The sequence below is a fragment of the Leuresthes tenuis genome, unplaced genomic scaffold, assembly GCF_036924035.1.
Source record: "Leuresthes tenuis unplaced genomic scaffold, fLeuTen1.0.hap1 SCAF_110, whole genome shotgun sequence".
Lineage (NCBI taxonomy): Eukaryota > Metazoa > Chordata > Actinopteri > Atheriniformes > Atherinopsidae > Leuresthes > Leuresthes tenuis.
In genome coordinates, this window is record NW_027325464.1 from 33,112 (window position 1) to 158,378 (window position 125,267).

Consider the following 125,267-nt stretch of genomic DNA (forward strand, 5'->3'; position numbering starts at 1 on the left):
TGGTTGGGCATTCGCACCTTTTTTTTTACCCATTTTTCAGGTATTATGGGTGGACATTCACACCTTCTTGCAGCTGAACACCTCCTCTCCCACTTATGATCATGTGTGGTTTGATTTTCGAAAATTTTCTTTCATGTTTTCTAGCAATTATTGATGGACATTTAGACCTTCTTGCAGCTGAACACCACCTCTCCCGATTTTGATTATGTATGGACCGGCATTTTTACCTTTTCTAACACATTTTTCAGCAATTATGGTTGGAGATTCACACCTACTCACAGCCGAACAACTCCGCTACCGCATTTGATGGTGTATAGTCGGGCATTCTCACCCTTTCTCATCAGCTTTTTGCAAATTATGATCTGACATTCACACCTACTTCCAGTCGAACATCTCTGCTCCCGCTTTCGATTATGTTTGGTTAGATATTCGAACCTTTTCTTAACTGCTTTTTACAAACTTTGGTCGGACGTTCACAATATCTTGCAGCCGAACACCTCCGCTTCCGCTTTTGATGGTGTATATTCGGGCATACGAACCTTTTCTTACCCGCTTTTTACAAACCAAGGTCGGACTTTCACACCTTCTCTTAGCTGAACAACTCCGCTCCCTCTTTTGATTGTGTACAGTCGGGTAATTTAACCTTTTCTTACCCGCTTTTTACCAACTATGGTTGGACATTCACACCTTCTTACAGCAGAACACCTCCGCTACCTGTTTTGATTATGTATGGTTTGACATTCGCACCTTCTCTCACCCGCCTTTTACTATGGTCGGCCATTCACAGCTTCCTCTCCACCATACTTGTATGGTGGGATATTCACACCCACCTGCATCCGAAGACCTCCGCCCCCACTTTTGTTGATATTTAGTCGGTCATTCGCACCTTACCCGCTTTTGGCAAACTATGGCCTTCTTGCAGCCAAACACCTCTGATCTCGCTTTTGATGATGTAAGGTTGGGCATTCAGACCTTGCTTCACCTGCTTTTCACCAAATATAGTCGGACATTCACACCCACTTGCATCCGAAGACCTCCGCCCCAAATTTTGTTGATATTTAGTCGGACATTCGCACCTTACCCGCTTTTGGCAAACTATGGCCTTCTTGCAGCCAAACACCTCTGATCTCGCTTTTGATGATGTAAGGTTGGGCATTCAGACCTTGCTTCACCTGCTTTTCACCAAATATAGTCGGACATTCACACCTTCTTGCAGCCGAACACTTCCGCTCCACCTTTTAGTGTTCTATCACACTTTTTTTTCACCGCATTTTATACATTATGGTTGGAAATTTTCAACCACTCTCATCCGAAGACCTCTCCTCCCGCTTTTGTTAATATATTTGAACTTTAGTCGGACATTCAAACCTTCTTGCAGCTGAACCACCTCCGCTCCCTGTTTTGATCATATATGGTCTGGCAATACTACCTTTTCTTACCCGTTTGTGAGTAATTATGGCTGGACATTCACACCTACTTGCAGCCGAACACCACCTCTCCCGCTTTTGATGATGTATGGACCGGCATTCTTACCTTTTCTAACACATTTTTCAGCAATTATGGTTGGAGATTCACACCTACTCACAGCCGAACAACTCCGCTACCGCATTTGATGGTGTATAGTCGGGCATTCTCACCCTTTCTCATCAGCTTTTTGCAAATTATGATCTGACATTCACACCTACTTGCAGTCGAACAGCTCTGCTCCCGCTTTTGATTATGTATGGTTGGATATTCGAACCTTTTCTTAACTGCTTTTTACAAACTTTGGTTGGACGTTCACACCTTCTTGTAGCCGAACACATGCACTCCTGCTTTTGATGATGTATGGTTGGGCATTCGCACCTTTTTTTTACCCATTTTTCAGGTATTATGGGTGGACATTCACACCTTCTTGCAGCTGAACACCTCCTCTCCCACTTATGATCATGTGTGGTTTGATTTTCGAAAATTTTCTTTCATGTTTTCTAGCAATTATTGATGGACATTTAGACCTTCTTGCAGATGAACACCACCTCTCCCGATTTTGATTATGTATGGACCGGCATTTTTACCTTTTCTAACACATTTTTCAGCAATTATGGTTGGAGATTCACACCTACTCACAGCCGAACAACTCCGCTACCGCATTTGATGGTGTGTAGTCGGGCATTCTCACCCTTTCTCATCAGCTTTTTGCAAATTATGATCTGACATTCACACCTACTTCCAGTCGAACATCTCTGCTCCCGCTTTTGATTATGTTTGGTTAGATATTCGAACCTTTTCTTAACTGCTTTTTACAAACTTTGGTCGGACGTTCACAATATCTTGCAGCCGAACACCTCCGCTTCCGCTTTTGATGGTGTATATTCGGGCATACGAACCTTTTCTTACCCGCTTTTTACAAACCAAGGTCGGACTTTCACATCTTCTCTTAGCTGAACAGCTCTGCTCCCGCTTTTGATTATGTATGGTTGGATATTCGAACCTTTTCTTAACTGCTTTTTACAAACTTTGGTTGGACGTTCACACCTTCTTGTAGCCGAACACATGCACTCCTGCTTTTGATGATGTATGGTTGGGCATTCGCACCTTTTTTTTTACCCATTTTTCAGGTATTATGGGTGGACATTCACACCTTCTTGCAGCTGAACACCTCCTCTCCCACTTATGATCATGTGTGGTTTGATTTTCGAAAATTTTCTTTCATGTTTTCTAGCAATTATTGATGGACATTTAGACCTTCTTGCAGCTGAACACCACCTCTCCCGATTTTGATTATGTATGGACCGGCATTTTTACCTTTTCTAACACATTTTTCAGCAATTATGGTTGGAGATTCACACCTACTCACAGCCGAACAACTCCGCTACCGCATTTGATGGTGTATAGTCGGGCATTCTCACCCTTTCTCATCAGCTTTTTGCAAATTATGATCTGACATTCACACCTACTTCCAGTCGAACATCTCTGCTCCCGCTTTCGATTATGTTTGGTTAGATATTCGAACCTTTTCTTAACTGCTTTTTACAAACTTTGGTCGGACGTTCACAATATCTTGCAGCCGAACACCTCCGCTTCCGCTTTTGATGGTGTATATTCGGGCATACGAACCTTTTCTTACCCGCTTTTTACAAACCAAGGTCGGACTTTCACACCTTCTCTTAGCTGAACAACTCCGCTCCCTCTTTTGATTGTGTACAGTCGGGTAATTTAACCTTTTCTTACCCGCTTTTTACCAACTATGGTTGGACATTCACACCTTCTTACAGCAGAACACCTCCGCTACCTGTTTTGATTATGTATGGTTTGACATTCGCACCTTCTCTCACCCGCCTTTTACTATGGTCGGCCATTCACAGCTTCCTCTCCACCATACTTGTATGGTGGGATATTCACACCCACCTGCATCCGAAGACCTCCGCCCCCACTTTTGTTGATATTTAGTCGGTCATTCGCACCTTACCCGCTTTTGGCAAACTATGGCCTTCTTGCAGCCAAACACCTCTGATCTCGCTTTTGATGATGTAAGGTTGGGCATTCAGACCTTGCTTCACCTGCTTTTCACCAAATATAGTCGGACATTCACACCCACTTGCATCCGAAGACCTCCGCCCCAAATTTTGTTGATATTTAGTCGGACATTCGCACCTTACCCGCTTTTGGCAAACTATGGCCTTCTTGCAGCCAAACACCTCTGATCTCGCTTTTGATGATGTAAGGTTGGGCATTCAGACCTTGCTTCACCTGCTTTTCACCAAATATAGTCGGACATTCACACCTTCTTGCAGCCGAACACTTCCGCTCCACCTTTTAGTGTTCTATCACACTTTTTTTTCACCGCATTTTATACATTATGGTTGGAAATTTTCAACCACTCTCATCCGAAGACCTCTCCTCCCGCTTTTGTTAATATATTTGAACTTTAGTCGGACATTCAAACCTTCTTGCAGCTGAACCACCTCCGCTCCCTGTTTTGATCATATATGGTCTGGCAATACTACCTTTTCTTACCCGTTTGTGAGTAATTATGGCTGGACATTCACACCTACTTGCAGCCGAACACCACCTCTCCCGCTTTTGATGATGTATGGACCGGCATTCTTACCTTTTCTAACACATTTTTCAGCAATTATGGTTGGAGATTCACACCTACTCACAGCCGAACAACTCCGCTACCGCATTTGATGGTGTATAGTCGGGCATTCTCACCCTTTCTCATCAGCTTTTTGCAAATTATGATCTGACATTCACACCTACTTGCAGTCGAACAGCTCTGCTCCCGCTTTTGATTATGTATGGTTGGATATTCGAACCTTTTCTTAACTGCTTTTTACAAACTTTGGTTGGACGTTCACACCTTCTTGTAGCCGAACACATGCACTCCTGCTTTTGATGATGTATGGTTGGGCATTCGCACCTTTTTTTTACCCATTTTTCAGGTATTATGGGTGGACATTCACACCTTCTTGCAGCTGAACACCTCCTCTCCCACTTATGATCATGTGTGGTTTGATTTTCGAAAATTTTCTTTCATGTTTTCTAGCAATTATTGATGGACATTTAGACCTTCTTGCAGATGAACACCACCTCTCCCGATTTTGATTATGTATGGACCGGCATTTTTACCTTTTCTAACACATTTTTCAGCAATTATGGTTGGAGATTCACACCTACTCACAGCCGAACAACTCCGCTACCGCATTTGATGGTGTGTAGTCGGGCATTCTCACCCTTTCTCATCAGCTTTTTGCAAATTATGATCTGACATTCACACCTACTTCCAGTCGAACATCTCTGCTCCCGCTTTTGATTATGTTTGGTTAGATATTCGAACCTTTTCTTAACTGCTTTTTACAAACTTTGGTCGGACGTTCACAATATCTTGCAGCCGAACACCTCCGCTTCCGCTTTTGATGGTGTATATTCGGGCATACGAACCTTTTCTTACCCGCTTTTTACAAACCAAGGTCGGACTTTCACATCTTCTCTTAGCTGAACAACTCCGCTCCCTCTTTTGATTGTGTACAGTCGGGTAATTTAACCTTTTCTTACCCGCTTTTTACCAACTATGGTTGGACATTCACACCTTCTTACAGCAGAACACCTCCGCTACCTGTTTTGATTATGTATGGTTTGACATTCGCACCTTCTCTCACCCGCCTTTTACTATGGTCGGCCATTCACAGCTTCCTCTCCACCATACTTGTATGGTGGGATATTCACACCCACCTGCATCCGAAGACCTCCGCCCCCACTTTTGTTGATATTTAGTCGGTCATTCGCACCTTACCCGCTTTTGGCAAACTATGGCCTTCTTGCAGCCAAACACCTCTGATCTCGCTTTTGATGATGTAAGGTTGGGCATTCAGACCTTGCTTCACCTGCTTTTCACCAAATATAGTCGGACATTCACACCCACTTGCATCCGAAGACCTCCGCCCCAAATTTTGTTGATATTTAGTCGGACATTCGCACCTTACCCGCTTTTGGCAAACTATGGCCTTCTTGCAGCCAAACACCTCTGATCTCGCTTTTGATGATGTAAGGTTGGGCATTCAGACCTTGCTTCACCTGCTTTTCACCAAATATAGTCGGACATTCACACCTTCTTGCAGCCGAACACTTCCGCTCCACCTTTTAGTGTTCTATCACACTTTTTTTTCACCGCATTTTATACATTATGGTTGGAAATTTTCAACCACTCTCATCCGAAGACCTCTCCTCCCGCTTTTGTTAATATATTTGAACTTTAGTCGGACATTCAAACCTTCTTGCAGCTGAACCACCTCCGCTCCCTGTTTTGATCATATATGGTCTGGCAATACTACCTTTTCTTACCCGTTTGTGAGTAATTATGGCTGGACATTCACACCTACTTGCAGCCGAACACAACCTCTCTCGCTTTTGATGATGTATGGACCGGCATTCTTACCTTTTCTAACACATTTTTCAGCAATTATGGTCGGAGATTCACACCTACACACAGCCGAACAACTCCGCTCCCGCATTTGATGGTGTATAGTCGGGCATTCTCACCCTTTCTCATCAGCTTTTTGCAAATTATGATCTGACATTCACACCTACTTGCAGTCGAACAGCTCTGCTCCCGCTTTTGATTATGTATGGTTGGATATTCGAACCTTTTCTTAACTGCTTTTTACAAACTTTGGTTGGACGTTCACACCTTCTTGTAGCCGAACACATGCACTCCTGCTTTTGATGATGTATGGTTGGGCATTCGCACCTTTTTTTTTACCCATTTTTCAGGTATTATGGGTGGACATTCACACCTTCTTGCAGCTGAACACCTCCTCTCCCACTTATGATCATGTGTGGTTTGATTTTCGAAAATTTTCTTTCATGTTTTCTAGCAATTATTGATGGATATTTAGACCTTCTTGCAGCTGAACACCACCTCTCCCGATTTTGATTATGTATGGACCGGCATTTTTACCTTTTCTAACACATTTTTCAGCAATTATGGTTGGAGATTCACACCTACTCACAGCCGAACAACTCCGCTACCACATTTAATGGTGTATAGTCGGGCATTCTCACCCTTTCTCATCAGCTTTTTGCAAATTATGATCTGACATTCACACCTACTTGCAGTCGAACAGCTCTGCTCCTGCATTTGATTATGTATGGTTGGATATTCGAACCTTTTCTTAACTGCTTTTTACAAACTTTGGTTGGACGTTCACACCTTCTTGTAGCCGAACACATGCACTCCTGCTTTTGATGATGTATGGTTGGGCATTCGCACCTTTTTTTTACCCATTTTTCAGGTATTATGGGTGGACATTCACACCTTCTTGCAGCTGAACACCTCCTCTCCCACTTATGATCATGTGTGGTTTGATTTTCGAAAATTTTCTTTCATGTTTTCTAGCAATTATTGATGGACATTTAGACCTTCTTGCAGCTGAACACAACCTCTCCCGATTTTGATTATGTATGTACCGGCATTTTTACCTTTTCTAACACATTTTTCAGCAATTATGGTTGGAGATTCACACCTACTCACAGCCGAACAACTCCGCTTCCGCTTTTGATGGTGTATATTCGGGCATACGAACCTTTTCTTACCCGCTTTTTACAAACCAAGGTCGGACTTTCACACCTTCTCTTAGCTGAACAACTCCGCTCCCTCTTTTGATTGTGTACAGTCGGGTAATTTAACCTTTTCTTAGCCGCTTTTTACCATCTATGGTCGGACATTCACACCGTCTTACAGCGGAACACCTCCGCTCCCTCTTTTGATGATGTATGGTTAGGCATTCGCACCTTTTCTTACCCATTTTTCAGTAATTATGGGTAGACATTCACACCTTCTTGCAGCTGAACACCTCCTCTCCCGCTTATGATCATGTGCAGTTTGATATTTGAAAATTTTCTTTCATGTTTTCTAGCAATTATTGATGGACATTCAGACCGTCTTGCAGCTGAACACCTCCGCTCCCACTTTTGATGGTGTATAGTCGGGCTTTCGAGCCTTTTCTTCCCCGGTTTTTACAAATTATGGTTGGACATTCAGACCTTCTTGCAGCCGAAAACCTCCACTCCCTCTTTTGATCATACATTGTCGGGCATTCGCACCTTTTCTTACCCGCTTTTTACAAACCATGGTCGGACTTTCACACCTTTTAGTAGCCGAACAACTCCACTCCCGCTATTGATTGTGTACAGTCGGGTATTTTAACCTTTTCTTACCCGCTTTTTACCAACTATGGTTGGACATTCACACCTTCTTACAGCAGAACACCTCCGCTCCCTGTTTTGATTATGTATGGTTTGACATTCGCACCTTCTCTCACCCGCCTTTTACTATGGTCGGCCATTCACAGCTTCCTCTCCACCATACTTGTATGGTGGGATATTCACACCCACTTGCATCCGAAGACCTCCGCCCCCACTTTTGTTGATATTTAGTCGGTCATTCGCACCTTACCCGCTTTTGGCAAACTATGGCCTTCTTGCAGCCAAACACCTCTGATCTCGCTTTTGATGATGTAAGGTTGGGCATTCAGACCTTGCTTCACCTGCTTTTCACCAAATATAGTCGGACATTCACACCCACTTGCATCCGAAGACCTCCGCCCCAAATTTTGTTGATATTTAGTCGGACATTCGCACCTTACCCGCTTTTGGCAAACTATGGCCTTCTTGCAGCCAAACACCTCTTTTCTCGCTTTTGATGATGTAAGGTTGGGCATTCAGACCTTGCTTCACCTGCTTTTCACCAAATATAGTCGGACATTCACACCTTCTTGCAGCCGAACACTTCCGCTCCACCTTTTAGTGTTCTATCACACCTTTTTTTCACCGCATTTTATACATTATGGTTGGAAATTTTCAACCACTCTCATCCGAAGACCTCTCCTCCCGCTTTTGTTAATATATTTGAACTTTAGTCGGACATTCAAACCTTCTTGCAGCTGAACCACCTCCGCTCCCTGTTTTGATCATATATGGTCTGGCAATACTACCTTTTCTTACCCGTTTGTGAGTAATTATGGCTGGACATTCACACCTACTTGCAGCCAAACACAACCTCTCTCGCTTTTGATGATGTATGGACCGGCATTCTTACCTTTTCTAACACATTTTTCAGCAATTATGGTCGGAGATTCACACCTACTCACAGCCGAACAACTCCACTCCCGCATTTGATGGTGTATAGTCGGGCAATTCTCACCCTTTCTCATCAGCTTTTTGCAAATTATGATCTGACATTCACACCTACTTGCAGTTGAACAGCTCTGCTCCCGCTTTTGATTATGTATGGTTGGATATTCGAACCTTTTCTTAACTGCTTTTTACAAACTTTGGTTGGACGTTCACACCTTCTTGTAGCCGAACACATGCACTCCTGCTTTTGATGATGTATGGTTGGGCATTCGCACCTTTTTTTTACCCATTTTTCAGGTATTATGGGTGGACATTCACACCTTCTTGCAGCTGAACACCTCCTCTCCCACTTATGATCATGTGTGGTTTGATTTTCGAAAATTTTCTTTCATGTTTTCTAGCAATTATTGATGGACATTTAGACCTTCTTGCAACTGAACACCACCTCTCCCGATTTTGATTATGTATGGACCGGCATTTTTACCTTTTCTAACACATTTTTCAGCAATTATGGTTGGAGATTCACACCTACTCACAGCCGAACAACTCCGCTACCGCATTTGATGGTGTATAGTCGGGCATTCTCACCCTTTCTCATCAGCTTTTTACAAATTATGATCTGACATTCACACCTACTTGCAGTCGAACAGCTCTGCTCCCGCTTTTGATTAAGTATGGTTGGATATTCGAACCTTTTCTTAACTGCTTTTTACAAACTTTGGTTGGACGTTCACACCTTCTTGTAGCCGAACACATGCACTCCTGCTTTTGATGATGTATGGTTGGGCATTCGCACCTTTTTTTTACCCATTTTTCAGGTATTATGGGTGGACATTCACACCTTCTTGCAGCTGAACACCTCCTCTCCCACTTATGATCATGTGTGGTTTGATTTTCGAAAATTTTCTTTCATGTTTTCTAGCAATTATTGATGGACATTTAGACCTTCTTGCAGCTGAACACCACCTCTCCCGATTTTGATTATGTATGGACCGGCATTTTTACCTTTTCTAACACATTTTTCAGCAATTATGGTTGGAGATTCACACCTACTCACAGCCGAACAACTCCGCTACCGCATTTGATGGTGTATAGTCGGGCATTCTCACCCTTTCTCATCAGCTTTTTGCAAATTATGATCTGACATTCAAACCTACTTCCAGCCAAACACCTCTGATCTCGCTTTTGATGATGTAAGGTTGGGCATTCAGACCTTGCTTCACCTGCTTTTCACCAAATATAGTCGGACATTCACACCTTCTTGCAGCCGAACACTTCCGCTTTTAGTGTTCTATGAGGCATTCACATATTTTTTTTCACCGTATTTTATAGATTATGGTTGGAAATTCTCACCCACTCTCATCCGAAGACCTCTCCTCCCGCTTTTGTTAATATATAGTCGGGCATTCGAACCTTTTCTTACCCGCTTTTTACAAATTATGGTCGAACATTCACACCTACTTGCAGCTGAATACTTCCGCTCCACCTTTTAGGTATGTTTGGTTGGCATTTGCACCTCTTTTTATACTGATTGCTGAAGATTAAGTTGTTCTTTCTCAAACTACAAATTTTTTTTAATTGTTGAAACTTGATTTGAAGTTGATAAATAAGGAGGACAAACAGTTTTAAGTCAGGCTGATAGAAGGAATTAATTTTATAGCAAAATCTGTATTTCGTCATATGTCGAGAGATGCTTATTGCTGAAGAAGTTCTTTCTCATTCTACAAAGTACAACGTTGTTTATCGTTGAAACTTGATTAGACATGAATAAATATGAAGGACAAAGCAGTCTTAACTTGGTTTGAGTTAATGAATTCGTTTTATAGGAGAATCCGAATTCGTGCATAACTCATAAAATAGAGCTTATTTTCGGATTCCTGAAGAATGAGTCTGGTTCTTTCTCATAATACAAAGTTTGTTGTTTATTGTTGAAACTTCATCAGAAGTGAAGAAATAAATGAATGCCTATCAACAAATTGACCTTCTGTTGACCTTCGGGGAGGTGAGTATCTTCACTAGACTCACCTGTCTGCTCTTCCTCCTCATTTAGCGACTTAAAACTGTTTGTCCTCCTTATTTATCCACTTCAAATCAAGTTTCAACAAATAAAAAAATGTTGTAGTTTGAGAAAGTACAACTTAATCTTCAGCAATCAGTATAAAAAGAGGTGCAAATGCCAACCATACATACCTAAAAGGTGGAGCGGAAGTATTCAGCTGCAAGTAGGTGTGAATGTTCGACTATAATTTGTAAAAAGCGGGTAAGAAAAGGTTCGAATGCCCGACTATATATTAAAAAAAGTGGGAGGAGAGGTCTTCGGATGAGAGTGGGTGAGAATTTCCAACCATAATCTATAAAATACGGTGAAAAAAAAGGTGTGAATACCCCATAGAACATTAAAAGGTGGAGCAGAAGTGTTCGGCTGCAAGAAGGTGTGACTGTTCGACTATATTTGGTGAAAAGCAGGTGAAGCAAGGTCTGAATGCCCAACCTTACATCATCAAAAGCGAGATCAGAGGTGTTTGGCTGCAAGAAGGCCATAGTTTTCCAAAAGCGGGTAAGGTGCGAATGTCCGACTAAATATCAACAAAATTTGGGGCGGAGGTCTTCGGATGCAAGAAGGTGTGAATGTCCACCCATAATTAATGAAAAATGGGTAAAAAAAGGTGCGAATGTCTAACAATACATTATCAAAAGCAGGTGTGAATGTCAGATCATAATTTGTAAAAAGCTGATGAGAAAGGGTGAGAATGCCCGACTATACACCATCAAATGCAGGAGCGGAGGTGTTCGGTTCTGAGTAGGTGTGAATGTCCGACCATAATTGCTGAAGAATGTGTTAGAAAAGGTAAGAATGCTGGACCATACATCATCAAAAGCGGGAGAGGTGGTGTTCGGCTGAAAAAAGGTGTGACTGTTCGACTAAAGTTTGTAAAAAGTGGGTAAGACAATCGCACAATGCCTGACAATGTATGATCAAAAGCGGGAGCGGAGGTGTTCAGCTGCAAGAAGGTCTACATGTCCATCAATAATTGCTAGAAAACATGAAAGAAACTTTTCGAAAATCAAACCGCACATGATCATTAGTGGGATAGGAGGTGTTCAGCTGCAAGGTGTGAATGTCCACCCATAATTCCTGAAAAATGGGCAAAAAAAAGGTGTGAATGCCCAACGATACATCATCAAAAGCAGGAGTGGAAGTGTTCAGCTACAAGAAGGTGTGAACGTCCAACCAAAATGTCCGACTATATTTGGTGAAAAGCAGGTGAAGCAAGATCTGAATGCCCAACCTTACATCATCAAAAGCGAGATCAGAGGTGTTTGGCTGCAAGAAGGCCATAGTTTGCCAAAAGCGGGTAAGGTGCGAATGTCCGACTAAATATCAACAAAATTTGGGGCGGAGGTCTTCGGATGCAAGTGGGTGTGAATATCCCACCATACAAGTATGGTGGAGAGGAAGCTGTGAATAGCCGACCATAGTTTGGAAAAAGCGGGTAAGAAAAGGTTTGAATGCCCGACTGTACACAATCAATAGCGGAAGTGGATGTGTTCGGCTACAAGAAGATGTGAAAGTCCGACCATGGTTTGTAAAAAGCGGGTAAGAAAAGGTGCGAATGTCCGACAATGTATGATCAAAAGAGAGAGCGGAGGTTTTCGGATACAAGAAGGTTTGAATGTCCCACCATAGTTTGTAAAAAGCGGGTAAGAAAAGGTTCGAATGCCCGACTATACACCATCAAAAGCGGGAGCAGAGGTGTTCCGCTGTAAGACGGTGTGAATGTCCGACCATAGTTGGTAAAAAGCGGGTAAGAAAAGGTTAAAATACCCGACTGTACACAATCAATAGCGGGAGCGGAGTTGTTCGGCTACAAGAAGGTGTGAAAGTCCGACCATGGTTTGTAAAAACCGGGAAGAAAAGGCTCGAAAGCCCGACTATACACCATCAAAAAGAAGGTTTGAATGTCCATCAATAATTGCTTTAAAACAAGAAAGTAAATTTTCGAATATCAAACCGCACATGATCATAAGCGGGAGAGGAGGTGTTCGGCTGCAAGAAGGTGTGAATGTCCACCCATAATTCATGAAAAATGGGTAAAAAAAAAAAGGTGCGAATGCCTAACAATACATTATCAAAAGCAGGTGTGAATGTCAGATCATAATTTGTAAAAAGCTGATGAGAAAGGGTGAGAATGCCCGACTATACACCATCAAATGCGGTAGCGGAGGTGTTCGGCTCTGAGTAGGTGTGAATGTCCGACCATAATTGCTGAAGAATGTGTTAGAAAAGGTAAGAATGCTGGACCATACATCATCAAAAGCGGGAGAGGTGGTGTTCGGCTGCAAAAAGGTGTGACTGTTCGACTAAAGTTTGTAAAAAGTGGGTAAGACAAGGTGCGAATGCCTGACAATGTATGATCAAAAGCGGGAGCGGAGGTGTTCAGCTGCAAGAAGGTCTACATGTCCATCAATAATTGCTAGAAAACATGAAAGAAACTTTTCGAAAATCAAACCGCACATGATCATAAGTGGGATAGGAGGTGTTCAGCTGCAAGGTGTGAACGTCCAACCAAAATATGTAAAAAGAAGTTAAGAAAAGGTTCAAATATCCAACCAAACATAATCAAAAGCGGGAGCAGAGCTGTTCGACTGCAAGTAGGTGTGAATGTCAGATCATAATTTGCAAAAAGCTGATGAGAAAGGGTGAGAATGCCCGACTATACATCATCAAATGCGGGAGCGGAGTTGTTCGGCTGTGAGTAGGTGTGAATCTCCGACCATAATTGCTGAAAAATGTGTTAGAAAAGGTAAAAATGCCGGTCCATACATCATCAAAAGCGAGAGAGGTTGTGTTCGACTGCAAGTAGGTGTGAATGTCAGATCATAATTTGCAAAAAGCTGATGAGAAAGGGTGAGAATGCCCGACTATACATCATCAAATAAGGGAGCGGAGTTGTTCGGCTGTGAGTAGGTATGAATCTCCGACCATAATTGCTGAAAAATGTGTTAGAAAAGGTAAAAATGCCGGTCCATACATCATCAAAAGCGAGAGAGGTTGTGTTCGACTGCAAGTAGGTGTGAATGTCCAGCCATAATTACTCACAAACGGGTAAGAAAAGGTAGTAGCCAGACCATATATGATCAAAACAGGGAGCGGAGGTGGTTCAGCTGCAAGAAGGTTTGAATGTCAAACTAAAGTTCAAATATATTAACAAAAGCGGGAGGAGAGGTCTTCGGATGAGAGTGGTTGAAAATTTCCAACCATAATGTATAAAATGCGGTGAAAAAAAAGGTGTGATAGAACACTAAAAGGTGGAGCGGAAGTGTTCGGCTGCAAGAAGGTGTGAATGTCCGACTATATTTGGTGAAAAGCAGGTGAAGCAAGGTCTGAATGCCCAACCTTACATCATCAAAAGCAAGATCAGAGTTGTTTGGCTGCAAGAAGGCCATAGTTTGCCAAAAGCGGGTAAGGTGCGAATGTCCGACTAAATATCAACAAAATTTGGGGCGGAGGTCTTCGGATGCAAGTGGGTGTGAATATCCCACCATACAAGTATGGTGGAGAGGAAGCTGTGAATAGCCGACCATAGTTTGGAAAAAGCGGGTAAGAAAAGGTTTGAATGACCGAACATACACCATCAAAAGAGGGAGCGGAGGTGTTCCGCTGTACGAAAGTGTGAATGTCAAACCATACTTGGTAAAAAGCGGGTAAGAAAAGGTTAAAATACCCGACTGTACACATTCAATAGCGGGAGCGGATGTGTTCGGCTACAAGAAGATGTGAAAGTCCGACCATGGTTTGTAAAAAGCGGGTAAGAAAAGGTGCGAATGTCCGACAATGTATGATCAAAAGAGAGAGCAGAGGTTTTCGGATATACGAAAGTTTGAATGTCCTACCATAGTTTGTAAATAGCGAGTAAGAAAAGGCTCGAATGCCCGACTATACACCATAAAAAGCGGGAGCGGAGGTGTTCCGCTGTAAGACGGTGTGAATGTCCGACCATAGTTGGTAAAAAGCGGGTAAGAAAAGGTTAAAATACCCGACTGTACAAAATCAATAGCGGGAGCGGAGTTGTTCGGCTACAACAAGGTGTGAAAGTCCGACCATGGTTTGTAAAAAGCAGTTAAGAAAAGGTTCGAATATCCAACCAAACATAATCAAAAGCGGGAGCAGAGCTGTTCGACTGCAAGTAGGTGTGAATGTCCAGCCATAATTACTCACAAACGGGGGAAGAAAAGGTAGTATTGCCAGACCATACATGATCAAAACAGGGAGCGGAGGTTCAGCTGCAAGGTGTGAATGTCTGACTATAGTTTGTAAAAAGCGGGTAAGAAAAGGTGCGAATGCCCGACAATGTATGATCAAAAGAGAGAGCAGAAGTGTTCGGCTGCAAGGTCTGAATGTCCAACCATAATTTGTAAAAACCGGGTAAGAAAAGGCTCGAAAGCCCGACTATACATCATCAAAAGCGGGAGCGGAGGTGTTCAGCTGCAAGAAGGTGTGAATGTTCGACTAAAGTTTGTAAAAAGCTGGTAAGACAAGGAGCGATGTCCCGACATTGTATGATCAAAAGCGGGAGCGGAGGTGTCCAGCTGTGAGTAGGTGTGAATGTCCGACCATAATTGCTGAAAAATGTGTTAGAAAAGGTAAGAATACTGGACCATACATCATCAAAAGCGGGAGAGGTGGTGTGCGGCTGCAAGAAGGTGTGAAAGTCCGACAATGGTTTGTAAAAAGCGGGTAATAAAAGGTTCGAATGCCCGAATATACATCATCAAAAGCGGAAGCGGAGGTGTTCGGATGCAAGAAGGTGTGAACGTCCGACCAAAGTTTGTAAAAAGCAGTGAAAAGCGAGAAAAAGCTTTTCGTGAGTTCTGCATGATTTGGGATTTTGCTTATAAAATGCATTACTTCACTCAAACTATGTTAAAACTGATTTGTCCTTCATATTTACCATGTCTAGAAAGATTTAAACAAAAAAACAACGTTGTACTTTGCAGTAAAAGAAATAGCAAATCTAAAGTTTCAGGAATCCGAGTATAAGCCTGCTTTCATGAGTTCCGCACGATTTCGGATTTTGCTATAAAATTAATTGCTTTGCTCAAACCAAGTTAAAACTGCTTTGTCCTTCCATATTCATCAATGTCTAGATCGACTTCAACAAAGAAAAACATTGGACTTTGCAGTAGAAGAAGTTGAAATCCATCTACACATTGATAAATATGAAGGACAAAGCAGTTCCCACTTGCCCATAAGAAAATAAGCTTATTCTCGGATTCCTGATCCTTCAGTTTTGCTCTTTCTTCTACTGCAAAATACAATGTTGTTCTTTGTTGAAGTTGATCTAGACATTGATAAATATGAATGAAAAAGCAGTTTTAACTTGGTTTGAGTGAATGAATTCATTTTATACATAAAATCCGAAATCGTGCAGAACTCATGAAAATAAGCTTATTCTCGGATTCCTAAAACTTTTGATTGGATCTTTCTTTTACTGCAAAGTACAACGTTGTTTTTTTGTTTAAATCTATCGAGACATTGATAAATATGAAGGTAAAAGCCGTTTTAACATAGTTTGAGTGAAGGAATTGATTTTATAGATAAAATCCCAAATCATGCAGAACTCCTCAAAAGGGGCGTATGGCTTAATCACAAGTGTGGCTCTTTCTCATTCAGGGTAGTATGAGGAAGTTTATGCTTGAAATATATATAGAAATGGGTACATATGAAGGACAAAGCAGTGTTAACTTAGTTTGCGTGAAGGAATTCATTTTATACATAAAATCCGAAATCGTGCAGAACTCATGAAAATAAGCTTATTCTCGGATTCCTAAAACTTTTGATTTGCACTTTCTTTTACTGCAAAGTACAACGTTGTTTTTTGTTGAAATCTATCTAGACATTGATAAATACCAGCCGAAACTCTGCTGCCGCTTTTGATAATTTATGGTTGGGCATTCTTACCTTTTCTTACCCGCTTTTTACAAATTATGATCTTACATTCACACCTACTTGCAGTCGAACACCTTCTCATCCACTTATGATCATGTGCGGTTGGGCTTTCGCACCTTTTCTTACCCATTTTTCAGTAATTATGGGTGGACATTCAGACCTTCTTGCAGCCGAAAACCTCCGCTCCTCTTTTGATCATACATTGTCGGGCATTCACACCTTATCTTACCCGCTTTTTACAAACTTTAGTCGGACATTCAAACCTTCTTGCAGCTGAACCACCTCCGCTCCCTGTTTTGATAATATATGGTCTGGCAATAGTACCTTTTCTTACCCGTTTGTGAGTAATTATGGCTGGACATTCAGACCTACTTGCAGCCGAACACAACCTCTCCCGCTTTTGATGATATATGGTCCGGCATTCTTACCTTTTCTAACACATTTTTCAGCAATTATGGTCGGACATTCACACCTACTCACAGACGAACACCTCCGCTCCCACATTTGATAGTGTATAGTCGGGCATTCTCACCCTTTCTCAACAGCTTTTTGCAAATTATGATCTGATATTCACACCTACTTGCAGTCGAACAGCTCTGCTCCCGCTTTTGATTATGTTTGGTTGGATATTCGAACATTTTCTTAACTGCTTTTTACAAACTTTGGTCGGACGTTCACACCGTCTTGCAGCCGAACACCTCCGCTTCCGCTTTTGATGGTATATAGTCGGGCATTCGAGCCTTTTCTTACCCGCCTATTACTTACTATGGTTGGACATTCAAACCTTCTTGTAGCCGAACACACCCGCTCCTGCTTTTCATGATGTATGATTTGGCATTCGCACCTTTTCTTACCCATTTTTCAGTAATTTTTGGTCGGACATTCAGACCTTCTTGCACCTGAACACCTCTGCTCCCGCTTTTGATGGTGTATAGTCGGGCTTTCGAGCCTTTTCTTCCCCGATTTTTACAAATTGTGGTTGGACATTCAGACCTTGCAGCCGAAAACCTCCGCTCCCTCTTTTGATCATACATTGTCGGGCATTCGCCCCTTGTCTTACACGGTTTTTACAAACTTTAGTCAGACATTCACACCTTGCAGCTGAACCACCTCCATTCCCTGTTTTGATCATGTGTGGTCTGGAAATACTACCTTTTCTTCCCCCGTTTGTGAGTAATTATGGCTGGACATTCACACCTACTTGCAGCCGAAAAACCACCTCTCCCGCTTTTGATGATGTATGGACCGGCATTTTTACCTTTTCTAACACATTTTTCAGCAATTATGGTTGGAGATTCACACCTACTCACAGCCGAACACCTCCGCTCCCGCATTTGATGGTGTATATTCGGGCATACGAACCTGTTCTTACCCGCTTTTTACAAACCATGGTCGGACTTTCACACCTTCTTGTAGCTGAACAACTCCGCTCCCTCTTTTGATTGTGTACAGTCGGGCATACAAACCTGTTCTTACCCGCTTTTTACAAACTATGGTCGGACATTCAAACCTTCTTGTAGCCGAACACATCCACTCCTGCTTTTGATGATGTATGGTTGGGCATTCGCACCTTTTCTTACCCATTTTTCAGTAATTATGGGTGGATATTCACACCTTCTTGCAGCGGAACACCTCCTCTCCCGCTTATGATTATGTGCGGTTTGATATTCGAAAATTTTCTTTCATGTTTTATAGCAATTATTGATGGACATTCATACCTTCTTGAAGCCGAACACATCCACTCCTGCTTTTGATGATGTATGGTTGGGCATTCGAACCTACTTGTTGCCCGTTTTTCATTAATTATGGGTGGACATTCACACCTTGTCGCAGCCAAACACCTCCGCTCCCTGTTTTGATCATGTATGTTTTGACATTCGCACCTTTTCTCACCTGCTTTTTACTATTGTCGGCCAATCACAGCTTCCTCTCCACCATACTTGTATGGTAGGAAATTCTCACCCACTCTCATCCGAAGACCTCTCCTCCCGCTTTTGTTAATATTTAGTCGGGCATTCGAACCTTTTCTTACCCACTTTTTACAAATTATGGTCGAACATTCACACCTACTTGCAGCTGAATACTTCCGCTCCACCTTTTAGTGATGTATGGTTGGCATTTGCACCTCTTTTTATACTGATTGCTGAAGATTAAGTTGTTCTTTCTCAAACTACAATTTTTTTTTAATTGTTGAAACTTGATTTGAAGTGGATAAATAAGGAGGACAAACAGTTTTAAGTCACGCTGATAGAAGAAATTAATTTTATAGCAAAATCTGTATTTCGTCATATGTCGAGAGATGCTTATTGCTGAAGAAGTTCTTTCTCATTCTACAAAGTACAACGTTGTTTATCATTGAAACTTGATTAGACATGAATAAATATGAAGGACAAAGCAGTCTTAACTTGGTTTGAGTTAATTAATTCGTTTTATAGGAGAATCCGAATTCGTGCTTATTTTCGGATTCCTGAAGAATGAGTCTGGTTCTTTCTCATAATACAAAGTTTGTTGTTTATTGTTGAAACTTCATCAGAAGTGAAGAAATAAATGAATGCCTATCAACAAATGTGGGATCTAAACTCTACTGTTTCCTCTAAAATAATTTCTTTTCTCAATTCAGAAATGTGTGTGTGTAAGTCACAACACCCGTGACACCAAAACGGCTTTCTTTTCTCTCTTTTCTCTACACTCTGCACTATGAGCACACACACCAAATCAGAAAGGCTTTTTTCTCTCTTTTCTACATTATGGACTGTGGGGACACAAAACCGCTCTCTCTTTTTTTTTTTTGATTGTGTGCCAGGGCGTTGTCTCACGTATTAGATTATGCTTAAGATACGAATGGGTTTATCAGTCACATCAGAATCCATACATACTGATCCTCCCGTAATAAAATGGTCGGATCTTATCAAACACACTTTGTTTCTTATGACAATCAAGTCAGCGAAACAGCGTATACATGTCAAGACACTGAATCAAGTTTGCCACAAGAACTCATAAGTTTGGCAGTATTGCTCTGCCGTCAGCAATCATACACCCATTTTATTTTCGTGAGACGTGCAGGCACCTGTTCATCTACTGTTCTATCACTATGAATTAGTTTATCTATTATCAATAAGGATACTTCTACAACTACTATCAAAGTATGTCCAGACTTCTTATGTTGTCAGTTGCTATATATGAATAAGTGGGTAGCTACTGACAAGCATTAAGCATGTCACACAGCCAAAACATATAACATTTCAGGACACACCACACAGTTAACAACCACAGTGAAGTGTCAAAGCCCAAACATTCAACAGGACACTTACACAACACATTCAAATCAAACAGTCAGACAACATACAAGAACATATACCCCAGCCGGCATTGCTCCCTGCCTATTTTCTTACAGCTCACTATGTGTGCGCACACCTTTATTCACAAACTCTTCAACTTATACTCTTTTACCGAAGCTGCTACAGCTCGATTGGCCGAATACCCTTAGATCCTATTTCGGTGAATTTGACATCTGCCTTACATGTAACAGATTAGCGGTTTAGCAGTTTTAATTTAGTTTGAGTGAAGGAATTCATTTTATAGCAAAATCCGAAATCGTGAAGCACTCATGAAAGTAAGCTTATTCTCGGATTCCTGAAACTTTAGATTTGCTCTTTCTTTTACTGCAAAGTACAACGTTGTTTTTTTTGTTTAAATCTTTCTAGACATGGTAAATATGAACGACAAAGCAGTTTTCACATAGTTTGAGTGAAGGAATTAATTTTATAGATAAAATCCCAAGAGTCTGCAGAGAAAAGAGAGTGAATGCGAAGTAGACTTTAACACGGCTATGGGAGCGAGCCGAGTGTCGGCTAACCGGGAGAATTGCTTGAAAGAAACGCGACACCGAATGAGCGGTCAGAACAAAGCCTCAATACGGGATTCTCGTGGTGTTTTTGTTGCTGCCTTGTCTTTTGCATAGAGTAAAAGACAAGGCAGCCATCGAATAGGGCCCGATTGTTCCTAGTTGGTCAGCCGAGGAGCATCTCAACCTAGCAAAGCTCACCATGGGGAAGGTGGCTATACCAACTAGCCTGATGCCCTGCTCCCGCAGTGACGGATAATCGTACTCTGGTTTCTCTTCATAACATACAAGTCTTTCGCCTTTTACTAAAGACTTCCGTGGAGAGCAGAACTAATGAGTTGTTTCTATTATTGGCAGGCTTTACCTTTGCGGGTGAAGCCCTTTCTGTCTGTGCAAAAGAAATCTTGCTACTTTGCAGAGTGACTTCTCTGAGTAGAGTCGCCTTACTTGTTGCGACTGTGCCGATGTTCGAAGCTGGAGTGCAAAGTTGTTGCTTGAATGGTGCTTGCTGGAGCATGCGGGAGTGCAAAGTTATACCATTTAAAAGGGCTGAAGAGTGCTCAGTGCAGCGGGTGGGCGGAGGTGCAACGTGACACTCTGGCCACCTATGGCCATAAAAAGAACACTGCTACAAGTGCGCATTGTGCCAGCAAGGGCCCTCGGACCTGAAACAGTGGACAGTTATCGCTTCTCGGCCTTTTGGCTAAGATCAAGTGTAGTATCCGTTCTTATCAGTTTAATATGTCCTCTATACGAGGACAACATATTAAATGGATTTTTAAGAATAGGAGTTGAAAAAGAAGCTTGCTCCGTTCACTCCAAGCCTCGACCCGGTACTGCAGTGCCGCTGGGAACGGTGCGCTCTCCTCTGCTCTTGTGAAAAAGCAAACAGTGGTGCAGGATGGAAGTTTCAGGGAGCCCAAGATGAAACTTTCTTTTAATCTGCTGAGAAAAGAGAGTGAATGCGAAGTGGACTTTAACACGGCTCTGGGAGCGAGCCGAGTGCGGGCTAACCGGGAGAATTGCTTGAAAGAAACGCGACACCGAATGAGTGGTCAGAACAAAGCCTCAATACGGTGTTCCCGTGGTGTTTGTGGCTGCCTTGTCTTTTGCACAGAGTAAAAGACAAGGCAGCCATCGAATAGATTGTTTCTACTTGGTCAGCCGAGGAGCAGGGGGGGGGGGGGCAAGCGTCTCAACCAAGCAAAGCTCACCAAGTAGGAACAATCGGGCCCTTTTCGATGGCTGCAACACCTGAAAGAGATATTGATGCGAGACCCAATCAAATGCTTTTTCAAAGTCTAAATTTAAGATGACAAGCCGGGTGTTTCTGTCTCTAGCGTAATCAATGATGTCTCGAATCAGTACGAGGCTGTCGGTGAGTTGTCTCCCTGAGATGGCACAAGCTTGGTCTGGGTGAATTACCTCCTCTAAAACAGAGGACATCCGTGTCGCTAAAACCTTGCTAAAAAGTTTACAGTCAAAGCTTAAAAGTGTGATGGGCCTCCAATTCTTTAGGTCAGTCTTATCATTTTTTTTATAAAGTAGAGTCACTATTCCCACTCTAAAACTGTCAGGCAGTCGGTCGAGTTTTTCAAAATCTTTAAAAACATCTAAAATGTCTGATGATAAAAGGTCCCAATAGGTCAGATAGAATTCTGCAGGAAGCCCGTCTAAACCCGGAGCTCGACTTCTCTTAAAACCTGTTAGGCATTTTTTTAACTCTAAAGCAGTAAAATTCTGTGTCAAGTGTACATTCTCTTTTACGGTTTTGTCAACGAATTTTAAGATTTCTGCCGATGTTTCCAAGTGCACTGGTTTCTCTTTGTACATGTTACTATAAAAGGTATGTACAGTTTCAATCATCTCTTGTGTGGATTTTGTTAAAAACCCATCTTCTCTTTTTAGATTTTGAATACACTCCTTTTTATTTATAACTTTCTTTCTTTTTCACCTTCCTCAATTTCCTGCTCCCTGCTTCTTACAAAAATTCCTTTACTCTTTATTTCTGCTAAAACTGACATTTCCTTTTTGACATCTTTGATTTCTTCTTTAAAGTCTATGCCACACTGATTTAGTTTAAAGTAGCGCTGTAAGCGTTTATGTAGTCCCATCATACATCTATTCTCTTTCCTTTTTTTACGTTTACCTTGCTGTTTAAAAAAAGTCTGGGTCGTTTCCTTCACCATTTCCCACCATTGTGCATGTGTTTCGTAGAGGTCTTGAAGGGTCTGCCACTCTTTATAACATTCCCTGTACTGACTGACTATGATTTCATCCTCCAACAGGGAACAGTTGAGTTTCCACAGACCACTTCCTACCGTCACACCAGAAGGGGGTGAAAGGGTGCAGGAGAGCATAAGGTGGTCTGAAAAGAAAACAGGGGTTAATCTAACATCAGTGGGTGGGCAATCTCTAGTAAAGAAATAATCAATGCGAGAGGCTCTGGTGCCATCATGACTAAACCAGGTGAAGCCCTCCTCTCTGGGATGCATGGTTTTAAAACAGTCAGTAAGCTTAAAATCCCTGCATATGCCCTGAAGTAAAATCGAAGTCTTGTCCACTTTAAAATCTACCCCTGCTCTTTTTCTATCTTTCCTGCTCAAGATACAGTTAAAATCCCCTCCTACAACTAAAGGTACTTGCCCTAGCATGTAAAGCTGTATATCTTCTAAAAGGTCATACCTTTCATTTTTTCCATTGAAACCATAAATATTTAAGAGGTTAAAGTCTGGCCCCATAAAATTCAAGTGTGCTAAAAGTGCCCGTCCGTCTCTCACCACTGTGCTACCTTTCACCAGAACATGCGGATTTTTAATTAGAATGGCCACACCATCATTTTTATTTTGATTTGAGCCACTCCATATCAATAAATGGGGCCACATTTCCTCCCATTGTCTATGGTTTTTTAAAAAAGGTAGTCCACATTCTTGTATTAAAAACACATCTGATTTAATGGAGTCTAAGAAGGATAAAATACTCTGGGCTCTTGTCTTTGATTTCACACTTCTCACATTTAGTGTTGAGAAGGTGAGAACCATTAAAAGCATAAAGGAAAGTAGGTATGTCATTTTCGTTTTTCTAAGTTATCAAAACAAATTACACACAGGTTATTTCTTGGGAAACTAGCTCTTCCTTCATTTCTTTAGGTGAAAAGTGAGTAGGGTGATCTATATTTCCTTTTCGGACTCTCGGTGTTGGCCTCTGACGCAATGTTGCATTTAACTTTGAGTCCCTGGGGGTTGATTGCAGAGCTGAAGTTAAAAAGGAGACCTCATTTGGTGAGTCGGAGGGGAAGACTCTAGGTTCTTCCACTGAAGAACTGTCTGAAAGGGACCTAACCCTTCCCCTCTTCTCTGATACCACTGGGGAATCAGAGGCTCAGATGCCGTCCTCTTCGGCTGTTGACCTTCGGGGAGGTGAGTATCTTCACTAGACTCACCTGTCTGCTCTTCCTCCTCATTTAGCGTAGCTCCACCCTCTGCCTGTGAATTCTCACAGACTTCAACACTGAGTGGTGAGGCCTCTACAGGCCCCTCCCCTTTTTGCTCCTCACTTCCGATCCAAGCTTTTGGCGGGAAGTTTGAATTTATTGGGTCAACCTTCTCACTTTGTTCACCAACTGCCACCTTTGGTCCTTCTCTTTGTTGGCTTGACTGTGGCTTTACCGTCTTTAATTTGTTGGCAAAAGATTTAGGGCAATCTCTGAAGAGGTGATTTAATTCTCCACAGAGATTACATTTCCTGCCATTTGGACACTCTCCAAAAGTTTGCCCAATTTCTCTGCTCTTCCCACATAACACCTTGGTAACACCTTTGTTCTGATCGCTCATTCGGTGTCGCGTTTCTTTCAAGCAATTCTCCCGGTTAGCCCACACTCGGCTCGCTCCCATAGCCGTGTTAAAGTCTACTTCGCATTCACTCTCTTTTCTCAGCAGACTCTTGGGATTTTATCTATAAAATTAATTCCTTCACTCAAACTATGTGAAAACTGCTTTGTCCTTAATATTTACCATGTCTAGAAAGATTTAAACAAAAAAAACAACGTTGTACTTTGCAGTAAAAGAAAGAGCAAATCTAAAGTTTCAGGAATCCGAGAATAAGATTACTTTCATGAGTTCTTCACGATTTCGGATTTTGCTATAAAATGAATTCCTTCACTCATACTAAATTAAAACTGCTAAACCGCTAATCTGTTATATGTAAGGCAGATGTCAAATTCACCGAAATAGGATCAAAGGGTATTCGGCCAATCGAGCTGTAGCAGCTTCGGTAAAAGAGTATAAGTTGAAGAGTTTGTGAATAAAGATGTGCGCACACATAGTGTGCTGTACGAAAATAGGCAGGGAGCAATGCCGGCTGGGGTATATGTTCTTGTATGTTGTCTGACTGTTTGATTTGAATGTGTTGTGTAAGTGTCCTGTTGAATGTTACATGTTTGGGCTTTGACACGCTTCACTGTGGTTGTTAACTGTGTGGTGTGTCCTGAAATGTTATATGTTTGGGCTGTGTGACATGCTTAATGCTTGTCAGTAGCTACCCACTTATTCATATATAGCAACTGACAACATAAGAAGTCCGGACATACTTTGATAGTAGTTGTAGAAGTATCCTTATTGATAATAGATCACTAATTCATATTGATAGAACAGTAGATGAACAGGTGCTTGCACATGTCTCACGAAAATAAAATGGATGTATGATTGCTGACGGCAGAGCAATACTGCCAAACTTATGAGTTCTTGTGGCAAACTTGATTCAGTGTCTTGACGTGTATACGCTGTTTCGCTGACTTGATTGTCACAAGAAACAAAGTGTGTTTGATAAGATCCGACCATTTTATTACGGGAAGATCAGTATGTATGGATTCTGATGTGACTGATAAACCCAGTCGTATCTTAAGCATAATCTAATACGTGAGACAACGCCCTGGCACACGATAAAAAAAAAAAAAAGAGAGAGAGCGGTTTTGTGTCCCCACAGTCCATAATGTAGAAAAGAGAGAAAAAAGCCTTTCTGATTTGGTGTGTGTGCTCATATTGCAGAGTGTAGAGAAAAGAAAGCCGTTTTGGTGTCACGGGTGTTGTGACACATTTCTAAATTGAGAAAGGAAATTATTTTAGAGGAAGCACTAGAGTTTAGATCCCACATTTGTTGATAGGCATTCATTTATTTCTTCACTTCTGATGAAGTTTCAACAATAAACAACAAACTTTGTATTATGAGAAAGAACCAGACTCATTCTTCAGGAATCCGAAAATAAGCTCTATTTTATGAGTTATGCACGAATTCGGATTCTCCTATAAAACGAATTCATTAACTCAAACCAAGTTAAGACTGCTTTGTCCTTCATATTTATTCATGTCTAATCAAGTTTCAACGATAAACAACGTTGTACTTTGTAGAATGAGAAAGAACTTCTTCAGCAATAAGCATCTCTCGACATATGACAAAATACAGATTTTGCTATAAAATTAATTCCTTCTATCAGCCTGACTTAAAACTGTTTGTCCTCCTTATTTATCCACTTCAAATCAGGTTTCAACAATTAAAAAAAATTTGTAGTTTGAGAAAGAACAACTTAATCTTCAGCAATCAGTATAAAAAGAGGTGCAAATGCCAACCAAACATACCTAAAAGGTGGAGCGGAAGTATTCAGCTGCAAGTAGGTGTGAATGTTCGACCATAATTTGTAAAAAGCGGGTAAGAAAAAGTTCGAATGCCCGACTATATATTAACAAAAGCGGGAGGAGAGGTCTTCGGATGAGAGTGGGTGAGAATTTCCTACCATACAAGTATGGTGGAGAGGAAGCTGTGATTGGCCGACAATAGTAAAAAGCAGGTGAGAAAAGGTGCGAATGTCAAAACATACATGATCAAAACAGGGAGCGGAGGTGTTTGGCTGCGACAAGGTGTGAATGTCCACCCATAATTAATGAAAAACGGGCAACAAGTAGGTTCGAATGCCCAACCATACATCATCAAAAGCAGGAGTGGATGTGTTCGGCTTCAAGAAGGTATGAATGTCCATCAATAATTGCTATAAAACATGAAAGAAAATTTTCGAATATCAAACCGCACATAATCATAAGCGGGAGAGGAGGTGTTCCGCTGCAAGAAGGTGTGAATATCCACCCATAATTACTGAAAAATGGGTAAGAAAAGGTGCGAATGCCCAACCATACATCATCAAAAGCAGGAGTGGATGTGTTCGGCTACAAGAAGGTTTGAATGTCCGACCATAGTTTGTAAAAAGCGGGTAAGAACAGGTTTGTATGCCCGACTGTACGCAATCAAAAGAGGGAGCGGAGTTGTTCAGCTACAAGAAGGTGTGAAAGTCTGACCATGGTTTGTAAAAAGCGGGTAAGAACAGGTTCGTATGCCCGAATATACACCATCAAATGCGGGAGCGGAGGTGTTCGGCTGTGAGTAGGTGTGAATCTCCAACCATAATTGCTGAAAAATGTGTTAGAAAAGGTAAGAATGCCGGTCCATACATCATCAAAAGCGGGAGAGGTGGTGTTCGGCTGCAAGTAGGTGTGAATGTCCAGCCATAATTACTCACAAATGGGTAAGAAAAGGTACTATTGCCAGACCATACATGATCAAAACAGGGAGCGGAGGTGGTTAAGCTGCAAGAAGGTGTTAATGTCCGACTAAAGTTTGTAAAAAGCGGGTAAGAAAAGGTGCGAATGCCCGACAATGTATGATCAAAAGAGGGAGCGGAGGTTTTCGGCTGAAAGAAGGTCTGAATGTCCAACCATAATTTGTAAAAACCGGGGAAGAAAAGGCTCGAAAGCCCGACTATACACCATCAAAAGCTGGAGCGGAGGTGTTCAGCTGCAAGAAGGTCTGAATGTCCATCAATAATTGCTAGAAAACATGGAAGAGAATTTTCGAATATCAAACCGCACATGATAATAAGCGGGAGAGGAGGTGTTCAGCTGCAAGAAGGTGTGAATGTCCACCCATAATTACTGAAAAATGGGTAAGAAAAGGTACGAATTCCCAACCATACATCATCAAATGCACGAGTGGATGTGTTCGGCTACAAGAAGGTTTGAATGTCCGACCATAGTTTGTAAAAAGCGGGTAAGAAAAGGTTCGAATGCCCAAACATACACCATCAAAAGAGGGAGCGGAGGTGTTCCGCTGTAAGAAGGTGTGAATGTCCGACCATAGTTGGTAAAAAGCGGGTAAGAAAAGGTTAAAATATCCGACTGTACACAATCAATAGCGGGAGCGGAGTTGTTCGGCTACTAAAAGGTGTGAAAGTCCGACCCTGGTTTTAAAAAGCGGGTAAGAAAAGGTTTGAATGCCCAAACATACACCATCAAAAGAGGTAGCGGAGGTGTTCCGCTGTAAGACGGTGTGAATGTCCGATCATAGTTGGTAAAAAGCGGGTAAGAAAAGGTTAAAATACCCGACTGTACACAATCAAAAGAGGGAGCGGAGTTGTTCAGCTAAGAGAAGGTGTGAAAGTCCGACCATGGTTTGTAAAAAGCGGGTAAGAAAAGGTTCGTATGCCCGAATATACACTATCAAAACCGGAAGCGTAGGTGTTCGGCTGCAAGAAGGTGTGAACGTCCGACCAAAGTTTGTGAAAAAGCAGTTAAGAAAAGGTTCGAATGCCCAACCAAACATAATCAAAAGCGGGAGCAGAGCTGTTCGACTGCAAGTAGGTGTGAATGTCCAGCCATAATTACTCACAAACGGGGGAAGAAAAGGTAGTATTACCAGACCATACATGATCAAAACAGGGAGCGGAGGTTCAGCTGCAAGGTGTGAATGTCTGACTATAGTTTGTAAAAAGCGGGTAAGACAAGGTGCGAATGCCCGACAATGTATGATCAAAAAAGAGAGCGGAGGTGTTCGGCTGCAAGGTCTGAATGTCCAACCATAATTTGTAAAAACCGGGTAAGAAAAGGCTCGAAAGCCCGACTATACATCATCAAAAGCGGGAGCGGAGGTGTTCAGCTGCAAGAAGGTGTGAATGTTCGACTAAAGTTTGTAAAAAGCTGGTAAGACAAGGAGCGATGTCCCGACATTGTATGATCAAAAGCGGGAGCGGAGGTGTCCAGCTGTGAGTAGGTGCGAATGTCCGACCATAATTGCTGAGAAATGTGTTAGAAGAGGTAAGAATACTGAACCATACATCATCAAAAGCGGTAGAGGTGGTGTTCGGCTGCAAGAAGGTGTGAAAGTCCGACAATGGTTTGTAAAAAGCGGGTAATAAAAGGTTCGAATGCCCGAATATACATCATCAAAAGCGGAAGCGGAGGTGTTCGGATGCAAGAAGGTGTGAACGTCCGACCAAAGTTTGTAAAAAGCAGTGAAAAGCGAGAAAAAGCTTTTCGTGAGTTCTGCATGATTTGGGATTTTGCTTATAAAATGCATTACTTCACTCAAACTATGTTAAAACTGATTTGTCCTTCATATTTACCATGTCTAGAAAGATTTAAACAAAAAAACAACGTTGTACTTTGCAGTAAAAGAAAGAGCAAATCTAAAGTTTCAGGAATCCGAGTATAAGCCTGCTTTCATGAGTTCTGCACGATTTCGGATTTTGCTATAAAATGAATTGCTTTGCTCAAACCAAGTTAAAACTGCTTTGTCCTTCCATATTCATCAATGTCTAGATCGACTTCAACAAAGAAAAACATTGGACTTTGCAGTAGAAGAAGTTGAAATCCATCTACACATTGATAAATATGAAGGACAAAGCAGTTCCCACTTGCCCATAAGAAAATAAGCTTATTCTCGGATTCCTGATCCTTCAGTTTTGCTCTTTCTTCTACTGCAAAATACAATGTTGTTCTTTGTTGAAGTCGATCTAGACATTGATAAATATGAATGAAAAAGCAGTTTTAACTTGGTTTGAGTGAATGAATTCATTTTATACATAAAATCCGAAATCGTGCAGAACTCATGAAAATAAGCTTATTCTCGGATTCCTAAAACTTTTGATTGGCTCTTTCTTTTACTGCAAAGTACAACGTTGTTTTTTTGTTTAAATCTATCGAGACATTGATAAATATGAAAGTAAAAGCCGTTTTAACATAGTTTGAGTGAAGGAATTGATTTTATAGATAAAATCCCAAATCATGCAGAACTCCTCAAAAGGGGCGTATGGCTTAATCACAAGTGTGGCTATTTCTCATTCAGGGTAGTATGAGGAAGTTTATGCTTGAAATATATGTAGAAATGGGTACATATGAAGGACAAAGCAGTGTTAACTTAGTTTGAGTGAAGGAATTAATTTTATACATAAAATCCCAAATCATGCAGAACGTATGAAAAGAAGCTTAATCTCGGATTCCTGATCCTTCAGTTTTGCTCTTTCTTCTACTGCAAAATACAATGTTGTTCTTTGTTGAAGTCGATCTAGACATTGATAAATATGAAGGAAAAAGCAGTTTTAACTTGGTTTGAGTGAATGAATTCATTTTATACATAAAATCCGAAATCGTGCAGAACTCATGAAAATAAGCTTATTCTCGGATTCCTAAAACTTTTGATTTGCTCTTTCTTTTATTGCAAAGTACAACGTTGTTTTTTGTTGAAATCTATCTAGACATTGATAAATACCAGCCGAAACTCTGCTGCCGCTTTTGATAATTTATGGTTGGGCATTCTTACCTTTTCTTACCCGCTTTTTACAAATTATGATCTTACATTCACACCTACTTGCAGTCGAACACCTTCTCATCCACTTATGATCATGTGCGGTTGGGCTTTCGCACCTTTTCTTACCCATTTTTCAGTAATTATGGGTGGACATTCAGACCTTCTTGCAGCCGAAAACCTCCGCTCCTCTTTTGATCATACATTGTCGGGCATTCACACCTTGTCTTACCCGCTTTTTACAAACTTTAGTCGGACATTCAAACCTTCTTGCAGCTGAACCACCTCCGCTCCCTGTTTTGATCATATATGGTCTGGCAATAGTACCTTTTCTTACCCGTTTGTGAGTAATTATGGCTGGACATTCACACCTACTTGCAGCCGAACACAACCTCTCCCGCTTTTGATGATATATGGTCCGGCATTCTTACCTTTTCTAACACATTTTTCAGCAATTATGGTCGGACATTCACACCTACTCACAGACGAACACCTCCGCTCCCACATTTGATAGTGTATAGTCGGGCATTCTCACCCTTTCTCAACAGCTTTTTGCAAATTATGATCTGATATTCACACCAACTTGCAGTCGAACAGCTCTGCTCCCGCTTTTGATTATGTTTGGTTGGATATTCGAACATTTTCTTAACTGCTTTTTACAAACTTTGGTCGGACGTTCACACCGTCTTGCAGCCGAACACCTCCGCTTCCGCTTTTGATGGTATATAGTCGGGCATTCGAGCCTTTTCTTACCCGCCTATTACTTACTATGGTTGGACATTCAAACCTTCTTGTAGCCGAACACACCCGCTCCTGCTTTTGATGATGTATGATTTGGCATTCGCACCTTTTCTTACCCATTTTTCAGTAATTTTTGGTCGGACATTCAGACCTTCTTGCACCTGAACACCTCTTCTCCCGCTTTTGATGGTGTATAGTCGGGCTTTCGAGCCTTTTCTTCCCCGATTTTTACAAATTGTAGTTGGACATTCAGACCTTGCAGCCGAAAACCTCCGCTCCCTCTTTTGATCATACATTGTCGGGCATTCGCCCCTTGTCTTACACGGTTTTTACAAACTTTAGTCAGACATTCACACCTTGCAGCTGAACCACCTCCGCTCCCTGTTTTGATCATGTGTGGTCTGGAAATACTACCTTTTCTTCCCCCGTTTGTGAGTAATTATGGCTGGACATTCACACCTACTTGCAGCCGAAAAACCACCTCTCCCGCTTTTGATGATGTATTGTCCGGCATTCTAGTCTTTTCTATCACATTTTTCAGCAATTATGATCTGACATTCACACCTACTTGCAGTCGAACAGCTCTGCTCCCGCTTTTGATTATGTTCGGTTGGATATTCAAACCTTTTCTTAACTGCTTTTTACAAACTTTGGTCGGACGTTCACACCTTCTTGCAGCCGAACACCTCCGCTTCCGCTTTTGATGGTATATATTCGGGTATTCGAACCTTCTCTTACCCGCTTTTTACAAACCATGGTTGGACTTTCATACCTTCTTGTAGCTGAACAACTCCACTCCTGCTTTTGATGATTTATGGTTGGACATTCGCATCTTTTCCTACCCATTTTTCAGTAATTATGGGTGGATATTCACACCTTCTTGCAGCTGAACACCTCCTCTCCCGCTAATGATCATGTAAGGTTTGATATTCGAAAATTTTCTTTCATGTTTTAAAGCAATTATTAATGGACATTCACACCTACTTGCAGCCGAACACCACCTCTCCCGCTTTTGATGATGTATGGACCGGCATTCTTACCTTTTCTAACACATTTTTCAGCAATTATGGTTGGAGAATCACACCTACTCACAGCCGAACAACTCCGCTACCGCATTTGATGGTGTATAGTCGGGATTTCTCACCCTTTCTCATCAGCTTTTTGCAAATTATTCTCTGACATTCACACCTACTTGCAGTCGAACAGCTCTGCTCCCGCTTTTGATTATGTTTGGTTAGATATTCGAACCTTTTCTTAACTGCTTTTTCACAAACTTTGGTCGGACGTTCACACCTTCTTGCAGCCGAACACCTACGCTTCCGGTTTTGATAGTGTATATTCGGGCATACGAACCTTTTCTTACCCGCTTTTTACAAACCATGGTTGGACTTTCACACCTTCTCTTAGCTGAACAACTCCGCTCCCTCTTTTGATTGTGTACAGTCGGGTATTTTAACCTTTTCTTACCCGCTTTTTACCAACTATGATCGGACATTCACACCGTCTTACAGCGGAACACCTCCGCTACCTCTTTTGATGGTGTATGTTCGGGCATTCGAACCTTTTCTTACCCGCTTTTTAAAACCAGGGTCGGACTTTCACACCTTTTAGTAGCCGAACAACTCCGCTCCCGCTATTGATTGTGTACAGTCGGGTATTTTAACCTTTTCTTACCCGCTTTTTACCAACTATGGTTGGACATTCACACCTTCTTACAGCGGAACACCTCCGCTCCCTCTTTTGATGGTGTATGTTTGGGCATTCGAACCTTTTCTTACCCGCTTTTTACAAACTATGGTCGGACATTCAAACCTTCTTGTAGCCAAACACATCCACTCGTGCATTTGATGATGTATGGTTGGGAATTCGCACCTTTTCTTACCCATTTTTCAGTAATTATGAGTGGACATTCACACCTTCTTGCATATGAACACCTCCTCTCCCGCTTATTATCATGTGCGGTTTGATATTCGAAAATTCTCTTTCATGTTTTCTAGCAATTATTGATGGACATTCAGACCTTCTTGCAGCTGAACACCTCCGCTCCAGCTTTTGATGGTGTATAGTCGGGCTTTCGAGCCTTTTCTTCCCCGGTTTTTACAAATTATGGTTGGACATTCAGACCTTCTTTCAGCCGAAAACCTCCGCTCCCTCTTTTGATCATACATTGTCGGGCATTCGCACCTTTTCTTACCCGCTTTTTACAAACCTTAGTCGGACATTAACACCTTCTTGCAGCTTAACCACCTCCGCTCCCTGTTTTGATCATGTATGGTCTGGCAATACTACCTTTTCTTACCCATTTGTGAGTAATTATGGCTGGACATTCACACCTACTCACAGCCGAACACCTCCGCTCCCGCATTTGATGGTGTATATTCGGGCATACGAACCTGTTCTTACCCGCTTTTTACAAACCATGGTCGGACTTTCACACCTTCTTGTAGCTGAACAACTCCGCTCCCTCTTTTGATTGTGTACAGTCGGGCATACAAACCTGTTCTTACCCGCTTTTTACAAACTATGGTCGGACATTCAAACCTTCTTGTAGCCGAACACATCCACTCCTGCTTTTGATGATGTATGGTTGGGCATTCGCACCTTTTCTTACCCATTTTTCAGTAATTATGGGTGGATATTCACACCTTCTTGCAGCGGAACACCTCCTGTCCCGCTTATGATTATGTGCGGTTTGATATTCGAAAATTTTCTTTCATGTTTTATATCAATTATTGATGGACATTCATACCTTCTTGAAGCCGAACATATCCACTCCTGCTTTTGATGATGTATGGTTGGGCATTCGAACCTACTTGTTGCCCGTTTTTCATTAATTATGGGTGGACATTCACACCTTGTCGCAGCCAAACACCTCCGCTCCCTGTTTTGATCATGTATGGTTGGACATTCGCACCTTTTCTCACCCGCTTTTTGCAAACTATGGTCGGCCATTCACAGCTTCCTCTCCACCATACTTGTATGGTGGGATATTCACACCCACTTGCATCCGAAGACCTCCGCCCCCACTTTTCTTGATATTTAGTCGGTCATTCACACCTTACCCGTTTTCTTGCAGCCAAACACCTCTGATCTCGCTTTTGATGATGTAAGATTGGGCAATAAGACCTTGCTTTTCCTGCTTTTCACCAACTATAGACGGACATTCACACCTTCTTGCAGCCGAACACTTCCGCTCCACCTTTTAGGTTTCTATCACACCTTTTTTTTCACCGCATTTTATAGATTATGGTTGAAAATTCTCAACCACTCATCCGAAGACCTCTCCTCCCGCTTTTGTTAATATATTTCAACTTTAGTCAGACATTCACACCTACTTGCAGCCGAACACCACCTCTCTAGCTTTTGATGATGTATGGTCCGGCATTCTTACCTTTTCTAACACATTTTTCAGCAATTATGGTAGGACATTCACACCTTCTTGCAGCTGAACACCTCCTCTCCCACTTATGCTCATGTGCGGATTGATTTTCGAAAATTTTCTTTCATGTTTTCTAGCAATTAATGATGGACATTTAGACCTTCTTGCAGCTGAACACCTCTTCTTCCGCTTTTGATCATACATTGTCAGGCATTCGCACCTTGTCTTACCCGCTTTTTACAAACTTTAGTCAAACATTCACACCTTTTTGCAGCCGAACACAGTTTTTTGCAGCCGAATTTGGGCATTCGAACCTTTTCATACCCACTTTTTACCAAATATGGTCGGACATTCACACCGTCTTACAGCGGAACACCTCCGCTCCCTCTTTTGATGGTGTATGTTCGGGCATTCGAACCTTTTCTTACCCGCTTTTTACAAACTATGCTCGGACATTCAAACCTTCTTGTAGCCGAACACATCCACTCCTGCTTTTGATGATGTATGGTTGGGCATTCGAACCTACTTGTTGCCCGCTTTTCATTAATTATGGGTGGACATTCACACCTTGTCGCAGCCAAACACCTCCGCTCCCTGTTTTGATCATGTATGGTTGGACATTCGCACCTTTTCTCACCCGCTTTTTGCAAACTATGGTCGGCCATTCACAGCTTCCTCTCCACCATACTTGTATGGTGGGATATTCACACCCACTTGCATCCGAAGACCTCCGCCCCCACTTTTGTTGATATTTAGTCGGTCATTCGCACCTTACCCGCTTTTGGCAAACTATGGCCTTCTTGCAGCCAAAAACCTCTGATCTCGCTTTTGATGATGTAAGGTTGGGCATTCAGACCTTGCTTCACCTGCTTTTCACCAAATATAGTCGGACATTCACACCTTCTTGCAGCCGAACAGTTCCGCTCCACCTTTTAGTTTTCTATGGGAAATTCACACCTTTTTTTTTTATAAAAACATCACAGGAACACCGTATTGAGGCTTTGTTCTGACCGCTCATTCGGTGTCGCATTTCTTTCAAGCAATTCTCCCGGTTAGCCCGCACACGGCTCGCTCCCAGAGCCGTGTTAAAGTCTGCTTCGCATTCACTCTCTTTTCTCAGCAGATTAAAAGAAACTTCCATCCTGCACTGCTGTTTGCTTTTTCACAAGAGCAGAGGAGAGCGCACTGTTCCCAGCGGCACTGCAGTACCGGGTCGATGCTTGGAGTGAACGGAGCAAGCTCCTTTTTCAACTCCTATTGATACAAATCCATTTAATATGTAGTCCTCGCATAGAGGACACATCAGACATTAAACTGATAAGTACAGATACTACACTTGATCTTAGCCAAAAGGCCGAGAAGCGATAACTGTCCACTGGTTCACGTTCGAGGGCCCTTCCTGGCACAATGCGCACTTGTAGCGGTGTTCTTTTTATGGCCATAGTGTCACTTTGCACCTCCGCCCACCCGCTGCACTGAGCACTCTTCAGCCCTTTTAAATGGTATAACTTTACACTACCGCACGCTTCAGCGAGCACCATTCAAGCAACAACTTTGTACTCCAGCTTCGAACATCGGCACAGTCGCAACAAGTAAGGCGACTCTACTCAGAGAAGTCACTCTGCACAGTAACAAGATTTCTTTTGCACAGACAGAAAGGGCTTCATCTGCAAAGGTAAAGCCTGCCAAAAATAGAAACAACTCATTAGTGCTGCTCAACGTTGTACTTTGCAGTAAAAGAAAGAGCAAATCTAAAGATTCAGGAATCCGAGAATAAGCTTACTTCCATGAGTTCTTCACGATTTTGGATTTTGCTATAAAATGAATTCCTTCACTCAAACTAAATTTAAACTGCTAAACCGCTAATCTGTTACATGCAAGGCAGATGTCAAATTCACCGAAATAGGATCTAAGGGTATTTGGCCAATCGAGCTGTAGCAGCTTCGGTAAAAGAGTATAAGTTGAAGAGTTTGTGAATAAAGGTGTGCGCACACATAGTGAGTTGTAGGAAAATAGGCAGGGAGCAATGCCAGCTGGGGTATAGGTTCTTGTATGTTGTCTGACTGTTTGATTTGAATGTGTTGTGTAAGTGTCCTGTTGAATGTTACATGTTTGGGCTTTGACATGCTTCACTTTGGTTGTTAACTGTGTGGTGTGTCCTGAAATGTTATATGTTTGGGCTGTGTGACATGCTTAATGCTTTTCAGTAGCAACCCACTTATTCATATATAGCAACTGACAACATAAGAAGTCCGGACATACTTTGATAGTAGTTGTAGAAGTATCCTTATTGATAATAGATAAACTAATTCATAGTGATAGAACAGTAGATGAACAGGTGCCTGCACATGTCTCATGAAAATAAAATGGGTGTATGATTGCTGACGGCAGAGCAATACTGCCAAACTTATGAGTTCTTGTGGCAAACTTGATTCAGTGTCTTGACGTGTATACGCTGTTTGGCTGACTTGTCACAAGAAACAAAGTGTGTTTGATAAGATCCGACCATTTTATTACGGGAGGATCAGTATGTATGGATTCTGATGTGACTGATAAACCCATTCGTATCTTAAGCATAATCTAATACGTGAGACAACGCCCTGGCACACAATCAAAAAAAAAAGAGAGAGCGGTTTTGTGTCCCCACAGTCCATAATGTAGAAAAGAGAGAAAAAAGCCTTTCTGATTTGTTGTGTGTGCTCACAGTGCAGAGTGTAGAGAAAAGAGAGAAAAGAAAGCCGTTTTGGTGTCACGGGTGTTGTGACTTACACACACACATTTCTGAATTGAGAAAGGAAATTATTTTAGAGGAAGCACTAGAGTTTAGATCCCACATTTGTTGATAGGCATTCATTTAATTTTTCTTTTAATCAGTTTTAAAGTGAATACTAACTGAGAAATGAAAAAGGTGAAGAGTTTAGAAGCTTGGTTCAAGAGCAAAACTTGGTTTATGATCAGCTGAGTCTCTAAACAGAACAGCAAAGGGCTTCATCGAACATTTAAAAAAGATTCAGATTGTTAGAATATCCAGAATTTATAGGAATGGTGGTGATTACTCTTATTTTCTAGAATGGAAATAACTGCACCATGTCTGTTTTATGAATTTAAGGGGCTAAAAAGTTTTGTTCTCGTTTTTCTATGATTAACCGAATGTATGTGAGAGTCCAAACAGACAGAAGGGTTACGGCCGAGCGCTGAACCTTCCAAAAAAGATGAGACAGGCTGGACCCGTGCCATACTAGTTAAGACCTGCCTGTGGATAACAGGTTCTTTAAACTCTCACACACACAAACTCACACACGTTCGCACACATACACCCATACACACACACATTCTTGAACTTGCTACACTAGAATTGTAGTCTGAATACCTTTATGCCAAACAGATTTGCTTTGCCAAGGGAAGTTTTATAAATGTTTATTGTTTATGTTTACAATATATAAACTAGCAGAATAATTAATTCATCCTCCTTGTCCCTCCCACCCCAGAGAGGGCAGCCAGAGACTGGCTGCAATAGGCATCCCCGCTACCTGGGACCCAACACAGGGCAGGAGGGCCTGATGTCCACCAGGCTCGGGGCCTGCAGTCACCATATTCCGGGAGCTACTGTACCCCCAGAAGGAACCCATCCCGCCCCACCCCACTCAACCCAACCCCACCCCGGAGGACCTCTACAAAAACAAACAAACAACAACAAAAATCAAACAAACAAACAAACAAATCACCCGGTTACACCAGTCGCAGCAGCCCGGGCCTGAGACCCACCATCACCCAGGCCCCCCCAGGCCCCCCCCAACTGGGGAAAAGCACACCCCCATACAGACCCCCTCCTCCTCACCGCACGCCCCAACACCCTAAAAAAAACAACCACCTGCGGACACCTTGGAGTTCCCAGAGCAACAATATCGGCACCAGGACCTGCACCAACCCACGCATACTGTGGCATGTCCAGGGCAACCCAGACCCCCCAGGCACAGGCAGGGCCCCGCCCCGGGCGCAAGGCAGGGGCAAGCCACCAGGTCCAGGCCCAGCTCCACCACCCATGCCAGAGCGGCCCGGTCACCCGGTACAGAGCCAGCAGCCACCACCCCAAGGCCCCTAAGGGACCCCGCCCCACACCGCAAGACAGCCCCACCCGCAAGCCCCCAAAACTGCCCTCCAAGCCCGACACACAGTCCCCCCCAGCAATGACCAACCCGGTCCCCACGACCCGAGAGACCACCAGACGCCCGAAGCCACACAGCCCCCCCCAGCACACACCCAACCGCCCAGAGCGATTTCTAAACTGGTTAATACACAGATTGTTCTTCGCTTTCCAGTTCATGAGAATAGTTTTCTTTGCTATACATAATACTGTGAGGATCATGTGTGCTAAGCTAAATTCCACGTTGATGTTGTCTAAGTCCCACTATTTACAATGCTGCCCTCAAAGCTAGTCTGGATTAACTTCAATCAACCACAGGCTCTGCTCTTTTGCAGTATGTGGATGACATGCTTTTGAAACATTTGTGATTTTTTACGTTTTGACTAATAAGTGGCAGGTCAGAGATTTCCAGATTATATCACAATGCTTGTTCTATATTTATCCATGTTCATCTATTGGGCTAGGTTTAAACCATTTTGATATATACTGTAACCTATTGGCTAAGGAATAGTGCTGAAAATTAGGTAAATCTAATCCACCACTGTCCTTGGTCTTCTGTAGGGTTTTTAAACTAATACGTGGTGGTTTGTTTTTCCACAGAAATTTGGAGATGCATGAATCTAGTGACTTAAACCAAGTAGCAGGTTGGTTTTATGGGGATCATTGAGAACAAATAGTTACCTTTTGGTAGTATCATCATTTTAATGGTTGTAACTCTCCCCATAAGTGATATAGGTAAGGACTTCCAACGAGAGAGATTGTCCTCTACTGTCTTTAATAATTGCACATAAATTAGCTTTGTTAGCTCTGAGAGCCTGGAGGAAATGTTTATGCCTAAATATCTAATATTTCCTGACTGTAAAGTGATCGCAGGTATATTCTGGACCCTACAGTTAATGGGCAGAACTGTGGTCTTAGACCAATTGATAGAGTAGTCAGAAAGTGCTGAGAATTTATTTATGAGTGTGATCGTGTGAGTGACGTCTGTGAGTTCTGAAGGAAAAGTAATACATCATCAGCATAAAGACTTATTTTATGCTCAATATTTTGGGGTTGGATGTCTTTAATATTTCTATCTTGTCTGATAGCAGCTGCTAAAGGTTTGATGAAAATAGCAAAAAGTGAGGGAGAAAGTGAGCAACCCTGTCTTGTACTTCTCTGCAGACTGAAGCTTGGAGAAGTTTGATCATTTGTCCTGACACTTGCATTTGGGGAGTCAGTTATTTTCTTGTGAGGAGATAAGAGGCTTTAATAATAATATCTTGCAAGAGAGAACAACACAGTACAGAATACAGAGTTGCTCTGACCACTGAAGCAAAAACACACAGTTATATTGCCCGCTCATCACGTCATCTGTTTTTGGGTATAATTGATTGTTCTTCTAACTTTCCTCCCCAACCATCAGTTGAGGTTACCCAGACACACTCGTAAATACCAGCCTAACCCTGTCCCCCCTAAAGTGCAGCTATCTCATTATAACAAGCCCACCATTGTAAAGAGGAATTTAAGAAAACAGGGCAGGGTGGTACCTTGCAGCTCGGTCATTTGCAGGTTATACACAGTAACACTCAATACAATGCATATAAGAATTATTTTCCATTACATTCCTCCCTTTTGATTATAATAATACCATTATATTAATCAACCCAAAAGAAACAAGGAAAATAATAACTTTATCTGTAAAACATCAGCCTGCATTTGCACACAACGTGAGTTTAAAATGCAGGCATCATAGTAATAAAGGGTCCAATGATAAACAATCAAAACATGAACAATTAAACATGATTATCTTCATCCCTCTCTAAGTCAGCGTCACTAGAGGAAAGATTTTGAAAGCAAGAAAGTTATTTGAGTCATTTGGTCTTTTTCACACTGTTGTTTAGATGGACTACATAAAAGGATGTCATCCACATACTGCAAAAGAGCAGAGCCTGTGGTTGATTGAAGTTAATCCAGACTAGCTTTGAGGGCAGCATTGTAAATAGTGGGACTTTCACAGTACCCCTGGCATAACCGGGTAAAAGTCCAAGATCTCCCTTCAAACTAAAAAGCAAACCAAAATGGGCTATCAGGGTGCACTGGCGACAAGTCAACCACTGAGAAAAACTGTGCATCTGATGTAATTTGAGACAAAATAGTGTGTGGGTTGGGCACAGTAGGAGCATGTGGCTGAACTGCAGCATTCACCGCTTGGAGGTCCTGTACAAAACGCCATTCATCTGGCTGGCCAGCATCTTTAATCTTTTTAACAGGAAACAATGGAGTAAGCACAGGTGAATTTTCAAAAGGAACAATAACGCCTGTTTTCTGAAAAGATTGAAAAACAGGTTTAATCCCTTTAATTGCTTCAGGCTTAAAAGGGAATTGCTTTTTACATGGACAAAAGTCTGATTTAGGGGTGACAATTACTGGTTCACAGCCTTTTATCAACCCCACATCACATTTGCTCTTAGCCCAAAGATCATTGGGCACTTCAGCCAACATGGGTATCGAAGACAAATCTGTTTCAGATAAAAAACATGCTTCAAAATGTGATTCTGTGGTAGGAATTAAGTCCACAGTTCTTTGACAATGCATTGTACTCAAAAATGTTTTTTTGTATGCTGACAATCGTTCAGAAAACATCAAATTTGGATCAGCAGGTGAAACAGTCCACTCCATTTCTTTCTGACATGTAGCAACAAACTCTCCCACACCTTGTCACTGCCAGTGTGTACGTTTGGCCAAGGAAATGTGAGGGCGAGTACCACAAACATTAAAAAAATCAAAGTGCTCTGGAGTCAATAAAGTAGGCGCACATATTTTTTCACTTCTTCTCATAGTCATTGTCAGGCCCCAAAGAAATGTGTGATGTGCAGTGCAAATCAGTAGGTTGCATGAAATCAGAAAGGGGTGAAACTAACGCTTTTGCTTCTTCCACTAGTTGTTGTGAAAAAGGAGAGCTGGGAAGTTTCCACTCATAAGCATATGTAAGTGCCGATGAATCAAACTGCACTGCTGTGAAAACTTTGTCAGGCTGTAACATAACCTTAACACCCTCTGGTGTAGAAGTTAAAATAATGCCTAATTTACACATGAGATCACAGCCCATCAGGTTAATGGGACACAACTCTGATAACAAAAATGAGTGTTTGAAGGAGAGCTCATCGGGAGTGACAACACGCAATGGGCATTGTCATTTTCTCCTTCACAACCTGGCCTGATGCAGACATACAGTAAACGTGGTTTCCACTTAACTTTGGAGGACAATCAAACTCCCCTGACGTCACTACTGATGAACATAATTTCCTATATTCTGAGAGAAATATCTTTGCTCTAGGACGGAAATAGCATGCAAAACTTTACTACGTGAATCACAGTCGGCAAGCGTTGCTTCACTACACAGAGCAGGAAAAATGTGTGTGTGTTTGTGCTATCACCCATTAGTGGAGGCTCCGCTGCCGCGTGACGTCCAGAACCTGCCTCCCACCCTCAGTCAGCCTTTTGCCCAATTTCATCACTTTTCAGCTGTGGACAGTCCTTCTTCCAGTGTCCAGTCTGGCCACAGTAAAAACAAATATTCGGATCATAGCTCTGATCCCACACGTCCACGTCTTCGACTTCGGCCTCGTCCTCTGTTTACACCAACTGCGTAATACATGGTCATGGCTGCCAAATGCAGCTCCTTTTCACACTTGTCCCTTTTGGTTGTCTTACGCGTCTCAACTTGGTTCTGAGCATGGCGAGCATATCGGCGAACGTCAGCCAAACGAGGACCCTCACACCATCCCACGTAAATGTTCTTTACTTCAGTGGCGACATCTGGCATGAGGCCTTTAATTATTGCATTGCATGCAATACTCTCCCATGGTCCTGATTCATTACCCAAATCCCTTGGTCTCTGATGACCGCTGTGCTTGCTGACTTCCTCAAGGATGCGGTGTACAAAATCATCAGTCCCTTCACCGGGTTTCTGTTTGCAGGTGTAAATGTGGGACATATTGATTTTGGTTGGAAATTGAGTGGTGATGGCTTGACACAGTCTTTGGTTGGCTGCTTCATATTGAGCGTTATCATTATGTCCTCGTTCACTGTTGGTAGGTCGCAAATCCAGTTGTAGCATACTGGCCTCTATTTTGCAGAGGTCGGACGGTTTGAACTTTTTTGCCAATATGCGACGCAATTCAACCCCAGTCGGGCAGAATTGTGCGCAGAAATCTCGCAACTCGTCAGCAAAATGGGGTCCAGAAATCTCTGGATCTGGTAAGCATTGTTATGCTTCCATGATGTCAGTCTCAGTCCAGGGTCGATAAACCAGTAATGGTCCAGTGGGAACTGCAACTTTAACCATAGGCATGGTTTGAATCTGGTTTTGTTTTTTCTCACGTTTAGATCTCTGAAGTCCAGATTGTGGGTAAAGGATTTTTGTCACTTGCGTTAAAAGTTCTTGGGCAGGTACGCTGGAGAACCAAACGTCTTCCTTTTCCTCATCATCAGACCTATGTAGCTGATGTTGTGAGAATGATGGAATTTCTTCCCAAGGGAGGATGGAAGAAGTCCCTTCTTCCCGAGAGCCAGAGGCTTGTGGCAGGGCTGGCTGTTGTTGTTGCAGGCGTCGTGGAGGGCAGGAGTCCAGGTCTGGATCCGGCACAGCTAATACTAAATTATTATCATCATTCCGTCATGGCATTTGTTTAACATTTTCCTTTCTTTCTCTTAATACACTTTATTTTTTCCAAAATTCTATACCTTTCTTACTTCTTATTTAAACTTAAATTTCTTTTTTTTTGCTTCATCTCTTTCTCATATTTGCAAAACTTTTCTTCTAATTTTCTTATTTCTAACATACTAAAAGAACCTTCTGGTGGAAAACCTCTGGACCATATGTCTTTTTCATTTCATCATGCTTAGGTCCCCCGGTAGGGTCAAAAGTCTGAGACCTACTGTTTCCAATTCTCAGACTTGGAATGGGGAAATATATTCCTTCACTCAAAGGACGTCTCCAATGAGGACCTTAATCTGTACTCACACTTCTTCGGAGTACTTCACACTTCTTCGGACTGCTTCAAAAGTTTCACTTACCCATGAAATCTCTGTCTCACTAATGACACAACCGGGAAACCCTCTTTTATTCAAATAAAAACTAAAAAGCAGTCCTATCGTCTCAGACTATCATATTTCAAAAATGATCCCAGCGCTGGTATTCAAGAAAAGGACCTGCCAGTCCTCTCTCTCAGAAAAGGCCTTGGAGGTATGAGGCTGGAACAGCTACTTCAGTCCAGGCTGGCCATGCACTGCGATCCGGTCCAGAGACACCAGTCGAGGGATCCTGTTCGTGACGCCAAAATTGTGGTGGAAATTTAGTAACGCACAGAGTCAGTTATTTTCTTCTGAGGAGATAAGAGGCTTTAATAATAATATCTTGAAAGAGAGAACAACACAGTACAGAATACAGAGTTGCTCTGAAGCAAAAACACAGTTATATTGCCCGCTCATCACGTCATCTGTCTTTGGTTGATAGTTGATTGTTCTTCTAACTTTCCTCCCCAACCATCAGTTTAGGTTACCCAAAAGGAGTGTATTGCTCCATCACAAGTATGCTTCTTTCACATACAGGGTAATATGAAGAATTTTATGCCTGAAACCTATTTAGACATGCAAAAATATGAAGGACAAAGCAGTTTTAACTTGGTTTGAGTGAAGGAATTCATTTTATATCAAAATCCGGAATTGTGTAGAACTCGTGAAAAGAAGCTTATTCTTGGATTCCTGAAAAAATTTAGTGTTGTTGTTTCCTATCCTGAAAAGTACTACATTCGTTTTTGTTTAAAGGTATTTAGACATGGATAAATATGAAGGACAAAGCAGTTTTAACTTGGTTTGAGTGAAGGAATTAATTTTATATCAAAATCCGATATTGTGTAGAACTCGTCAAACGACGCTTATTCTCGGATTCCTGAAAAGGTTTAGTGTTGTTCTTTCCTATCCTGCAAAGTACAACGTTCTTTTTTGTTTAAAGCTATTTGGACATGGATAAATATGAAGGACAAAGCAGTTTTAACTTAGTTTGAGTGAAGGAATTCATTTTATATCAAAATCCGAAATTGTGTAGAACTCGTGAAAATAAGCTTATTCTCGGATTCCTAAAGGTTTAGTGTTGTTGTTTCCTATCCTGCAAAGTACAACGTTCTTTTTTGTTTAAAGCTATTTAGACATGGATAAATATGAAGGAAAAGCAGTTTTAACGTGGTTTGAGTGAAGGAATTCATTTTATATCAAAATCCGGAATTGTGCATTATGGCAGCAGAATTGTAGTCTGAATACCTTTATGCCAAACAGATTTGCTTTGCCAAGGGAAGTTTTATAATTGTTTATTGTTTATGTTTACAATATATAAACTAGCAGAATAATTAATTCATCCTCCTGGTCCCTCCCACCCCGGAGAGGGCAGCCAGAGACTGGCTGCAATAGGCATCCCCGCTACCTGGGACCCAACACAGGGCAGGAGGGCCTGATGTCCACCAGGCTCGGGGCCTGCAGTCACCATATTCCGGGAGCTACTGTACCCCCAGAAGGAACCCATCCCGCCCCACCCCACTCAACCCAACCCCACCCCGGAGGACCTCTACAAAAACAAACAAACAACAACAAAAATCAAACAAACAAACAAACAAATCACCCGGTTACACCAGTCGCAGCAGCCCGGGCCTGAGACCCACCATCACCCAGGCCCCCCCAGGCCCCCCCCAACTGGGGAAAAGCACACCCCCATACAGACCCCCTCCTCCTCACCGCACGCCCCAACACCCTAAAAAGAATAACCACCTGCGGACACCTTGGAGTTCCCAGAGCAACAAGGCCGGCACCAGGACCTGCACCAACCCACGCATGCTGTGGCATGTCCAGGGCAACCCAGACCCCCCAGGCACAGGCAGGGCCCCGCCCCGGGCACAAGGCAGCGGCAAGCCACCAGGTCCAGGCCCCGTCACCCGGTACAGAGCCAGCAGCCACCACCCCAAGGCCCCTAAGGGACCCCGCCCCACACCGCAAGACAGCCCCACCCGCAAGCCCCCAAAACTGCCCTCCAAGCCCGACACACAGTCCCCCCAGCAATGACCAACCGCCCAGAGCGACGGGACAGCAACCCACCACCAACACTATGTGATCAAGCTAATCAGAGGGGACCAGAGAGAATTAAATTCAGCCAATTGATGTTTTGAGGAGGCAGACATTGTTTCCATGCTAATATAATCTAAAAGAAAATTTCTAAACTGGTTAATACACAGATTGTTCTTCGCTTTCCAGTTCATGAGAATAGTTTTCTTTGCTATACATAACACTGTGAGGATCATGTGTGCTAAGCTAAATTCCACGTTGATGTTGTCTAAGTCACCCAGTATGCACAGTGTGGGGCATGCAGGAATGCTACACTTTAGCCATGTTGATAGGTCCGCACAGACTTCAAGCCAGAACTTCTGGACAGGCGCACAAAACCACAAAGCGTGTGCATAATCATCAGGTGTGTTATCTGTGCAATGTGAGCAGATGTTTGAGTGTGATAGACCCATCCTGAACATCCTTTGTCCTGTATAGTGTGTTCTATGAAGAATTTTGTATTGTATGAGCTGTAAATTAGGATTTCGAGTCATTGTGAAGGTGTTCAAACATATTTGTGGCCAGAAGCTATGACTAGAACTGATGGATAAATCTGCCTCCCATTTTGAGGACGGTAGAGACATTGTGTCATCTATCTTAGACAATAATTTATATATTTTTGATAGTAGTTTTGGGTTGCAGATGCTTAGAAATTCTGCTTCCCTAATCGGGAGTTGTAAGTCTGGTTGGTGGAGGATATATTTCTTTGTTATTATAGACTTAAGTTGTTGATATTCTAGGAATTTATTGCTGCCTATCTCATGTTGTGATATGAGCTCATCAAATGAAATAAAATGTCCATTTTGGATTATATGTTCCAGATGTTTGATTCCTTTGATCTTCCACAGAGTAAAGTTTAGCATTTTTTTGTTTTGCAGGATGTCAGGATTGTTCCAGATGGGTGTAAGCTTACACGGGACAAGTGAAGACTTTGTTATTTTAAGAAATTCCCACCAGGCTGTCAGAGAGGTGCTGATGTTAATGCTTTTGAAACATTTGTGATTTTTCACGTTTTGACTAATAAGTGGCAGGTCAGAGATTTCCAGATTATCACACAATGCTTGTTCTATACTTATCCATGTTCATGTATTGGGCTAGGTTTAAACCATTTTGATATATACTGTAACCTATTGGCTAAGGAATAGTGCTGAAAATTAGGTAAATCTAATCCACCCTGTCCTTGGTCTTCTGTAGGGTTTTTAAACTAATACGTGGTGGTTTGTTTTTCCACAGAAATTTAGAGATGCATGAATCTAGTTACTTAAACCAAGTAGCAGGTGGTTTTATGGGGATCATTGAGAACAGATAGTTAACTTTTGGTAGTATCATCATTTTAATGGTTGTAACTCTCCCCATAAGTGATATAGGTAAGGACTTCCAATGAGAGAGATCGTCCTTTACTGTCTTTAATAATTGCACATTGAGGCGGCCTGTTGCCACTGCGGGTTCTTTCAGAGAGACTCAGAGACAGAGGACGGTTCAACGTATAGTTTATTTAACCCTTTTTCATGAATGTGGAGTCGTTCGCAGGCCTTCCCTCCCGGTTCGTGCTGCCGACTCCACTTCAATCCTCCTTACAGCTCTGAGTTTTTTAAAGAGGAGAGTGATTAGACAAGTGACTGCCGGTGTACTAATCACTCACCTAGTCCTGCTCCCCAGAGCTCTCTCCACAGCTCTCTCCTGCAGCTGATGCACCACGCCCCCTCCACATACCTCCACCGCCTGACCTTGGCCGGGGAGCGGTCTGGCCTAACCTACTCCCCCCCCCCCCCCCCCCCCCCCTCCCCACCTCGCCATGCGAGCTGTAAAGGAAGTCGGCCACCGCCATCTGTGCCCCCGGCCTATGGACCGCTTTGAATTTAAAAGAATGTAGTGCCAGATACCAGCGGGTGATCCGTGCATTGACATTTTTCATTCGGTGGAGCCACTGGAGGGGAGCAAGGTCCGAGCAAAGGGTGAATGGGCGCCCCAGCAAGTAATACCGCATAGCGCCGACCACCCACCGGATGGCCAGGCACTCCCTCTCCATCGTGTTGTATCTGGTCTCCCTCTCGGATAGTTTCTGGCTGATGTAAAGCACTGGGCGGTCAACGCCCCGCACCTGCTGGGACAGAACAGCCCCCGACCCCCTTCCCGATGCATCAGTCTGCAGGACAAATGGGAGAGAGGAGTTAGGTGTGTGGAGAAGAGGCTCCCCACAGAGGGTCTGCTTTACCCTCTCAAGTGACACCTGGCACTGCTTCGTCCACCGGACCGGATCAGAGGCACCTTTTCGCGAAGTTGGGAATAAATCGCCGGTAATATCCGGCCAGCCCCAAAAACCGCCTCACCTCTTTCTTGATCTTAGGTTTTGGGCAGGCTGCAATCGTTGCTGTCTTGTCTACCTGTGGACGCACCTGTCCGCCGCCCAAGTGGTACCCCAGATACCGTACCTCCCTCCATCCAACTGCACACTTCTTTGGGTTGGCCGTGAGCCCCGCCTGCCGCAGTGACTCCAGCACTGCCGCCATCTGCTGAACATGCTCCGCCCAGCTGTTGCTATGGATGATGACGTCATCCAGGTAAGCGGCAGCATACGCAGGAACTTACATCATGAAAAGCGAGATCAGAGGTGTTTGGCTGAGAGAAGGCCACAGTTTGTGATGCAATAATTAAAGGCCTCATGCCAGATGTCGCCACTGAAGTAAAGAACATTTACGTGGGATGGTGTGAGGGTCCTCGTTTGGCTGACGTTCGCCGATATGCTCGCCATGCTCATAACCAAGTTGAGACGCGTAAGACAACCAAAAGGGACAAGTGTGAAAAGGAGCTGCATTTGGCAGCCATGACCATGTATTCCGCAGTGTGTGTAAACAGAGGACGAGGCCGAAGTCGAAGACGTGGACGTGTGGGAGAGGAGGTCGAAATGGGCCACGCCAGAGCTATGATCCGAATATTTGTTTTTACTGTGGCCAGACTGGACAGCTGAAAAGTGATGAAATTGGGCAAAAGGCTGACTGAGGGTGGGAGGCAGGTTCTGGACGTCACGCGGCAGCGGAGCCTCCACTAATGGGTGATAGCACAAACACACTCACACATTTTTCCTGCTCTGTGTAGTGAAGAAACGCTTGCCGACTGTGATTCACGTAGTAAAGTTTTGCATGCTATTTCCGTCCTAGAGCAAAGATATTTCTCTCAGAATATAGGAAATTATGTTCATCAGTAGTGACGTCAGGGGAGTTTGATTGTCCTCCAAAGTTAAGTGGAAACCACGTTTACTGTATGTCTGCATCAGGCCAGGTTATGAAGGAGAAAATGACAATGCCCATTGCGTGTTGTCACTCCCGATGAGCTCTCCTTCAAACACTCATTTTTGTTATCAGAGTTGTGTCCCATTAACCTGATGGGCTGTGATCTCATGTGTAAATTAGGCATTATTTTAACTTCTACACCAGAGGGTGTTAAGGTTATGTTACAGCCTGACAAAGTTTTCACAGCAGTGCAGTTTGATTCATCGGCACTTACATATGCTTATGAGTGGAAACTTCCCAGCTCTCCTTTTTCACAACAACTAGTGGAAGAAGCAAAAGCGTTAGTTTCACCCCTTTCTGATTTCATGCAACCTACTGATTTGCACTGCACATCACACATTTCTTTGGGGCCTGACAATGACTATGAGAAGAAGTGAAAAAATATGTGCGCCTACTTTATTGGCTGTGTCGCTCACTCCAGAGCACTTCGATTTTTTTAATGTTTGTGGTACTCGCCCTCACATTTCCTTGGCCAAACGTACACACTGGCAGTGACAAGGTGTGGGAGAGTTTGTTGCTACATGTCAGAAAGAAATGGAGTGGACTGTTTCACCTGCTGATCCAAATTTGATGTTTTCTGAACGATTGTCAGCATACAAAAAAACATTTTTGAGTACAATGCATTGTCAAAGAACTGTGGACTTAATTCCTACCACAGAATCACATTTTGAAGCATGTTTTTTATCTGAAACAGATTTGTCTTCGATACCCATGTTGGCTGAAGTGCCCAATGATCTTTGGGCTAAGAGCAAATATGATGTGGGGTTGATAAAAGGCTGTGAACCAGTAATTGTCACCCCTAAATCAGACATTTGTCCATGTAAAAAACAATACCCTTTTAAGCCTGAAGCAATTAAAGGGATTAAACCTGTTTTTCAATCTTTTCAGAAAACAGGCGTTATTGTTCCTTTTGAAAATTCACCTGTACTTACTCCATTGGTTCCTGTTAAAAAGATTAAAGATGCTGGCCAGCCAGATGAATGGCGTTTTGTACAGGACCTCCAAGCGGTGAATGCTGCAGTTCAGCCACATGCTCCTACTGTGCCCAACCCACACACTCTTTTGTCTCAAATTACATCAGATGCACAGTTTTTCTCAGTGGTTGACTTGTCGCCAGTGCACCCTGATAGCCCATTTTGGTTTGCTTTTTAGTTTGAAGGGAGATTTTGGACTTTTACCCGGTTATGCCAGGGGTACTGTGAAAGTCCCACTATTTACAATGCTGCCCTCAAAGCTAGTCTGGATTAACTTCAATCAACCACAGGCTCTGCTCTTTTGCAGTATGTGGATGACATCCTTTTATGTAGTCCATCTAAACAACAGTGTGAAAAAGACAGTGAATCTGTTAAAACATCTGGCCATAAAGCCAGCCTTTCTAAGTTACAGTTTGTACAGGACGAATGTGTACAATGTGCACATGCTGGTTACAAATAAGAAAATACAAACAACAAACAGTTTCTTCCATGGTTCACAGCATGTGTATGATCACCTTCATCGCACGTCTCAGTAAGGATGTTTCAATCTTCGGTGTCAGAGGTTACTAGCACTTAACACACCGGTGGAGTACAGCTTTTACTGCTGACTCTTATCTTTGTCCTTCCGGGCGTGTTGGTTAGGCTTATGTATGTCAGGGTGGAAGTCATCTACTGGTTCTGGTACCTTCTTACAGTGACTGGCATGAATCCAGGTTGCTCTCTCTGCAACTTTAACAGCTGTATGAGTGACCAGTAGCACCTGGAACGGGCCTTGCCAACGTTTGGACTTCCAATGTTTCCTGCGAAGTTCCTTCACCACCTGTCATCTGGTTGGAGTGGTGTGTTTTATGTGGCTGGAAGGGCTGCTTTTACTGTCTGTGAAACTTGAGATAGAACAGTGGAAAGGTTTCGACAGTAAGACAACATAGCATCATCACAAACAGTTGTGGAAGGGAGGGGTCTGGTTACAGGTCCCAATCCCAGGTTAGGAGGTCTGCCAAATAAAATTTCAAATGGGCTGAGATTCACTTGAGCTCTGATTCTCATTCTCATGTAGGTGAGCACAATAGGTAATACTTTTGTCCATGGCAGACCTGTTTCTTCACAACATTTGGCTAACTTGGACTTTAATGTACCTTTTTCTCTTTCCACAGCACCTCCACTCTGTGGATGATAAGCACAATGTGTGCGCAAGGTTATTCCCAGGAATTTACCAACCTCAGTCAATGCAGTGTTTACAAAATGTGTGCCATTATCACTGCTGATCTTCTCTGGAATGCCCCATCTAGGAATGATTTCTGTTTAGCAGTGCTTTAGTCACTGCGTTACTGTTTGCATGTTTTGCAGGGAAAACTTCAACCCATTTACTAAACACGTCCACTATTACTAGTGCATATTTCTTTCCTTCAGCTGGTGTGAGTTCAACAAAATCCATCATCAAATGTTCAAAAGGTTTCTCTGGTGGAGGGTGTGCAACTTGCGATGTGTGTAATGCCTTTCCTACATTATGTGTGGCACAAACCATACATGACTGACAGTATTTTTGCGCATATGAACTGAACCCTTTTGTGAACCACTGAGCAGTGAGTGCATTCAGCATCCCCCCTTTTGACACATGGTCCAACCCATGTGTCAATTTTGAAAAATGAGGAAAAAAATGTTTAGGTAGACAGGGTTTACCATCAGGTCCCATCCAAACACCATCCATATGAGTTGCACCCACAGAGGACCAAATGCGTCCAGAGGACCAAATTTCATCTGCAGAGGCAAAAGTTTGCAAAGCATGGAGATCTGTGAGGGAGTCTTCTGCCTGCAAAGAGATGGAAGCGAAAACAGGAAAAGATTTAGCTGCTTGCTTAGCTGCAGCATCAGCTCTGGCATTGCCACAAGCAACAGGATCGTCTGAGTTAGTGTGAGCCGCACACTTACAGACCGAGATTGCTGTAGGCAAAAGGATCACATCAAGAAGATCAGAAACCTGCTTGGAGTTCAGAATAGTTTTACCATCTGATTTAAGGAAATGCCTGTGTTTCCACAGCGCACCAAAGTCATGAACAACACCAAAAGCATATCTGGAATCTGTGTAAATAGTGACAGACTTACCAGCTGCCAACTTACAAGCTTCAGTAAGTGCAATAAGCTCAGTAGTTTGAGCAGAGAAATGTTTAGGAAGAGAACCAGACAACAAAGTGTCATGTGAAGAACATACTGCAAACCAAACACAGTTAGTACCTGTGGCTGGATCACGCAAAGCTGATCCATCTACAAAAAGAATCATGTCAGAGTTTGGAAGAGGAGTCTCTAAAAGATCAGGTCGGGGTGTACAAACTTGTTCCAAAACAGCTTCACAGTCATGAGGCTCCCCATCCTCAGGAGTCGGAAGCAAAGTAGCAGGATTCAGAACAGTACAACGTTTAACAGTGACATTTGGCATATCACAGAGGTGTATCTGAGCCAACGAGCAGTTGAAAGATGTGAAGTTTTCTGCTCGAGAAGAATAATGGCAACAGCATGAGGAACCAAAACAGTCAAATTAGCATAGCCCACAATATCTTGGGAGGCCAGGACAGCTTTCTCTGCAGCTGCAACAACACGAAGACAACCAGGCAGGCCTGCAGCCACAGAGTCCAGTTTTGCTGAGAAATGAGCCACTGGCCTTTGCCTGCCCCATGTTCCTGCATAAGAACAGATGTCATGCTTCTCATCAACTGCCTGTATGAAAGGTTTATGAGGATCTGGAATGCCAAGTGTTGGTGCTGTTTGAAGAGCCAGCTTAAGCTGACTAAAGGCTGATTCAGCCTCAGGAGTCCATGGAACACGATCAGCTGACTGGAGGCCTTTACCATGGATAAGAGCACCTAAGAGAGCTTTGAGAAAAGAGTAGTTAGGAATAAAGTTCCTGCAGTAAGATGTTATACCTAAGAATGACATAAGCTGTTTTTTAGTAACAAGTTTAGGAATGATCTGAACTGCAGCAACACGTTTAGGAGAAAGTGAGCGCCCATCCTTAGAAATCACATGACCCAAAAAGGTGACTTCGTCCTGTACAAACTGTAAATTAGAAAGGCTGGCTTTATGGCCATAAGAATGAAGATGTTTCAACAGATTCACTGTCTTTTTCACACTGTTGTTTAGATGGACTACATAAAAGGATGTCATCCACATACTGCAAAAGAGCAGAGCCTGTGGTTGATTGAAGTTAATCCAGACTAGCTTTGAGGGCAGCATTGTAAATAGTGGGACTTTCACAGTACCCCTGGCATAACCGGGTAAAAGTCCAAGATCTCCCTTCAAACTAAAAAGCAAACCAAAATGGGCTATCAGGGTGCACTGGCGACAAGTCAACCACTGAGAAAAACTGTGCATCTGATGTAATTTGAGACAAAATAGTGTGTGGGTTGGGCACAGTAGGAGCATGTGGCTGAACTGCAGCATTCACCGCTTGGAGGTCCTGTACAAAACGCCATTCATCTGGCTGGCCAGCATCTTTAATCTTTTTAACAGGAATCAATGGAGTAAGCACAGGTGAATTTTCAAAAGGAACAATAACGCCTGTTTTCTGAAAAGATTGAAAAACAGGTTTAATCCCTTTAATTGCTTCAGGCTTAAAAGGGTATTGTTTTTTACATGGACTCTGATTTCTGAAAGTCTGATTTAGGGGTGACAATTACTGGTTCACAGCCTTTTATCAACCCCACATCATATTTGCTCTTAGCCCAAAGATCATTGGGCACTTCAGCCAACATGGGTATCGAAGACAAATCTGTTTCAGATAAAAAACATGCTTCAAAATGTGATTCTGTGGTAGGAATTAAGTCCACAGTTCTTTGACAATGCATTGTACTCAAAAATGTTTTTTTGTATGCTGACAATCGTTCAGAAAACATCAAATTTGGATCAGCAGGTGAAACGGTCCACTCCATTTCTTTCTGACATGTAGCAACAAACTCTCCCACACCTTGTCACTGCCTGTGTGTACGTTTGGCCAAGGAAATGTGAGGGCGAGTACCACAAACATTAAAAAAATCGAAGTGCTCTGGAGTGAGCGACACAGCCAATAAAGTAGGCGCACATATTTTTTCACTTCTTCTCATAGTCATTGTCAGGCCCCAAAGAAATGTGTGATGTGCAGTGCAAATCAGTAGGTTGCATGAAATCAGAAAGGGGTGAAACTAACGCTTTTGCTTCTTCCACTAGTTGTTGTGAAAAAGGAGAGCTGGGAAGTTTCCACTCATAAGCATATGTAAGTGCCGATGAATCAAACTGCACTGCTGTGAAAACTTTGTCAGGCTGTAACATAACCTTAACACCCTCTGGTGTAGAAGTTAAAATAATGCCTAATTTACACATGAGATCACAGCCCATCAGGTTAATGGGACACAACTCTGATAACAAAAATGAGTGTTTGAAGGAGAGCTCATCAGGAGTGACAACACGCAATGGGCATTGTCATTTTCTCCTTCACAACCTGGCCTGATGCAGACATACAGTAAACGTGGTTTCCACTTAACTTTGGAGGACAATCAAACTCCCCTGACGTCACTACTGATGAACATAAGTTCCTATATTCTGAGAGAAATATCTTTGCTCTAAACTTTACTACGTGAATCACAGTCGGCAAGCGTTTCTTCACTACACAGAGCAGGAAAAATGTGTGAGTGTGTTTGTGCTATCACCCATTAGTGGAGGCTCCGCTGCCGCGTGACGTCCAGAACCTGCCTCCCACCCTCAGTCAGTCTTTTGCCCAATTTCATCACTTTTCAGCTGTGGACAGTCCTTCTTCCAGTGTCCAGTCTGGCCACAGTAAAAACAAATATTCGGATCATAGCTCTGGCGTGGCCCATTTCGACCTCCTCTCCCACACGTCCACGTCTTCGACTTCGGCCTCGTCCTCTGTTTACACCAACTGCGTAATACATGGTCATGGCTGCCAAATGCAGCTCCTTTTCACACTTGTCCCTTTTGGTTGTCTTACGCGTCTCAACTTGGTTCTGAGCATGGCGAGCATATCGGCGAACGTCAGCCAAACGAGGACCCTCACACCATCCCACGTAAATGTTCTTTACTTCAGTGGCAACATCTGGCATGAGGCCTTTAATTATTGCATCGCAAACTGTGGCCTTCTCTCAGCCAAACACCTCTGATCTCGCTTTTCATGATGTAAGGTTGGGCATTCAGACCTTGCTTCACCTGCTTTTCACCAAATATAGTCGGACATTCACACCTTCTTGCAGCCGAACACTTCCACTCCACCTTTTAGTGTTCTATCACACCTTTTTTTTCACCGCATTTTATAGATTATGGTTGGAAATTCTCAACCACTCTCATCCGAAGACCTCTCCTCCCGCTTTTGTTAATATATTTGAACTTTAGTCGGACATTCACACCTTCTTGCAGCCGAACCACCTCCGCTCCCTGTTTTGATCATGTATGGTCTGGCAATACTACCTTTTCTTACCCGTTTGTGAGTAATTATGGCTGGACATTCACACCTACTTGCAGCCGAACACCACCTCTCCCGCTTTTGATGATGTATGGTCCGGCATTCTTACCTTTTCTAACACATTTTTCAGCAATTATGGTCGGAGATTCACACCTCCTTACAGCCGAACACCTCCGCTCCTGCATTTCATGGTGTATAGTCGGGCATTCTCACCCTTTCTCATCAGCTTTTTGCAAATTATGATCTAACATTCACACCTGCTTTTGATGATGTATGGTTGGGCATTCTTACCTTTTTTTTTACCCATTTTTCAGGAATTATGGGTGGACATTCAAACCTTCCTGCAGCTGAACACCTCCTCTCCCGCTTATGATCATGTGCGGTTTGATATTCGAAAATTTTCTTTCATGTTTTCTAGCAATTATTGATGGACATTCAGACCTTCTTGCAGCTGAACACCTCCGCTCCCGCTTTTGTTAATATATTTGAACTTTAGTCAGACATTCACACCTACTTGCAGCCGAACACCACCTCTCTAGCTTTTGATGAGGTATGGTCCGGCATTCTTACCGTTTCTAACACATTTTTCAGCAATTATGGTAGGACATTCACACCTTCTTGCAGCTGAACACCTCCTCTCCCACTTATGATCATGTGCGGATTGATTTTCGAAAATTTTCTTTCATGTTTTCTAGCAATTAATAATGGACATTTAGACCTTCTTGCAGCTGAACACCTCCGCTCCCGCTTTTGATCATACATTGTCAGGCATTCGCACCTTGTCTTACCCGCTTTTTACAAACTTTAGTCGAACATTCACACCTTTTTGCAGCCGAACACAGTTTTTTGCAGCCGAATTTGGGCATTCGAACCTTTTCATACCCACTTTTTACCAACTATGGTCGGACATTCACACCGTCTTACAACGGAACACCTCCGCTCCCTCTTTTGATGGTGTATGTTCGGGCATTCGAACCTTTTCTTACCCGCTTTTTACAAACTATGCTCGGACATTCAAACCTTCTTGTAGCCGAACACATCCACTCGTGCTTTTGATGATGTATGGTATGGCATTCGAACCTACTTGTTGCCCGCTTTTCATTAATTATGGGTGGACATTCACACCTTTTCGCAGCCAAACACCTCCGCTCCCTGGTTTGATCATGTATGGTTGGACATTCGCACCTTTTCTCACCCGCTTTTTGCAAACTATGGTCGGCCATTCACAGCTTCCTCTCCACCATACCTGTATGGTGGGATATTCACACCCACTTGCATCCGAAGACCTCCGCCCCCACTTTTGTTGATATTTAGTCGGTCATTCGCACCTTACCCGCTTTTGGCAAACTATGGCCTTCTTGCAGCCAAAAACCTCTGATCTCGCTTTTGATGATGTAAGGTTGGCCGAACACTTCCGCTCCACCTTTTAGTTTTCTATGGGGCATTCACACCTTTATTTTCACCGCATTTTATAAAAACACCACAGGAACACCGTATTGAGGCTTTGTTCTGACCGCTCATTCGGTGTCGCGTTTCTTTCAAGCATTTCTCCTGGTTAGCCCGCACTCGGCTCGCTCCCAGAGCCGTGTTAAAGTCTACTTCGCATTCACTCTCTTTTCTCAGCAGACTAAAAGAAACTTCCATCCTGCACCGCTGTTTGCTTTTTCACAACAGCAGAGGAGAGCGCACCGTTCCCAGCGGCACTGCAATACCGGGTCGATGCTTGGAGTGAACGGAGCAAGCTCCTTTTTCAACTCCTATTTATAAAAATCCATTTAATATGTAGTCCTTGCATAGACATATCACATATTAAACTGATAAGTACAGATGGATTATGTGCAATTATTAAAGAGAGTAGAGGACGATCTCTCTCGTTGGAAGTCCTTACCTATATCACTTATGGGGAGAGTTACAACCATTAAAATGATGATACTACCAAAAGTTAACTATTTGTTCTCAATGATCCCCATAAAACCATCTGCTACTTGGTTTAAGTCACTAGATTCATGCATCTCCAAATTTCTGTGGAAAAACAAACCACCACGTATTAGTTTACAAACCCTACAGAAGACCAAGGACAGTGGTGGATTAGATTTACCTCATTTTCAGCACTATTCCTTAGCCAATAGGTTACAATATATATCAAAATGGTTTAAACCTTGTTGTTGTCACAGTTCCCAGAGACGTTGTAATCGTTGAGGATTCTATATTCACCCCCTCATTAGAGGCACGTGTTGCAGATTGATGACACTGAATCTTCTTCTCTGTTCATTGCTGGCATCATTCCCAGCATCGTAAGTGTTCGTGGCATTGTTAGCCTCTTCTTCTGGATCTTGATATCGAGCATCCTTTTGTATTTCTGGTTTGTAAGTCCTCTCTCTTCGTTCACCGGAGTCTTCGTCTCTTTGTCCTTGAGTTTGGTGATTTTTTCTTTTTTTGATGCCTTGACACAGTGTGACAGGTGATACCACGTGGGAGATCCTTTAACTTGGACTGCTGTCCCTGTGCTGCGAAATGGCTGTGCTGCTCAAATGGTCTCTCCTTCATCATATACACAGTTATTTATACATCACCTTCCACCATGAAGCGTTGTCCCTTTTTGTTTCTCTCTTTGTTCTTAAAATGCTGTTATGCATGTCTAAACCAATCCATTAAACTAGATCATTTTGGCAGTAAAGCGATCTACAATGTGCTTGGTCGCAAAGCTGCTCATCTGTGGTAAACAGCTCTTCAGAAAGGCATTCTTCAATTGATTTCACTAATTTTATGTAATAATTTTGTGATTTCCTACAAAACTACACTTCTTCTCCCATCTGTCTGAGTATTTAATATTGTCTGGGTCCCGTTAAAACATATATTTTTCCCATCTAATTCCTTGTTTGCTTTAAAACAAGTATTCCCCATTTTCTATCCCTTCAGTAGCCAACCAGTTTGTATGGAGTACACTGGAGCAACTTGACTGATCAGTAAAACACTGCTTTTGTTGTCACCGCAAGGCTTCCCCCGTCGGTTGTTTCACTGAGACACTACTGAGTAACTACAACTCAACACAGTTTATACACATAACATTCATATACATACTAACAAACAAACAAACAATAATTTATCGCAATTTTCTCATCTCTGTTTGAACGTACACCCAGGTAAATATTCCTGTAGTCTTCTCATACCGACTATGGACCCATTCATTGTTTAACTTCACTGTTTTGCAAATCCTAATTGAATATTACACATTGACATTGAACTTTACTGGATAAGCAGGTCTTCATTGCATTCAGCAGCCTATATGTGAGCATTTATGTGTAAGCTGTTCTTCTTTGCATTTATCAGCAGCAAGCAATTCTTCACTGCACATGCATATGTAAATAGTAAAACAATTCCAATGTGTTAGCGAAACCTTCTATATCACAGTGGTTTCTAAGGTCTATTTTAAGTTCTTTGCCATCAGTGAGATGACATAGTTTACAAAGTGTGTCAAATTATCACTGAAGATCTTTTCAGGAATTTCAAATCTAGAAATGAGTTATTTTACGCGTGATTTTGCTACTGAGAGTGCATCTGCTTGTGCACATGGAAATATTTCAGACCATTTGGTAAAAACCTCGGTTGTCACTGAGCAGAATCGTTTCCCTTAACATTAATTTAGTTCAATGAAATCTACAAAATAATGAAATAATGAAATCCAAACAAATATGTTGAAAAAGATACACTGGCTTAGGGAATTATCTTCGTTTTGGTCTTAGATTGCCCTGTGGAATGTATTTTGCACATATTTGACCTGCTAGACAAAACTTTATTCATTTATTTATTCTAAAAAATATTTTTTTAATAATTAGTAAAACCATATGCTGTAAAAATCTGGTTCATTATTGCTTCCATCCCTCCTGTTGAGACATGACATGGTCCGTGGCTCAATACTGCAGCATATTTAAACAAATTCTTTGGCAGTATGGTTTTCCTTCCGGTCATTCATACGAGTCTATTGTAGATGGCAATTGAATAACATCTAATAATGCTAAAATATTTGTAGTTTATACATTTAGCTGTGGATGTCAACATACCTGTTTTTCCAATGCTGTGTTAACACATGTACAGTTGAGAAGGCATACTGACTGTCAGTGTAAACGTTAACAACCTTTTTGTTATTTAATTTACAAGCTTCAGTTAAAGCTACCAATTCGACTGCTTGAACAGAGTAATTTTTTGGTAGTGGTTGTTTTAAGAAAACTTCAGTTTCTGTTACTACTGCAAATCCTGTAGCATTTGTGCCATCAGGGTTTTTTTCCTTGATCTGTTGAATAAATATAGTTATTTCTGCATTTTCATAACGTATATCAGTTAAGTCTGGCCTGGGTAAAACACTGATGGTTATTTCTGACATGCAATCATGAGGCTTTCCATCTGTGGGGTAGGTAGCAGTGTGGATGGATTAAGTGTAGCACATCTCTCGACAACAAGGTGTGGCTGTGAAAGAAGAACTGTTATGTAGGAGAGATGTCTGGTAAAGATATTTTGTTAAGTAACCATATCACAGCCACTGCATGAGGTACCTTAAGTGTTAATGGGTGAAATAACACCATTATTGTTGATGCCTGCACTGCCAATGGCTTCTGGCCATTGATTCAAAAGTACGATCTCGTCCCTTTTTCCCCCTTTCAGTGGACACTGGCCCCTAATTACCGCAATTCAGCAGGGGGTCTTTCATTAGGAGTACTGGACTCCCCCGTGCACGGTTTCAGCTCCGACCCTGGAAAGCGGAAAAAACGTTGAGATCTGGTTTGAGGACCCAATTGTTGAGAAAAGTCTCTCAATGAGACTCAGAGTTGCTGGAGTCAGTTAATGCAAATGTTTAATCTTGCAGCAAGTTCAAGAATGTGTGTGTGTATGGGTGTATGTGTGCGAACGTGTGTGAGTTTGTGTGTGTGAGAGTTTAAAGAACCTGTTATCCACAGGCAGGTCTTAACTAGTATGGCACGGGTCCAGCCTGTCTCATCTTTTTTGGAAGGTCCAGCGCTCGGCCGTAACCCTTCTGTCTGTTTGGACTCTCACATACATTCGGTTAATCATAGAAAAACGAGAACAAAACTTTTTAGCCCCTTAAATTCATAAAACAGACATGGTGCAGTTATTTCCATTCTAGAAAATAAGAGTAATCACCACCATTCCTATAAATTCTGGATATTCTAACAATCTGAATCTTTTTTAAATGTTCGATGAAGCCCTTTGCTGTTCTGTTTAGAGACTCAGCTGATCATAAACCAAGTTTTGCTCTTGAACCAAGCTAAACTCTTCATCTTTTTCATTTCTCAGTTAGTATTCACTTTAAAACTGATTAAAAGAAAAATTAAACGAATGCCTATCAACAAATGTGGGATCTAAACTCTAGTGCTTCCTCTAAAATAATTTCCTTTCTCAATTCAGAAATGTGTGTGTGTAAGTCACAACACCCGTGACACCAAAACGGCTTTCTTTTCTCTCTTTTCTCTACACTCTGCACTGTGAGCACACACACCAAATCAGAAAGGCTTTTTTCTCTCTTTTCTACATTATGGACTGTGGGGACACAAAACCGCTCTCTTTTTTTTTTTTTTGATTGTGTGCCAGGGCGTTGTCTCACGTATTAGATTATGCTTAAGATACGAATGGGTTTATCAGTCACATCAGAATCCATACATACTGATCCTCCCGTAATAAAATGGTCGGATCTTATCAAACACACTTTGTTTCTTGTGACAAGTCAGCGAAACAGCGTATACACGTCAAGACACTGAATCAAGTTTGCCACAAGAACTCATAAGTTTGGCAGTATTGCTCTGCCGTCAGCAATCATACACCCATTTTATTTTCATGAGACATGTGCAGGCACCTGTTCATCTACTGTTCTATCACTATGAATTAGTTTATCTATTATCAATAAGGATACTTCTACAACTACTATCAAAGTTTGTCCGGACTTCTTATGTTGTCAGTTGCTATATATGAATAAGTGGGTTGCTACTGAAAAGCATTAAGCATGTCACACAGCCCAAACATATAACATTTCAGGACACACCACACAGTTAACAACCACAGTGAAGCGTGTCAAAGCCCAAACATGTAACATTCAACAGGACACTTACACAAAACATTCAAATCAAACAGTCAGACAACATACAAGAACCTATACCCCAGCCGGCATTGCTCCCTGCCTATTTTCCTACAACTCACTATGTGTGCGCACACCTTTATTCACAAACTCTTCAACTTATACTCTTTTACCGAAGCTGCTACAGCTCGATTGGCCAAATACCCTTAGATCCTATTTTGGTGAATTTGACATCTGCCTTGCATGTAACAGATTAGCGGTTTAGCAGTTTTAATTTAGTTTGAGTGAAGGAATTCATTTTATAGCAAAATCCGAAATCTTGAAGAACTCATGGAAGTAAGCTTATTCTCGGATTCCTGAATCTTTAGATTTGCTCTTTCTTTTACTGCAAAGTACAATGTTGAGCAGCACTAATGAGTTGTTTCTATTTTTGGCAGGCTTTACCTTTGCGGATGAAGCCCTTTCTGTCTGTGCAAAAGAAATCTTGTTACTGTGCAGAGTGACTTCTCTGAGTAGAGTCGCCTTACTTGTTGCGACTGTGCCGATGTTCGAAGCTGGAGTGCAAAGTTGTTGCTTGAATGGTGCTCGCTGGAGCGTGCGGTAGTGTAAAGTTATACCATTTAAAAGGGCTGAAGAGTGCTCAGTGCAGCGGGTGGGCGGAGGTGCGGAATGCGAAGTAGACTTTAATACGGCTCTGGGAGCGAGCCGAGTGCGGGCTAACCAGGAGAATTGCTTGAAAGAAACACGACACCGAATGAGGTGGCTGTTTTGGAACAAGTTTGTACACCCCGACCTGATCTTTTAGAGACTCCTCTTCCAAACTCTGACATGATTCTTTTTGTAGATGGATCAGCTTTGCTTGATCCAGCCACAGGTACTAACTGTGTTTGGTTTGCAGTATGTTCTTCACATGACACTTTGTTGTCTGGTTCTCTTCCTAAACATTTCTCTGCTCAAACTACTGAGCTTATTGCACTTACTGAAGCTTGTAAGTTGGCAGCTGGTAAGTCTGTCACTATTTACACAGATTCCAGATATGCTTTTGGTGTTGTTCGTGACTTTGGTGCGCTGTAGAAACACAGGCATTTCCTTAAATCAGATGGTAAAACTATTCTGAACTCCAAGCAGGTTTCTGATCTTCTTGATGCGATCCTTTTGCCTACAGCAATCTCGGTCTGTAAGTGTGCGGCTCACACTAACTCAGACGATCCTGTTGCTTGTGGCAATGCCAGAGCTGATGCTGCAGCTAAGCAAGCAGCTAATTTTTTTCCTGTTTTCGCTTCCCTCTCTTTGCAGGCAGAAGACTCCCTCACAGATCTCCATGCTTTGCAAACTTTTGCCTCTGCAGATGAAATTTGGTCCTCTGGACGCATTTGGTCCTCTGTGGGTGCAACTCATACGGATGGTGTTTGGATGGGACCTGATGGTAAACCCTGTCTACCTAAGCATTTTTTTCCTCATTTTTCAAAATTGACACATGGGTTGAACCATGTGTCAAAAGGGGGGATGCTGAATGCACTCACTGCTCAGTGGTTCACAAAAGGGTTCAGTTCATATGTGCAAAAATACTGTCAGTCATGTATGGTTTGTGCCACACATAATGTAGGAAAGGCATTACACACATCGCAAGTTGCACACCCTCCACCAGAGAAACCTTTTGAACATTTGATGATGGATTTTGTTGAACTCACACCAGCTGAAGGAAAGAAATATGCACTAGTAATAGTGGACGTGTTTAGTAAATGGGTTGAAGTTTTCCCTGCAAAACATGCAAACAGTAATGCAGTGACTAAAGCACTGCTAAACAGAAATCATTCCTAGATGGGGCATTCCAGAGAAGATCAGCAGTGATAATGGCACACATTTTGTAAACACTGCATTGACTGAGGTTGGTAAATTCCTGGGAATAACCTTGCGCACACATTGTGCTTATCATCCGCAGAGTGGAGGTGCTGTGGAAAGAGAAAATGGTACATTAAAGTCCAAGTTAGCCAAATGTTGTGAAGAAACAGGTCTGCCATGGACAAAAGCATTACCTATTGAGCTTACCTACATGAGAATGAGAATCAGAGCTCAAGTGAATCTCAGCCCATTTGAAATTTTATTTGGTAGACCTCCTAACCTGGGATTGGGACCTGTAACCAGACCCCTCCCTTCCACAACTGTTTGTGATGATGCTATGTTGTCTTACTGTCGAAACCTTTCCACTGTTCTATCTCAAGTTTCACAGACAGTAAAAGCAGCCCTTCCAGCCACAGAAAACACACCACTCCAACCAGATGACAGGTGGTGAAGGAACTTCGCAGGAAACATTGGAAGTCCAAACGTTGGCAAGGCCCGTTCCAGGTGCTACTGGTCACTCACACAGCTGTTAAAGTTGCAGAGAGAGCAACCTGGATTCATGCCAGTCACTGTAAGAAGGTACCAGAACCAGTAGATGACTTCCACCCTGAAATACATCAGCCTAACCAACACGCCCGGAAGGACAAAGATAAGAGTCAGCAGTAAAAGCTGTACTCCAACGGTGTGTTAAGTGCTAGTAACCTCTGACACCGAAGATTGAAACATCCTTACTGAGACCAGCGATGAAGATGATCATACACATGCTGTGAACCATGGAAGAAACTGTTTGTTGTTTGTATTTTCTTATTTGTAACCAGCATGTGCACATTGTTTCTTGATTTAACAGGAAGCAATAATACAGGGCTGCTGTATTTCCCCACGACCCGAGAGACCACCAGACGCCCGAAGCCACACAGCCCCCCCCAGCACACACCCAACCGCCCAGAGCGACGGGACAGCAACCCACCACCACCACTATGTGATCAAGCTAATCAGAAGGGACCAGAGAGAATTAAATTCAGCCAATTGATGTTTTGAGGAAGCAGACATTGTTTCCATGCTAATATAATCTAAAAGAAAATTTCTAAACTGGTTAATACACAGATTGTTCTTCGCTTTCCAGTTCATGAGAATAGTTTTCTTTGCTATACATAACACTGTGAGGATCATGTGTGCTAAGCTAAATTCCACATTGATGTTGTCTAAGTCACCCAGTATGCACAGTGTGGGGCATGCAGGAATGCTACACTTTAGTCATGTTGATAGGTCCGCACAGACTTCAAGCCAGAACCTCTGGACAGGCGCACAAAACCACAAAGCGTGTGCATAATCATCAGGTGTGTTATCTGTGCAATGTGAGCAGATGTTTGAGTGTGTTAGACCCATCCTGAACATCCTTTGTCCTGTATAGTGTGTTCTATGAAGAATTTTGTATTGTATGAGCTCTAAATTAGGATTTTGAGTCATTCTGAAGGTGTTCAAACATATATGTGGCCAGAAGCTATGACTAGAACTGATGGATAAATCTGCCTCCCATTTTGAGGACGGTAGAGACATTGTGTCATCTATCTTAGACAATAATTTATATATTTTTGATAGTAGTTTTGGGGTGCAGATGCTTAGAAATTCTACTACCCTAATCGGGAGTTGTAAGTCTGGTTGGTGGAGGATATATTTCTTTGTTATTATAGACTTAAGTTGTTGATATTCTAGGAATTTATTGCTGCCTATCTCATGTTGTGATATGAGCTCATCAAATGAAATAAAATGTCCATTTTGGATTATATGTTCCAGATGTTTGATTCCTTTGATCTTCCACAGAGTAAAGTTTAGCATTTTTTTGTTTTGCAGGATGTCAGGATTGTTCCAGATGGGTGTAAGCTTACACGGGACAAGTGAAGACTTTGTTATTTTAAGAAATTCCCACCAGGCTGTCAGAGAGGTGCTGATGTTAATGCTTTTGAAACATTTGTGATTTTTTACGTTTTGACTAATAAGTGGCAGGTCAGAGATTTCCAGATTATCACACAATGCTTGTTCTATATTTATCCATGGTTCATCTATTGGGCTAGGTTTAAACCATTTTGATATATACTGTAACCTATTGGCTAAGGAATAGTGCTGAAAATTAGGTAAATCTAATCCACCACTGTCCTTGGTCTTCTGTAGGGTTTTTAAACTAATACGTGGTGGTTTGTTTTTCCACAGAAATTTGGAGATGCATGAACCTAGTGACTTAAACCAAGTAGCAGATGGTTTTATGGGGATCATTGAGAACAAATAGTTAACTTTTGGTAGTATCATCATTTTAATGGTTGTAACTCTCCCCATAAGTGATATAGGTAAGGACTTCAAACGAGAGAGATCGTCCTCTACTGTCTTTAATAATTGCACATAATTTAGCTTTGTTAGCTCTGAGAGCCTGGAGGAAATGTTTATGCCTAAATATCTAATATTTCCTGACTGTAAAGTGATCGCAGGTATATTCAGGTCCCTATAGTTAATGGGCAGAACTGTGGTCTTGTACCTCTCTGCAGACTGAAGCTTGGAGAAGTTTGATCATTTGTCCTGACACTTGCACTTGGGGAGTCAGTTATTTTCTTTTGAGGAGATAAGAGGCTTTAATAATAATATCTTGCAAGAGAGAACAACACAGTACAGAATACAGAGTTGCTCTGACCACTGAAGCAAAAACACAGTTATATTGCCCACTCATCACGTCATCTGTTTTAGGGTATAGTTGATTGTTCTTCTAACTTTCCTCCCCAACCATTAGTTGAGGTTACCCAGACACACTCGTAAATACCAGCCTAACCCTGTCCCCCCTAAAGTGCAGCTATCTCATATTAACAAGCCCACCATTGTAAAGAGGAATTTAAGAAAACAGGGCAGGGTGGTACCTTGCAGCTCAGTCATTTGCAGGTTATACACAGTAACACTCAATACAATGCATATAAGAATTATTTTCCATTACATTCCTCCCTTTTGATTATAATAATACCATTATATTAATCAACCCAAAAGAAACAAGGAAAATAATAACTTTATCTGTAAAACATCAGCCTGCATTTGCACACAACGTGAGTTTAAAATGCAGGCATCATAGTGATAAAGGGTCCAATGATAAACAATCAAAACATGAACAATTAAATATGATTATCTTCATCACTCTCTAAGTCAGCGTCACTAGAGGAAAAATTTTGAAAGCAAGAAAGTTATTTGAGTCATTTGGTCTTTTTCACACTGTTGTTTAGATGGACTACATAAAAGGATGTCATCCACATACTGCAAAAGAGCAGAGCCTGTGGTTGATTGAAGTTAATCCAGACTAGCTTTGAGGGCAGCATTGTAAATAGTGGGACTTTCACAGTACCCCTGTCATAACCGGGTAAAAGTCCAAGATCTCTGTTCAAACTAAAAAGCAAACCAAAATGGGCTATCAGGGTGCACTGGCGACAAGTCAACCACTGAGAAAAACTGTGCATCTGATGTAATTTGAGACAAAATAGTGTGTGGGTTGGGCACAGTAGGAGCATGTGGCTGAACTTTAGCATTCACCGCTTGGAGGTCCTGTACAAAACGCCATTCATCTGGCTGGCCAGCATCTTTAATCTTTTTAACAGGAAACAATGGAGTAAGCACAGGTGAATTTTCAAAAGGAACAATAACGCCTGTTTTCTGAAAAGATTGAAAAACAGGTTTAATCCCTTTAATTGCTTCAGGCTTAAAAGGGTATTGTTTTTTACATGGACAAAAGTCTGATTTAGGGGTGACAATTACTGGTTCACAGCCTTTTATCAACCCCACATCATATTTGCTCTTAGCCCAAAGATCATTGGGCACTTCAGCCAACATGGGTATCGAAGACAAATCTGTTTCAGATAAAAAACATGCTTCAAAATGTGATTCTGTGGTAGGAATTAAGTCCACAGTTCTTTGACAATGCATTGTACTCAAAAATGTTTTTTTGTATGCTGACAATCGTTCAGAAAACATCAAATTTGGATCAGCAGGTGAAACAGTCCACTCCATTTCTTTCTGACATGTAGCAACAAACTCTCCCACACCTTGTCACTGCCAGTGTGTACGTTTGGCCAAGGAAATGTGAGGGCGAGTACCACAAACATTAAAAAAATCGAAGTGCTCTGGAGTGAGCGACACAGCCAATAAAGTAGGCGCACATATTTTTTCACTTCTTCTCATAGTCATTGTCAGGCCCCAAAGAAATGTGTGATGTGCAGTGCAAATCAGTAGGTTGCATGAAATCAGAAAGGGGTGAAACTAACGCTTTTGCTTCTTCCACTAGTTGTTGTGAAAAAGGAGAGCTGGGAAGTTTCCACTCATAAGCATATGTAAGTGCCGATGAATCAAACTGCACTGCTGTGAAAACTTTGTCAGGCTGTAACATAACCTTAACACCCTCTGGTGTAGAAGTTAAAATAATGCCTAATTTACACATGAGATCACAGCCCATCAGGTTAATGGGACACAACTCTGATAACAAAAATGAGTGTTTGAAGGAGAGCTCATCGGGAGTGACAACACGCAATGGGCATTGTCATTTTCTCCTTCACAACCTGGCCTGATGCAGACATACAGTAAACGTGGTTTCCACTTAACTTTGGAGGACAATCAAACTCCCCTGACGTCACTACTGATGAACATAAGTTCCTATATTCTGAGAGAAATATCTTTGCTCTAGGACTGAAATAGCATGCAAAACTTTACTACGTGAATCACAGTCGGCAAGCGTTGCTTCACTACACAGAGCAGGAAAAATGTGTGAGTGTGTTTGTGCTATCACCCATTAGTGGAGGCTCCGCTGCCGCGTGACGTCGAGAACCTGCCTCCCACCCTCAGTCAGCCTTTTGCCCAATTTCATCACTTTTTAGCTGTGGACAGTCCTTCTTCCAGTGTCCAGTCTGGCCACAGTAAAAACAAATATTCGGATCATAGCTCTGGCGTGGCCCATTTCGACCTCCTCTCCCACACGTCCACGTCTTCGACTTCGGCCTCGTCCTCTGTTTACACCCACTGCGTAATACATGGTCATGGTTGCCAAATGCAGCTCCTTTTCACACTTGTCCCTTTTGGTTGTCTTACGCGTCTCAACTTGGTTCTGAGCATGGCGAGCATATCGGCTAACGTCAGCCAAACGAGGACCCTCACACCATCCCACGTAAATGTTCTTTACTTCAGTGGCGACATCTATATAATATTGTCTGGGTCCCGTTAAAACATGTATTTTTCCCATCTAATTCCTTTTTTGCTTTAAAACAAGTATTCCCCATTTTCTATCCCTTCAGTAGCCAACCAGTTTGTATGGAGTACACTGGAGCAACTTGACTGATCAGTAAAACACTGCTTTTGTTGTCACCGCAAGGCTTCCCCCGTCGGTTGTTTCACTGAGACACTACTGAGTAACTACAACTCAACACAGTTTATACACATAACATTCATATACATACTAACAAACAAACAAACAATATAATTATCGCAATTTTCTCATCTCTGTTTGAACGTACACCCAGGTAAATATTCCTGTAGTCTTCTCATACCGACTATGGACCCATTCATTGTTTAACTTCACTGTTTTGCAAATCCTAATTGAATATTACACATTGACATTGAAATTTACTGGATAAGCAGGTCTTCATTGCATTCAGCAGCCTATATGTGAGCATCTATGTGTAAGCTGTTCTTCTTTGCATTTATCAGCAGCAAGCAATTCTTCACTGCACATGCATATGTAAATAGTAAAACAATTCCAATGTGTTAGCGAAACCTTCTATATCACAGTGGTTTCTAAGATCTATTTTAAGTTCTTTGCCATCAGTGAGATGACATAGTTTACAAAGTGTGTCAAATTATCACTGAAGATCTTTTCAGGAATTTCAAATCTAGAAATGAGTTATTTTACGCGTGATTTTGCTACTGAGAGTGCATCTGCTTGTGCACATGGAAATATTTCAGACCATTTGGTAAAAACCTCTGTTGTCACTGAGCAGAATCGTTTCCCTTAACATTAATTTAGTTCAATGAAATCTACACAATAATGAAATAATGAAATCCAAACAAATATGTTGAAAAAGATACACTGGCTTAGGGAATTATCTTCGTTTTGGTCTTAGATTGCCCTGTGGAATGTATTTTGCACATATTTGACCTGCTAGACAAAACTTTATTAATTTATTTATTCTAAAAAAAAAAATTCAATAATTAGTAAAACCATATGCTGTAAAAACCTTGTTCATTATTGCTTCCATCCCTCCTGTTGAGACATGACATGGTCCGTGGCTCAATACTGCAGCATATTTAAACAAATTCTTTGGCAGTATGGTTTTCCTTCCGGTCATTCATACGAGTCTATTGTAGATGGCAATTGAATAACATCTAATAATGCTAAAATATTTGTAGTTTATACATTTAGCTGTGGATGTCAACATACCTGTTTTTCCAATGCTGTGTTAACACATGTACAGTTGAGAAGGCATACTGACTGTCAGTGTAAACGTTAACAACCTTTTTGTTATTTAATTTACAAGCTTCAGTTAAAGCTACCAATTCGACTGCTTGAACAGAGTAATTTTTTGGTAGTGGTTGTTTTAAGAAAACTTCAGTTTCTGTTACTACTGCAAATCCTGTAGCATTTGTGCCATCAGGGTTTTTTGCTTGACCTGTTGAATAAATATAGTTATTTCTGCATTTTCATAACGTATATCAGTTAAGTCTGGCCTGGGTAAAACACTGATGGTTATTTCTGACATGCAATCATGAGGCTTTCCATCTGTGGGGTAGGTAGCAGTGTGGATGGATTAAGTGTAGCACATCTCTCGACAACAAGGTGTGGCTGTGAAAGAAGAACTGTTATGTAGGAGAGATGTCTGGTAAAGATATTTTGTTAAGTAACCATATCACAGCCACTGCATGAGGTACCTTAAGTGTTAATGGGTGAAATAACACCATTATTGTTGATGCCTGCACTGCCAATGGCTTCTGGCCATTGATTCAAAAGTACGATCTCGTCCCTTTTTCCCCCTTTCAGTGGACACTGGCCCCTAATTACCGCAATTCAGCAGGGGGTCTTTCATTAGGAGTACTGGACTCCCCCGTGCACGGTTTCAGCTCCGACCCTGGAAAGCGGAAAAACGTTGAGTTTGAGGACCCAATTGTTGAGAAAAGTCTCTCAATGAGACTCAGAGTTGCTGGAGTCAGTTAATGCAAATGTTTAATCTTGCAGCAAGTTCAAGAATGTGTGTGTATGGGTGTATGTGTGCGAACGTGTGTGAGTTTGTGTGTGTGAGAGTTTAAAGAACCTGTTATCCACAGGCAGGTCTTAACTAGTATGGCACAGGTCCAGCCTGTCTCATCTTTTTTGGAAGGTCCAGCGCTCGGCCGTAACCCTTCTGTCTGTTTGGACTCTCACATACATTCGGTTAATCATAGAAAAACGAGAACAAAACTTTTTAGCCCCTTAAATTCATAAAACAGACATGGTGCAGTTATTTCCATTCTAGAAAATAAGAGTAATCACCACCATTCCTATAAATTCTGGATATTCTAACAATCTGAATCTTTTTTAAATGTTCGATGAAGCCCTTTGCTGTTCTGTTTAGAGACTCAGCTGATCATAAACCAAGTTTTGCTCTTGAACCAAGCTTCTAAACTCTTCACCTTTTTCATTTCTCAGTTAGTATTCACTTTAAAACTGATAAAAAGAAAAATTAAATGAATGCCTATCAACAAATGTGGGATCTAAACTCTAGTGCTTTCTCTAAAATAATTTCCTTTCTCAATTCAGAAATGTGTGTGTGTAAGTCACAACACCTGTGACACCAAAACGGCTTTCTTTTCTCTCTTTTCTCTACACTCTGCACTGTGAGCACACACACCAAATCAGAAAGGCTTTTTTTCTCTCTTTTCTACATTATGGACTGTGGGGACACAAAACCGCTCTCTCTCTTTTTTTTTTTGATTGTGTGCCAGGGCGTTGTCTCACGTATTAGATTATGCTTAAGATACGAATGGGTTTATCAGTCACATCAGAATCCATACATACTGATCCTCCCGTAATAAAATGGTCGGATCTTATCAAACACACTTTGTTTCTTGTGACAAGTCAGCGAAACAGCGTATACACGTCAAGACACTGAATCAAGTTTGCCACAAGAACTCATAAGTTTGGCAGTATTGCTCTGCCGTCAGCAATCATACACCCATTTTATTTTCATGAGACATGTGCAGGCACCTGTTCATCCACTGTTCTATCACTATGAATTAGTTTATCTATTATCAATAAGGATACTTCTACAACTACTATCAAAGTATGTCCGGACTTCTTATGTTGTCAGTTGCTATATATGAATAAGTGGGTTGCTACTGAAAAGCATTAAGCATGTCACACAGCCCAAACATATAACATTTCAGGACACACCACACAGTTAACAACCACAGTGAAGCGTGTCAAAGCCCAAACATGTAACATTCAACAGGACACTTACACAACACATTCAAATCAAACAGTCAGACAACATACAAGAACATATACCCCAGCCAGCATTGCTCCCTGCCTATTTTCCTACAACTCACTATGTGTGCGCACACCTTTATTCACAAACTCTTCAACTTATACTCTTTCACCGAAGCTGCTACAGCTCGATTGGCCAAATACCCTTAGATCCTATTTCGGTGAATTTGACATCTGCCTTGTATGTAACAGATTAGCGGTTTAGCAGTTTTAATTTAGTTTGAGTGAAGGAATTAATTTTATAGCAAAATCCGAAATCGTGAAGAACTCATGAAAGTAAGCTTATTCTCGGATTCCTGAAACTTTAGATTTGCTCTTTCTTTTACTGCAAAGTACAACGTTGAGCAGCACTAATGAGTTGTTTCTATTTTTGGCAGGCTTTACCTTTGCGGATGAAGCCCTTTCTGTCTGTGCAAAAGAAATCTTGTTACTGTGCAGAGTGACTTCTCTGAGTAGAGTCGCCTTACTTGTTGCGACTGTGCTGGAGTGCAAAGTTGTTGCTTGAATGGTGCTCGCTGGAGCGTGTGGTAGTGTAAAGTTATACCATTTAAAAGGGCTGAAGAGTGCTCAGTGCAGCGGGTGGGCGGTGCAAAGTGACACTATGGCCATAAAAAGAACACCGCTACAAGTGCGCATTGTGCCAGGAAGGGCCCTCGGACGTGAACCAGTGGACAGTTATCGCTTCTCGGCCTTTTGGCTAAGATCAAGTGTAGTATCTGTTCTTATCAGTTAAATGTCTGATATGTCCTCTTTGCGAGCACTACATATTAAATGGATTTTTATCAATAGGAGTTGAAAAAGGAGCTTGCTCCGTTCACTCCAAGCATCGACCCGGTACTGCAGTGCCGCTGGGAATGGTGCGCTCTCTTCTGCTCTTGTGAAAAAGCAAACAGCGGTGCAGGATGGAAGTTTCAGGGAGCCTAAGATGAAACTTTCTTTTAATCTGCTGAGAAAAGAGAGTGAATGCGAAGCAGACTTTAACACGGCTCTGGGAGCGAGCCGAGTGCGGGCTAACCGGGACAATTGCTTGAAAGAAACGCGACACCGAATGAGCAGTCAGAACAAAGCCTCAATACGGTGTTCCCGTGTTGTTTGTGGCTGCCTTGTCTTTTGCACAGAGTAAAAGACAAGGCAGCCATCGAATAGGGCCCGATTGTTCCTACTTGGTCAGTCGAGGAGCAAGGGGGGGGAGCAAGCGTCTCAACCAAGCAAAGCTCACCATGGGGAAGGTGGCTATGCCAACTAGCCTGATGCCCTGCTCCCGCAGTGATGGATAATCGTACACTGGTTTCTCTTCATAATGTACAAGTCTTTCGCCTTTTACTAAAGACTTCCGTGGAGAGCAGCACTAATGAATTGTTTCTATTTTTGGCAGGCTTTACCTTTGCGGATGAAGCCCTTTCTGTCTGTGCAAAAGAAATCTTGTTACTGTGCAGAGTGACTTCTCTGAGTAGAGTCGCCTTACTTGTTGCGACTGTGCCGATGTTGCTTGAATGGTGCTCGCTGGAGTGTGCGGTAGTGTAAAGTTATACCATTTAAAAGGGTTGAAGAGTGCTCAGTGCAGCGGGTGGGCGGAGGTGCAAAGTGACACTATGGCCATCAAAAGAACACCGCTACAAGTGCGCATTGTGCCAGGAAGGGCCCTCGGACGTGAACCAGTGGACAGATATCGCTTCTCGGCCTTTTGGCTAAGATCAAGTGTAGTATCTGTACTTATCAGTTTAATATGTGATATGTCTATGCGAGGACTACATATTAAATGGATTTTTATCAATAGGAGTTTAAAAAGGAGCTTGCTCCGTTCACTCCAAGCATCGACCCGGTACTGCAGTGCCGCTGGGAATGGTGCGCTCTCCTCTGCTCTTGTGAAAAAGCAAACAGCGGTGCAGGATGGAAGTTTCTTTTAATCTGCTGAGAAAAGAGAGTGAATGCGAAGCAGACTTTAACACGGCTCTGGGAGCGAGCCGAGTGCGGGCTAACCAGGAGAATTGCTTGAAAGAAACGCGACACCGAATGAGCGGTCAGAACAAAGCCTCAATACGGTGTTCCTGTGGTGTTTTTATAAAATGCGGTGTAAAAAAAGGTGTGAATGCCCCATAGAAAACTAAAAGGTGAATCGGAAGTGTTCGGCTGCAAGAAGGTGTGAATGTCCGACTATATTTGGTGAAAAGCAGGTGAAGCAAGGTCTGAATGCCCAACCTTACATCATCAAAAGCGAGATCAGAGGTTTTTGGCTGCAAGAAGGCCATAGTTTGCCAAAAGCGGGTAAGGTGCGAATGATCGGCTAAATATCAACAAAAGTGGGGGCGGAGGTCTTCGGATGCAGGTGGGAATATCCCACCATACAAGTATGGTGGAGAGGAAGCTGTGAATGGCCGACCATAGTTTGCAAAAAGCGGGTGAGAAAAGGTGCGAATGTCCAACCATACATGATCAAAACAGGGAGCGGAGGTGTTTGGCTGCGACAAGGTGTGAATGTCCACCCATAATTAATGAAAAGCGGGCAACAAGTAGGTTCGAATGCCCAACCATACATCAACAAAAGCAGGAGTGGATGTGTTTGGCTACAAGAAGGTTTGAATGTCCGAGCATAGTTTGTAAAAAGCGGGTAAGAAAAGGTGCGAATGCCCGAAAAAGTATGATCAAAAGAGGGAGTGGAGGTTTTCGGCTACAAGAAGGTTTGAATGTACGACCATAGTTTGTAAAAAGCGGGTAAGAAAAGGTGCGAATGCCCGAACATACACCATCAAAAGAGGGAGCGGAGGTGTTCCGCTGAAAGACGGTGTGAATGTCCGACCATAGTTGGTAAAAAGCGGGTAAGAAAAGGTTCGAATGCCCGAATATATACCATCAAAAGCGGAAGCGGAGGTGTTCCGCTGTAAGACGGTGTGAATGTCCAACAATAGTTGGTAAAAAGCGGGTAAGAAAAGGTTAAAATACCCGACTGTACACAATCAATAGCGGGAGCAGAGTTGTTCGGCTACAAGAAGGTGTGAAAGTCCGACCATGGTTTGTAAAAAGCGGGTAAGAAAAGGTGCGAATGCCCGACAATGTATGATCAAAAGAGGGAGTGGAGGTTTTCGGCTGCAAGAAGGTCTGAATGTCCAACCATAATTTGTAAAAACCGGGGAAGAAAAGGCTCGAAAGCCCGACTATACACCATCAAAAGTGGGAGCGGAGGTGTTCAGCTTCAAGACGGTCTGAATGTCCATCAATAATTGCTAGAAAACATGAAAGAAAATTTTCGAATATCAAACTGCACATGATCATAAGCAGGAGAGGAGGTGTTCAGCTGCAAGAAGGTGTGAATGTCTACCCATAATTACTGAAAAATGGGTAAGAAAAGGTGCGAATGCCTAACCATACATCATCAAAAGAGGGAGCGGAGGTGTTCCGCTGTAAGACGGTGTGAATATCCGACCATAGATGGTAAAAAGCGGGTAAGAAAAGGTTAAATTACCCGACTGCACACAATCAAAAGAGGGAGCGGAGTTGTTCAGCTAAGAGAAGGTGTGAAAGTCCGACCTTGGTTTGTAAAAAGCGGGTAAGAAAAGGTTCGTATGCCCGAATATACACCATCAAAAGCGGAAGCGGAGGTGTTCGGCTGCAAGATATTGTGAACGTCCGACCAAAGTTTGTAAAAAGCAGTTAAGAAAAGGTTCGAATATCTAACCAAACATAAGAATGAGTCTTTTCCGCTGTAGAATGCCCGACTATAGACCATCAAATGCGGGAGCGGAGGTGTTCGGCTCTGAGTAGGTGTGAATGTCCGACCATAATTGCTGAAGAATGTGTTAGAAAAGGTAAGAATGCTGGACCATACATCATCAAAAGCGGTAGAGGTGGTGTTCGGCTGCAAAAAGGTGTGACTGTTCGACTAAAGTTTGTAAAAAGTGGGTAAGACAAGGTGCGAATGCCTGACAATGTATGATCAAAAGCGGGAGCGGAGGTGTTCAGCTGCAAGAAGGTCTACATGTCCATCAATAATTGCTAGAAAACATGAAAGAAACTTTTCGAAAATCAAACCGCACATGATCATAAGTGGGATAGGAGGTGTTCAGCTGCAAGGTGTGAATGTCCACCCATAATTCCTGAAAAATGGGCAAAAAAAAGGTGTGAATGCCCAACCATACATCATCAAAAGCAGGAGTGGAAGTGTTCGGCTACCAGAAGGTGTGAACGTCCAACCAAAATATGTAAAAAGAAGTTAAGAAAAGGTTCGAATATCCAACCAAACATAATCAAAAGCGGGAGCAGAGCTGTTCGACTGCAAGTAGGTGTGAATGTCAGATCATAATTTGCAAAAAGCTGATGAGAAAGGGTGAGAATGCCCGACTATACATCATCAAATGCGGGAGCGGAGTTGTTCGGCTGTAAGTAGGTGTGAATCTCCAACCATAATTGCTGAAAAATGTGTTAGAAAAGGTAAAAATGCCGGTCCATACATCATCAAAAGCGAGAGAGGTTGTGTTCGGCTGCAAGTAGGTGTGAATGTCCAGCCATAATTACTCACAAACGGGTAAGAAAAGGTAGTATTGCCAGACCATATATGATCAAAACAGGGAGCGGAGGTGGTTCAGCTGCAAGAAGGTTTGAATGTCCGACTAAAGTTCAAATATATTAAAGAAAGCGGGAGGAGAGGTCTTCGGATGAGAGTGGTTGAAAATTTCCGACCATAATGTATAAAATGCGGTGAAAAAAAGGTGTGATAGAACACTAAAAGGTGGAGCGGAAGTGTTCGGCTGCAAGAAGGTGTGAATGTCCGACTATATTTGGTGAAAAGCAGGTGAAGCAAGGTCTGAATGCCCAACCTTACATCATCAAAAGCGAGATCAGAGGTGTTTGGCTGCAAGAAGGCCATAGTTTGCCAAAAGCGGGTAAGGTGCGAATGTCCGACTAAATATCAACAAAATTTGGGGCAGAGGTCTTCGGATGCAAGTGGGTGTGAATATCCAACCATACAAGTATGGTGGAGAGGAAGCTGTGAATAGCCGACCATAGTTTGGAAAAAGCGGGTAAGAAAAGGTTTGAATGCCCGAACATACACCATCAAAAGAGGGAGCGGAGGTGTTCCGCTGTACGAAGGTGTGAATGTCCGACCATAGTTGGTAAAAAGCGGGTAAGAAAAGGTTAAAATACCCGACTGTACACAATCAATAGCGGGAGCGGATGTGTTCGGCTACAAGAAGGTGTGAAAGTCCGACCATGGTTTGTAAAAAGCGGGTAAGAAAAGGTGCGAATGTCCGACAATGTATGATCAAAAGAGAGAGCGGAGGTTTTCGGATACAAGAAGGTTTGAATGTCCCACCATAGTTTGTAAAAAGCGGGTAAGAAAAAGTTCGAATGCCTGACTATACACCATCAAAAGCGGGAGCAGAGGTGTTCCGCTGTAAGACGGTGTGAATGTCCGACCATAGTTGGTAAAAAGCGGGTAAGAAAAGGTTAAAATATCCGACTGTACACAATCAATTGCGGGAGCGGAGTTGTTCGGCTACAAGAAGGTGTGAAAGTCCGACCATGGTTTGTAAAAACCGGGAAGAAAAGGCTCGAAAGCCCGACTATACACCATCAAAAAGAAGGTTTAAATGTCCATCAATAATTGCTTTAAAACAAGAAAGTCAATTTTCGAATATCAAACCGTACATGATCATAAGCGGGAGAGGAGGTGTTCCGCTGTAAGACGGTGTGAATGTCCGATCATAGTTGGTAAAAAGCGGGTAAGAAAAAGTTAAAATACCCGACTGTACACAATCAAAAGAGGGAGCGGAGTTGTTCAGCTAAGAGAAGGTGTGAAAGTCCAACCATGGTTTGTAAAAAGCGGGTAAGAAAAGGTTTGTATGCCCGAATATACACTATCAAAACCGGAAGCGTAGGTGTTCGGCTGCAAGAAGGTGTGAACGTCCGACCAAAGTTTGTAAAAAAGCAGTTAAGAAAAGGTTCGAATACTGCAAGTAGGTGTGAATGTCAGAGAATAATTTGCAAAAAGCTGATGAGAAAGGGTGAGAAATCCCGAGTTGTTCGGCTGTGAGTAGGTGTGATTCTCCAACCATAATTGCTGAAAAATGTGTTAGAAAAGGTAAGAATGCCGGTCCATACATCATCAAAAGCGGGAGAGGTGGTGTTCGGCTGCAAGTAGGTGTGAATGTCCATTAATAATTGCTTTAAAACATGAAAGAAAATTTTCGAATATCAAACCTTACATGATCATTAGCGGGAGAGGAGGTGTTCAGCTGCAAGAAGGTATGAAAGTCCAACCATGGTTTGTAAAAAGCGGGTAAGAGAAGGTTCGAATACCCGAATATATACCATCAAAAGCGGAAGCGGGGGTGTTCGGCTGCAAGAAGGTGTGAACGTCCGACCAAAGTTTGTAAAAAGCAGTTAAGAAAAGGTTTGAATATCCAACCGAACATAATCAAAAGCGGGAGCAGAGCTGTTCGACTGCAAGTAGGTGTGAATGTCAGATCATAATTGCTGAAAAATGTGATAGAAAAGACTAGAATGCCGGACAATACATCATCAAAAGCGGGAGAGGTGGTTTTTCGGCTGCAAGTAGGTGTGAATGTCCAGCCATATTTACTCACAAACGGGGGAAGAAAAGGTAGTATTTCCAGACCACACATGATCAAAACAGGGAATGGAGGTGGTTCAGCTGCAAGGTGTGAATGTCTGACTAAAGTTTGTAAAAACCGTGTAAGACAAGGGGCGAATGCCCGACAATGTATGATCAAAAGAGGGAGCGGAGGTTTTCGGCTGCAAGGTCTGAATGTCCAACCATAATTTGTAAAAATCGGGGAAGAAAAGGCTCGAAAGCCCGACTATACACCATCAAAAGCGGGAGCAGAGGTGTTCAGGTGCAAGAAAGTCTGAATGTCCGACCAATAATTACTGAAAAATGGGTAAGAAAAGGTGCGAATGCCAAATCATACATCATCAAAAGCAGGAGCGGATGTGTTCGGCTACAAGAAGGTTTGAATGTCCAACCATAGTAAGTAATAGGTGGGTAAGAAAAGGCTCGAATGCCCGACTATACACCATCAAAAGCGGAAGCGGAGGTTTTCGGCTGCAAGACGGTGTGAACGTCCGACCAAAGTTTGTAAAAAGCATTAAGAAAATGTTCGAATATCCAACCAAACATAATCAAAAGCGGGAGCAGAGCTGTTCGACTACAAGTAGGTGTGAATATCAGATCATAATTTGCAAAAAGCTGATGAGAAAGGGTGAGAATGCCCGACTATACACTATCAAATGTGGGAGCGGAGGTGTTCGTCTGTGAGTAGGTGTGAATGTCCGACCATAATTGCTGAAAAATGTGTTAGAAAAGGTAAGAATGCCGGACCATATATCATCAAAAGCGGGAGAGGTTGTGTTCAGCTGCAAGAAGGTTTGAACGTCCGACTAAAGTTTGTAAAAAGCGGGTAAGACAAGGTGTGAATGCCCGACAATGTATGATCAAAAGAGGAGCGGAGGTTTTCGGCTGCAAGAAGGTCTGAATGTCCACCCATAATTACTGAAAAATGGGTAAGAAAAGGTGCGAAAGCCCAACCGCACATGATCATAAGTGGATGAGAAGGTGTTCGACTGCAAGTAGGTGTGAATGTAAGATCATAATTTGTAAAAAGCGGGTAAGAAAAGGTAAGAATGCCCAACCATAAATTATCAAAAGCGGCAGCAGAGTTTCGGCTGGTATTTATCAATGTCTAGATAGATTTCAACAAAAAACAACGTTGTACTTTAAAGTAAAAGAAAGTGCAAATCAAAAGTTTTAGGAATCCGAGAATAAGCTTATTTTCTGCACGATTTCGGATTTTATGTATAAAATGAATTTCTTCACGCAAACTAAGTTAACACTGCTTTGTCCTTCATATGTACCCATTTCTACATATATTTCAAGCATAAACTTCCTCATATTACCCTGAATGAGAAAGAGCCACACTTGTGATTAAGCCATACCTCCCTTTTGAGGAGTTCTGCATGATTTGGGATTTTATCTATAAAATTAATTCCTTCACTCAAACTATGTTAAAACGGCTTTTACCTTCATATTTATCAATGTCTCGATAGATTTAAACAAAAAAACAACGTTGTACTTTGCAATAAAAGAAAGAGCAAATCAAAAGTTTTAGGAATCCGAGAATAAGCTTATTTTCATGAGGTTCTGCACGATTTCGGATTTTATGTATAAAATGAATTCATTCACTCAAACCAAGTTAAAACTGCTTTTTCCTTCATATTTATCAATGTCTAGATCGACTTCAACAAAGAACAACATTGTATTTTGCAGTAGAAGAAAGAGCAACACTGAAGGATCAGGAATCCGAGAATAAGCTTATTTTCTTATGGGCAAGTGGGAACTGCTTTGTCCTTCATATTTATCAATGTGTAGATGGATTTCAACTTCTTCTACTGCAAAATCCAATGTTTTTCTTTGTTGAAGTCGATCTAGACATTGATGAATATGGAAGGACAAAGCAGTTTTAACTTGGTTTGAGCAAAGCAATTCATTTAATAGCAAAATCCGAAATCGTGCAGAACTCATGAAAGCAGGCTTATACTCGGATTCCTGAAACTTTAGATTTGCTCTTTCTTTTACTGCAAAGTACAACGTTGTTTTCTTGTTTAAATATTTCTAGACATGGTAAATATGAAGGACAAATCAGTTTTAACATAGTTTGAGTGAAGTAATGCATTTTATAAGCAAAATCCCATATCATGCAGAACTCACGAAAAGCTTTTTCTGGCTTTTCACTGCTTTTTACAAACTTTGGTCGGACGTTCACACCTTCTTGCATCCGAACACCTCCGCTTCCGCTTTTGATGATGTATATTCGGGCATTCGAACCTTTTTTTACCCGCTTTTTACAAACCATTGTCGGACTTTCACACCTTCTTGCAGCCGAACACCACCTCTCCCGCTTTTGATGATGTATGGTCCAGTATTTTTACCTTTTCTAACACATTTTTCAGCAATTATGGTCGGACATTCACACCTACTCACAGCTGGACACCTCCGCTCCCGCTTTTGATCATACAATGTCGGGACATCGCTCCTTGTCTTACCAGCTTTTTACAAACTTTAGTCGAACATTCACACCTTCTTGCAGCTGAACACCTCCGCTCCCGCTTTTGATGATGTATAGTCGGGCTTTCGAGCCTTTTCTTACCCGGTTTTTACAAATTATGTTTGGACATTCAGACCTTGCAGCCGAACACCTCCGCTCTCTCTTTTGATCATACATTGTTGGGCATTCGCACCTTGTCTTACCCGCTTTTTACAAACTATAGTCAGACATTCACACCTTGCAGCTGAACCTCCGCTCCCTGTTTTGATCATGTATGGTCTGGCAATACTACCTTTTCTTCCCCCGTTTTTGAATAATTATGGCTGGACATTCAAACCTACTTGCAGTCGAACAGCTCTGCTCCCGCTTTTGATTATGTTTGGTTGGATATTCGAAACTTTTCTTAACTGCTTTTTACAAACCATGGTCGGACTTTCACACCTTCTTGTAGCCGAACAACTCCACTCCCGCTATTGATTGTGTACAGTCGGGTATTTTAACCTTTTCTTACCCGCTTTTTACCAACTGTGGTCGGACATTCACACCGTCTTACAGCGGAACACCTCCGCTCCCGCTTTTTATGGTGTATAGTCGGGCATTCGAACCTTTTCTTACCCGCTATTTACAAACTATGGTAGGACATTCAAACCTTCGTGTATCCGAAAACCTCCGCTCTCTCTTTTGATCATACATTGTCGGACATTCGCACCTTTTCTTACCCGCTTTTTACAAACCATGGTCAGACTGTCACACCTTCTTGTAGCCGAACACATCCGCTCCCGCTATTGATTGTGTACAGTCGGGTATTTTAACCTTTTCTTACCCGCTTTTTACCAATTATGGTCGGACATTCACACCTTCGTACAGCGGAACACCTCCGCTCCCTCTTTTGATGGTGTATGTTCGGGCATTCAAACCTTTTCTTACCCGCTTTTTCCAAACTATGGTCGGCTATTCACAGCTTCCTCTCCACCATACTTGTATGGTGGGATATTCACACCCACTTGCATCCGAAGACCTCCGCCCCAAATTTTGTTGATATTTAGTCGGACATTCGCACCTTACCCGCTTTTGGCAAACTATGGCCTTCTTGCAGCCAAACACCTCTGATCTCGCTTTTGATGATGTATGGTTGGGCATTCAGACCTTGCTTCACCTGCTTTTCACCAAATATAGTCGGACATTCACACCTTCTTGCAGCCGAACACTTCCGCTCCACCTTTTAGTGTTCTATCACACCTTTTTTTCACCGCATTTTATACATTATGGTCGGAAATTTTCAACCACTCTCATCCGAAGACCTCTCCTCCCGCTTTTGTTAATATATTTGAACTTTAGTCGGACATTCAAACCTTCTTGCAGCTGAACCACCTCCGCTCCCTGTTTTGATCATATATGGTCTGGCAATACTACCTTTTCTTACCCGTTTGTGAGTAATTATGGCTGGACATTCACACCTACTTGCAGCCGAACACAACCTCTCTCGCTTTTGATGATGTATGGACCGGCATTCTTACCTTTTCTAACACATTTTTCAGCAATTATGGTTGGAGAATCACACCTACTCACAGCCGAACAACTCCGCTACCACATTTGATGGTGTATAGTCGGGATTTCTCACCCTTTCTCATCAGCTTTTTGCAAATTATTCTCTGACATTCACACCTACTTGCAGTCGAACAGCTCTGCTCCCGCTTTTGATTATGTTTGGTTAGATATTCGAACCTTTTCTTAACTGCTTTTTCACAAACTTTGGTCGGACGTTCACACCTTCTTGCAGCCGAACACCTACGCTTCCGGTTTTGATAGTGTATATTCGGGCATACGAACCTTTTCTTACCCGCTTTTTACAAACCATAGTCGGACTTTCACACCTTCTCTTAGCTGAACAACTCCGCTCCCTCTTTTGATTGTGTACAGTCGGGTATTTTAACCTTTTCTTACCCGCTTTTTACAAACTATGATCGGACATTCACACCGTCTTACAGCGGAACACCTCCGATACCTCTTTTGATGGTGTATGTTCGGGCATTCGAACCTTTTCTTACCCGCTTTTTAAAACCAGGGTCGGACTTTCACACCTTTTAGTAGCCGAAAAACTCCGCTCCCGCTATTGATTGTGTACAGTCGTGTATTTTAACCTTTTCTTACCCGCTTTTTACCAACTATGGTCGGACATTCACACCTTCTTACAGCGGAACACCTCCGCTCCCTGTTTTGATCATGTATGGTCTGGCAATACTACCTTTTCTTACCCATTTGTGAGTAATTATGGCTGGACATTCACACCCACTTGCAGCCGAACACCACCTCTCCCGCTTTTGATGATGTATGGACCGGCATTCTTACCTTTTCTAACACATTTTTCAGCAATTATGGTTGGAGATTCACACCTACTCACAGCCGAACACCTCCGCTCCCGCATTTGATGGTGTATATTCGGGCATACGAACCTGTTCTTACCCGCTTTTTACAAACCATGGTCGGACTTTCACACCTTCTTGTAGCTGAACAACTCCGCTCCCTCTTTTGATTGTGTACAGTCGGGCATACAAACCTGTTCTTACCCGCTTTTTACAAACTATGGTCGGACATTCAAACCTTGTAGCCGAACACATCCACTCCTGCTTTTGATGATGTATGGTTGGGCATTCGCACCTTTTCTTACCCATTTTTCAGTAATTATGGGTGGATATTCACACCTTCTTGCAGCGGAACACCTCCTCTCCCGCTTATGATTATGTGCGGTTTGATATTCGAAAATTTTCTTTCATGTTTTATAGCAATTATTGATGGACATTCATACCTTCTTGAAGCCGAACACATCCACTCCTGCTTTTGATGATGTATGGTTGGGCATTCGAACCTACTTGTTGCCCGTTTTTCATTAATTATGGGTGGACATTCACACCTTGTCGCAGCCAAACACCTCCGCTCCCTGTTTTGATCATGTATGTTTTGACATTCGCACCTTTTCTCACCTGCTTTTTACTATTGTCGGCCAATCACAGCTTCCTCTCCACCATACTTGTATGGTAGGAAATTCTCACCCACTCTCATCCGAAGACCTCTCCTCCCGCTTTTGTTAATATTTAGTCGGGCATTCGAACCTTTTCTTACCCACTTTTTACAAATTATGGTCGAACATTCACACCTACTTGCAGCTGAATACTTCCGCTCCACCTTTTAGTGATGTATGGTTGGCATTTGCACCTTTTGTTACCCTCTTTTTATACTGATTGCTGAAGATTAAGTTGTTCTTTCTCAAACTACAATTTTTTTTTAATTGTTGAAACTTGATTTGAAGTGGATAAATAAGGAGGACAAACAGTTTTAAGTCACGCTGATAGAAGAAATTAATTTTATAGCAAAATCTGTATTTCGTCATAAGTCGAGAGATGCTTATTGCTGAAGAAGTTCTTTCTCATTCTACAAAGTACAACGTTGTTTATCGTTGAAACTTGATTAGACATGAATAAATATGAAGGACAAAGCAGTCTTAACTTGGTTTGAGTTAATTAATTCGTTTTATAGGAGAATCCGAATTCGTGCTTATTTTCGGATTCCTGAAGAATGAGTCTGGTTCTTTCTCATAATACAAAGTTTGTTGTTTATTGTTGAAACTTCATCAGAAGTGAAGAAATAAATGAATGCCTATCAACAAATGTGGGATCTAAACTCTAGTGCTTCCTCTAAAATAATTTCCTTTCTCAATTTAGAAATGTGTGTGTGTAAGTCACAACACCCGTGACACCAAAACGGCTTTCTTTTCTCTCTTTTCTCTACACTCTGCACTATGAGCACACACACCAAATCAGAAAGGCTTTTTTCTCTCTTTTCTAGATTATGGACTGTGGGGACACAAAACCGCTCTCTCTTTTTTTTTTTGATTGTGTGCCAGGGCGTTGTCTCACGTATTAGATTATGCTTAAGATACGAATGGGTTTATCAGTCACATCAGAATCCATACATACTGATCCTCCCGTAATAAAATGGTCGGATCTTATCAAACACACTTTGTTTCTTGTGACAATCAAGTCAGCGAAACAGCGTATACACGTCAAGACACTGAATCAAGTTTGCCACAAGAACTCATAAGTTTGGCAGTATTGCTCTGCCGTCAGCAATCATACACCCATTTTATTTTCGTGAGACGTGCAGGCACCTGTTCATCTACTGTTCTATCACTATGAATTAGTTTATCTATTATCAATAAGGATACTTCTACAACTACTATCAAAGTATGTCCGGACTTCTTATGTTGTCAGTTGCTATATATGAATAAGTGGGTTGCTACTGAAAAGCATTAAGCATGTCACACAGCCCAAACATATAACATTTCAGGACACACCACACAGTTAACAACCACAGTGAAGTGTCAAAGCCCAAACATTCAACAGGACACTTACACAACACATTCAAATCAAACAGTCAGACAACATACAAGAACATATACCCCAGCCGGCATTGCTCCCTGCCTATTTTCCTACAGCTCACTATGTGTGCGCACACCTTTATTCACAAACTCTTCAACTTATACTCTTTTACCGAAGCTGCTACAGCTCGATTGGCCGAATACCCTTAGATCCTATTTCGGTGAATTTGACATCTGCCTTACATGTAACAGATTAGCGGTTTAGCAGTTTTAATTTAGTTTGAGTGAAGGAATTCATTTTATAGCAAAATCCGAAATCGTGAAGCACTCATGAAAGTAAGCTTATTCTCGGATTCCTGAAACTTTAGATTTGCTCTTTCTTTTACTGCAAAGTACAACGTTGTTTTTTTTGTTTAAATCTTTCTAGACATGGTAAATATGAACGACAAAGCAGTTTTAACATAGTTTGAGTGAAGGAATTCATTTTATAGATAAAATCCCAAGAGTCTGCAGAGAAAAGAGAGTGAATGCGAAGTAGACTTTAACACGGCTATGGGAGCGAGCCGAGTGTCGGCTAACCGGGAGAATTGCTTGAAAAAAACGCGACACCGAATGAGCGGTCAGAACAAAGCCTCAATACGGGATTCTCGTGGTGTTTTTGTTGCTGCCTTGTCTTTTGCATAGAGTAAAAGACAAGGCAGCCATCGAATAGGGCCCGATTGTTCCTACTTGGTTAGCCGAGGAGAAAGGGGGGGGGGGGGGGGGGGAGCGTCTCAACCAAGCAAAGCTCACCATGGGGAAGGTGGCTATACCAACTAGCCTGATGCCCTGCTCCCGCAGTGACGGATAATCGTACTCTGGTTTCTCTTCATAACATACAAGTCTTTCGCCTTTTACTAAAGACTTCCGTGGAGAGCAGCACTAATGAGTTGTTTCTATTATTGGCAGGCTTTACCTTTGCGGATGAAGCCCTTTCTGTCTGTGCAAAAGAAATCTTGCTACTTTGCAGAGTGACTTGTCTGAGTAGAGTCGCCTTACTTGTTGCGACTGTGCCGATGTTCGAAGCTGGAGTGCAAAGTTGTTGCTTGAATGGTGCTTGCTGGAGCATGCGGGAGTGCAAAGTTATACCATTTAAAAGGGCTGAAGAGTGCTCAGTGCAGCGGGTGGGCGGAGGTGCAACGTGACACTCTGGCCACCTATGGCCATAAAAAGAACACTGCTACAAGTGCGCATTGTGCCAGCAAGGGCCCTCGGACCTGCAACAGTGGACAGTTATCGCTTCTCGGCCTTTTGGCTAAGATCAAGTGTAGTATCTGTTCTTATCAGTTTAATATGTCCTCTATACGAGGACAACATATAAAATGGATTTTTAAGAATAGGAGTTGAAAAAGAAGCTTGCTCCGTTCACTCCAAGCCTCGACCCGGTACTGCAGTGCCGCTGGGAACGGTGCGCTCTCCTCTGCTCTTGTGAAAAAGCAAACAGCGGTGCAGGATGGAAGTTTCAGGGAGCCCAAGATGAAACTTTCTTTTAATCTGCTGAGAAAAGAGAGTGAATGCGAAGTGGACTTTAACACGGCTCTGGGAGCGAGCCGAGTGCGGGCTAACCGGGAGAATTGCTTGAAAGAAACGCGACACCGAATGAGTGGTCAGAACAAAGCCTCAATACGGTGTTCCCGTGGTGTTTGTGGCTGCCTTGTCTTTTGCACAGAGTAAAAGACAAGGCAGCCATCGAATAGATTGTTTCTACTTGGTCAGCCGAGGAGCAGGGGGGGGGGGGGGGCAAGCGTCTCAACCAAGCAAAGCTCACCAAGTAGGAACAATCGGGCCCTTTTCGATGGCTGCAACACCTGAAAGAGATATTGATGCGAGACCCGATCAAATGCTTTTTCAAAGTCTAAATTTAAGATGACAAGCCGGGTGTTTCTGTCTCTAGCGTAATCAATGATGTCTCGAATCAGTACGAGGCTGTCGGTGAGTTGTCTCCCTGAGATGGCACAAGCTTGGTCTGGGTGAATTACCTCCTCTAAAACAGAGGACATCCGTGTCGCTAAAACCTTGCTAAAAAGTTTACAGTCAAAGTGTGATGGGCCTCCAATTCTTTAGGTCAGTCTTATCATTTTTTTTATAAAGTAGAGTCACTATTCCCACTCTAAAACTGTCAGGCAGTCGGTCGAGTTTTTCAAAATCTTTAAAAACATCTAAAATGTCTGATGATAAAAGGTCCCAATAGGTCAGATAGAATTCTGCAGGAAGCCCGTCTAAACCCGGAGCTCGACTTCTCTTAAAACCTGTTAGGCATTTTTTTAACTCTAAAGCAGTAAAATTCTGTGTCAAGTGTGCATTCTCTTTTACGGTTTTGTCAACGAATTTTAAGATTTCTGCCGATGTTTCCAAGTGCACTGGTTTCTCTTTGTACATGTTACTATAAAAGGTATGTACAGTTTCAATCATCTCTTGTGTGGATTTTGTTAAAAACCCATCTTCTCTTTTTAGATTTTGAATACACTCCTTTTTATTTATAACTTTCTTTCTTTTTCACCTTCCTCAATTTCCTGCTCCCTGCTTCTTACAAAAATTCCTTTACTCTTTATTTCTGCTAAAACTGACATTTCCTTTTTGACATCTTTGATTTCTTCTTTAAAGTCTATGCCACACTGATTTAGTTTAAAGTAGCGCTGTAAGCGTTTATGTAGTCCCATCATACATCTATTCTTTCCTTTTTTTACGTTTACCTTGCTGTTTAAAAAAAGTCTGGGTCGTTTCCTTCACCATTTCCCACCATTGTGCATGTGTTTCGTAGAGGTCTTGAAGGGTCTGCCACTCTTTATAACATTCCCTGTACTGACTGACTATGATTTCATCCTCCAACAGGGAACAGTTGAGTTTCCACAGACCACTTCCTACCGTCACACCAGAAGGGGGTGAAAGGGTGCAGGAGAGCATAAGGTGGTCTGAAAAGAAAACAGGGGTTAATCTAACATCAGTGGGTGGGCAATCTCTAGTAAAGAAATAATCAATGCGAGAGGCTCTGGTGCCATCATGACTAAACCAGGTGAAGCCCTCCTCTCTGGGATGCATGGTTTTAAAACAGTCAGTAAGCTTAAAATCCCTGCATATGCCCTGAAGTAAAATCGAAGTCTTATCCACTTTAAAATCTACCCCTGCTCTTTTTCTATCTTTCCTGCTCAAGATACAGTTAAAATCCCCTCCTACAACTAAAGGTACTTGCCCTAGCATGTAAAGCTGTATATCTTCTAAAAGGTCATACCTTTCATTTTTTCCATTGAAACCATAAATATTTAAGAGGTTAAAGTCTTGCCCCATAAAATTCAAGTGTGCTAAAAGTGCCCGTCCGTCTCTCACCACTGTGCTACCTTTCACCAGAACATGCGGATTTTTAATTAGAATGGCCAAACCATCATTTTTATTTTGATTTGAGCCACTCCATATCGATAAATGGGGCCACATTTCCTCCCATTGTCTATGGTTTTTTAAAAAAGGTAGTCCACATTCTTGTATTAAAAACACATGTGATTTTATGGAGTCTAAGAAGGATAAAATACTCTGGGCTCTTGTCTTTGATTTCACACTTCTCACATTTAGTGTTGAGAAGGTGAGAACCATTAAAAGCATAAAGGAAAGTAGGTATGTCATTTTCGTTTTTCTAAGTTATCAAAACAAATTACACACAGGTTATTTCTTGGGAAACTAGCTCTTCCTTCATTTCTTTAGGTGAAAAGTGAGTAGGGTGATCTATATTTCCTTTTCGGACTCTCGGTGTTGGCCTCTGACGCAATGTTGCATTTAACTTTGAGTCCCTGGGGGTTGATTGCAGAGCTGAAGTTAAAAAGGAGACCTCATTTGGTAAGTCGGAGGGGAAGACTCTAGCTTCTTCCACTGAAGAACTTCTTTGTCAGGCATTCGCACCTTGTCTTACCCACTTTTTACAAACTTTAGTGCAAAGTCTGCAAGGTTGCTAAAAGACTAGAATGCCAGACAATACATCATCAAAAGCGGGAGAAGTGGTTTTTCGGCTGCAAGTAGGTGTGAATGTCCAGCCATAATTACTCACAAACGGGTAAGAAAAGGTACTATTGCCAGACCATATATGATCAAAACAGGGAGCGGAGGTGGTTCAGCTGCAAGAAGGTTTGAATGTCCGACTAAAGTTCAAATATATTAACAAAAGCGGGAGGAGAGGTCTTCGGATGAGAGTGGTTGAAAATTTCCAACCATAATGTATAAAATGCGGTGAAAAAAAGGTGTGATAGAACACTAAAAGGTGGAGCGGAAGTGTTCGGCTGCAAGAAGGTGTGAATGTCCGACTATATTTGGTGAAAAGCAGGTGAAGCAAGGTCTGAATGCCCAACCTTACATCATCAAAAGCGAGATCAGAGGTGTTTGGCTGCAAGAAGGCCATAGTTTGCCAAAAGCGGGTAAGGTGCGAATGACCGACTAAATATCAACAAAAGTGGTGGTGAGAGAAGGTGCGAATGTCAAACCATACATAATCAAAACAGGGAGCGGAGGTGTTGTGCTGTAAGAAGGTGTGAATGTCCAACCATAGTTGGTAAAAAGCGGGTAAGAAAAGGTTAAAATACCCGACTGTACACAATCAATAGCGGGAGCGGAGTTGTTCGGCTACTAAAAGGTGCGAATGCCCGACAATGTATGATCAAAAGAGGGAGTGGAGGTTTTCGGCTGCAAGAAGGTCTGAATGTCCAACCATAATTTGTAAAAACCGGGGAAGAAAAGGCTCGAAAGCCCGACTATACACCATCAAAAGTGGGAGCGGAGGTGTTCAGCTGCAAGACGGTCTGAATGTCCATCAATAATTGCTAGAAAACATGAAAGAAAATTTTCGAATATCAAACTGCACATGATCATAAGCGGGAGAGGAGGTGTTCAGCTGCAAGAAGGTGTGAATGTCTACCCATAATTACTGAAAAATGGGTAAGAAAAGGTGCGAATGCCTAACCATACATCATCAAAAGAGGGAGCGGAGGTGTTCCGCTGTAACACGGTGTGAATGTCCGACCATAGATGGTAAAAAGCGGGTAAGAAAAGGTTAAATTACCCGACTGTACACAATCAAAAGAGGGAGCGGAGTTGTTCAGCTAAGAGAAGGTGTGAAAGTCCGACCTTGGTTTGTAAAAAGCGGGTAAGAAAAGGTTCGTATGCCCGAATATACACCATCAAAAGCGGAAGCGGAGGTGTTCGGCTGCGAGATATTGTGAACGTCCGACCAAAGTTTGTAAAAAGCAGTTAAGAAAAGGTTCGAATATCTAACCAAACATAATCAAAAGCGGGAGCAGAGCTGTTCGACTGGAAGTAGGTGTGAATGTCAGATCATAATTTGCAAAAAGCTGATGAGAAAGGGTGAGAATGCCCGACTATACACCATCAAATGCGGTAGCGGAGTTGTTCGGCTGTGAGTAGGTGTGAATCTCCAACCATAATTGCTGAAAAATGTGTTAGAAAAGGTAAAAATGCCGGTCCATACATAATCAAAATCGGGAGAGGTGGTGTTCAGCTGCAAGAAGGTCTAAATGTCCATCAATAATTGCTAGAAAACATGAAAGAAAATTTTCGAAAATCAAACCACACATGATCATAAGTGGGAGAGGAGGTGTTCAGCTGCAAGAAGGTGTGAATGTCCACCCATAATATCTGAAAAATGGGTAAAAAAAAGGTGCGAATGCCCAACCATACATCATCAAAAGCAGGAGTGCATGTGTTCGGCTACAAGAAGGTGTGAACGTCCAACCAAAGTTTGTAAAAAGCAGTTAAGAAAAGGTTCGAATATCCAACCATACATAATCAAAAGCGGGAGCAGAGCTGTTCGACTGCAAGTAGGTGTGAATGTCAGATCATAATTTGCAAAAAGCTGATGAGAAAGGGTGAGAATGCCCGACTATACACCATCAAATGCGGTAGCAGAGTTGTTCGGCTGTGAGTAGGTGTGAATCTCCGACCATAATTGTTGAAAAATGTGTTAGAAAAGGTAAGAATGCCGGTCCATACATCATCAAAAGCGAGAGAGGTTGTGTTCGGCTGCAAGTAGGTGTGAATGTCCAGCCATAATTACTCACAAACGGGTAAGAAAAGGTAGTATTGCCAGACCATATATGATCAAAACAGGGAGCGGAGGTGGTTCAGCTGCAAGAAGGTTTGAATGTCCGACTAAAGTTCAAATATATTAACAAAAGCGGGAGGAGAGGTCTTCGGATGAGAGTGGTTGAAAATTTCAAACCATAATGTATAAAATGCGGTGAAAAAAAGGTGTGATAGAACACTAAAAGGTGGAGCGGAAGTGTTCGGCTGCAAGAAGGTGTGAATGTCCGACTATATTTGGTGAAAAGCAGGTGAAGCAAGGTCTGAATGCCCAACCTTACATCATCAAAAGCGAGATCAGAGGTGTTTGGCTGCAAGAAGGCCATAGTTTGCCAAAAGCGGGTAAGGTGCGAATGTCCGACTAAATATCAACAAAATTTGGGGCGGAGGTCTTCGGATGCAAGTGGGGGTGAATGTCCGACTATATTTGGTGAAAAGCAGGTGAAGCAAGGTCTGAATGCCCAACCTTACATCATCAAAAGCGAGATCAGAGGTGTTTGGCTGCAAGAAGGCCATAGTTTGCCAAAAGCGGGTAAGGTGCGAATGACCGACTAAATATCAACAAAAGTGGGGGCGGAGGTCTTCGGATGCAAGTGGGTGTGAATATCCCACCATCCAAGTATGGTGGAGAGGAAGCTGTGAATGGCCGACCATAGTAAAAGGCGGGTGAGAGAAGGTGCGAATGCCTAACCATACATCATCAAAAGAGGGAGCGGAGGTGTTCCGCTGTAACACGGGGTGAATGTCCAACCATAGATGGTAAAAAGCGGGTAAGAAAAGGTTAAATTACCCGACTGTACACAATCAAAAGAGGGAGCGGAGTTGTTCAGCTAAGAGAAGGTGTGAAAGTCCGACCTTGGTTTGTAAAAAGCGGGTAAGAAAAGGTTCGTATGCCCGAATATACACCATCAAAAGCGGAAGCGGAGGTGTTCGGCTGCGAGATATTGTGAACGTCCGACCAAAGTTTGTAAAAAGCAGTTAAGAAAAGGTTCGAATATCTAACCAAACATAATCAAAAGCGGGAGCAGAGCTGTTCGACTGGAAGTAGGTGTGAATGTCAGATCATAATTTGCAAAAAGCTGATGAGAAAGGGTGAGAATGCCCGACTATACACCATCAAATGCGGTAGCGGAGTTGTTCGGCTGTGAGTAGGTGTGAATCTCCAACCATAATTGCTGAAAAATGTGTTAGAAAAGGTAAAAATGCCGGTCCATACATAATCAAAATCGGGAGAGGTGGTGTTCAGCTGAAAGAAGGTCTAAATGTCCATCAATAATTGCTAGAAAACATGAAAGAAAATTTTCGAAAATCAAACCACACATGATCATAAGTGGGAGAGGAGGTGTTCAGCTGCAAGAAGGTGTGAATGTCCACCCATAATATCTGAAAAATGGGTAAAAAAAAGGTGCGAATGCCCAACCATACATCATCAAAAGCAGGAGTGCATGTGTTCGGCTACAAGAAGGTGTGAACGTCCAACCAAAGTTTGTAAAAAGCAGTTAAGAAAAGGTTCGAATATCCAACCATACATAATCAAAAGCGGGAGCAGAGCTGTTCGACTGCAAGTAGGTGTGAATGTCAGATCATAATTTGCAAAAAGCTGATGAGAAAGGGTGAGAATGCCCGACTATACACCATCAAATGCGGTAGCAGAGTTGTTCGGCTGTGAGTAGGTGTGAATCTCCGACCATAATTGCTGAAAAATGTGTTAGAAAAGGTAAGAATGCCGGTCCATACATCATCAAAAGCGAGAGAGGTTGTGTTCGGCTGCAAGTAGGTGTGAATGTCCAGCCATAATTACTCACAAACGGGTAAGAAAAGGTAGTATTGCCAGACCATATATGATCAAAACAGGGAGCGGAGGTGGTTCAGCTGCAAGAAGGTTTGAATGTCCGACTAAAGTTCAAATATATTAACAAAAGCGGGAGGAGAGGTCTTCGGATGAGAGTGGTTGAAAATTTCAAACCATAATGTATAAAATGCGGTGAAAAAAAGGTGTGATAGAACACTAAAAGGTGGAGCGGAAGTGTTCGGCTGCAAGAAGGTGTGAATGTCCGACTATATTTGGTGAAAAGCAGGTGAAGCAAGGTCTGAATGCCCAACCTTACATCATCAAAAGCGAGATCAGAGGTGTTTGGCTGCAAGAAGGCCATAGTTTGCCAAAAGCGGGTAAGGTGCGAATGTCCGACTAAATATCAACAAAATTTGGGGCGGAGGTCTTCGGATGCAAGTGGGGGTGAATGTCCGACTATATTTGGTGAAAAGCAGGTGAAGCAAGGTCTGAATGCCCAACCTTACATCATCAAAAGCGAGATCAGAGGTGTTTGGCTGCAAGAAGGCCATAGTTTGCCAAAAGCGGGTAAGGTGCGAATGACCGACTAAATATCAACAAAAGTGGGGGCGGAGGTCTTCGGATGCAAGTGGGTGTGAATATCCCACCATCCAAGTATGGTGGAGAGGAAGCTGTGAATGGCCGACCATAGTAAAAGGCGGGTGAGAGAAGGTGCGAATGTCAAACCATACATAATCAAAAAAGGGAGCGGAGGTGTTCTGCTGTAAGAAGTTGTGAATGTCCAACCATAGTTGGTAAAAAGCGAGTAAGAAAAGGTTAAAATACCTGACTGTACACAATCAATAGCGGGAGCGGAGTTGTTCGGCTACTAAAAGGTGTGAAAGTCCGACCATGGTTTGTAAAAAGCGGGTAAGAAAAGGTGCGAATGCCCGACAATGTATGATCAAAAGAGGGAGTGGAGGTTTTCGGCTGCAAGAAGGTCTGAATGTCCAACCATAATTTGTAAAAACCGGGGAAGAAAAGGCTCGAAAGCCCGACTATACACCATCAAAAGTGGGAGCGGAGGTGTTCAACTGCAAGACGGTCTGAATGTCCATCAATAATTGCTAGAAAACATGAAAGAAAATTTTCGAATATCAAACTGCACATGATCATAAGCGGGAGAGGAGGTGTTCAGTTGCAAGAAGGTGTGAATGTCTACCCATAATTACTGAAAAATGGGTAAGAAAAGGTGCGAATGCCTAACCATACATCATCAAAAGAGGGAGCGGAGGTGTTCCGCTGTAAGACGGTGTGAATGTCCGACCATAGATGGTAAAAAGCGGGTAAGAAAAGGTTAAATTACCCGACTGTACACAATCAAAAGAGGGAGCGGAGTTGTTCAGCTAAGAGAAGGTGTGAAAGTCCGACCTTGGTTTGTAAAAAGCGGGTAAGAAAAGGTTCGTATGCCCGAATATACACCATCAAAAGCGGAAGCGGAGGTGTTCGGCTGCAAGATATTGTGAACGTCCGACCAAAGTTTGTAAAAAGCAGTTAAGAAAAGGTTCGAATATCTAACTAAACATAATCAAAAGCGGGAGCAGAACTGTTCGACTGGAAGTAGGTGTGAATGTCAGATCATAATTTGCAAAAAAGCTGATGAGAAAGGGTGAGAATGCCCGACTATACACCATCAAATGCGGTAGCGGAGTTGTTCGGCTGTGAGTAGGTCTGAATCTCCAACCATAATTGCTGAAAAATGTGTTAGAAAAGGTAAAAGTGCCGGTCCATACATCATCAAAATCGGGAGAGGTGGTGTTCAGCTGCAAGAAGGTCTAAATGTCCATCAATAATTGCTAGAAAACATGAAAGAAAATTTTCGAAAATCAAACCACACATGATCATAAGTGGGAGAGGAGGTGTTCAGCTGCAAGAAGGTGTGAATGTCCACCCATAATACCTGAAAAATGGGTAAAAAAAAGGTGCGAATGCCCAACCATACATCATCAAAAGCAGGAGTGCATCTGTTCGGCTACAAGAAGGTGTGAACGTCCAACCAAAGTTTGTAAAAAGCAGTTAAGAAAAGGTTCGAATATCCAACCATACATAATCAAAAGCGGGAGCAGAGCTGTTCGACTGCAAGTAGGTGTGAATGTCAGATCATAATTTGCAAAAAGCTGATGAGAAAGGGTGAGAATGCCCGACTATACACCATCAAATGCGGTAGCGGAGTTGTTCGGCTGTGAGTAGGTGTGAATCTCCAACCATAATTGCTGAAAAATGTGTTAGAAAAGGTAAAAATGCCGGTCCATACATCATCAAAAGCGGGAGAGGTTGTGTTCGGCTGCAAGAAAGTGTGAATGTCCAGCCATAATTACTCACAAATGGGTAAGAAAAGGTACTATTGCCAGACCATATATGATCAAAACAGGGAGCGGAGGTGGTTCAGCTGCAAGAAGGTTTGAATGTCCGACTAAAGTTTGTAAAAAGCGGGTAAGACAAGGTTCGAATGCTCGACAATGTATGATCAAAAGAGGAGCGGAGGTTTTCGGCTGCAAGAAGGTCTGAATGTCCACCCATAATTACTGAAAAATGGGTAAGAAAAGGTGCGAAAGCCCAACCGCACATGATCATAAGTGGATGAGAAGGTGTTCGACTGCAAGTAGGTGTGAATGTAAGATCATAATTTGTAAAAAGCGGGTAAGAAAAGGTAAGAATGCCCAACCATAAATTATCAAAAGCGGCAGCAGAGTTTCGGCTGGTATTTATCAATGTCTAGATAGATTTCAACAAAAAACAACGTTGTACTTTGCAGTAAAAGAAAGTGCAAATCAAAAGTTTTAGGAATCCGAGAATAAGCTTATTTTCATGAGTTCTGCACGGTTTCGGATTTTATGTATAAAATGAATTTCTTCACGCAAACTAAGTTAACACTGCTTTGTCCTTCATATGTACCCATTTTTACATATATTTCAAGCATAAACTTCCTCATACTACCCTGAATGAGAAAGAGCCACACTTGTGATTAAGCCATACGCCCCTTTTGAGGAGTTCTGCATGGTTTGGGATTTTATCTATAAAATTAATTCCTTCACTCAAACTATGTTAAAACAGCTTTTACCTTCATATTTATCAATGTCTCGATAGATTTAAACAAAAAAACAACGTTGTACTTTGCAATAAAAGAAAGAGCAAATCAAAAGTTTTAGGAATCCGAGAATAAGCTTATTTTCATGAGTTCTGCACGATTTCGGACTTTATGTATAAAATGAATTCATTCACTCAAACCAAGTTAAAACTGCTTTTTCCTTCATATTTATCAATGTCTAGATCGACTTCAACAAAGAACAACATTGTATTTTGCAGTAGAAGAAAGAGCAAAACTGAAGGATCAGGAATCCGAGAATAAGCTTCTTTTCATACGTTCTGCATGATTTGGGATTTTATGTATAAAATGAATTCCTTCACTCAAAGTTAACACTGCTTTGTCCTTCATATGTACCCATTTCTACATATATTTCAAGCATAAACTTCCTCATACTACCCTGAATGAGAAAGAGCCACACTTGTGATTAAGCCATACGCCCCTTTTGAGGAGTTCTGCATGATTTGGGATTTTATCTATAAAATCAATTCCTTCACTCAAACTATGTTAAAACGGCTTTTACCTTCATATTTATCAATGTCTCGATAGATTTAAACAAAAAAACAACGTTGTACTTTGCAGTAAAAGAAAGAGCCAATCAAAAGTTTTAGGAATCCGAGAATAAGCTTATTTTCATGAGTTCTGCACGATTTCGGATTTTATGTATAAAATGAATTCATTCACTCAAACCAAGTTAAAACTGCTTTTTCATTCATATTTATCAATGTCTAGATCGACTTCAACAAAGAACAACATTGTATTTTGCAGTAGAAGAAAGAGCAAAACTGAAGGATCAGGAATCCGAGAATAAGCTTATTTTCTTATGGGCAAGTGGGAACTGCTTTGTCCTTCATATTTATCAATGTGTAGATGGATTTCAACTTCTTCTACTGCAAAGTCCAATGTTTTTCTTTTTTGAAGTCGATCTAGACATTGATGAATATGGAAGGACAAAGCAGTTTTAACTTGGTTTGAGCAAAGCAATTCATTTTATAGCAAAATCCGAAATCGTGCAGAACTCATGAAAGCAGGCTTATACTCGGATTCCTGAAACTTTAGATTTGCTCTTTCTTTTACTGCAAAGTACAACGTTGTTTTTTTGTTTAAATCTTTCTAGACATGGTAAATATGAAGGACAAATCAGTTTTAACATAGTTTGAGTGAAGTAATGCATTTTATAAGCAAAATCCCAAATCATGCAGAACTCACGAAAAGCTTTTTCTGGCTTTTCACTGCTTTTTACAAACTTTGGTCGGACGTTCACACCTTCTTGCATCCGAACACCTCCGCTTCCGTTTTTGATGATGTAATTTCGGGAATTCGAACCTTTTATTACCCGCTTTTTACAAACCATTGTCGGACTTTCACACCTTCTTGCAGCCGAACACCACCTCTCCCGCTTTTGATGATGTATGGTCCAGTATTCTTACCTTTTCTAACACATTTTTCAGCAATTATGGTCGGACATTCACACCTACTCACAGCTGGACACCTCCGCTCCCGCTTTTGATCATACAATGTCGGGACATCGCTCCTTGTCTTACCAGCTTTTTACAAACTTTAGTCGAACATTCACACCTTCTTGCAGCTGAACACCTCCGCTCCCGCTTTTGATGATGTATAGTCGGGCTTTCGAGCCTTTTCTTACCCGGTTTTTACAAATTATGGTTGGACATTCAGACCTTGCAGCCGAACACCTCCGCTCTCTCTTTTGATCATACATTGTCGGGCATTCGCACCTTGTCTTACCCGCTTTTTACAAACTATAGTCAGACATTCACACCTTGCAGCTGAACTTCCGCTCCCTGTTTTGATCATGTATGGTCTGGCAATACAACCTTTTCTTCCCCCGTTTGTGAGTAATTATGGCTGGACATTCACACCTACTTGCAGTCGAACAGCTCTGCTCCCGCTTTTGATTATGTTTGGTTGAGCGGGAGCGGAGGTGTTCGGCTGCAAGTAGGTGTGAATGTTCGACCATAATTTGTAAAAAGCGGGTAAGAAAAGGTTTGAATGCCCGACTATATATTAACAAAAGCAGGAGGAGAGGTCTTCGGATAAAAGTGGGTGAGAATTTCCAACCATAATCAATAAAATGCGGTGAAAAAAAAGTGTGAATACCCCATGGTGATTGTACTGTACAATTCGTGGTCGGACTTTCACACCTTTTAGTAGCGGAACAACTCTGCTCCCGCTATTGATTGTGTACAATAGGGTATTTTAACCTTTTCTTACCTGCTTTTTGCCAATTATGGTTGGACATTCACACCTTCTTACAGCGGAACACCTCCGCTCCCTCCTTTGATGGTGTATGTTCGGGCATTCGAACCTTTTCTTACCCGCTTTTTACAAACTATGGTCAGACATTCAAACCTTCTTGTAGCCGAACACATCCACTCCTGCTTTTGATGATGGGTATTCAAACCTACTTGTTGCCCGCTTTTCATTAATTATGGGTGGACATACACACCTTGTCGCAGCCAAACACCTCCGCTCCCTGTTAGGATCATGTATGGTTGGGCATTCGTACCTTTTCTTGCCCATTTTGCAGTAATTATGGGATCATGTGCGGTTTGATATTCGAAAATTCTCTTCCATGTTTTCTAGCAATTATTGATGGACATTCAGACCTTCTTGCAGCTGAACACCTCCGCTCCAGCTGTTGATGGTGTATAGTCGGGCTTTCGAGCCTTTTCTTCCCAGATTTTTACAAAATATGGATGGACATTCAGACCTTGTTTCAGCCGAAAACCTCCGCTCCCTCTTTTGATCATACATTGTCGGGCATTCGCACCTTTTCTTACCCGCTTTTTACAAACCATGGTCGGACTTTCACACCTTTTAGTAGCGGAACAACTCTGCTCCCGCTATTGATTGTGTACAATCGGGTATTTTAACCTTTTCTTACCTGCTTTTTGCCAACTATGGTCGGACATTCACACCTTCTTACAGCGGAACACCTCCGCTCCCTCCTTTGATGGTGTATGTTCGGGCATTCGAACCTTTTCTTACCCGCTTTTTACAAACTATGGTCAGACATTCACACCTTCTTGCAGCCGAACACTTCCGCTCTACCTTTTAGTGTTCTATGGGGTATTCACACCTTTTTTTTCACCGCATTTTATAGATTATGGTTGTAAATTCTCACCCACTCTTATCCGAAGACCTCTCCTCCTGCTTTGGTTAATATATAGTCGGGCATTCGAACCTTTTCTTACCCGCTTTTTACAAATTATGGTCGAACATTCACACCTACTTGCAGCCGAACACCTCCGCTCCCGCTTTTGATGGTGTATAGTCGGGCTTTCGAGCCTTTTCTTCCCCGGTTTTTACAAATTATGGTTGGACATTCAGACCTTGCAGCCGAAAACCTCCGCTCCCTCTTTTGATCATACATTGTCAGGCATTCGCACCTACTTGCAGCCGAATACTTCCGCTCCACCTTTTAGTGATGTATGGTTGGCATTTGCACCTTTTCTTACCCTTTCTTACCATACTGATTGCTTAAGATTAAGTTGTTTTTTCTCAAACTACAACATTTTTTTAATTGTTGAAACTTGATTTGAAGTGGATAAATAAGGAGGACAAACAGTTTTAAGTCAGGCTGATAGAAGGAATTAATTTTATAGCAAAATCTGTATTTCGTCATATGTCGAGAGATGCTTATTGCTGAAGAAGTTCTTTCTCATTCTACAAAGTACAACGTTGTTTATCGTTGAAACTTGATTAGACATGAATAAATATGAAGGACAAAGCAGTCTTAACTTTGTTAATTCGTTTTATAGGAGAATCCGAATTTGTGCATACCTACTTGCAGCCGAACACCACCTCTCCCGCTTTTGATGATGTATGGACCGGCATTCTTACCTTTTCTAACACATTTTTCAGCAATTATGGTTGGAGAATCACACCTACTCACAGCCGAACAACTCCGCTACCGCATTTGATGGTGTATAGTCGGGCATTCTCACCTTTTCTCATCAGCTTTTTGCAAATTATGATCTGACATTCACACCTACTTGCAGTCGAACAGCTCTGCTCCCGCTTTTGATTATGTATGGTTGGATATTCGAACCTTTTCTTAACTGCTTTTTACAAACTATGGTTGGACGTTCACACCTTCTTGTAGCCGAACACATCCACTCCTGCTTTTGATGATGTAAGGTTGGGCATTCGCACCTTTTTTTTTTACCCATTTTTCAGGTATTATGGGTGGACATTCACACCTTCTTGCAGCTGAACACCTCCTCTCCCACTTATGATCATGTGTGGTTTGATTTTCGAAAATTTTCTTTCATGTTTTCTAGCAATTATTGATGGACATTTAGACCTTCTTGCAGCTGAACACCACCTCTCCCGATTTTGATGATGTATGGACCGGCACTTTTACCTTTTCTAACACATTATTCAGCAATTATGGTTGGATATTCACACCTACTCACAGCCGAACAACTCCGCTACCGCATTTGATGGTGTATAGTCGGGCATTCTCACCCTTTCTCATCAGCTTTTTGCAAATTATGATCTGACATTCACACCTACTTGCAGTCGAACAGCTCTGCTCCCGCTTTTGATTATGTTTGGTTGGATATTCGAACCTTTTCTTAACTTCTTTTTACATATTTTGGTTGGACGTTCACACCTTCTTGTAGCCGAACACTTCCACTCCTGCTTTTGATGATGTATGGTTGGGCATTCACACCTTTTTTTTCCCCATTTTTCAGGAATTATGGGTGGACATTCACACCTTGCAGCTGAACACCTCCTATCCCAATTATGATCATGTGCGGTTTGATTTTCGAAAATTTTCTTTCATGTTTTCTAGCCATTATTGATGGACATGTAGACCTTCTTGCAGCTGAACACCTCCGCTCCCGCTTTTGATCATACATTGTCAGGCATTCGCACCTTGTCTTACCCACTTTTACAAACCATGGTCGGACTTTCACATCTTCTTGTAGCCGAACACATCCGCTCCCGCTATTGATTGTGTAGAGTCGGGTATTTTAACCTTTTCTTACCCGCTTTTTACCAAGTATGGTCGGACATTCACACCTTCGTACAGCGAAACACCTCCGCTCCCTCTTTTGATGGTGTATGTTCGGGCATTCAAACCTTTTCTTACCCGCTTTTTCCAAACTATGGTCGGCTATTCACAGCTTCCTCTCCACCATACTTGTATGGTGGGATATTCACACCCACTTGCATCCGAAGACCTCCGCCCCAAATTTTGTTGATATTTAGTCGGACATTCGCACCTTACCCGCTTTTGGCAAACTATGGCCTTCTTGCAGCCAAACACCTCTGATCTCGCTTTTGATGATGTATGGTTGGGCATTCAGACCTTGCTTCACCTGCTTTTCACCAAATATAGTCGGACATTCACACCTTCTTGCAGCCGAACACTTCCGCTCCACCTTTTAGTGTTCTATCACACCTTTTTTTCACCGCATTTTATACATTATGGTCGGAAATTTTCAACCACTCTCATCCGAAGACCTCTCCTCCCGCTTTTGTTAATATATTTGAACTTTAGTCGGACATTCAAACCTTCTTGCAGCTGAACCACCTCCGCTCCCTGTTTTGATCATATATGGTCTGGCAATACTACCTTTTCTTACCCGTTTGTGAGTAATTATGGCTGGACATTCACACCTACTTGCAGCCGAACACAACCTCTCTCGCTTTTGATGATGTATGGACCGGCATTCTTACCTTTTCTAACACAATTTTCAGCAATTATGGTTGGAGAATCACACCTACTCACAGCCGAACAACTCCGCTACCACATTTGATGGTGTATAGTCGGGATTTCTCACCCTTTCTCATCAGCTTTTTGCAAATTATTCTCTGACATTCACACCTACTTGCAGTCGAACAGCTCTGCTCCCGCTTTTGATTATGTTTGGTTAGATATTCGAACCTTTTCTTAACTGCTTTTTCACAAACTTTGGTCGGACGTTCACACCTTCTTGCAGCCGAACACCTACGCTTCCGGTTTTGATAGTGTATATTCGGGCATACGAACCTTTTCTTACCCGCTTTTTACAAACCATAGTCGGACTTTCACACCTTCTCTTAGCTGAACAACTCCGCTCCCTCTTTTGATTGTGTACAGTCGGGTATTTTAACCTTTTCTTACCCGCTTTTTACAAACTATGATCGGACATTCACACCGTCTTACAGCGGAACACCTCCGCTACCTCTTTTGATGGTGTATGTTCGGATATTCGAACCTTTTCTTACCCGCTTTTTAAAACCAGGGTCGGACTTTCACACCTTTTAGTAGCCGAACAACTCCGCTCCCGCTATTGATTGTGTACAGTCGTGTATTTTAACCTTTTCTTACCCGCTTTTTACCAACTATGGTCGGACATTCACACCTTCTTACAGCGGAACACCTCCGCTCTCTGTTTTGATCATGTATGGTCTGGCAATACTACCTTTTCTTACCCATTTGTGAGTAATTATGGCTGGACATTCACACCTACTTGCAGCCGAACACCACCTCTCCCGCTTTTGATGATGTATGGACCGGCATTCTTACCTTTTCTAACACATTTTTCAGCAATTATGGTTGGAGATTCACACCTACTCACAGCCGAACACCTCCGCTCCCGCATTTGATGGTGTATATTCGGGCATACGAACCTGTTCTTACCCGCTTTTTACAAACCATGGTCGGACTTTCACACCCTCTTGTAGCTGAACAACTCCGCTCCCTCTTTTGATTGTGTACAGTCGGGCATACAAACCTGTTCTTACCCGCTTTTTACAAACTATGGTCGGACATTCAAACACATCCACTCCTGCTTTTGATGATGTATGGTTGGGCATTCGCACCTTTTCTTACCCATTTTTCAGTAATTATGGGTGGATATTCACACCTTCTTGCAGCGGAACACCTCCTCTCCCGCTTATGATTATGTGCGGTTTGATATTCGAAAATTTTCTTTCATGTTTTATAGCAATTATTGATGGACATTCATACCTTCTTGAAGCCGAACACATCCACTCCTGCTTTTGATGATGTATGGTTGGGCATTCGAACCTACTTGTTGCCCGTTTTTCATTAATTATGGGTGGACATTCACACCTTGTCGCAGCCAAACACCTCCGCTCCCTGTTTTGATCATGTATGTTTTGACATTCGCACCTTTTCTCACCTGCTTTTTACTATTGTCGGCCAATCACAGCTTCCTCTCCACCATACTTGTATGGTAGGAAATTCTCACCCACTCTCATCCGAAGACCTCTCCTCCCGCTTTTGTTAATATTTAGTCGGGCATTCGAACCTTTTCTTACCCACTTTTTACAAATTATGGTCGAACATTCACACCTACTTGCAGCTGAATACTTCCGCTCCACCTTTTAGTGATGTATGGTTGGCATTTGCACCTTTTGTTACCCTCTTTTTATACTGATTGCTGAAGATTAAGTTGTTCTTTCTCAAACTACAATTTTTTTTTAATTGTTGAAACTTGATTTGAAGTGGATAAATAAGGAGGACAAACAGTTTTAAGTCACGCTGATAGAAGAAATTAATTTTATAGCAAAATCTGTATTTCGTCATATGTCGAGAGATGCTTATTGCTGAAGAAGTTCTTTCTCATTCTACAAAGTACAACGTTGTTTATCGTTGAAACTTGATTAGACATGAATAAATATGAAGGACAAAGCAGTCTTAACTTGGTTTGAGTTAATTAATTCGTTTTATAGGAGAATCCGAATTCGTGCTTATTTTCGGATTCCTGAAGAATGAGTCTGGTTCTTTCTAATAATACAAAGTTTTTTGTTTATTGTTGAAACTTCATCAGAAGTGAAGAAATAAATGAATGCCTATCAACAAATGTGGGATCTAAACTCTACTGCTTCCTCTAAAATAATTTCTTTTCTCAATTCAGAAATGTGTGTGTGTAAGTCACAACACCCGTGACACCAAAACGGCTTTCTTTTCTCTCTTTTCTCTACACTCTGCACTATGAGCACACACACCAAATCAGAAAGGCTTTTTTCTCTCTTTTCTACATTATGGACTGTGGGGACACAAAACCGCTCTCTCTTTTTTTTTTTGATTGTGTGCCAGGGCGTTGTCTCACGTATTAGATTATGCTTAAGATACGAATGGGTTTATCAGTCACATCAGAATCCATACATACTGATCCTCCCGTAATAAAATGGTCAGATCTTATCAAACACACTTTGTTTCTTGTGACAATCAAGTCAGCGAAACAGCGTATACACGTCAAGACACTGAATCAAGTTTGCCACAAGAACTCATAAGTTTGGCAGTATTGCTCTGCCGTCAGCAATCATACACCCATTTTATTTTCGTGAGACGTGCAGGCACCTGTTCATCTACTGTTCTATCACTATGAATTAGTTTATCTATTATCAATAAGGATACTTCTACAACTACTATCAAAGTATGTCCAGACTTCTTATGTTGTCAGTTGCTATATATGAATAAGTGGGTAGCTACTGACAAGCATTAAGCATGTCACACAGCCCAAACATATAACATTTCAGGACACACCACACAGTTAACAACCACAGTGAAGTGTCAAAGCCCAAACATTCAACAGGACACTTACACAACACATTCAAATCAAACAGTCAGACAACATACAAGAACATATACCCCAGCCGGCATTGCTCCCTGCCTATTTTCCTACAGCTCACTATGTGTGCGCACACCTTTATTCACAAACTCTTCAACTTATACTCTTTTACCGAAGCTGCTACAGCTCGATTGGCCGAATACCCTTAGATCCTATTTCGGTGAATTTGACATCTGCCTTACATGTAACAGATTAGCGGTTTAGCAGTTTTAATTTAGTTTGAGTGAAGGAATTCATTTTATAGCAAAATCCGAAATCGTGAAGCACTCATGAAAGTAAGCTTATTCTCGGATTCCTGAAACTTTAGATTTGCTCTTTCTTTTACTGCAAAGTACAACGTTGTTTTTTTTGTTTAAATCTTTCTAGACATGGTAAATATGAACGACAAAGCAGTTTTAACATAGTTTGAGTGAAGGAATTCATTTTATAGATAAAATCCCAAGAGTCTGCAGAGAAAAGAGAGTGAATGCGAAGTAGACTTTAACACGGCTATGGGAGCGAGCCGAGTGTCGGCTAACCGGGAGAATTGCTTGAAAGAAACGCGACACCGAATGAGCGGTCAGAACAAAGCCTCAATACGGGATTCTCGTGGTGTTTTTGTTGCTGCCTTGTCTTTTGCATAGAGTAAAAGACAAGGCAGCCATCGAATAGGGCCCGATTGTTCCTACTTGGTCAGCCGAGGAGCAAGGGGGGGGGGGGGGGAGCGTCTCAACCAAGCAAAGCTCACCATGGGGAAGGTGGCTATACCAACTAGCCTGATGCCCTGCTCCCGCAGTGACGGATAATCGTACTCTGGTTTCTCTTCATAACATACAAGTCTTTCGCCTTTTACTAAAGACTTCCGTGGAGAGCAGCACTAATGAGTTGTTTCTATTATTGGCAGGCTTTACCTTTGCGGGTGAAGCCCTTTCTGTCTGTGCAAAAGAAATCTTGCTACTTTGCAGAGTGACTTGTCTGAGTAGAGTCGCCTTACTTGTTGCGACTGTGCCGATGTTCGAAGCTGGAGTGCAAAGTTGTCGCTTGAATGGTGCTTGCTGGAGCAGGCGGGAGTGCAAAGTTATACCATTTAAAAGGGCTGAAGAGTGCTCAGTGCAGCGGGTGGGCGGAGGTGCAACGTGACACTCTGGCCACCTATGGCCATAAAAAGAACACTGCTACAAGTGCGCATTGTGCCAGCAAGGGCCCTCGGACCTGAAACAGTGGACAGTTATCGCTTCTCGGCCTTTTGGCTAAGATCAAGTGTAGTATCTGTTCTTATCAGTTTAATATGTCCTCTATATGAGGACAACATATTAAATGGATTTTTAAGAATAGGAGTTGAAAAAGAAGCTTGCTCCGTTCACTCCAAGCCTCGACCCGGTACTGCAGTGCCGCTGGGAACGGTGCGCTCTCCTCTGCTCTTGTGAAAAAGCAAACAGCGGTGCAGGATGGAAGATTCAGGGAGCCCAAGATGAAACTTTCTTTTAATCTGCTGAAAAAAGAGAGTGAATGCGAAGTGGACTTTAACACGGCTCTGGGAGCGAGCCGAGTGCGGGCTAACCGGGAGAATTGCTTGAAAGAAACGCGACACCGAATGAGTGGTCAGAACAAAGCCTCAATACGGTGTTCCCGTGGTGTTTGTGGCTGCCTTGTCTTTTGCACAGAGTAAAAGACAAGGCAGCCATCGAATAGATTGTTTCTACTTGGTCAGCCGAGGAGCGGGGGGGGGGGGGGGGGGGGGGGGGGCAAGCGTCTCAACCAAGCAAAGCTCACCAAGTAGGAACAATCGGGCCCTTTTCAATGGCTGCAACACCTGAAAGAGATATTGATGCGAGACCCGATCAAATGCTTTTTCAAAGTCTAAATTTAAGATGACAAGCCGGGTGTTTCTGTCTCTAGCGTAATCAATGATGTCTCGAATCAGTACGAGGCTGTCGGTGAGTTGTCTCCCTGAGATGGCACAAGCTTGGTCTGGGTGAATTACCTCCTCTAAAACAGAGGACATCCGTGTCGCTAACACCTTGCTAAAAAGTTTACAGTCAAAGTTTAAAAGTGTGATGGGCCTCCAATTCTTTAGGTCAGTCTTATCATTTTTTTTATAAAGTAGTACTCTAAAACTGTCAGGCAATCGGTCGAGTTTTTCAAAATCTTTAAAAACATCTAAAATGTCTGATGATAAAAGGTCCCAATAGGTCAGATAGAATTCTGCAGGAAGCCCGTCTAAACCCGGAGCTCGACTTCTCTTAAAACCTGTTAGGCATTTTTTTAACTCTAAAGCAGTAAAATTCTGTGTCAAGTCTGCATTCTCTTTTACGGTTTTGTCAACGAATTTTAAGATTTCTGCCGATGTTTCCAAGTGCACTGGTTTCTCTTTGTACATGTTACTATAAAAGGTATGTACAGTTTCAATCATCTCTTGTGTGGATTTTGTTAAAAACCCATCTTCTCTTTTTAGATTTTGAATACACTCCTTTTTATTTATAACTTTCTTTCTTTTTCACCTTCCTCAATTTCCTGCTCCCTGCTTCTTACAAAAATTCCTTTACTCTTTATTTCTGCTAAAACTGACATTTCCTTTTTGACATCTTTGATTTCTTCTTTAAAGTCTATGCCACACTGATTTAGTTTAAAGTAGCGCTGTAAGCGTTTATGTAGTCCCATCATACATCTATTCTCTTTCCTTTTTTTACGTTTACCTTGCTGTTTAAAAAAAGTCTGGGTCGTTTCCTTCACCATTTCCCACCATTGTGCATGTGTTTCGTAGAGGTCTTGAAGGGTCTGCCACTCTTTATAACATTCCCTGTACTGACTGACTATGATTTCATCCTCCAACAGGGAACAGTTGAGTTTCCACAGACCACTTCCTACCGTCACACCAGAAGGGGGTGAAAGGGTGCAGGAGAGCATAAGGTGGTCTGAAAAGAAAACAGGGGTTAATCTAACATCAGTGGCTGGGCAATCTCTAGTAAAGAAATAATCAATGCGAGAGGCTCTGGTGCCATCATGACTAAACCAGGTGAAGCCCTCCTCTCTGGGATGCATGGTTTTAAAACAGTCAGTAAGCTTAAAATCCCTGCATATGCCCTGAAGTAAAATCGAAGTCTTGTCCACTTTAAAATCTACCCCTGCTCTTTTTCTATCTTTCCTGCTCAAGATACAGTTAAAATCCCCTCCTACAACTAAAGGTACTTGCCCTAGCATGTAAAGCTGTATATCTTCTAAAAGGTCATACCTTTCATTTTTTCCATTGAAACCATAAATATTTAAGAGGTTAAAGTCTTGCCCCATAAAATTCAAGTGTGCTAAAAGTGCCCGTCCGTCTCTCACCACTGTGCTACCATTCACCAGAACATGCGGATTTTTAATTAGAATGGCCACACCATCATTTTTATTTTGATTTGAGCCACTCCATATCGATAAATGGGGCCACATTTCCTCCCATTGTCTATGGTTTTTTAAAAAAGGTAGTCCACATTCTTGTATTAAAAACACATGTGATTTTATGGAGTCTAAGAAGGATAAAATACTCTGGGCTCTTGTCTTTGATTTCACACTTCTCACATTTAGTGTTGAGAAGGTGAGAACCATTAAAAGCATAAAGGAAAGTAGGTATGTCATTTTCGTTTTTCTAAGTTATCAAAACAAATTACACACAGGTTATTTCTTGGGAAACTAGCTCTTCCTTCATTTCTTTAGGTGAAAAGTGAGTAGGGTGATCTATATTTCCTTTTCGGACTCTCGGTGTTGGCCTCTGACGCAATGTTGCATTTAACTTTGAGTCCCTGGGGGTTGATTGCAGAGCTGAAGTTAAAAAGGAGACCTCATTTGGTGAGTCGGAGGGGAAGACTCTAGGTTCTTCCACTGAAGAACTTCTTTGTCAGGCATTCGCACCTTGTCTTACCCACTTTTTACAAACTTTAGTGCAAAGTCTGCAAGGTTGCTAAAAGACTAGAATGCCGGACAATACATCATCAAAAGCGGGAGAAGTGGTTTTTCGGCTGCAAGTAGGTGTGAATGTCCAGCCATAATTACTCACAAACGGGTAAGAAAAGGTACTATTGCCAGACCATATATGATCAAAACAGGGAGCGGAGGTGGTTCAGCTGCAAGAAGGTTTGAATGTCCGACTAAAGTTAAAATATATTAACAAAAGCGGGAGGAGATTTCCAACCATAATCTATAAAATGCGGTGAAAAAAAGGTGTGATAGAACACTAAAAGGTGGAGCAGAAGTGTTCGGCTGCAAGAAGGTGTGAATGTCCGACTATATTTGGTGAAAAGCAGGTGAAGCAAGGTCTGAATGCCCAACCTTACATCATCAAAAGCGAGATCAGAGGTGTTTGGCTGCAAGAAGGCCATAGTTTGCCAAAAGCGGGTAAGGTGCGAATGACCGACTAAATATCAACAAAAGTGGGGGCAGAGGTCTTCGGATGCAAGTGGGTGTGAATATCCCACCATACAAGTATGGTGGAGAGGAAGCTGTGAATGGCCGACCATAGTAAAAGGCGGGTGAGAGAAGGTGCGAATGTCAAACCATACATAATCAAAACAGGGAGCGGAGGTGTTCTGCTGTAAGAAGGTGTGAATGTCCAACCATAGTTGGTAAAAAGCGGGTAAGAAAAGGTTAAAATACCCGACTGTACACAATCAATAGCGGGAGCGGAGTTGTTCGGCTACTAAAAGGTGTGAAAGTCCGACCATGGTTTGTAAAAAGCGGGTAAGAAAAGGTGCGAATGCCCGACAATGTATGATCAAAAGAGGGAGTGGAGGTTTTCGGCTGCAAGAAGGTCTGAATGTCCAACCATAATTTGTAAAAACCGGGGAAGAAAAGGCTCGAAAGCCCGACTATACACCATCAAAAGTGGGAGCGGAGGTGTTCAGCTGCAAGACGGTCTGAATGTCCATCAATAATTGCTAGAAAACATGAAAGAAAATTTTCGAATATCAAACTGCACATGATCATAAGCGGGAGAGGAGGTGTTCAGCTGCAAGAAGGTGTGAATGTCTACCCATAATTACTGAAAAATGGGTAAGAAAAGGTGCGAATGCCTAACCATACATCATCAAAAGAGGGAGCGGAGGTGTTCCGCTGTAAGACGGTGTGAATGTCCGACCATAGATGGTAAAAAGGGGGTAAGAAAAGGTTAAATTACCCGACTGTACACAATCAAAAGAGGGAGAGGAGTTGTTCAGCTAAGAGAAGGTGTGAAAGTCCGACCTTGGTTTGTAAAAAGCGGGTAAGAAAAGGTTCGTATGCCCGAATATACACCATCAAAAGCGGAAGCGGAGGTGTTCGGCTGCAAGATATTGTGAACGTCCGACCAAAGTTTGTAAAAAGCAGTTAAGAAAAGGTTCGAATATCTAACCAAACATAATCAAAAGCGGGAGCAGAGCTGTTCGACTGGAAGTAGGTGTGAATGTCAGATCATAATTTGCAAAAAGCTGATGAGAAAGGGTGAGAATGCCCGACTATACACCATCAAATGCGGTAGCGGAGTTGTTCGGCTGTGAGTAGGTGTGAATCTCCAACCATAATTGCTGAAAAATGTGTTAGAAAAGGTAAAAATGCCGGTCCATACATAATCAGAATCGGGAGAGGTGGTGTTCAGCTGCAAGAAGGTCTAAATGTCCATCAATAATTGCTAGAAAACATGAAAGAAAATTTTCGAAAATCAAACCACACATGATCATAAGTGGGATAGGAGGTGTTCAGCTGCAAGAAGGTGTGAATGTCCACCCATAATACCTGAAAAATGGGTAAAAAAAAGGTGCGAATGCCCAACCATACATCATCAAAAGCAGGAGTGCATGTGTTCGGCTACAAGAAGGTGTGAACGTCCAACCAAAGTTTGTAAAAAGCAGTTAAGAAAAGGTTCGAATATCCAACCATACATAATCAAAAGCGGGAGCAGAGCTGTTTGACTGCAAGTAGGTGTGAATGTCAGATCATAATTTGCAAAAAGCTGATGAGAAAGGGTGAGAATGCCCGACTATACACCATCAAATGCGGTAGCGGAGTTGTTCGGCTGTGAGTAGGTGTGAATCTCCAACCATATTTGCTGAAAAATGTGTTAGAAAAGGTAAAAATGCCGGTCCATACATCATCAAAAGCGGGAGAGGTGGTGTTCGGCTGCAAGTAGGTATGCACGAATTCGGATTCTCCTATAAAACGAATTCCTTAACTCTAACCAAGTTAAGACTGCTTTGTCCTTCATATTTATTCATGTCTAATCAAGTTTCAACGATAAAAAACGTTGTACTTTGTAGAATGAGAAAGAACTTCTTCAGCAATAAGCATCTCTCGACATATGACGAAATACAGATTTTGCTATAAAATTAATTCCTTCTATCAGCCTGACTTAAAACTGTTTGTCCTCCTTATTTATCCACTTCAAATCAAGTTTCAACAATTAAAAAAATTTTGTAGTTTGAGAAAAAACAACTTAATCTTAAGCAATCAGTAGGGTAAGAAAGGGTAAGAAAAGGTGCAAATGCCAACCATACATCACTAAAAGGTGGAGCGGAAGTATTCGGCTGCAAGTAGGTGCGAATGCCTGACAATGTATGATCAAAAGAAGGAGCGGAGGTTTTCGGCTGCAAGGTCTGAATGTCCAACCATAATTTGTAAAAACCGGGGAAGAAAAGGCTCGAAATCCCGACTATACACCATCAAAAGCGGGAGCGGAGGTGTTCGGCTGCAAGTAGGTGTGAATGTTCGACCATAATTTGTAAAAAGCGGGTAAGAAAAGGTTCGAATGCCCGACTATATATTAACCAAAGCAGGAGGAGAGGTCTTCGGATAAGAGTGGGCAAGAAGGTGTGAATGTCCAACCATAATTGGCAAAAAGCAGGTAAGAAAAGGTTAAAATACCCTATTGTACACAATCAATAGCGGGAGCAGAGTTGTTCCGCTACGAAAAGGTGTGAAAGTCCGACCATGAATTGTACAGTACAATCACCATGGGGTATTCACACCTTTTTTTTCACCGCATTTTATTGATTATGGTTGGAAATTCTCACCCACTTTTATCCGAAGACCTCTCCTCCTGCTTTTGTTAATATATAGTCGGGCATTCAAACCTTTTCTTACCCGCTTTTTACAAATTATGGTCGAACATTCACACCTACTTGCAGCCGAACACCTCCGCTCCCGCTCAACCAAACATAATCAAAAGCGGGAGCAGAGCTGTTCGACTGCAAGTAGGTGTGAATGTCCAGCCATAATTACTCACAAACGGGGGAAGAAAAGATAGTATTGCCAGACCATACATGATCAAAACAGGGAGCGGAGGTTCAGCTGCAAGGTGTGAATGTCTGACTATAGTTTGTAAAAAGCGGGTAAGACAAGGTGCGAATGCCCGACAATGTATGATCAAAAGAGAGAGCGGAGGTGTTCGGCTGCAAGGTCTGAATGTCCAACCATAATTTGTAAAAACCGGGTAAGAAAAGGCTCGAAAGCCCGACTATACATCATCAAAAGCGGGAGCGGAGGTGTTCAGCTGCAAGAAGGTGTGAATGTTCGACTAAAGTTTGTAAAAAGCTGGTAAGACAAGGAGCGATGTCCCGACATTGTATGATCAAAAGCGGGAGCGGAGGTGTCCAGCTGTGAGTAGGTGTGAATGTCCGACCATAATTGCTGAAAAATGTGTTAGAAAAGGTAAGAATACTGGACCATACATCATCAAAAGCGGGAGAGGTGGTGTTCGGCTGCAAGAAGGTGTGAAAGTCCGACAATGGTTTGTAAAAAGCGGGTAATAAAAGGTTCGAATTCCCGAAATTACATCATCAAAAATGGAAGCGTAGGTGTTCGGATGCAAGAAGGTGTGAACGTCCGACCAAAGTTTGTAAAAAGCAGTGAAAAGCGAGAAAAAGCTTTTCGTGAGTTCTGCATGATTTGGGATTTTGCTTATAAAATGCATTACTTCACTCAAACTATGTTAAAACTGATTTGTCCTTCATATTTACCATGTCTAGAAAGATTTAAACAAAAAAACGACGTTGTACTTTGCAGTAAAAGAAAGAGTAAATCTAAAGTTTCAGGAATCCGAGTATATGCCTGCTTTCATGAGTTCTGCACGATTTCGGATTTTGCTATAAAATGAATTGCTTTGCTCAAACCAAGTTAAAACTGCTTTGTCCTTCCATATTCATCAATGTCTAGATCGACTTCAACAAAGAAAAACATTGGACTTTGCAGTAGAAGAAGTTGAAATCCATCTACACATTGATAAATATGAAGGACAAAGCAGTTCCCACTTGCCCATAAGAAAATAAGCTTATTCTCGGATTCCTGATCCTTCAGTTTTGCTCTTTCTTCTACTGCAAAATACAATGTTGTTCTTTGTTGAAGTCGATCTAGACATTGATAAATATGAAGGAAAAAGCAGTTTTAACTTGGTTTGAGTGAATGAATTCATTTTATACATAGAATCCGAAATCGTGCAGAACTCATGAAAATAAGCTTATTCTCGGATTCCTAAAACTTTTGATTGGCTCTTTCTTTTACTGCAAAGTACAACGTTGTTTTTTTGTTTAAATCTATCGAGACATTGATAAATATGAAGGTAAAAGCCGTTTTAACATAGTTTGAGTGAAGGAATTGATTTTATAGATAAAATCCCAAATCATGCAGAACTCCTCAAAAGGGGCGTATGGCTTAATCACAAGTGTGGCTCTTTCTCATTCAGGGTAGTATGAGGAAGTTTATGCTTGAAATATATGTAGAAATGGGTACATATGAAGGACAAAGCAGTGTTAACTTAGTTTGAGTGAAGGAATTCATTTTAAACATAAAATCCCAAATCATGCAGAACGTATGAAAAGAAGCTTATTCTCGGATTCCTGATCCTTCAGTTTTGCTCTTTCTTCTACTGCAAAATACAATGTTGTTCTTTGTTGAAGTCGATCTAGACATTGATAAATATGAAGGAAAAAGCAGTTTTAACTTGGTTTGAGTGAATGAATTCATTTTATACATAAAATCCGAAATCGTGCAGAACTCATGAAAATAAGCTTATTCTCGGATTCCTAAAACTTTTGATTTGCTCTTTCTTTTATTGCAAAGTACAACGTTGTTTTTTTGTTTAAATCTATCGAGGCATTGATAAATATGAAGGTAAAAGCTGTTTTAACATAGTTTGAGTGAAGGAATTAATTTTATAGATAAAATCCCAAACCATGCAGAACTCCTCAAAAGGGGCGTATGGCTTAATCACAAGTGTGGCTCTTTCTCATTCAGGGTAGTATGAGGAAGTTTATGCTTGAAATATATGTAAAAATGGGTACATATGAAGGACAAAGCAGTGTTAACTTAGTTTGCGTGAAGAAATTCATTTTATACATAAAATCCGAAATCGTGCAGAACTCATGAAAATAAGCTTATTCTCGGATTCCTAAAACTTTTGATTTGCACTTTCTTTTACTGCAAAGTACAACGTTGTTTTTTGTTGAAATCTATCGAGACATTGATAAATACCAGCCGAAACTCTGCTGCCGCTTTTGATAATTTATGGTTGGGCATTCTTACCTTTTCTTACCCGCTTTTTACAAATTATGATCTTACATTCACACCTACTTGCAGTCGAACACCTTCTCATCCACTTATGATCATGTGCGGTTGGGCTTTCGCACCTTTTCTTACCCATTTTTCAGTATTTATGGGTGGACATTTAGACCTTCTTGCAGCCGAAAACCTCCGCTCCTCTTTTGATCATACATTGTCGGGCATTCACACCTTGTCTTACCCGCTTTTTACAAACTTTAGTCGGACATTCAAACCTTCTTGCAGCTGAACCACCTCCGCTCCCTGTTTTGATCATATATGGTCTGGCAATAGTACCTTTTCTTACCCGTTTGTGAGTAATTATGGCTGGACATTCACACCTACTTGAAGCCGAACACAACCTCTCCCGCTTTTGATGATATATGGTCCGGCATTCTTACCATTTCTAACACATTTTTCAGCAGTTATGGTCGGATATTCACACCTACTCACAGACGAACACCTCCGCTCCCACATTTGATAGTGTATAGTCGGGCATTCTTACCTTTTCTAACACATTTTTCAGCAATTATGGTTGGAGAATCACACCTACTCACAGCCGAACAACTCCGCTACCGCATTTGATGGTGTATAGTCGGGATTTCTCACCCTTTCTCATCAGCTTTTTGCAAATTATTCTCTGACATTCACACCTACTTGCAGTCGAACAGCTCTGCTCCCGCTTTTGATTATGTTTGGTTAGATATTCGAACCTTTTCTTAACTGCTTTTTTACAAACTTTGGTCGGACGTTCACACCTTCTTGCAGCCGAACACCTACGCTTCCGGTTTTGATAGTGTATATTCGGGCATACGAACCTTTTCTTACCCGCTTTTTACAAACCATGGTCGGACTTTCACACCTTCTCTTAGCTGAACAACTCCGCTCCCTCTTTTGATTGTGTACAGTCGGGTATTTTAACCTTTTCTTACCCGCTTTTTACCAACTATGGTTGGACATTCACACCTTCTTACAGAAGAACACCTCCGCTCCCTGTTTTGATTATGTATGGTTTGACATTCGCACCTTCTCTCACCCGCCTTTTACTATGGTCGGCCATTCACAGCTTCCTCTCCACCATACTTGTATGGTGGGATATTCACACCAACTTGCATCCGAAGACCTCCGCCCCCACTTTTGTTAATATTTAGTCGGTCATTCGCACCTTACCCGCTTTTGGCAAACTATGGCCTTCTTGCAGCCAAACACCTCTGATCTCGCTTTTGATGATGTAAGGTTGGGCATTCAGACCTTGCTTCACCTGCTTTTCACCAAATATAGTCGGACATTCACACCCACTTGCATCCGAAGACCTCCGCCCCAAATTTTGTTGATATTTAGTCGGACATTCACACCCACTTGCATCCGAAGACCTCCGCCCCAAATTTTGTTGATATTTAGTCGGAAATTCGCACCTTACCCGCTTTTGGCAAACTATGGCCTTCTTGCAGCCAAACACCTCTGATCTCGCTTTTGATGATGTAAGGTTGGGCATTCAGACCTTGCTTCACCTGCTTTTCACCAAATATAGTCGGACATTCACACCTTCTTGCAGCCGAACACTTCCGCTCCACCTTTTAGTGTTCTATCACACCTTTTTTTCACCGCATTTTATACATTATGGTTGGAAATTTTCAACCACTCTCATCCGAAGACCTCTCCTCCCGCTTTTGTTAATATATTTGAACTTTAGTCGGACATTCAAACCTTCTTGCAGCTGAACCACCTCCGCTCCCTGTTTTGATCATATATGGTCTGGCAATAGTACCTTTTCTTACCCGTTTGTGAGTAATTATGGCTGGACATTCACACCTACTTGCAGCCGAACACAAACTCTCTCGCTTTTGATGATGTATGGACCGGCATTCTTACCTTTTCTAACACATTTTTCAGCAATTATGGTCGGAGATTCACACCTACTCACAGCCGAACAACTCCGCTCCCGCATTTGATGGTGTATAGTCGGGCATTCTCACCCTTTCTCATCAGCTTTTTGCAAATTATGATCTGACATTCACACCTACTTGCAGTCGAACAGCTCTGCTCCCGCTTTTGATTATGTATGGTTGGATATTCGAACCTTTTCTTAACTGCTTTTTACAAACTTTGGTTGGACGTTCACACCTTCTTGTAGCCGAACACATGCACTCCTGCTTTTGATGATGTATGGTTGGGCATTCGCACCTTTTTTTTACCCATTTTTCAGGTATTATGGGTGGACATTCACACCTTCTTGCAGCTGAACACCTCCTCTCCCACTTATGATCATGTGTGGTTTGATTTTCGAAAATTTTCTTTCATGTTTTCTAGCAATTATTGATGGACATTTAGACCTTCTTGCAGCTGAACACCACCTCTCCCGATTTTGATTATGTATGGACCGGCATTTTTACCTTTTCTAACACATTTCTAAATTGAGAAAGGAAATTATTTTAGAGGAAGCACTAGAGTTTAGATCCCACATTTGTTGATAGGCATTCATTTATTTCTTCACTTCTGATAAAAATGATAAGACTGACCTAAAGAATTGGAGGCCCATCACACTTTTAAACTTTGACTGTAAACTTTTTAGCAAGGTTTTGACGACACTGATGTCCTCTGTTTTAGAGGAGGTAATTCACCCAGACCAGGCTTGTGCCATCTCAGAGAGACAACTCACCGACAGCCTCGTACTGATTCGAGACATCATTGATTACGCTAGAGACAGAAACACCCGGCTTGTCATCTTAAATTTAGACTTTGAAAAAGCTTTTGATCGGGTCTCGCATCAATATCTCTTTCAGGTGTTGCAGCCATCGAATAGGGCCCGATTGTTCCTACTTGGTGAGATTTGCTTGGTTGAGATGCTTGCTCCCCCCCCTTGCTCCTCGGCTGACCAAGTAGGAACAATCGGGCCCTATTCGATGGCTGCCTTGTCTTTTACTCTGTGCAAAAGACAAGGCAGCCACAAACACCACGGGAACACCGTATTGAGGCTTTGTTCTGACCACTCATTCGGTGTCGCGTTTCTTTCAAGCAATTCTCCCGGTTAGCCCGCACTCGGCTCGCTCCCAGAGCTGTGTTAAAGTCTACTTCGCATTCACTCTCTTTTCTCAGCAGATTAAAAGAAAGTTTAATCTTGGGCTCCCTGAAACTTCCATCCTGCACCGCTGTTTGCTTTTTCACAAGAGCAGAGGAGAGCGCACTGTTCCCAGCGGCACTGCAGTACTGGGTCGATGCTTGGAGTGAACGGAGCAAGCTTCTTTTTCAACTCCTATTCTTAAAAATCCATTTAATATGTAGTCCTCGTATAGAGGACATATTAAACTGATAAGAACAGATACTACACTTGATCTTAGCCAAAAGGCCGAGAAGCGATAACTGTCCACTGTTTCAGGTCCGAGGGCCCTTGCTGGCACAATGCGCACTTGTAGCAGTGTTCTTTTTATGGCCATAGGTGGCCAGAGTGTCACGTTGCACCTCCGCCCACCCGCTGCACTGAGCACTCTTCAGCCCTTTTAAATGGTATAACTTTGCACTCCCGCATGCTCCAGCAAGCACCATTCAAGCAACAACTTTGCACTCCAGCTTCGAACATCGGCACAATCGCAACAAGTAAGGCGACTCTACTCAGAGAAGTCACTCTGCACAGTAACAAGATTTCTTTTGCAGAGACAGAAAGGGCTTCACCCGCAAAGGTAAAGCCTGCCAAAAATAGAAACAACTCATTAGTGCTGCTCTCCACGAAAGTCTTTAGTAAAAGGCGAAAGACTTGTATGTTATGAAGAGAAACCAGAGTACGATTATCCGTCACTGCGGGAGCAGGGCATCAGGCTAGTTGCCATAGCCACCTTCCCCATGGTGAGCGTTGCTTGGTTGAAACGCTTGCCCCTGTGCAATCGACAAGGCTGCAACAAAAACACCACGGGAACACCGTATTGAGGCTTTGTTCTATCCGCTCATTCGGTGTCTCGTTTCTTTCAAGCAATTCTCCCGGTTAGCCCACACTCGGCTCGCTCCCAGAGCCGTGTTAAAGTCTACTTCGCATTCACTCTCTTTTCTCAGCAGACTCTTGGGATTTTATCTATAAAATGAATTCCTTCACTCAAACTATGTTAAAACTGCTTTGTCCTTCATATTTACCATGTCTAGAAAGATTTAAACAAAAAAAAAAACAACGTTGTACTTTGCAGTAAAAGAAAGAGCAAATCTAAAGTTTCAGGAATCCGAGAATAAGCTTACTTTCATGAGTTCTTCACGATTTCGGATTTTGCTATAAAATGAATTCCTTCACTCAAACTAAATTAAAACTGCTAAAGCGCTAATCTGTTACATGTAAGGCAGATGTCAAATTCACCGAAATAGGATCTAAGGGTATTCGGCCAATCGAGCTGTAGCAGCTTTGGTAAAAGAGTATAAGTTGAAGAGTTTGTGAATAAAGGTGTGCGCACACATAGTGTGCTGTACGAAAATAGGCAGGGAGCAATGCCGGCTGGGGTATATGTTCTTGTATGTTGTCTGACTGTTTGATTTGAATGTGTTGTGTAAGTGTCCTGTTGAATGTTACATGTTTGGGCTTTGACACTTCACTGTGGTTGTTAACTGTGTGGTGTGTCCTGAAATGTTATATGTTTGGGCTGTGTGACATGCTTAATGCTTGTCAGTAGCTACCCACTTATTCATATATAGCAACTGACAACATAAGAAGTCTGGACATACTTTGATAGTATTTGTAGAAGTATCCTTATTGATAATAGATAAACTAATTCATAGTGATAGAACCATAGATGAACAGGTGCCTGCACATGTCTCACGAAAATAAAATGGGTGTATGATTGCTGACGGCAGAGCAATACTGCCAAACTTATGAGTTCTTGTGGCAAACTTGATTCGGTGTCTTGACGTGTATACGCTGTTTCGCTGACTTGATTGTCACAAGAAACAAAGTGTGTTTGATAAGATCCGACCATTTTATTACGGGAGGATCAGTATGTATGGATTCTGATGTGACTGATAAACCCATTCGTATCTTAAGCATAATCTAATACGTGAGACAACGCCCTGGCACACAATCAAAAAAAAAAAGAGAGAGCGGTTTTGTGTCCCCACAGTCCATAATCTAGAAAAGAGAGAAAAAAGCCTTTCTGATTTGGTGTGTGTGCTCATAGTGCAGAGTGTAGAGAAAAGAAAGCCGTTTTGGTGTCACGGGTGTTGTGACTTACACACACACATTTCTAAATTGAGAAAGGAAATTATTTTAGAGGAAGCACTAGAGTTTAGATCCCACATTTGTTGATAGGCATTCATTTGTTTCTTCACTTCTGATGAAGTTTCAACAATAAACAACAAACTTTGTATTATGAGAAAGAACCAGACTCATTCTTCAGGAATCCGAAAATAAGCTCTATTTTACGAGTTATGCACGAATTCGGATTCTCCTATAAAACGAATTCCTTAACTCTAACCAAGTTAAGACTGCTTTGTCCTTCATATTTATTCATGTCTAATCAAGTTTCAACGATAAACAACGTTGTACTTTGTAGAATGAGAAAGAACTTCTTCAGCAATAAGCATCTCTCGACATATGACGAAATACAGATTTTGCTATAAAATGAATTCCTTCTATCAGCCTGACTTAAAACTGTTTGTCCTCCTTATTTATCCACTTCAAATCAAGTTTCAACAATTAAAAAAATGTTGTAGTTTGAGAAAAAACAACTTAATCTTAAGCAATCAGTAGGGTAAGAAAGGGTAAGAAAAGGTGCAAATGCCAACCATACATCACTAAAAGGTGGAGCGGAAGTATTCGGCTGCAAGTAGGTGCGAATGCCTGACAATGTATGATCAAAAGAGGGAGCGGAGGTTTTCGGCTGCAAGGTCTGAATGTCCAACCATAATTTGTAAAAACCGGGGAAGAAAAGGCTCGAAAGCCCGACTATACACCATCAAAAGCGGGAGCGGAGGTGTTCGGCTGCAAGTAGGTGTGAATGTTCGACCATAATTTGTAAAAAGCGGGTAAGAAAAGGTTCGAATGCCCGACTATATATTAACCAAAGCAGGAGGAGAGGTCTTCGGATAAGAGTGGGTGAGAATTTACAACCATAATCTATAAAATGCGGTGAAAAAAAAGGTGTGAATACCCCATAGAACACTAAAAGGTAGAGCGGAAGTGTTCGGCTGCAAGAAGGTGTGAATGTCTGACCATAGTTTGTAAAAAGCGGGTAAGAAAAGGTTCGAATGCCCGAACATACACCATCAAAGGAGGGAGCGGAGGTGTTCCGCTGTAAGAAGGTGTGAATTTCCGACCATAGTTGGCAAAAAGCAGGTAAGAAAAGGTTAAAATACCCGATTGTACACAATCAATAGCGGGAGCAGAGTTTTTCCGCTACTAAAAGGTGTGAAAGTCCGACCATGGTTTGTAAAAAGCGGGTAAGAAAAGGTGCGAATGCCCGACAATGTATGATCAAAAGAGGGAGCGGAGGTTTACGGCTGAAACAAGGTCTGAATGTCCATCAATAATTGCTAGAAAACATGGAAGAGAATTTTCGAATATCAAACCGCACATGAGAGGAGGTGTTCAAATGCAAGAAGGTGTGAATGTCCACCCATAATTACTGCAAAATGGGTAAGAAAAGGTACGAATGCCCAACCATACATGATCCTAACAGGGAGCGGAGGTGTTTGGCTGCGACAAGGTGTGTATGTCCACCCATAATTAATGAAAAGCGGGCAACAAGTAGGTTTGAATACCCATCATCAAAAGCAGGAGTGGATATGTTCGGCTACAAGAAGGTTTGAATGTCTGACCATAGTTTGTAAAAAGCGGGTAAGAAAAGGTTCGAATGCCCGAACATACACCATCAAAGGAGGGAGCGGAGGTTTTCGGCTGAAAGAAGGTCTGAATGTCCATCCATAATTTGTAAAAATTGGGGAAGAAAAGGCTCGAAAGCCCGACTATACACCATCAAAAGCTGGAGCGGAGGTGTTCAGCTGCAAGAAGGTCTGAATGTCCATCAATAATTGCTAGAAAACATGGAAGAGAATTTTCGAATATCAAACCGCACATGATCATAAGAGGAGAGGAGGTGTTAAAATGCAAAAAGGTGTGAATGTCCACCCATAATTACTGCAAAATGGGTAAGAAAAGGTACGAATGCCCAACCATACATCATCAAAAGAGGGAGCGGAGGTGTTCCACTGTAAGAAGGTGTGAATGTCTGACCATAGTTGGTAAAAAGCGGGTAAGAAAAGGTGAAAATACCCGACTGTACACAATCAATAGCGGGAGCGGAGTTGTTCGGCTACTAAAAGGTGTGAAAGTCCGACCCTGGTTTGTAAAAAGCGGGTAAGAGAAGGTGCGAATGCCCGACAATGTATGATCAAAAGAGGGAGCGGAGGTTTTCGGCTGCAAGAAGGTCTGAATGTCCAACAATAATTTTGTAAAAACCGGGGAAGAAAAGGCTCGAAAGCCCGACTATACATCATCAAAAGCGGGAGCGGAGGTGTTCAGCTGCAAGAAGGTCTGAATGTCCATCAATAATTGCTAGAAAACATGAAAGAAAATTTTCGAATATCAAACCACACATCATCATAAGCGGGAGAGGAGGGGTTCAGCTGCAAGAAGGTGTGAATGTCCGACCATAGTAAAAAAAAAAATGGGTAAGAAAAGGTGCGAATGCTCAACCATACATCATAAAAAGCAGGAGTGGATGTGTTCGGCTAAAAGAAGGTTTGAATGTCCGACCATAGTTCGTAAAATGCGGGTAAGAAAAGGTTCGAATGCCCGAACATACACCATCAAAAGAGGGAGCGGAGGTGTTCCGCTGTAAGACGGTGTGAATGTCCAACAATAGTTAGTAAAAAGCGGGTAAGAAAAGGTTAAAATACCCGACTGTACACAATCAATAGCGGGAGCGGAGTTGTTCGGCTACAAGAAGGTGTGAAAGTCCGACCATGGTTTGTAAAAAGCGGGTAAGAAAAGGTTCGAATGCCCGAATATATACCATCAAAAGCGGAAGCGGAGGTGTTCGGCTGCAAGAAGGTGTGAACGTCCGACCAAAGTTTGTAAAAAGCAGTGAAGAAAAGTTTCGAATATCCAACCAAACATAATCAAAAGCGGGAGCAGAGCTGTTCGACTGCAAGTAGGTGTGAATGTCAGATCATAATTTGAAAAAAGCTGATGAGAAAGGGTGAGAATGCCCGACTATACACCATCAAATGCGGGAGCGGAAGTGTTCGGCTGTGAGTAGGTGTGAATGTCAAACCATAATTGCTGAAAAATGTGTTAGAAAAGACTAGAATGCCGGACCATACATCATCAAAAGCGGGAAAAGTGGTGTTCGGCTGCAAGTAGGTGTGAATGTCCAGCCATAATTACTCACAAACCGGTAAGAAAAGGTAGTATTGCCAGACCATACATTATCAAAACAGGGAGCGGAGGTGGTTCAGCTGCAAGGTGTGAATGTCTGACTAAAGTTTATAAAAAGCGGGTAAGACAAGGTGCGAATGCCTGACAATGTATGATCAAATGAGGGAGCGGAGGTTTTCGGCTGCAAGGTCTGAATGTACAACCATAATTTGTAAAAACCGGGGAAGAAAAGGCTCGAAAGCCCGACTATACACCATCAAAAGCGGGAGCGGAGGTGTTCGGCTGCAAGTAGGTGTGAATGTTCGACCATAATTTGTAAAAAGCGGGTAAGAAAAGGTTTGAATGCCCGACTATATATTAACAAAAGCAGGAGGAGAGGTCTTCGGATAAGAGTGGGTGAGAATTTCCAACCATAATCAATAAAATGCGGTGAAAAAAAAGGTGTGAATACCCCATAGAACACTAAAAGGTGGAGCAGAAGTGTTCGGCTGTAAGAAGGTGTGACTGTTCGACTATATTTGGTGAAAAGCAGGTGAAGCAAGGTCTGAATGCCCAACCTTACATCATCAAAAACGAGATCAGAGGTGTTTGGCTGCAAGAAGGCCATAGTTTGCCAAAAGCGGGTAAGCTGCGAATGACCGACTAAATATCAACAAAAGTGGGGGCGGAGGTCTTCGGATGCAAGTGGGTGTGAATATCCCACCATACAAGTATGGTGGAGAGGAAGCTGTGAATGGCTGACCATAGTAAAAAGCGGGTGAGAAAAGGTGCGAATGTCCAATCATACATGATCAAAACAGGGAGCGGAGGTGTTTGGCTGCGACAAGGTGTGTATGTCCACCCATAATTAATTGAAAGCGGGCAACAAGTAGGTTTGAATACCCATCATCAAAAGCAGGAGTGGATGTGTTCGGCTACAAGAAGGTTTGAATGTCTGACCATAGTTTGTAAAAAGCGGGTAAGAAAAGGTTCGAGTGCCCGAACATACACCATCAAAAGAGGGAGCGGAGGTGTTCCGCTGTAAGACGTTGTGAATGTCCAACAATAGTTGGTAAAAAGCGGGTAAGAAAAGGTTAAAATACACGACTGTACACAATCAATAGCGGGAGCGGAGTTGTTCGGCTACAAGAAGGTGTGAAAGTCCGACCATGGTTTGTAAAAAGCGGGTAAGAAAAGGTGCGAATGCCCGACAATGTATGATCAAAAGAGGGAGTGGAGGTTTTCGGCTGCAAGAAGGTCTGAATGTCCAACCATAATTTGTAAAAACCGGGTAAGAAAAGGCTCGAAAGCCCGACTATACACCATCAAAAGTGGGAGCGGAGGTGTTCAGCTTCAAGACGGTCTGAATGTCCATCAATAATTGCTAGAAAACATGAAAGAAAATTTTCGAATATCAAACTGCACATGATCATAAGCAGGAGAGGAGGTGTTCAGCTGCAAGAAGGTGTGAATGTCTACCCATAATTACTGAAAAATGGGTAAGAAAAGGTGCGAATGCTTAACCATACATCATCAAAAGAGGGAGCGGAGGTGTTCCGCTGTAAGACGGTGTGAATGTCCAACCATAGATGGTAAAAAGCGGGTAAGAAAAGGTTAAATTACCCGACTGTACACAATCAAAAGAGGGAGCGGAGTTGTTCAGCTAAGAGAAGGTGTGAAAGTCCGACCTTGGTTTGTAAAAAGCGGGTAAGAAAAGGTTCGTATGCCCAAATATACACCATCAAAAGCGGAAGCGGAGGTGTTCGGCTGCAAGATATTGTGAACGTCCGACAAAAGTTCGTAAAAATCAGTTAAGAAAAGGTTCGAATATCTAACCAAACATAAGAATGAGTCTTTTCCGCTGTAGAATGCCCGACTATAGACGATCAAATGCGGGAGCGGAGGTGTTCGGCTCTGAGTAGGTGTGAATGTCCGACCATAATTGCTGAAGAATGTGTTAGAAAAGGTAAGAATGCTGGACCATACATCATCAAAAGCGGTAGAGGTGGTGTTCGGCTGCAAAAAGGTGTGACTGTTCGACTAAAGTTTGTAAAAAGTGGGTAAGACAAGGTGCGAATGCCTGACAATGTATGATCAAAAGCGGGAGCGGAGGTGTTCAGCTGCAAGAAGGTCTACATGTCCATCAATAATTGCTAGAAAACATGAAAGAAACTTTTCGAAAATCAATCCGCACATGATCATAAGCGGGAGAGGAGGTGTTCAGCTGCAAGAAGGTGTGAATGTCCACCCATAATTCCTGAAAAATGGGCAAAAAAAAGGTGTGAATGCCCAACCATACATCATCAAAAGCAGGAGTGGAAGTGTTCGGCTACAAGAAGGTGTGAACGTCCAACCAAAATATGTAAAAAGAAGTTAAGAAAAGGTTCGAATATCCAACCAAACATAATCAAAAGCGGGAGCAGAGCTGTTCGACTGCAAGTAGGTGTGAATGTCCAGCCATAATTACTCACAAACGGGGGAAGAAAACGTAGTATTGCCAGACCATACATGATCAAAACAGGGAGCGGAGGTTCAGCTGCAAGGTGTGAATGTCTGACTATAGTTTGTAAAAAGCGGGTAAGACAAGGTGCGAATGCCCAACAATGTATGATCAAAAGAGAGAGCGGAGGTGTTCGGCTGCAAGGTCTGAATGTCCAAACATAATTTGTAAAAACCGGGTAAGAAAAGGCTCGAAAGCCCGACTATACATCATCAAAAGCGGGAGCGGAGGTGTTCAGCTGCA

General features: G+C 42.1%; 12 non-coding genes and 1 pseudogene across 12 annotated transcripts; 9 read left to right on the plus strand and 4 right to left on the minus strand.

Annotated features, from left to right (window-relative positions):
- Positions 1–20,672: 20,672 nt before the first annotated feature.
- LOC140287114 (U5 spliceosomal RNA) lies at positions 20,673–20,786 on the plus strand. The gene has a single exon (XR_011911473.1). It is a non-coding gene; the product is annotated as a U5 spliceosomal RNA (small nuclear RNA).
- A 308-nt stretch (positions 20,787–21,094) lies between these two features.
- Positions 21,095–21,278, plus strand: LOC140287107 (U2 spliceosomal RNA). The gene has a single exon (XR_011911466.1). It is a non-coding gene; the product is annotated as a U2 spliceosomal RNA (small nuclear RNA).
- Positions 21,279–35,330: 14,052 nt separating this feature from the next.
- On the minus strand, positions 35,331–35,521 carry LOC140287115 (U2 spliceosomal RNA). Its single transcript, XR_011911474.1, has one exon. It is a non-coding gene; the product is annotated as a U2 spliceosomal RNA (small nuclear RNA).
- A 21,297-nt stretch (positions 35,522–56,818) lies between these two features.
- On the minus strand, positions 56,819–56,995 carry LOC140287108 (U2 spliceosomal RNA; annotated as a pseudogene).
- Positions 56,996–72,271: 15,276 nt separating this feature from the next.
- On the plus strand, positions 72,272–72,462 carry LOC140287103 (U2 spliceosomal RNA). The gene has a single exon (XR_011911463.1). It is a non-coding gene; the product is annotated as a U2 spliceosomal RNA (small nuclear RNA).
- Positions 72,463–72,873: 411 nt separating this feature from the next.
- LOC140287117 (U5 spliceosomal RNA) lies at positions 72,874–72,987 on the plus strand. The gene has a single exon (XR_011911475.1). It is a non-coding gene; the product is annotated as a U5 spliceosomal RNA (small nuclear RNA).
- Positions 72,988–73,262: 275 nt separating this feature from the next.
- LOC140287118 (U2 spliceosomal RNA) lies at positions 73,263–73,450 on the plus strand. Its single transcript, XR_011911476.1, has one exon. It is a non-coding gene; the product is annotated as a U2 spliceosomal RNA (small nuclear RNA).
- A 12,430-nt stretch (positions 73,451–85,880) lies between these two features.
- Positions 85,881–85,993, plus strand: LOC140287112 (U5 spliceosomal RNA). Its single transcript, XR_011911471.1, has one exon. It is a non-coding gene; the product is annotated as a U5 spliceosomal RNA (small nuclear RNA).
- A 309-nt stretch (positions 85,994–86,302) lies between these two features.
- On the plus strand, positions 86,303–86,486 carry LOC140287106 (U2 spliceosomal RNA). The gene has a single exon (XR_011911465.1). It is a non-coding gene; the product is annotated as a U2 spliceosomal RNA (small nuclear RNA).
- An 18,980-nt stretch (positions 86,487–105,466) lies between these two features.
- LOC140287111 (U5 spliceosomal RNA) lies at positions 105,467–105,580 on the plus strand. The gene has a single exon (XR_011911470.1). It is a non-coding gene; the product is annotated as a U5 spliceosomal RNA (small nuclear RNA).
- A 308-nt stretch (positions 105,581–105,888) lies between these two features.
- On the plus strand, positions 105,889–106,072 carry LOC140287120 (U2 spliceosomal RNA). The gene has a single exon (XR_011911478.1). It is a non-coding gene; the product is annotated as a U2 spliceosomal RNA (small nuclear RNA).
- An 11,300-nt stretch (positions 106,073–117,372) lies between these two features.
- Positions 117,373–117,556, minus strand: LOC140287119 (U2 spliceosomal RNA). Its single transcript, XR_011911477.1, has one exon. It is a non-coding gene; the product is annotated as a U2 spliceosomal RNA (small nuclear RNA).
- A 308-nt stretch (positions 117,557–117,864) lies between these two features.
- Positions 117,865–117,978, minus strand: LOC140287113 (U5 spliceosomal RNA). The gene has a single exon (XR_011911472.1). It is a non-coding gene; the product is annotated as a U5 spliceosomal RNA (small nuclear RNA).
- Between the last annotated feature and the right edge of the window lie 7,289 nt (positions 117,979–125,267).